The sequence below is a fragment of the Gorilla gorilla genome, chromosome X (assembly GCF_029281585.2).
Source record: "Gorilla gorilla gorilla isolate KB3781 chromosome X, NHGRI_mGorGor1-v2.1_pri, whole genome shotgun sequence".
In the NCBI taxonomy this organism is placed as follows: Eukaryota; Metazoa; Chordata; class Mammalia; order Primates; family Hominidae; genus Gorilla; species Gorilla gorilla.
Window position 1 is genome coordinate 131,295,816 of NC_073247.2, and position 143,858 is coordinate 131,439,673.

The 143,858-nt window shown below is 47.0% G+C and overlaps 1 protein-coding gene and 1 non-coding gene across 8 annotated transcripts; both read right to left on the bottom strand.

Moving 5' to 3' along the window:
• Positions 1-3,156: 3,156 nt before the first annotated feature.
• Positions 3,157-81,024, bottom strand: SEPTIN6 (septin 6). Of its 7 annotated transcripts, none has more exons than XM_055376233.2 (11): positions 80,499-80,867; positions 63,002-63,116; positions 50,945-51,140; positions 40,322-40,508; positions 37,414-37,575; positions 28,155-28,251; positions 24,447-24,615; positions 20,793-20,925; positions 16,761-16,951; positions 12,767-12,828; positions 3,157-4,173 (listed from the first exon to the last, which is right to left on the bottom strand). In XM_055376233.2, the coding sequence occupies exons 1-11, from the start codon at positions 80,526-80,528 to the stop codon at positions 3,935-3,937; spliced, it is 1,581 nt and encodes a 526-aa protein (XP_055232208.1). In that variant the 5' UTR covers positions 80,529-80,867; the 3' UTR covers positions 3,157-3,934. The 7 variants fall into 7 exon arrangements, with proteins under 7 accessions (XP_055232208.1, XP_004064832.1, XP_055232210.1 ...); XM_055376235.2 differs by lacking the exon at positions 3,157-4,173 and adding an exon at positions 4,377-6,212; XM_055376234.2 differs by lacking the exon at positions 3,157-4,173 and adding an exon at positions 4,377-7,495.
• On the bottom strand, positions 34,201-34,312 carry MIR766 (microRNA mir-766). The gene has a single exon (NR_106437.1). It is a non-coding gene; the product is annotated as a microRNA mir-766 (primary transcript).
• Positions 81,025-143,858: the final 62,834 nt, after the last annotated feature.

The window sequence follows — 143,858 nt, forward strand, 5'->3', positions numbered from 1 at the left end:
AAAAAAAAGTTCAACTAGGGAGTTTGAAAATGGAGAAGAGATCAGGAATCAGGATAGGTGGATGAGATCAAGAAAGTCTTTAAAGTAGGACCTGAGCCTTGAAGGTAGGATTTAAATCAGTAGATGATATTTCAGACAGAGTCAACGAACAGTTTGTGTAACTCAGGGAGAGGTTTGTGCAGAGACAGAATAGACTGGACAGAGAACAAATATTGGGAAGTGTTGAAAAACGTGGTTGAGTAGATACAAGGGGCCAGTCTGCAAGTTCCCCAAGGGCAGCATCTAACTAGATCTCATGCAAAAGATTTAATTAAGCCCGGGAGCAGTGGCTCACCCCTGTAATCCCAGCACTTTGGGAGGCCGAGGCGGGAGGATCACTTGAGGTCAGGGGTTAGAGAGTAGCCTGGCCAAGATGGCAAAATCCGTCTCTACTAATAATACAAAAATTAGCCGGGCGTGGTGGCGGGCCAGGGACTACAGGCCCATGACACCAGGCTAGTTTTGGTTACGTTTCTTAATGGCTGGGAAAAAATTGCTGGGCACAGTGGCTCATGACTGTAATCCCAGCACTTTGGGAGGCCAAGGTGGGTGGATCACTCGAGCTCAAAAGTTCGAGACCAGCCTGGGCAACATGAGGAAACCTGTGTCTACAAAAGATACAAGAATCAGCGGGGCGTCAGGGCGCGCTCCTGTAGTCCCAGCTACTTGGGAGGCTGAGGCAAGAGAATTGCTTGGGCCCAGGAGCTCGAGGCTGCAGTGAGCTATGACTACGCCACTGCACTCCAGCCTGGACGAAGAGTGAGACCCTGTTTCAAAAAAAAAAAAAAAAATCAAAAGAATAATTCAGGATATGTGAAATTCAAATCACATGTCCATAAGTGAAGTTTTATTGAGCACAGCCATGCTCAACCTCTTACATATTATCTACGGCTGCTTCTGTGCTATAGTAACAGTTGAATAGTTGCAGAGATCATATGGCCTGCAAAGCCTAAAATATTTATCAGCTGGCGCTTTACAGAAAAAGTTTGCAGCTGGGTGCGGTGGCTCACGCCTATAATCCCAGCTCTTTGGGAGGCCGAAGTGGAAGGATCGCTTGAGCCCAGGAGTTGAAGACCACACTGAGCAACAGCCAGACCCCAGTCTCTACCCTCCTCCAAAAAAAATTAAAAACAATCTGGGCATGGTGGCACGAACCTATAGTCCCAGATACTCAGGAGGCTGAGGTGGGAGGATCACCTGAGCCCAGGATTTTGAGGCTGCAGTGAGCTGTGATCGCACCACTGCACTCAAGCCTGAGCAACACAGTGAGATCCAGTCTCAAGAAAAAAAAAAAAAAAAAGTTTGCTCACTCCTGACCTAAAGCAATGGTTGTCCACATGGGACGATTGTGCACAGGGAACATTTTGGCAATGCCTGGAAACATTTCTGGTGGTCACAACTGTGGAGGGTAGGGAGGGCATCCTACTGATATCTAGTTAGTAGAGGCCAGGGATAGTGCTAAATATTCTTTAACACACATGACAGCCCTCCAGATGTCTGGTCCCAAATGTCCATAGTACTGTGGTTGAGAAACTCTGGATTATAGGACTCTAAGGTGAGTACTTTCTTTTTTTTTCTTTTTGAGACAGAGTTTTGCTCTGTCTCCCAGGTTGGAGTGCAATGGCGCGATCTCAGCTCGCCGCAACCTCTGCCTTCCAGGTTCAAGCAATTCTCCTGCCTCAGCTTCCCCAGTAGCTGGGATTACAGGTACGTGCCACCATGCCTGGCTAATTTTTGTATTTTTAGTAGAGACGGGGTTCCACCATGTTGGCCAGGCTGGTCTTGAATTCCTGGCCTCAAGTGATCCATCCACCTCGGCCTTCCAAAGTGCTGGGATTACAGGCGTGAGCCATTGCACCTGGCCAGGTGAGTACTTTCTAGTACAGGGAAAACTCAGTCCTTAACAAGGGAGCCCACTGACTGAACGCCCAGGTCTTTAACTTACATTAGCTCAGGTAGCCTTCACAATGACCATGGCAAGGCAATCACTGATGTCCTCCTTTTCTGGAGACGTTTTATTAAATTTTTATTTTACTTATTTATTTTTGAGATGGAGTCTCACTCTGTCGCCCAGGCTGGAGTGCAATGGCGCGATCTCGGCTCATGGCAACCTCCGCCTCCCAAGTTCAAGCAATTCTCCTGCCTCAGCCTCCCAAGTAGCTGAGATTACAGGCATACACCACCACGCCCGGCTAATTTTGTATTTTTAGTGGAGACGGGGTTTCTCCATGTTGGTCAGGCTGGTCTCAAACTCCCGACCCCAGGTGATCTGCCCACCTTGCTTACAGCTCACAAGTCTGTAGGGCTCCAGGGCTTGTAATTTTCCATAACACCTCAGTGCCTGCCTCTGCTCAGTGACGTCACAAACGTCACAGACGTATTGTCTCACTCGGCTGTCTCCTAGTGTGTGAGCTGCGCAGAGCCAGGCCTATATACGTGGATATTTTCTGAAGCCTCCAGGCCTCTGTAAGGAAAGGATGCATGCCCTGATGTCTGCACCCTGGCCCTTAGGAAAACAAAGTCGAAGAAAATTCGTTTTCCTAAGGGCCACCAGAGTTCTTTAAAGTGACGACTCTCTCTCTTGCCTACTTTAATGCTTGGGAGGATGGGAGGCTCCGCTCTCTAGTAGACCCAGGACACAAAATACTCCTTAGTATCTATAGAATGCTTTTTGAGTCATAAAGAATAGTCATATCCATGAATTTTGGGGGATGCTCACATCACAGGATTAAATGAGAGAAGACACGTGGCATAGAGTTCTTTTCCTGCCAGAATTAAAACTCACCTGAATCTTGTTCCGTAGGCTCTGGCGCTCCACGTTCTCCATCTAATATACTAAATGATAATCAGCTCAACTTAGTTGAATCCATGCTAATAAAGAAAAAGTGGAGGACTTCCTGCCCACCTCCACCCCAGATGTTGGGAATTTCAGGCCCAGCTGGAATAAAGTTGGAGGGGGCGGGCACGGGGGATGGCAACCCATCTAGGGAGATTTCATAGGCTGGTGGTGCCTCCCTGAGCCTTTCAAATCACCCACTCAGAAGGCAGCCACCCACTCTTCAGGCAAACCGTGGTGGGCCGCATCACCCAGTGACTTAAGATCAGATCACACAGCCATTTAGCATTTCTTTGAATTTTATTGAAAATTGACATGGACATTAGAAAGGTATCAGGCTAAACAGTGCTGGTTCTGGGATGTTTCTCCTGGAGAATGAAAGCCCCAGAGGGGCAATGACTGGTCACACCTTTGAGTAAAAAGAACAAAGGAGAAGAAAGGAAAAACACACAGATTCTGGAAAACATGCAAAGAGGCTCTCTCAAGAGACATTGAACAGCAGAATGGTGGTGATGGTGGTAGGGGATATATGAGAATGAGCACACTCACATGGTATTTTGATGCAAGTTAAACCAATGAATTCAAGGCAGATTTACCAACATCAAAGCTCTCCCTCCAGATCCCAGGTTGAGCAGAAACCTCTCTCAAAACCCTAACTGGTCTCGGAAGGTGGAATGGAGTAATTTTGCCCTCACTAAGCTTAAACCCCCTCCCTTCTCTACCTAAGTGTTAGATAGTGGATACATTTTCCCCCTTTGCTGGAATCTATAGAAGGTCTGCGAATGCTGAAGAAGATACAAATGTCACTTGACTTTCTCTTGCATATTCAGAAATGTTTAACAGTGGCTGTAGACAGTCAACCCATCGAACCAGAGAAATGTTTAAAAGAAAAACATAAAACTCAAACAAAACCTTGTGAACAGAACAGTACTTCCATACCCACAGCTGAGGTGTCCTGCCCCAGTCACTTACACTTGGGTGAGTGGTCCTGTAGTTGTTTCTCTGAGGTTACATTTCGTCCATTTTCCAGCTCTGATGGTTCTTTTCCTGCCTTGTTAGTTAGGACAAGACACTTCCATTTAAAATACCATGTGAGTCAGGAAGAGAGCTTCTTGCCTGGACACAGGGACACATGAACACTTGTTGAGTGGTGTGGTGTATGTGTGTGTGCTTGCAGTTTGAAGGGAGAGGAAATTGGTTGATTTCTGATTTGAGACAATATGGAACCCTAACTCTTCTATAATGGCAGTCTTCTCCTTTAGACTTAGTGCAGCTGCTGAAGACAAGATTAAAAAAAGCTGGAAAGGGAGAGAGAAAGAGAAAGAAAACATGAAATTAGCCAAAGAAAGAGGACATTCAAAGTAAGACAGGGGGAGGGGAATGGGCAATATTGAGGTAGCACAGATTGTAGTTTGAGAAGACAGGTTAGAAATGGGGGTCATTGCTGGGCCATCACCACGGGGAAATCTGCTGAGAAGGTTTTAAGAACACCACACACCAGTTTAAAGCTTCTTGTTTTAATTAAAAACAAGCACATATTAACAGCCACATGTGAATGCCAAATGATTAAAACAAAAAAACAAAAACAAGAGCCATCTACACTGCAGCTAGGGAAAGCAAACTTCTTGGCTTAAGAGAAGTGAGGGATGTGTGTACGTGTGTGTGTGTGTGTGTGTGTGTGTGTGTGTGTGTGTGTGTTTCAGAAAAGCCACTCCAGTCTGGGAAAATAAAAGCACAGACCATTTCTAATGACTGGTTTTGTTTCACCAGAAGTAAACAGAGTACTTCGGGTATTTTTTTTTTAAATAGTAACAGTTGTACTAATTTAAAAGCCTTTTCATTGAAGAAGGAAAAAATCTGTCTACAGTGAGAAAAGCTATCCAATGAAATACACATTTTAATAGGTTGATCAACTTTTTAATTTATGTTCACTCATGGGTTCGATTTTTGTTCACCAAACTTCCCTGATTATAAGGGTCACCTAGGACACCTGTTACACACAGTCTCCTGGACCCCGTTCCAGCCTTGCAGCATCACTGGGTCATTGGGTTAAGGAGCTGGCCCGGCATGCCTTCGTTTTGCCAGCCCTCACCCAATCCATCTTCAGATGTTTTTCTGTGGAAAAAAACCTCGAGGGTCTTCTAATACTAACTAGTCAGTTACTCCGAACATCAAAAGACCTCGTATCCAGGAATGTAACGTATATAAACAGATTGAATCCCTTTGTGAAACTGATTGGGAGTCAGGAGGCATGAAAATTAGTCTGGCTTCTGCCTCGAAACAGAAGTGGGACCTCGGTCAAGTCCCTTCCCTTCTCTGGGCCTTCATTTCCCCTTACGGAGTAAGTAGGTTATATCGTCTTACTGACTAAAATGTCTCCCTTAATATAAAACTCCTCCCTAGTTTCTGAAGGTCTCTCAAAGGCTGTGTGGGTCTAATACTTTTGAATTATTCAGAGCTTCTCAAGCCTTAAGTAGTTAATCTGTACACAAATGCAAATGAGGGCGCCTCCGGTTTGTAATGCAAATAATTACCAGGCGGCGGTGTGGGGAGGTGGTAGTTACCGGTTGGTTGTTTAAGTGTGAATTTCTGGGAAAGCAGCTCTGAAGCTGGACATAGAATCATCAAAGTTGCAAATATGAAGCCTTTCCCAAGGAGACCTGACAGGCCTAACTCAGCATCTCTCTGAGCTACTGGCTAAGTATCTGAGCAGATTTTTTTTTTTTTTTTTTTTGGTCGTTGGTTTGTTTCTACCTCCAAGCATATGGTCTTCAAAAAAAATACTCCACTGTAACTTGAATTTTCCCAAGAAACTGGCTTGTGCTTTGGCAGCATCACCTTCATACTTGCTCTGGTCACTCACCAATCAATAGAGCACCAAACCTACACAGCAAACCTACACTCTTGCTTTGTCAACAAGAAAAGTACGTGCATATGTTTGCTTTTCATTTTTTTCCTTTTGCTTCCTATTATGATCTATAATTGAAGTGAGAAATCCCCTTCCCCTTCTCAATACTTCAAAAAGGCCTGAAAATTTGGCATAACCTTGTTTGACTGTGTGCTTTGAAAGTAAGTGATCAAAAAAAGAAACTCTAAAAAAAAAATAGAAGTAGGTGGTCCTGGTCAGTGCCAGTGGGGCTGGGAGGCAGGAGCAAGTTGCGGAACTCAAAAAGAAGAAGTGAGCTTGAAGTACATGGCAGGATAGGGGTGGGGGGCCTGGCTGCCTGGCACCCCAAAGGAAAGCTGTCAGTTAAAATAGGAACCTCGGCTTAAAAGGCTAAATGGAGTCCAGTCCAGCTGTAGCGGGGAATACTATTCAGTACACAGCCATGGATTACTGCAAAGGAAGGGCAGAGAGACGGCATGTTAGCCACAGATCATTGCCAGGTCAACTCCATCTCTCACACTGTCACTGGCCAAACACCAAAGGCCACTGTGCCTCATAACCCTGACAAGGGAGGGCTCTCTACTTCACAGAGGTTCCCAAAGCCACTATCAGATGGGACCCGTGATAAAAACTTAGGGCTGGAATATTTTTAAACTCTCAACTCCTTAAATTGGAAAGAAAGTTAAGGGCCTTCCAAGGTGTAACACCTCTTTTCCTCTCTCCAGCCGAGTCTCATCTCTTCTTATTGGGGAATGCATGCAAAATGCATGTTAAAAATCATCATGACATTCACCAAATGAACTAGAAGACTCATCAGAGCAAACCCCCAAACACTTGATTCTTTGACAGCTCAGTTTTCCAGCCTACAGAGTGGGATTTATTATTCCTGCTACTGGCCTCACCTTATTGGGACAGTATGGAGCCCTTCCGGAAATTACCCCCCGAGATGCTGAAATACCTCACAAGAAGAATTCGGTAAGGCTATCATTCAAGACTCTAGGCTGGTAATAATATTCAGGTTTATTCTCCCTTTTGCATCTGTGGGATACCCAGAGTTAGAGAGAGGGGAAACGTCTGCTATTTTCTTCAGCAGTTGTGTTTTATGGGAAGGGCTTGGTGTAAATAAATGCGTTGCAGATTTTGAGCACAGCTTGAGTGCAGTTACTTCGAGTGAATGAAAACTGGAAAGGGCTGGACTCAAAGGTTAGAAGGAAAAGGTGCCAAAGGCTGTCCTTTTGAAACCCTCTAAGAAATGGCTATGGCTCCTGAGGATGAGGGTGGGGTGGACCAGGGAAGACTAGTGACTGGGATACAGGAGACCAAGGGGACAGCTGTGCTGATCGGTGGTTACCCAGCCATGGTGGTTGCAAATACCTCAGGGAAACTAACAGCAACCAGAACTGGAACAGGGGAGCTGGTGGGGAAGAGTAGCAGATGGGCCCCCTGACCATGTCACACCTCTGGCAAAGATGTGGGGGAAGACAGGGGGGATGGCTGGGGGTGCTGGGAGGGGGACTGGGATGCAGGATGCATCTGCGAGCCACATGACTGTTGGCTTCTTGACCAGCGGCCAGACATCACCCTCAGACTCTCAGGTTTCTATAAACCTTGGCAGGAAGAGAGGAGAGGGCGCGGGTTGGATTGTATGCCCCCCAGGCATGTTAAGGGGGAAATTAGAGAAAGGGAGGCCCAGCTCTGTTGCGCAGGAAAAGGGTGTCTACAGGAAGCCCAAACTGAAAATGAAAAGAGAAGCTGAGTTAATCAATGGATAGATTAATGTACCAAAAAAAAAAAAAAAGAAGAAAATTAAGTAATGAGGACTAATGGCTAAATTAGAATATAGCTATGTTAGACGGTCTTAAGGTCTTATTGCATTGGCTCCGGGGAACATGCTTTCTTTCTCATACACTCCACACACACTCCCACATGATGGCAGCAGTGGCATTAGCCAGCAAAATAATGATCAACAACCACAAAAATACATCTTATCTTTCTTTCTTTTTTTTTTTTTTTTTTGAGACAGAGTCTTGCTCTGTCACCCAGGCTGGAGTGCAGTGGTGCGATCTCGGCTCGCTGCAAGCTCTGCCTCCCGGGTTCACGCCATTCTCCTGCCTCAGCCTCCCCAGCAGCTGGGACTACAGGAGCCTGCCGCCAAGCCCGGCTATTTTTTTTGTATTTTTAGTAGAGACGGGGTTTCACCGTGTTAGCCAGGATGGTCTCGATCTCCTGACCTCATGATCCGCCCGCCTTGGCCTCCCAAAGAGCTGGGATTACAGGCGTGAGCCACCGCGCCCGGCTCTTTTTTGTTGTTGTTGTTGAGATGGAGTTTTGGTCTTTTGCCCAGGCTGGAGGGCAGTGGCCGTGATCTTGGCTCACTGCAACCTCCACCTTCCAATTTCAAGCGATTCTCCTGCCTCAGCCTCCTGAGTATCTGGGATTACAGGCGCCTGCCACCACACTCGGCTAATTTTTGTATTTTTAGTAGAGACGGGGGTTTCATCATGTTGGCCAGGCTGGTCTCGAACTCCTGACCTCAAGTAATCCACCCGCCTCAGCCTCCCAGAGTGCTGGGATTACTGGCGTGAGGCACTGAGCCTGGCCTATCTCTTCTTAATGACTAGGTCCTGACTAGTGTCCCCCCCGACCCGCCCCCAGCACCACCACCCAATACCTTGTACAGGAATACCTTCCACAAATCTCTAAGTGGCCTCAGGCCACTGGATAGAGCCCCAGGCTCTAGCCACTGCATTTCCTGTCCCATTGGGAAAGTAGAGGAGGCTGAGGTTTCACCCCAGGAGATCCTTAGAGCTGTCCTAGTCAGCTAACTGGTACTCTGGGGCAAAACCTGTTTGCAGAGCATATGGGGATGGTTGCAGAACTCTGTTCTAGGGTCCAGACCACAGTTACCTGAAAACGTGAACTATGGAAACCCATCATTGGTTTGTGCTTAAATAATACTTTGACCTCTCTTCCACGTAAATTTCATTCCTGTGATATAAATACAGCAAGTAGAACTGATCCCCATTTCATATGAGTAGACCAAGAAACACAGAGAAGTCAACAGACTTGCCTGTGGCCGCAAAGAGTCACAGCTGGGCCCAGAGCTGGTGTGTGTGTGTGTGTGTGTGTGTGTGTGTGTGTGTATTTTTATTTCTTTTGAGATGGAGTCTTGCTCTGTCACCCAGGCTGGAGTGCAATGGTGCAATCTCGGCTCACTGCAACCGCCGCTTCTGGGGTTCAAGCAATTCTCCTGCCTCAGCCTCCCAAGTAGCTGGGATTATAGGCACCCGCCACCATGCCCAGCTAATTTTTGTATTTTTAGTAGAGACAGGGTTTCACCATGTTGGCCAGGCTGGTCTTGAACTCCTGACCTCGGGTGATCCGCCTGCCTCGGCCGCCTGCCTCGGCCTTCCAAAGTGCTGGGATTACAGGCGTGAGCCACCATGCCCAGCCAACTCTCTTAAAAAAAAAAAAAAAAAATAGAGAGATAGGGTTTCACCATGCTGCCCAGGCTGGTCTCCAACCCCTGGGCTCAAGTGATCCTCCCACCTCAGCCTCCCAAAGTGCTAGGATTACCTAAGTGAGCCACCTCGCCCAGCTTCCAGTTACTCATCTTGCAAACTGGGGATTATTCCTTCTCTACCTCACAGACCTGTTGTAAGTATAAAATGAGATACTATACAAAAAACAAAAACAAAAACAAAACCAAAAACAACAACAACAAAAAACACTTTGGAAAGTAATAAAAGCTATACAAATGCTCACATCTTATTTTTATTCTTTGTCTACTTCCTAGGGTTAGAGTAATCTAAAAAACACTGCAATGGCCTATGTTCTAGGTTTCATGGGAAGGGTGACGTATTTTTGATGTGTGTATACTATCCATATACTGTGCACTCCTAAAGACCAATAATGATTGAGGTAGAGTGTCTGCAACGATGTAGGGGGTCACAAAGGAATTGCTTTTACAAATGCAGAGAGCTATAAGTAGTGCCTCAAGCAATTTCAAAATGTGGAGGCACAGTAAGCCTCACTCTGCCTGCATTCTAGGTGGCCTTCGTGATCCACCCCTTGAATGAGGGCTTTGAGGAGGGGGCGGGTTGCCTTTGCTGCTTTCAGATCCAGGGGAGCCAAAGCCTCCCCTGACTCGTTGGTCTGAAATTGCTTTCGTGGTCTGCCAGGGAGAAGCCTTCCAGGAAGAGCCAACCTACTTGGGGTTGGGGTTGGCTGTTCCAGCTGTTTACCAATTGCCTCTCAGTTGTAAAGTATAGCTTTAATTATAGTTTTGCCAGCATTCATTTTAGGAATGGCCACTAACAATTATTTACTTGGGGAAATCTGTAAGCAACTGTGTCAAGCCACGTGCAGTGAAACCTGAATTAACTGAAATCTCATTAACTAGAATACATATTTCCTGCTCACCTCATTAAAAATGGGGGAACAAAGAACATAACACATGAACTGAGTTCCTATTATATGTCAGACACTTCGCTAGGCACTGGAACTACACACAGTGCAAAGAACGGACAGGCATTCTAGGAACTGACTGTCTTCCTAAATGGAAATCTGCTGTTTAATTCCAGTCAACTAGCAGGGGCTCCAAGACTTGCTGTTAAGCCAGACAGTAAATCAAGTCATTGTTCTTTTAAGATTTTTTCCTTTGGCCCGGTTTCACGGGCCTTATGTTGCAGAAACCTCTATGGACTTCCTCTTCAGGATTTGCTTCCAAGCAGGATGTTTTGCCAGCTGCCCCGAGTCCCCAGTGCAATAGCTGCGGCAATCAGTTTGGTGACTAACAGCAGGCTCTCCATTTAAATCATAAACTACATGGGTGAGTGGGGAAAAGTCTTCTCTATATTTTATATTCCCCGATCCAAACAAACCAAATGTAAAAGGGCATTTATGAGACAACCGGGATGTTTCAAACACTGACTAGACATTTCATGTTAATGAATTATTGTTCATTTTGTAGGTGTGATAATGGTGGGGTTGTGGTTATGTTTTTTTAAAGAATCGTTATCTCTTGGAAATATATACCAAAGTATTTACAGATAAAATGATATAGTTTTGCTTTATAATAATTCAGCAGGTCTGTAGTAATTGATGAAACAAGATTAGGCATATGTTGTTTATGGTTGCCTGGGGGCTGGGCTGTGGGCTGAACTGTATTATCCTCTTATTTTGCTCATGTTTGAAAGTTTCCACGGTAAAGTTAAAAAAAAAAAAAAATAACCCTTCATCGGGCGCGGTGGCTCACGCCTGTAATCTCAGCACTTTGGGAGTCCAAGGTAGGCAGATCACCTGAGGTCAGGAGTTTGAGACCAGCCTGGCCAACGTGGTGAAACCCGGTCTCTGCTAAAAATACAAAAATTAGCCAGGAATGGTGGCACATGCCTATAATCCCAGCTACTTGGGAGGCTGAGGCATGAGAATTGCTTGAACCCAGGAGGCGGAGGTTGCAGGGAGCTGAGGTTGTGCCACTGCACTCCAGCCTCGGTGACAGAGTGAGACTCCGTCTCAAAAAAAGAAACAAACAAACAAAAAAAAAACCCTAATTATAATACAAACATTTAAATTAAAAATGTTTGTATTTCCTTTCCATCCACTACCTGAGTCTAGTAGAGGAGATAGAAGGTCCTTAATCCCTGCTTTCAGTCTCCCTATAAACTATGTGAAACTTTATAAACTTCTATTAACACAACATCTAGCACTCAGGAATCCTTACCTGCTGATCTCCTTATAAGAGGTTTTCATGAAGCCAGTACTTGTAGGATTAAATGTAAGGAATTCTCTATAATTTCTAAGATCTCTTCATTTTCCTCCACTTTTATTATGGGTTTTTTGTTTGTTTGTTTGTTTTTTTGAGACGGAGTTTCGCTCTTATTGCCCAGGCTGGAGTGCAAAGGTGCGATCTCGGCTCACTGCAACCTCCGCCTCCCAGGTTCAAGCAATTCTCCTGCCTCAGCCTCCCGAGTAGCTGGGATTACAGGCATGCACCACCACGCCTGGCTAATTTTGTATTTTTAGTAGAGACAGGATTTCTCCATGTTGGTCAGGCTGGTCTCGAACTCCCGACCTCAGGTGATCCGCCTGCCTCGGCCTCCCAAAGTGCTAGGATTACAGGCGTGAGCCACTGCTCTCAGCCTTATTATGGTTTTGAGGGGTACAGTCAAAGGAAATTTGAGAACTTGAACCCCTCAGATATGAAACTGCCACCAGCGGGAAAATAGAGAAGTGAGTTTCCATTGACTCTGGACATTCTCAAACCTGATGCAGGGGGATGGGAGAGGGTTGATGCTGACTGTGACATTGCAGGACGGAGCTTGTGAAACCCAGTTTCTCTCATCACCACGGTTTCATTAATTTTGAAAATAATGGTTATAGCTCCTTTTGTTTTTGAGATGGAGTTTCGCTCTTGTTGCCCAGGCTAGAGTACAATGGTGCAATCTCGGCTCACTGCAACCTCCGCCTCCCAGGTTCAAGCGATTCTCCTGTGTCAGCCTCCAGAGTAGCTGGGATTACAGGCTTGTGCCACCATGTCCGGCTAATTTTTTGTATTTTTAGTAGAGATGGAGCTTCACCGTGTTAGCCAGGATGGTCTCAATCTTCTGACCTCAGATGATCTGCCCTCCTCGGCCTACCAAAGTGCTAGGATTACAGGTCTGTGAGCCACTGCGTCCGGCCCGATTATGGCTCTTTAAGAAAAAAACTTCCCACACTGAGACCTCAAATACTGATCACAGGATCCACCTGTGTTACCCAGCTGTTCTAGCAGCAAGTCTGAAAACGACCCCTCACTTTAATCAGGCAGGCAGGCAGGCATTCCACATGTACACTTGAAACCACACCAGACTATTTCTGCATATTATAAGTCACGAGAGAAAACCAGCTAGACCAATGAAGCAGCTTCTTCTACAATTAGATGCTTGTGTTGGGGGTGCGGGATTGGGGGAGATATGTTCTAGAAGCCACTGCCAGTTCTATTTAGAGTTAATCAAGCTTACCAGGACCCTGGGTCTCATGCAGCATGCAGCAAACAGCAGAGTTAACTGTAAAACAGTAAGAGCTGATGAAGATGGAGTGAGCATGAGGGGAAATCAAATATTATGACTTGACACAAACAATGAAGGGTTAGAGGTCAAAGGTGATTAGGAGTAGCAGGAAGGGGAAGTGGGAAGGGTGGACTGGTAGGAACCCCTGAAACACTGATACTCTTTTTTTTTTTTTTTTTTTTTTGAGTCAGGGTCTCTCTCTGTTGCCCAGACTGGAGTGCAGTGGCGCAATCATGGCTCACTGCAGCCTCAACCTCCCGGGTTCAAGCAGTTCTCCCACCTCAGTCTCCTGAGTAGCTGGGATTATAGGCAAGCGCCACCAGGCCCAGCTAATGTTTATTTATTTATTTTTTTTGTAGAGACAAAGGTCTCACTATGTTGCCCAGGCTGATCTCAAACTCCTGGACTCAAGCAATCCTTCGCCTTGGCCTCCCAAAGTATTGGGATTACAAGCGTGAGCCACCACGGCTGGCCAGTACTTTCTTAATCTCTTTAGGGGCAGCTAAAGGAAATTCTGAATATGTGACTCTTAGATCCAACCACCATCTCTCAAGAAGAAATACTACTACCACCATTTCTGCCCTCAAAACTCACTACCGTGACTATGGGAAGAGGGTAGCACAGGTCTAATGGTGGCTCTTCCAGAAGTTAACCAATTGCTCATGAAATTACATAAGAAGCCAAGACTCAGGGCCACTTCTGCATCTGGAAGTACAGAAGAAGACAGGTCATTCTGTTAGGCCCTTATTGCTAATATAAGGTGCCATATGCCAGCAGGGTTTTCACCCGTTTCAGAATTGGAAAGGGGCACTGTCACCAACCCCAAATATTCCTGGAGAGTAGAGAGGGGTATCTCCCTGTTGGGGTCTCCTGCATGGGGTGGGAGAAGTCAGTCAGTATGAGGCAACAAGGGGAAAGCTTGATGTAAGAAGAACTTTTACTGAACATCTGAATAGGGAATATTTATAGTTTCATTGTAGCCCGAACAAACCAATTCCTAACTCCCACAAGCAGGCTATGAAACTGCCCCAGGTACTGAGTTAACAAATACCACAGGACTATGAAGGCAGCAGGTTACAGCTGGATGACAAATTTAGATTTTTCTGATCTTAAAAATAGGAATTCATTCCTGCTGGTGCAACTAATACACCATGACAGATAAATTAATACAGTACAGGGTGTGTCCAAAGAGACTTTTTTCTGGCTAGTTGAACTTTATCATCAGGTAATACCAAAAAATTTCATTCATCAGTGAATTTGACATATAGTATTAAGATTCAGTAAGAAAAATTTCTGGACTAATTGGTGAAGATGTTCTTTTTTTTTTTTTTTTTAGACAAAGTCTCACTCTGTCACCCAGGCTGAAGTGCAGTGGCATGATCTTAGCTCTGCAACCTCCACCTCCCAGGCTCAAGTGATTCTCCTGCCTTAGCCTCCTGAGTAGCTGGGACTACAGGTGTGGGCCACCATGCCCAGCTAATTTTTGTATTTTTAGTAGAGACGGGGTTTCGCCATGTTGCCCAGGCTGGTCTCGAACTCCTGACCTCAGGTGATCTGCCTGCGTCAGCTTCCCAAAGTGCTGGGATTACAGGCGTCAGCCACCGTACCCAGCCAAGATGTTTAAATTACACATTTGCATAAAGAGTAATTGGATTGCAAAGCTGAATGCCTTCAAATATAACATATTTTACTGTTATGCCAAAGTTACCATGTTATTCCTAAGTGATAAGCCAGAGGAAAGGAAGCTGTTTCTTTCTTCTGGCAAAAATATCCCATAGTTAAGTCCAGGAACAAATGGCTGAAAACAGAAGGCAATGACCATGGACACCTTTTGAATCCCCAGTACCCTTTAGTAAAGACACAGCTAAACAGTCCACCTGGGAACTCCTCAAGCCACACTGCACAAACAACTGCAGGGCAGAAGGGCACCACAGGAGTTTTTCTAGATCCCGTTGAAATATTTTTCTCTGGTTCTGGGATGAGGAATGGGTAACTTCAGCAAGCAGAGACTGGGGTTGGGTGAGGATTATTGACCCACATGGTATCCAGGAGCCACTGTTCTAATACCAGGGGAGATCAGAAGGTCTTACAGTCATTCCACAGATTGAGGATGGGGCACATGCAGCATACACTGGCATCTGAGGGCTCCCCCGTAAGTTCTCAGCACCCCAGGCTAGGCAGAACTAAGCCAGCAGGGAGGGATCACAAAGGGGTGGGAAATCAGGGCTGAGCTGCAGCCTTCAGTGGCAGCAGTTAAATTCTGTTGGCTGCAGAGAGTAATAACTGAGGCAGGGTGAGGGTGGGACTACGGCCATGGAGAGGTGAGCAACCTCAGATATAGGGCAAGGGTGGGGAGAGGGTGCACCGAGTTTCTGCTAAAGGCTCTCTCTTTCTTCCACTACCCTGTATCTGCACTTCTTTTTTTTTTTTTTTTTTTTTTTTTTTGAGACAGAGTCTCAATCTGTCGCCCAGGCTGGAGTGCAATGGTGCTATCTTAGCTCACTGCAACCTCTGCCTCCTCAGTTCAGGCAATGCTCCTGCTCAGCCTCCCAAGTAGCTGGGATTACAGGCGCACGCCACCACGCCTGGCTAATTTTTTGTATTGTTAGTGGAGACAAGGTTTCATCATGTAGGCCAGGCTGGTCTCGAACTCCTGAACTCAAGTGATCCACCGCCTTGGCCTCCCAAAGTGCTGGGATTACACCACGCCCGGCCCGTAGCTGCAGTTCTTTTTGTTCCTCTCTTTCTTTTCTATTTTTTTTTTTTTCAGATGGACTCTCACTCCGTTGCCCAGGCTGGAGTGCAGTGGTGTGATCTCGGCTTACTGTAACCTACACCTCCCGGGTTCAAGTGATTCTCCTGCCTCAGCCTCCTGAGTAGTTGGGACTACAGGCAGCTAATTTCTGTATTTTTTTTTTTTTTTTAGATGGAGTCTCGCTCTGTCGCCCAAGCTGGAGGGCAGTGGTGCAATCTCAACTCACTGCAACCTCTGCCTCCCGGGTTCAAGCAATTCTCCTGCCTCAGCCTCCTGAGTAGCTGGGATTATAAGTGCGCGCCACCGTGCCTGGCTAATTTTTGTATTTTTAGTAGAGACAGGGTTTCACCATGTTGTTCAGGCTGGTCTCGAACTCTTTTTTTTTTTTTTTTTTTTTTGAGATGGAGTCTTGCTCTGTCGCCCAGGCTGGAGTGCAGTGGCACGATCTCTGCTCACTGCAAGCTCCGCCTCCCAGGTTCACGCCATTCTCCTGCCTCAGCATCCCGAGTAGCTGGGACTACAGGCACCCACCACCACACCCAGCTAATTTTTTTGTATTTTTAGTAGAGATGGGGTTTCACTGTGTTAACCAGGATGGTCTCGATCTCCTGACCTTGTGATCTGCCTGCCTCGGCCTCCCAAAGTGCTGGGATTACAGGTGTGAGCCACCGCGCCCGGCCTATTTTTTTTTTCTTTTTTTTTAAGTAGAGACGGGGTTTCGCCATATAGGCCAGGCTGGTCTTGGACTCCTGACCTCAAGTGTTCCTCCTGCCTTGGCTTCCCAAAGTGCTGGGATTATAGGTGTGAGCCACCATGCCCGGCCTTGTTCCTCTCTTATATTGCTGCACCTCTAATTTTTTTCTTCCCTTCTGCTCTCTCACTCTCCTTTGCTTTTCCTCTTTTCCCTTCCTTTCCTATGGATCTTGAGTTTGCAGGGCTTTCCTGAGCAAGCTGGACAGATGGGCTGGGCCTCTGGGACCACACCTCTCTGCTACTCTCAACTCCCCAAGCTCAGGGAATCCAAAGGTGCCACAGGGATGGTGGGACCAGTTATAGGTACCTCAACCAGTCTGACAGCCCACAGCTCACCTCTGGTCACCAGTCCTCAGCCCCTTCAGGTGCCACGTCCTGCCCTGGGAGGATGAGCAGGAGGAAAGAGAAGGCACCACCCCAGAGCAGCCTGCTACTTACTTTTTCTTCTCTTTGTCTCTCTTCAGAGTCTGTGAGCCTCCAGCCTGGGAGCCCTGGGACTGGAGCAGCTCAGCCGCCGTCTTTCTTTGCTTGAAAGCATTCACTTCATCATCCAGGGATTTCTTCTTATCCTCCAGTTTCTTCTTCTCGTCCTGGTGCAGTTTCTTCAGACGGTCAAACTTCTCGTGCAGCTGGCAGGGAAGCACAGGGAGATTGGAGAGAATCCCCTGTGAGCAGTCCCCAGCCTGGCCAAGCCCAGGTGGGTGGGGACCAGTAGGGCTGCGACCCTGCAGGACCCTGGAACCTCAGGGGGCATTTCTGTCAGGGATTGCTATGATGGCACCAAATGCACCATGCTCTGGATCGTTCTCTCTTCCTGCCATTTTATCTCCAAGTCTCTGCTCCTGAATATGGTAAAGGAACACTGCATTGTGTTTAGTCAGACATTTTGTTAAAAAGAGTCACCATAGTTACCACACATGGTCAATAATAACATCAATTATAATAATATAACATTTACTGAGTGCTGGCCGGGCTCAGGCCTGTAATCCTAGCACTCTGGGAGGCCGAGGTGGGCAGATTACTTGAGGTCAGGTGTTCGATACCAGCCTGGCCAACATGGTGAAACCCCGTCTCTACTAAAAATACAAAAATTAGCCAGGCATTGTGGCATGTGCCTGTAGTCCCAGCTACTCAGCAGGCTGAGGCAGAAGAATCACCTGAACCCAGGAGGCGGAGGTTGCAGTGAGCCGAGATTGTGCCACTGGACTCCAGCCTGGGCAACAGAGGAAGACTCCGTCTCAAAAAATAAAAAAAAAAATTACCAAGTAATTACAGGCTAAGCACTGACTTTTATAAGTCCTTTATGTATATTAATTTATTTAATTGTTACCACATTCCTATGAGGTAGGTTCCGTTATTATCTCCATTTTATGAGGAAACAGAAGGTCTGAGAAGTAAGGAATTTGACTATGGTCAACCCAGTATTTAGAACATTATCTAATGGGACCTCTTATGTGTAAGGAACCCCTGTCTTTTCTTAACTCCTGCAATCAGGAAGGATCACCATGGATCTCAGAGAAAACTTCAGTATGGGAAAGCCAGTCAATGGAAATACTTGGCTTTGGACATGGAAGGAAATAAAAAGGATTTTATGACATGGAATGAGTACAGACACCTCAGCCTTAACTAAACGGAGGCTTAATTAGTCCTGAATAGAACCAGAAACCCAAAGAAGAAGAAGAAGAAGATTCTGGGCCAGGCACAGTGGCTCACGCCTGTAATACCAGCACTTTGGGAGTGCTGTAATCCCAGTAGTCGGCTCAATCCCAGCACTTTGGGAGGCCAAGGTGGGTGGCATAAGGTCAGGAGTTCTAGACCAGCGTGGCCAACATGGTGAAACCTCGTCTCTACTAAAAATACAAAAATCAGCTGGGCGTGGTGACGCTTGCCTATAATCCCAGCTACTTGGGAGGCTGAGACAGGAGAATCACTTGAACCCGGGAGGCGGAGCTTTCAGTGAGCCGAGATCGCACCACTGCACTCCAGCCTGGGCAAGAGTGAGACTCTGTCTCGGAAAAAAAAAAAAAAAGAATATTCTGGCATGCCATTGTGGTAAGTGGATCAGAGAACAAGAGGCACAGACAGTCACAAACTAGAATGCAATAAACTACCCTGAATAGTAAGAGCAGAGCAAGCCGAATTTCACTTTCTTTCATGGATTCAGGAGAGAGTTTAGGATTCTGTAGCACTTGCAGCATACCATGAAGAAGGTTAGTTCTCCGGGTCCTGGGGGTATTTGGCACTGTCACTTAGGTAGGTGAGTGACAGACTTGCTGTATAAACCAGATCTTTTCTTTTTTCTTTTTTCTTTTTTTTTTTTGAGACAGAGTCTCGCTCTGTCGCCCAAGCTGGAGTGCAGTGGCACAATCTCGGCTCACTGCAACCTCCGCCTCCCAGGTTCAAGTGATTCTCCTGCCTCGGCCTCCCAAGTAGCTGGGACTACAGGCACGTGCTACCACTCCTGGCTAATTTTTTGTATTTTTAGTAGAGACGGGGTTTCACTGAGTTAGCCAGGATGGTCTCGATCTCCTGACCTTGTCATCCGCCCACCTTGGCCTCCCAAAGTGTTGGGATTACAGGTGTGAGCCACCACGCCTGGCCTAAAGCAGCTCTCACTAGTCACTAGGGCTGCCTATCAGTTGCCTTAACCTGGTTTTTGTTTGTTGTACTTTTATTCATTTGTCTTTGAGATCCCCTCACTTCTCCTCCTAAAAGTGCTGGGTGACGTTTTTGTTTTTTTTATTGAGACAGAGTCTCACTCTGTCATGCAGGCTGGAATGCAGTGGCCTCGATCTCTCGGCTCAAGCATTCCTCCCACCTCAGCCTCCTGGGTAGCTGGGACTACAGGCACGTGCCACCATGCCTGGCTAATTTTTTGTATTTGTAATTTTTTTTTTTTTTTGAGATGGAGTCTCGCTCTGTTGCCCAGGCTGGAGTCCAGTGGGACAATCTCGGCTCACTGCAACCTCCGCCTCCTGGGTTCAAGCAATTCTTCTGCCTCAGTCTCCCAAGTAGCTGGGACTACAGGTGCGTACCACCACGCCTGGCTAATTTTTGTATTTTTAGCAGAGACGGGGTTTCACCATATTAGCCAGGCTGGCCTCAAACTCCTGAACTTGTGATCCACCCACCTCGACCTCCCAAAGTGCTGGGATTACAGGTGTGAGCAACTGCGCCCAGCCAATTTTTTGTATTTTTAATAGAAATGGGGTCTCAGTATGTTGCCCAGGCTGGTCTTAAACTCCTGGGCTCAAGCAATCCCCTCGCTTTAAGCCTCCCGAAGTGCTGGGATTACAGACCTGAGCCAAGGCACCTGTCTGACATTTTTTTTTTTTGAGGCGGAGTCTTGCTCTGTCGCCCAGGCTGGAGTACAGTGGCGCGATCTCGGCTCACTGCAAGCTCCGCCTCCCGGGTTCACGCCATTCTCCTGCCTCAGCCTCCCGAGTAGCTGGGACTACAGGCGCCCGCCACCACGCCCGGCTAATTTTTTTGTATTTTTAGTAGAGACGGGGTTTCACCGTGTTAGGCAGGATGCTCTCGAACTCTTGACCTTGTGATCCGCCCGCCTCGGCCTCTCAAAGTGCTGGGATTACAGGCGTGAGCCACCGCGCCCAGCCGACATTTTTTTTTTAAGTGAAACTGAAAAAAAGAATCAATACCCTTGTCATGGGCTTTGGTGAGAACCCTTGAGAGTGCGACAGGTTAAATGTGGAAGAGAATCGTGAAGTAATTGTTTCCTTTCTTTTTTTTCTTTTTGAGATGGAGTCTTGCTCTGTCACCCAGGCTGGAGTGCAGTGGCATGATCTCAGCTCACTGTAACCTCCACTTCCCAGATTCAAGCGATTCCCCTGCCTCAGCCTCCCAAGTAGCTGGGACTATAGGCATGTGCCACCACACTCCACTAATTGTTGTATTTTTAGTAGAGACAGGGTTTCACCATGTTAGCCAGGCTGGTCTCGAACTCCTGACTTCAGGTGATCCAACTACCTCGGCCTCCCAAAGTGTTGGGATTATAGGCATGAGCCACAGTCCCCGGCCCAATGTTTGGATTTCTGTTCCTGTGTTAGTTTGCTGAAGATAATGGCTCCCAGCTCCACTCATGTCCTTCTAAAGAACATCCTCTGATTCCTTTTTATGGCTGCATAGTATTCCATGGTGTATATGTACCACATTTTCTTTATCCAATCTATCATTGATGGACATTTGGGTTGATTCTATGTCTTTCCTATTGTGAATAGTGTTGCAGTGAACATATGTGTGTGTGTATCTTTATAATAAAATGATCTATAGGATTGCTGGGTCGAATGGCATTTCTGATTCTAGGTCTTTGAGGAATCACCACACTGTCTTCCACAGTGGTTGAAGTAATTTACATTCACACCAACAGTGTAAAAGCGTTCCTATTTTTCCACAGTCTCACCAGCAGCTGTTGTTTCTTGACATTTTAATAATCACCAGGCTCACATTTACCTCTTTCTCTGCCTCTTTGAGCTCCGCTTCTTTCTCTTTGACTCGCTGGACGAACATCTGTCTCATCTCCTCTTCTTTTTTCTGGAGTTCCCCTAGGAACTCGTTCCTTTTGGCCTCATATGTCTCCTGTAAACTGCGAACATGGTCAGGTTAATTCTTCTTCCTTTGGAATGACTCCTATTTGATAAAACTGGCCCCAAAGATCCTCACTGGGTTCCTCTGTCCTCCCTTCCCCAGTTGTGAGCCAGGTACAAAAATAGAACCACAAAGCTGTGGGCAGCTGGCTTGGCCCATGACAGCATGCCCACAGGGATTCTGGAGGGGGATGGGGCAGCCCTAGTGAACTGGAGAGACTTAGAATATCTGGTTCTATACTCTTGTTCTACGGATGAGAAAACTGAGGCCCAGAGAGGTGAGGTGTCTTACTCAAGGCCCCACGGCTAGTTAGAGGGAGAACTTTGACCAGAAGCTGAGTCTCCTGTCTCTTCATCTGGGTTTTCCCACTGCACAATGCTGCCAGGCCCTGGCTCTGAAACTGACCACATTAATGAACTATTTCAACAAATGCTTGAGGAGACTCCATATGTGCTAGACTCAGTACTAATTGACATGATGCTAGTCACTCAGCCTCTAGAGCCAACAGCCATCATACCTGCCATCAAGGAACTCATGGTCTAGTGGGAGATGCCCCTGGCCTAAGCTTATTTTTAAAGAAATAGGAGATAGGTTGGGTGCGGTGGCTCACGCCTGTAATTCCAGCACTCTGGGAGGCCAAGATGGGTGGATCACCTGAGGTCAGGAGTTCGAGACCAGCCTGGCCAACATGGTGAAACCCCATCTCTACTAAAAAATACAAAAAATTAGCCAGGCGTCGTGGTGGGCGCCTGTAATCCCAGCTACTCGGGAGGCTGAGGCAGGAGAATCACTTGAACCTGCTAGGCGAAGGTTGAAGTGAGCCGAGATTGCGCCACTGCACTCCAGCCTGTGTGACAGAGTGAGACTCCATCTCAAAAAAAAAAAAAAAAAAAAAAAAAAAAAGCAATAGCCTGGTGAAGAAGAGGTGGAACTGTGATCCAAAGAGGGCAGCATGTAAGAAAGCAGGTGTGCAGAGAGAATGACATTCTTGGGGAGCCAGGTATGGTTCAACATGGCCAGAGAGCACCATGGCAGTGGTGGAGTAGAGGCAGACGAAGTTCCTGAGCCTGGAGGAAGAGAACAGGCTTTGAATGCCATATTTAAAAATTGGACATGTACACACTGCATGGTTTTAAAGCAGGAAGTAGTACTAGATCCAATTTGAAAATGAGAAGGACCATTCTGGCTGTGCTGTGGGAAGGATAGACTGTCCATCAATCCAAGTAAGAAGTGACAGGATCTTGGCCAGGTGTGGTGGCTCATGCCTGTAATCTCAGCACTTTGGGAGGCCAAGGTGGGTAGATCACTTGAGGTCAGGAGTTCAAGACCAGCCTGGCCAATATGGTGAAACCCCGTCTCTAATAAAAATACAAAAATTAGCTGGGTGAGGTGGTGGGCGCCTGTAATCCCAGCTACTGGGGAGGCTGAGGCAGGAGAATCGCTTGGACCCGGGAAGCCAAGATTGTAGTGAGCCGAGATTGTGCCATTGTACTCCAGCCTGGGCGATAGAGCAAGACTCTGTCTCAAAAAAAAAAAAAAAAAGAAAAGAAAAGAAGAAGTGATAGGATCTTAATGTTAAGGGCTGGGAGGGAATGGAGGGAGCATAAGGGAAGCAGAACTCCCAGGACTTGGGAGGAGCCAAAGGTAATTCTGATTATCCTTGGGCAACCAGGTGGATGGTGGTATCATGAATGGCAACAGGGAATGTTGGAGACACATGCTTAAGAGGGAAGAAGATGAATTTGTACAGAGCTTGATTTTCGGGGAGGTCCTCTATGGGATGTCTGAGTGGACATCCAGTATGCAGTTGGATTAATGGGTTTAGACCTCAGAAGTAAGACTAGCTTGGGAACCATCTACTTCTAGGTGGTAATTAGGGCTGTGAGAGTAGAAAGAACCATCTGCAAGGAGAACAGAAAGTGAAAGGAGCAGAGGCTCTAGGAAAGAATCCCAGGGGGTATATCAACATTTAAAGGAGTAAGGTGAAGAAAATGAGCCTGCAAAGGAGGCTGAGAAGAAATAGTAGGAGAGATAGGAATAGAATCAGCCAGGCCAGTGCTAGAAAAGCCAAAGGCAGAGAGCATTTCAAGGAGGCAGTGGGGAATGGCATAAAGTGCTGCGTTGATATCAAATAAGATGGAAACCAAAGGCCACATTGAACTTGGCCACAAGTCTGCAATTCCTGGCCTTGGAGAGAGGCATTTGAGTGGTTATGCTGGGGACAGAAGCCAGACTGCAGTGGATTGAGGAATGAATGAGAGATGGGGAAGAGGAACCAGTAAATACAGAACAACTCTTTCTCCTCATCCTGTCAAGGACTTCTTGACAGGGCAGAGGCTGGTAAGAAAGAGCAGGGTTAAGGGAGAGTTTCTTCAGCACAAGAATGCTTACATGCAGCATGGGAAGGAGCTGGCAGAGAAGGAGTGAAGAAGGCGAAGACACAGGAAACAGAGGTATTCAGGATGGAGTGAAGGAGGAGGGAAGGAGACAAAATGACCAGGTGGAGGCACACCTACTCCTCTACAAATGCAGATGAAAGCTGCAGGTGGGGAAGACAGCCAGGGAGCTCCCACCAGAAAGAGACAAGCATGGCTTCCCCCAGCCCCACCTGTCAGTATATAGGGCATGAGCCTGGCCCTCCTGAAGCAAATATCCCCAAGGGACTGGTTAGGCTCTGACTCCAGGCCAGCTTTAGGCTGTGCACAGGTACAGTAAGATCTCAGAGGCTCTTTGAAAGCCTTTTTAACTGGTAGACATCTCCCTCACTTGCTTATTAATGCCTGACCACCATAAAGGGCACCACGTGGTAATTTCAACTGTGGGGCTTATTTCACACATCACACATATAGATCAGACACTTCTACTTGGCGCATCACTCCTCTCTGCATAATAACCTGCTTTCAAAAACATTCCCCTTCTCTAAAAGCATTCTGATTTAAGAAATATGGCAGTGATGATCAACATCCTGCGGTCAAAACAGAACTTACACTTGAATGCAGACACTAAGGACAGCAATTGAAGAGCCTGCAGTTCATCGATGCATGGCAAGGGCATGCTACCTGGTCCTATCTGGGTTTGAGAATGGGGAAATGGGTAAAGAACAGACTAGAAACCTGTCTGAGCGCCAGGAGCCTGATGAAGAAAGAGGGGCAGAGGACAGTTACCAACTGCCACCTCGTGGAACAGGGCCCCAGCTTGGGGATCCCCTCCAGCGCAGCTGCTTGGATGCGTGCATGTGTGTGTGGTGATCAGCCTTGCTGGTCCTCTGGGCATCCTCCCTTCCCTTGCCCTTAAAAGCAAGGCGGCAGTACTTCCCAAGCCTGCTCCCCACAGCTCTCCTGGCAGGTGTGCAGAGGCAAAGGGTGAACAGGCAAGCAGAACTGGCAAGTGAGTCGCCCCGCTCCTTGAGGTCTTAGCACCCGTGTCTCGCCTCCCCTGTGAATTCTCCAGGGGAAGGCTTCCACACCACCTGAGTGGGCTGAGCTGAGCTGGGCTGGGCTGGGCTGGCAGGAGCGGTACCTGAAGGGTTTGCTGTCAGGGTCGGTGTCCTTGAAGCCCATCTCCTCCAGCTTACAGCGGCGATACAGCTCATAGTGCCGGGTGTGGGTCTGCTCCCGCAGATCCTCCATGTTGACCCGAATCAGCATCTCCCGCAGCTTCACAAAGTCGCAGTGGGCCTCGTTTTCAACTGCATAGCAGGGTTTGGGGTATTGAAAGTATGTTGAAAGGAAGGCCAGCAGAAGCAGAAATGGATGAAACGAGAGGCAAAATGTCTAACAGTGACGTTGCCTTGCAATCTGTGTACTTAGATCCTGCAAATTTACCTCCTCTCTTTTCTACTGAAAATGTAAATGAAAGGTTACAAAAATGCCAGTAATGAAAAACTGTGATATCATAAAAATACTTATTAAGACAGTCAGTAGCACCACAATCTAAATTCAGCAGTCAGAACCCTCAAAAGAATGTTTGGTCTGCACCACTTGTAGGACAACAGCATATATGCATCTGTCCATCCATCCATCCATCCATCCACTCATCCATCCATCCATCTATCCATCCATCCATCTATCCATCCATCCATCCATCCATCCATCCATCCATCCATCCATCTACTCATCCATCCATCCATCCATCCATCTATCCATCCATCCATCCACTCATCCACCCGTCCATCCATCTATCCATCCATCCATCCATCCATCCATCCATCCATCCATCCATCCAATCAATATTTGTGGAATCTCTGTTCCCAGTATTGTGTGAGGCACTGGGAATTCAGAAACGAAGTGATGGAATCTTGCTCTCAGGAGCTTATAGTTTAGAGGAAGAATAGATGCAAATAGACAAATACAATTCAGTGCAAAACTACAAAAATAGAGGGATAGCCAAGTTGCAATAAAGCTCAGAAGAGGGGAACCTAAGAACTCCTGGGAAAGTGAAGACTTCACCGAAGAGAAAATCTCTAAGATGACTCTGGAAGGAAGAATAGCAATTTATCAGCCAGAGAAGGGAATGGTGTTTGCAAAGTGTCAATGAGGCTAGGCAAGGTTATGTAGCTAGTAAGTTGCAGAGTTAGGGTTCAAACCCAGGCAATGTAGGGGAGGTGACAAAGTCTCCAAAGAATAAGGGGAAAGAACTAGGATATTGATAGATGACAGTGACAAGGAGGGGTGTGGACCGCAGGCATGGCCCACCTGGATGGTAGAAGCTTCCAAGGAGGTGGTTTCTTTAGAAGGTAGATAATGGCCTGATAGTAGCAGTGGTGACTAGGAGCAAGGGGACCCCACTTTCTGGCCTGTGTGAACAAGTCCCCTCCTCAAAAGAGTGCAAGCAAAGGTCTGCAATTTGGGGCAGTGGTCAAGAATGACAGATGTGGACCAAGTCATAGCAAAATCGATTTCTGGCTGGACCAGGTCACGAGGAGCACTTTGTCAAGGTGGCTATAGGTATGGCTTCACTGTGTCGGATGGTGGTATTTGCCCTCAACAAGTAGGAAAAATGGTGTCTGAAGTGATGAACAGGCAATCACCCCAGATTCTGTCTTGCAGGGTCTGGAAGAGGGTAGTGAGGGCAGAGAAGGGTCTGGGATAAGTGGGTTAGCCATAGTTGAAGTAGACTGCCTTGTGGTCATTAATTTTTCCAAAGCCCTAATCAGCTCACATAATCCCTCTGCTTAAGACCCACTGAATTAGGAATAAAGCCCCCTGCTGTCATAGAACACAGGCTAATATTAAAGATGACATCAGTAAGACAACTTATCAGGACTATGCTATATGCCATCTCCTCCTCCATCTCTGGACAGTGATCTCTAATGGTGAGTCAGAAGGAGTGCCTCCGAGGGCCCTGCAGGCTGCCTGAGCAATATACAACTTCTTCCTCATTCAAGAAGAACAGTCTACTTAGACTTACAAGAAAAACTTTCAAAACCCCCTTTTTTGTTTAGGTTCAGAGTAGTCCACGTCAGATGAAATAAGTCATTGGAACCATGTCTACTGGCTTCTCCTCATCTCACTTCAGGTTCCTGTTTCTCAGACCACAAGTCCATTCCCAGGGTGGGACTGTGGGTCCAGAAACCATTTGCAAACGTTCCTAGTGGAGCATCCCCAGCTCCGAACAGCAGAGAAGACCAGAACTTAGCACAGCTCTGATAACCAGTCTTGTCCTACCTATGGAAAATCCAGCTATTGCCAGTGGGTGTGTGGGGTGTCCTAAAACATGCCAGCCTTCGTATGTGATGTGGACAACTCGACACCCCCTTTCAGGTGTTTCCCCAGTGGTAGGGATGAGTTTACAGAGAACCAGCCACTCTTTCACACGATGCCCCTATCAGCCACGGCCCAGTTTCTAGCTGTAGACTCTGAGGACCAGAGACCTCTTCTACCCATAGCGCTGTCCTTGGCCTTGTCTTGTGCACTGAACTGACTAGCCCTGAGGGTAAGTTAACATATGTCAGGCAGATCACAGAAGGAACTTTCCTGAGTGTAATACAATATGTCTAATTGCTTTTCAATTGTGAAATAATCATACATACAAAAGAGAGCATGAAATGTGTATGTACAATTTAAAGAACTTTTGAAAAATTAACACCAATGTCTCCACAACTCAGGTTAAACATTACCAGTACCTTGGAAGCCCCTGAGTGCCCTTTCCCAATCTCATCCCCCTCTATCCCCCCACTCCCCTGGCAGAGACTTAATCCTTCTCCTGACTTTGGGGATTATCATTCCTTTGTTTTTCTTTATAGTTTTACCTCTTATGTATGCATTCCTAAGAATATATATCTTGTTTAGTTTTGCCTCCTTTTGGAATTCATACAAAAGGAATCCAATGGTATGTTTCTTTCTTTCTTTCTTTCTTTCTTTTTTTTTTTGAATCTCACTCTGTCGCCCAGGCTGGAATGCAGTGGCGAAATCTCAGCTCACTGCAATCTCTACCTCCCGGGTTCAAGCGATTCTCCTGCCTCAGCCTCCTGAGTAGCTGGGACTACAGGCACATGCCACCATACCTAATTTTTTTTTTTTTTTTGTATTTTTAGTAGAAACGGGGTTTCACCATGTTGGCCAGGCTGGTCTCGAGCTCCTGACCTCAGGTGATCCACCTTCTTCGGCCTCCCAGAGTGCTAGAATTACAGGAGTGAGCCACCGCGCCCAGCCCCAACATGCAGTTTTTTTAAATCCCTTATCCCCCTCCCACCCTCCCACTATCCAGTCTTTTTTTTTTTTTTTTTTCGTATTTTTAGTAGAGATGGGGTTTCACCATGTTGGCCAGGATGGTCTCAATCTCCTGACCTCGTGATCCGCCCACCTCGGCCTCCCAAAGTGCTGGGATTACAGGCGTGAGCCACTGTGCCCGGCCTATCCAGTCTATTTTAAAGAATATCTGGATTGTTTGTAATTATTTGTCATTACAAACAACACTACTGTGAACATTCTTCAGGTGCACTTGGGCAAGAACACATGCTTTCTCGCACACTCCTTCCTACCTTGCAAGTCCTTGTGTTTTAGGAATACTTTTCCCATTAGAAACAGAGGGAGCTTGCTCCCATCAGAGCATCCCAGTATGGAGCCAGAGTTAGCTTGCTAGTGACCCCTATGGCTATTTGGGACCCATGCCGAATGAGCAGAGACTTGGGACAATTTAGAAACTTGTCATATAGTGGCTGGGGACAAACAAAGAGACAGACAAAAGGGGCTTCCTGTGTGTAGCCCCTCCCGGAGACTCACTCACCCTGCACAGTGCCCCAAGGATACTGCCGCGCCCTCATCATCTTGTTGCCTATCTTCAGTTCTTCTGTGCTGCCAATGACAGCAAACGGCAGGTGGGCCTGAAACCGAAGGCAAACGAAAGCTGAGAACTGCAGAAGAAAGGCACTGAGTGTTACACAACCCAACTGCTGTTCGTCTCTGGGGCCCCAGGCCCTCACCCTGCAATGTCCCTCACTGTCATCATCACCAACAAGCATTTATTAAGTTCCCAAACTATGTGAGGATAAGAGGCCTAGTCCAAGCCTCTGCTGTTCAGAAATTCACAATAGAGGGTAACAATGACATGGCTGAATGCATAGGGAACAAAGAGAGAAAATAAGCAGAATAATAAGCAGACACACAGATTACCAAACTATTTGCTATTCTTAGTTACTGCTGAGGGGAAGAGCCTTTGGAAGAAGGGGAAGTGGAATGAGGGGGGTTCTGTGTGGATAGAGAGGATAAAGGAGTACCAAAGGGTCTGGGATCACTGGCCCTTCTCCCTCCCTGGCATGCAAGAGCCCCAAGACTAGGTCCATACTGAGACCACACAGCCAACTGAGCTGTACTCTCCTTGTTCTCATCCTTCCCCGGAGAAAGAGCTCACATTGAAATTGTGAGCCTAGAAGACAAGTCACCAAGGATTTACTCACATGACCGTGCTGGGTTCTTCTGTAGGTGCTATAAGGCAGACAGGAGCAGCAGAAGACATGCTCCCTCACCCTCTAGGAGCTTACAGTCTTGTTGAGGAAGCCCAAATTACATAACTCAAGTCATATAAGATAGTATGTGATCAGGGGCTCAAGTATATGGTCTGGTACCCTGTACATAGTAGGTGCTTAATAAATACTTCCTGAATGGCAGTGATAGGGCTAGGGAAAGAGGAAAGAAAGGCAAAAGACAAATAGGTTTATGAGCTTGGTGCTCACAGGGAAAATGAGGAGCTTGGCCTGGCTTTATGGATGAGAGAAGAGAGAGCTGCCCCGACTTGGCAGTATGGGGCCTAGGAAACACTCATAGAGCCGTAATCCACAAGGAGCTGGCCAGCTTGTAAGTGCTAAGTCACCACAGCCAAATGGAACCACGGAATCAATGTTTACTGACCAGGTGAGCCCAGGTGGGGCTTTGCCCAAAAGGGCTTTACACCAACAGGTAAAGAGCCTATGGGGAAAGTTTCTTAGCCTGCCTGCAGAAATAGGCCATGATCTCAGATATTTTGACCCATTTGCCCACTCATCCATTCTACAAATATTTACTGAGCTCCTATGATATATGCTAGGCATTAAGAATGACGTAATAGCAAAAAAGCACAGACCCTGGCCCCGGAGAGTGCACAGTGTGCCAAGGGAGAAAGCCATCTCAACAACGATCGTACAGCAAGATCAGGGTTGTACCAGAAGTGGAGGTTGCAGTGAGCCGAGATCGCACCACTGCACCCCAGCCTGGGTGACAGAGCAAGACCCGGTCTCAAAAAAAAAAAAAACATCAAGGTTGTAAACAGAGGCTAAAGGGCTGGAGTAACACAGAGGAGGGAGCAATTCTTGGGAAGTCAAATAAGTTGTTTCAGAGTAGGTAGTGGCAATCATACTAACAGCATTAGCATTAGCAATAATTTGTTAAGCCCTATGCACTGGGTACCAGCTGCTTTACATGGCATTGTCTCACTGAATCTCTACAACACTATATGGTAAGTTGCCTTATTAGTCTCCTCTTTAGATGGGGAAACTGAGGTCCGGAAGGGCTAAGAGACTTGTCAGCAGGCACACAATAGTAAGGAACAGAATGACTTCAAACCCCACCCCTTGCTGGTCTGCTACCTCCATTTAGGGGGTTCAAGCAGTAGATGAGGTGCGTACTCTAAACCTTGGGGGGAACTAGTTGTGCAAGACCAGATTATCAGAGGCAATTCAATTCAGGGAAACCCACAGCAAATCTGTCGCTTGTTTGTTTAATCCACAGGCTGATCTCACAACCAATTCTTCTTCTCCATTCTCCTCTAGCTCTGGACCCCAAAAATGTCCTTCAGAGCAGAAGAACACAGGATTTCATCAGGAGCTCAGCTCCAGGACCTCCACCAGTCCCTCAAATTGCTTGGCCGCCAGCTGAAGCTGCTCTTCTTTCACCCTCTCCACTCTCAGCTGCTATCAGACGATCGTCTCAGACACCCTCTGACCCCTCCCCACTCCACTGACTGTCCCTTAAATCTGGACATGGGAAAGAGGAGGTTATGGATTATGGAAGGTGGGTGTGGGGTGGAGGTGGGAAATGTTTCATCAGTCCTGGGAGGGGAATGACCAAAAGAGTAACTGGGCAAGTGACACACAGGGCATTTGGGAAGCACTGAATTCCTGAAAATGCTGCCCAAGGGCCTAAGCATGTCCAATCTTTGCCAGGAGGGTTGATCTGGGCACAATACATTCCTACTCAGGGACCTAAGACATATCGGGAGCCTCGAATCCATCCCTAAACACTTTCTGGGAGAACATTTCCCCTGGAGAGACCCCACAGCTTCAGCCACATGACACAGAAGAGCCAAGGGGTGGCGAATGCAGAGAGCTAGACTGAGGGAGGAGGTGATAAAGAAAAACCACGTTGTAGCACTCCCTCCTCCTGGGCTCTCAGCTGTAAGTGATGGAGGAGGAAGGCATGTGAATTGGGAGGTGCTTCTCTGAGCTCGAGGAAAAAAAAAACCAAGAAGAAAACAAAGGCATACAAAAATGTCAGTATTCCCTCGGGCCTGTTGCATTTTTTACCATCAAGAGACACCGTCAGAATGATAGGGTGACTTGCTTCCCCCTCCTTCTCAAACTGCTGTCATTTTATTCTTCTAGCTCAAAAACATAGCCCCAGCCCTCCCACAGCACGCTCCTTTGCAGCTGGCCTCATTCTGCTTTGATAAGTATATGCAAGGTAGGCATTTCCCAGCGCTCTCCTTTGGTTTGATTTTCACAACATCCTTCTATGGCAATGATTAAAAGATCCATTCGTGAGCTGAGGGAACTGGGATACAGGGAGGTTAAACGAGTTGCCTAGGTCCCTAACCCCCATGCCCAGATCCTCTGAAGCAGCAGCGAGGCCACCGAGCTTTGGCTGCCAACCTCTCCCAGCCACCTAGGGTGGTCCGCACTCTGCCTCCTGGCTACATGGCATCTGCTAGAAGGAAGCAAACCATGACAAGCAGGAAATCATGGGGACCAGGCTCTGGCCCTCTGTTCCACTGCTTTTGAGAGACAGATGGCTTTGACAACCAGAATGGAGTCGAGCAGAGCAGAGAGCAGATACCCACCCTCCCCCCGCACCACCACGGACCATACTTCTAGGTCCTACCAATGGGATCCAAATCTGAGGCCAGGCTTTCTGCTATTTTTCCCAGGTCTCTGCAGGAAACTGACAGACAGTGGTGACATTTTCTATGTGTGGACCCAGGGAAGAGACTCTGATAGATGCAGGGCAGTGTTGCTGCTGAAACACAAACAGGCCTCTCAGGAGAGTCTGTGTGACTCTCTCACTCAGACTTCCAACGAGGCGCCCTCGGATATCAGATTTCCCAGTGTCAGAAAACTCCAACAAGAGATAGTCTCAAGCCTTCCTTGGGAGTCCATTCCTAGATTCACCATCTGTCTTAGTGCATTTTGTCTTGCTATAATAAACTACCTGAGACTGAGTAATTTATCAACAATAGAAATTTATTCAAAAAAAAAAAAAAGAAATTTATTCCTCATAGTTCTGGAGGCTGGGAGGTCCAAGATCAAGGCACCAGCATTCTGGTCTGGTGAGGACCTTCTTGCCGCATCCTCACACAGCAGAAGGACAAGCTAGCCCAACACTGCATGATGTCTCTTTAAAAAGGGTCTTCGGCCAGGTGTGGTGGCTCATGCCTGTAATCCCAGCACTCTGGGAGGCCAAGGCAGGTGGATCACGAGGTCAGGAGTTCAAGACCAGCCTGGCCAAGATGGTGAAACCTCATCTCTACTAAAAATACAAAAATTAGCCGGGCGTGGTGGCGGGCGCCTGTAATCCCAGCTACTCGGGAGGCTGAGGCAGAGAACTGCTTGAACCTGGGAGGCGGAGGTTGTGGTGAGCCAAGCCAAGATCACGCCACTGCACTGCAGCCTGGCCGACAGAGCGAGACTCCATCTCAAAAAAAAAGGGCCTTCATCCCATTAACAAGAGAGAAGCCCTCATGGCCCAATCACTTTTTTTTTTTTTTTAAGATGGAATTTCGCTCTTGTTGCCCAGGCTGGAGTGCAATGGCACGATCTCGGCTCACTGCAACCTCCGCCTCCCGGGTTCAAGCGATTATCTTGCCTCAGCCTCCTGAGTAGCTGGGATTACAGGTGCCTGCCACCACGCCCAGCTAATGTTTGTATTTTTAGTAGAGACAGGATGTCGCCATGTTGGCCAGGCTGGTCTTGAACTCCTGACCTTGGGTGATCCACCCGCCTTGGTCTCTCAAAGTGCTGGGATTACAGGTGTGAGCCACCATGCCTGGCCAGGCCCGATCAATTCCTAAAGGCCCTACCTTTTTTTTTTTTTTTTTTTTGAGACGGAGTCTCACTCTGTCGCCAGGCTGGAGTGCAGTGACGTGATCTCAGCTCACTGCAACCTCTGCGTCCCGGGTTCAAGTGATCCTCCTGCCTCAGCCTCCCAAGTAGCTGAGACTACAGGTGTGTGGCACCATGCCCAGCTATTTTTTTTTTTGAGATGGAGTTTTGCTCTTGGTGCCCAGGCTGGAGTGCAATGGCGTGATCTCAGCTCACCACAACCTCCGTCTCCTGGGTTCAAGCGATTCTCCTGCCTCAGCCTCCTGAGTAGCTGGGATTATAGGCATGTGCCACCATGCCCAGCTAATTTTGCATTTTTAGTAGAGACGGGGTTTCTCCATGTTGGTTAGGCTGGTCCCGAACTCCCGACCTCAGGTGATCCACCCGCCTCGGCCTCCCAAGTAGCTGGGATTACAGGTATGAGCCACTGCGCCTGGTAATTTTTTGTATTTTTAGTAGAGACGGGGTTTCACCATGTTGGCCAGGATGGTCTCGATCTCTTGACCTTGTGATTCGCCCACCTTGGCCTCCCAAAGTGCTGGGATTACACGTGTGAGCCACTGCGCCCAGCCCCGACCTCTTAATACTATCATACTGGCCACACCTGAATTTTGGAGGGGACACAATCAAACCACAGCACCACCTTTACTGACTTGTGTCTAACTTAAATTCTTCTTGTACATTGTAAAGTACTTAATAATCCAATTGGCGTGAGTTACTTTATTCTTATTTCACCGCATCCATTATACTTGGGAGGCTAGGTGACTGCTTAGCCCAGTGAAATAGACACTGTCAGAACTCTTTATTCCTCATCTAATGATAATATTCTGATTGGGCTTGGTTTCCTCCCAGGGTGGACAGTGTTTCCCAGTTATGTTAGTCCCCATTTCAGGCCCCTGCTGGTGACTGAACAAGACCATTGGCTGATTTGCTCTCAAGTCAACCACTGGTGATTCCTGTAAAAGTACATGGCAACAATGGAAATACCATTGCTGTCTCAGAGGAAGGGATGGACTTGTGCCTGTGGGTCTTCCTATGACCCTACTGTTCAGCCATGTGTTCTCACTGGGCCCAAATGTCAATTGCCTTTGTGGGAACCAAACCCCAGACCTCACAAACGGACAACTAATGGAGCTTAGTCAATTAAGTAACTGGGCCTTTTTGCTGGTCCTGGCCATGCTTTCAGCCATTCAAAGAACATCATTAAATTTAAAATAACATAGCAATTCTTAGTATTAAAGTCTACAACCTTGAGAGATATCAGAGCATGGGTTGAAAATAGCATGCAACAAGACCTCGCTCTCCCTTCTCTTCCCCCTCAATCTAAAATAAGGTTTTCTGGAGCCACCCATAATTCAAGGTGGTGGCAGGGACCTCATTACTCTCATTTCCTGCCACAAAAATCCCCCATGGTGAGAGACAGGACATTGTACAGTCTTCTCCACTCAGGCAACAGATTTCTTCCGCTTCTTCCAATCCAGCTCCTATGACAATTGGCTGGGGTGGCTGAGGCTGTGGGGCTGGAGTCAAATCCAAAATGAAAGACCAGCACCAATTCCTCCTACCACCCAAGCCCAGGTCCTGAGGATGCAGCTTCATACACCACGGCTTGTGTGAAGACTCTGGGGACTTTTGACATAGTTGTTCGGTGGCAGGCAGGCTAAGCAATCCTCTGTGTATATTTGATAGCACCCTCTTTCCCATCACAGCGCATGTAACACAAAACACTCACATGCAAGCTCCTCTCACAGGCATGCCAATTCAGGCACACTAGCTGTGAGGCCACTCTTCTCTTTCCCACTCAAAAAAACCCATAGTGGATTAGCCGGGCATGGTGGTGCATGCCTGTGGTCCCAGCTACTCGGGAGGCTGAGGCAGGAGGATTAGTTGAACCCAGGAGGTGGAGGCTACAGTGAGCTGAAATTGATTGCATCACTGTACTCCAGCCTGGGTGACAGAGTGAGAGCCTGTCTCAAAAAAACAAAAAAAACAAAAAAAACAAAGCACAGTGGGATGCAAGGGAGTAAGTGGTGAGTGATTTATGATAGGGATAATCCTGAATCCACTGGAATTCCCTGCTCCTCTCCTCTCCTCCCCTCCCCTCCCTTCCTCCATTCCTTCCTTCCTTCCTTCCACTGGAATTCCCTCCCTCCCTCCTCCCTTCCTTCCTTTTTATTTCTTTCTCTCTTTCTCTCTATTTACTTTCTTTTTCTTTCCTTTCCTTTCTCTCTCTCTCTTTCTTTTTTCTTTTTTTCTTTTGTGAGACAGGGTGTTGCTCTGTCACCCAGCCTGCAGTAGCGCAGTGGCTCGATCAGGGTTCACCGCAGCCTCAACTTCCCAGGCTCAAGTAATCCTCCCACTTTAGGCCACCCACCGACCAAGTAGCTGAGACTACAGGTGTGCGCCACAGCACCAGTTAATTTTTTCTTTTTTGAGATGGAGTTTTGCTCTTGTTGCCCAGGCTGGAGTGCAAAGGCGCGATCTCAGCTCACTGCAACCTCTGCCTCCTGGGTTCAAGCGATTCTCCTGCCTCAGCCTCCTGAGTAGCTGGGATTACAGGCATGCGCCACCATGCCTGGCTAATTTTGTCTTTTTACTAGAGACAGGGTTTCTCCATGTTGGTCAGGCTGGTCTCGAACTCTTGATCTGAGGTGATCCACCCGCCTCGGCCCCCTGAAGTGCTGGAATTACAGGCGTTAGCCACGGCGCCCGGCCACTAGTTAATTTTTTTTTAATTTCAGTAGAGATGAGGTCTTGCTATGTTGTTCAGCCTCGAATTTTGTTTCTCAAAGTGAAACACAATTATGAGTAATAAAGGACCCAGAATCCCTTCATAGCCATAACACCATGCTTGACAACTGCTGCTGCCTAGCTTGGGGGTTTCCAGCCTTGAGGTTGAGCCTACCCCAGGCTCAGCAGGAGGCCAGAGCTGAGCTGAGAACAGAGCCCAGGATGATTATCACTCTTCGTCCATGAGGTACCAAGATGTGGTTCTGTGTGACACCTTGAGATGGCTGAGTACTCTCAGTCCCTATTTATTCTTAGCAAAGCAAACCACAAGCCTGCAAGCTGCTTGATGACTTAGGGCATCAGTGTTCAGAAGGTCTCTATGGGGACTGATGTCCTGAGGTGACTAGACGCTTCCAGACATCAGTGCCCATGGCACCCAGACGACACTTCTCGTGAGGCTCCCGTTTTTCTGCAGACTAGGCTGTCTCTTCATAACAGAGTCTAGTTTCCATCAAAATGCCCTGACTTCTTGAGAGGACAAGCGCTAATCTTTTTTATTTTTTCCATGCCCACGGCCGGTCAGAGAAGACCTATCTCTACCTACCATGCTCCAGATAGCCTTACCCTTGAGCCAGATTTGTCTAAGATGGTGATGGTGATAACAAACACATCTCGGGTGTACTGATGGACAGGAAATCAGGCGAGACAATGACTTGCTGCCCTGCTATGCTAATTTGTTGGCCAATTCATAGGAGGTGGCAGCTGAAGTTGTAATGATAACTTAGAGGGCAGTGGCAGCAGGAAAGTTTTCTAAAAATGGCTTTTATTACAAGGCTTTCCTGAGTTTGGCTATACCCAGGCATTATGTCATTAGGAAAAACTGATGACACTCAATAGAGAAAAAGAAATCTGTTCCTAAAGCGGAGGCTTTCTGAAAGCTATTAGCTGTCTCCTTGAAATCACAACATTGAAGATTTCACAGCAACAGCAACACATTGTAAGGAAGCATTAGGAGATGTTTGCCTCTCTGCCTTCTTTATTACTCATTTCTCTAGTAGGGGAAAGTGGGGGAGGAGAGGAAAGATGGCAAGGTTTTTTATTATTATTATTCATTCACACTTAATAAAGCAAAGCATAACGCTGATTTTTTTTTTTTTTTTTTTTTTTTTTTGAGATGGAGTCTCACTCTGTCGCCCAGGCTGGAGTGCAATGGCATAATCTTGGCTCACCGCAACCTCTGCCTTAGCCTCCAGAGTAGCTGGGATTATAGGTGCACACCACCACGCCTGGCTAATTTTTGTATTTTTTAGTAGAGATGGGGTTTTGCCATGTTGGCCAGGTTGGTCTCAAACTCCTGACCTCAGGTGATCTACTCGCCTCGGCCTCCAAAAGTGCTGGGATTACAGGCGTGAGACAGCATGCCCAGCCAACCCTGATATTTAAAAATAACATATCTCGGTTGCAGTGAGCCAAGATTGTGCCACTGTACTCTAGCCAGGGCAATGGAATGAGATCCTGTCTTAAAAAAAAAAAAAAGTAAAAGAAAAAAAGAGTTGACTACACTAAGATGGATGGTGAAGATATTTTGCTGCTATTTGGTAAAATAATAATAATAATAAAGGGGTCAGCGTGGTGGCTCACACTAGTAATCCCAGTACTTTGGGAGGCTGAGGCAGGAGGATCGCTTGAGCCCAGGGGTTCAAGACCAGCCTGAGCAACATAGCAAGACCCCGTCTCTACAAAACATTAAAACATTAGCCAGGTGTGGTGAGTGCACCTGTAATCCCAGCTACTTGGGAGGCTAAGGCGGGAGGATCCCTTGAGCCCAGGAGTTCAAGGCTGCAGTGAGTTGTGATCACACCACTGCACTCCAGCCTGGGCAACAGAGCAAGACCCTGTCTCTAAAGCACATTAAAATAATGATAATCATCATAAAAAGCAAATGGTCAGGAAATTGCTCCCACTCACATTCATGGTTCCATTGATCTCTGCCACTGACTCATCATCTGTAGGAAACTGATAGATCTGGACTCCGTTGCTGACAAGCTCGCTGGTGATTTTGATTTTGAACTTTGTTAGCTCACTCTTCGAAATGGCATCTGCTTTGGCAATGATGGGGATGATGTTCACCTAGGGAGAGGAGGGGCAAAGTGGGGTCATTGTTGGTAACCTGCAACTGATAGCAGCATGACCTAGGACTTCCACCAGCTGCCAGAGGGAGTCGCTCAGCCCAGTGGTCAAAGACTGGCCGCTTCTGTAGCCAAATGACAATATAATAAACAACAAGTACTAACTATGTGCTGGGCACTGAACTAAGTGCTTTACATGAATTAGCACAATTAATCCTGACAATAACCCTTCCAGGAGGTATTATTACTACTATTTTGCCAATGAGAAATTAAGGCATAGGGAGGTTAAGTAACTTGTCCAAGGACATGGAGCAGGTAAGTAGGAGAACTGGGATTCAAATCCAAACTCAGCCTTATTCCTAAGTCCATAGTCTTAAGCATGAGCTGTCTACCAGTTCAGATCCAGGTTGATGAGTTGTATGATATCTTGGTATCAAGGTTACTGCTTGGGAGATTTGAAGCAGAAAGGTGATAGCTGGGAATCTGTGGCTGACAGGGGAGAGGTGGCCTCTTCTTGCTAAGAGTAAATTGTTCCAACCCATCGGGTCCAGGCTAGCCCAAGCCGGGTGTGATATGGACCCACATGAGAGATGGCAGGGAAAGGAGGCAGAGACAGTGCTCAGTGAGGATGCACACCTGGCTCTCTTTCTGGCAGGAGACACTGAATAATCAACTCAGTTAGGTGAGGAAGAACCTATAGTTACAATTTGATCTGAGACTTATGCAAAAAGAATTATACTGCCTGAGTCTCATGATTAATTTCTGAGTAAGAAAAGCAAGTATAAATGCCCAATTTCAGGCATCAGGAGAAAGGCCTAATCCCAACCAAAAGTTCAATCCACCTGAACCCTAATCCTTGAAATTCCTCCAAGAAGGGACAAGGCTTTTACTGTCAGAAGGTAAAGAAACTTGAAATGCACATGTGTTTGTGAGACAGAGCACACTAAGTTCAGGTTGACATGGAGAGCATAATCATTCCTGCCAGTAGACTCCAACGGGGGGTTGGGGAGGGGCATAGGTGGCACTCAGGCCCCGGACTCTAAAAGGGGAGTCTGGGAGCTCCAGACGTGGAAGAAAAATCCTGCTTCCTCTGCGCTTTGGCTTAGGAGTGCCTCTGAAGGCTGATATCACACAGCCGCTGGGTCAAGGAAAGACTGAACCGTGGAGGCACCTCCCTTGAAGTCTTTCGGGGGCAGAGGGGTCAAAGCCCTTGCCAAGATGAAACAGCAGGCAGAGCCTATTCTCCTTGGCACTTTCGCCAAGTCCCCATTGACACACTATAAACATATATCAGGCCAGGGGCAGTGGCTCATGCTGGTAATCCAAGCACTTTGGGAGGCCAAGGTGGGCAGATCACCTGAGGTTGCGAGTTCGAGACCAGCTTGGCCAACATGGTGAAACCCCATCTCTACTAAAAATAAAAAGTATCCAGGCATGGTAGCGCATGCCTATAATCCCAGCTACTCGGGAGGCTGAGGCAGGAGAACTGCTTGAACCCAGGAGGCGGAGGTTGTGGTGAGCCAAGATCGTGCCATTGCACTCCAGTCTGGGCAACAAGAGCGAAAGTCTGTCTCAAAAACAAACAAACAAACAAAAAAAAATATATATATATATATCTCAAAGGCTTAACTCAGCCCATCCACCAGGCCTGCAGCCATGTGGCTCACCAATGCCCCTATACAGGACATGCAGGGCATGGCCACATTTCAAGAGCAGCCTTTTATTCATGGGCCATGAGCCCATTGCTGCAAAAAATGAAAAACTGCTCCTATTCTGATGAGAGCTGAAATTCAGTCTTAGAGTGGATGTGCTACTAAATGGCTGCATGTGAATTCGATTATGTTTTTGATACGGAGTCTGGCTGTGTCGCCCAGGCTGGAGTGCAGTGGCATGATTCCAGCTCACTGCAACCTCCGCTTCCAGGTTCAAGCGATTCTCTTGCTTGAACCTCCCCAATAGCTGGGATTATAAGTGCGCACCACCATGGCCAGCTAATTTTTGTATTTTTAGTAGAGACGGGATTTCGCCATGTTGGCCAGGCTGGTCTCGAACTCCTGACCTCAGATGACCCGCCTATCTTGGCCTCCCAAAGTGCTGGGATTACAGGTGTGAGCCACCGCACCCAGCCAAGTTTTTCTTAAAGCCTGATTCCCACAGCCATCTTTCTCGGGCATGGAAGCATTATAACATGGGGTCACAGATCTGAGTGTCACAGAATCTGCACTCTACCAGTAGCTAGCAATATGACAATGAGCAAGTCACTTAACCTCTCAGAGCCTCAGTTTTCTCTTCTGTAAAATGAAGATAAAATAATGTGTACTTCACGGGGCTGGCATATAATGAGGGTTTTAATGTTAACTGCAATCATAAAAGTAATTATTGATAGCAAGAATAACTTTCAAAGTCAAGTTTGCATGTTTGATTCTAGCCAGTTAACATTCGGACAAAGAAAAAAACAGCTTTCCATTGCCAAAGCCTTTGCCCCTAGACCCAGGGAGCCATCTTGCTAGTCCCCAAGAGGGATCAGGGCGGAAAGACAGCTCAGGGCAAGCCCATCCCTAGTGCTGGGAAAACAGATCACAAAGCTTACGATGCTGGTGCTGGATCCATAACACCATCTTTATGGAGGGACAGGGAATGAGGGAGAGGATGAGGATGCCACAAATCTCTCCCGGAATCCCACATCTACTTTGCACAAGAGATCAGTAAGAGTGAGCCCCCAGCGCCCCCGCCCCTGCCTCCTATACCTTACTGTCCAGCTTCTTCATAGTCACTAGGTCCAGAGACTTCAGGGAATGACCCGTGGGGGCAATGAAATACAAGCAGACATGGATTCGGGAGTCATGGTAGGTGTGTAGCACTCTTCGGATCTTCAGCTCTTCCTGCAGGTAGGCCTCGAATTGCGCATCGATGAATTCCACGATGGGCTTGTAGCTAAAAGGGAGAGCAGGGACAGAGGTGGACCCCGTCAAAAACTTGGATTTTGACACCGTCCTTTTTGGAAGTTTCAAATGCCCTCCGTAATCCTGACTCTCTCCCATCCAACTGCATTTCTCCATCTCCCTTCAGTGGGCCTCCGATCTTGTCAGCCTGGCCACCTTCTTGGTCCCTACATGAGCCAAACTTATGCCCATCTGTGCACCTTCACTAGAATGCCCCTTTCTCTCTCCTCATCCCAATTCTGCCCTCCCAGACCTCAGGGCTCAGCTTAATGTCCTCCTCCTTCCTACGGCCTTCCCCACTTATGCCAGAAATCCCTTCTGCGAGTCAGGGGCATAACAAGAAATGGCATTCAATTACTTATTGTTGCTTCACAAGGATTCTCTCAAATAGATTGTGTCTTCCTAAAGAGCAGGGCCTGTGAAGGGCACTTGTCTGTCCCTCAGGGGGCCCCAACACAGCATGGAGCCCACTGGCTGTATCTGTAGAGGGACTGATTTTCCTCCAAGCTGGGCTCATGTCTTTGCTTCCTTTATCTCGCCCTACAGCGCCTAGATGAGAGCTGGGTACACAGTGGGTAACAAGACCTCTCTTTGGCCCACTGCTGGGCAATCTTGTGAGAACATTCAGGGCTTTTGCTCATTCTCGCTAGGTTTAGCGGAGCTCCACACTTGGCTCCCCCAAGGTCAAGATATTTTTCTGATTCTCATTTCTGCCAAGGTGGTGACTTTAAGTATTCAGGCCAGGCACAGTGGATCATGGCTTGTAATCCCAGCACTTTGGGAGGCTGAGACGGGCGGATCTTCTGAGCTCAGGATTCGAGACCAGCCTGGGCAACATGGCAAAACTTCGTCTCTACTAAAAATACAAAAATTAGCCAGGTGTGGTAGCTCATGCCTGTAATCCCAGCTACTCAGGAGGCTAAGGCAGGAGAATCGCTTGAACCCGGAAGGCAGGGGTTGCAGTGAGTGGAGATCATGCCACTGCACTCCAGCCTGGGCAACAGAGTGAGACCCCATCTCCAAAAACAAACAAACAAACAAAGTATTCAGGCAAAATCTGGTAAAGCTACTCCCCTCCGCACACCCTGCACACATGGACACAGGCCCGCCAGCTCACTGAATCTCCACACTTGGCTCCTCTAGGTGGCCCCCAAGTCTTGCCAAGGCTTCTTAAACAACAGTCAGCCCTCTATGTCTCTCTTTCCTGGGCCTCCCTGGGAAACTTCCCTCTCCCTCTGTCCCAGTCCCCTCCCACGTCATCCCCGTCACCCCTACAGCCTCTTTCTGCTCTAACTAGGTCAGCTTAGCTCAGCTCTGCCTCTTGTTCTCATCTCCCCTGTCTGTCTGCTGCCTCTCTGGCTGAGGGGGTGCCTCCCTTCAGGCTAGAAGAGGCTTGTCATGTGGGCCCAGGGCAGGGAGTTTTCAGATACCGCTGCCAGAAGGGAACATGATGATCAAAGTAGGAGCTGAGCCCAGCCAATGCCTCCCACCTGCAGCAGCTCCCAGGCTGAGCCTTTCTGAAAGATCCCCCTAGTAGAGAAGGGGAAAATAGCCTTTTAAAAAAGAATCACAGGATCCTAGATTCTGAGAGCTGCAGCCAGAGCTGAGATCCAGGTGCAGGCTATCTCTGGAGCCCCAGAGAAAAATCTTTTTTTTTAAGATGGAGTTTCGCTCTGTTGCCGCAGGCAGGAGTGCAGTGGTGCGATCTCCACTCACTGCAACCTCTACCTCCCAAGCCCCAGAGAAAACTCTAAAAACATAGTCCTTTCTTTATTCCTTTGATCCCTCTGAGCCACTGTTCCGAAGGGTAATCGGCATCAAAGAATCTCTTGGTTGCAAAGATCCTTAGAAGGTTCCTGACGAATTTGGAGTGAGGGTGGGGAATGTATCCCCTAGGCTTATTTAATTAATTTTTGGATGTTTTGCTGATTTGAAATAGTTGATGATGGCACTGCTTCATTTTTTTTCTCAATTACATAATTTTTTTTACTTCATTTTTTGCTTTGCAGAAGGAATCAAAGGAGGAAAGAAAATAAAGCTAAAAAGTACATTTTTTAGCTCCCCCACACACCCCGAAATCTGTAGTGATACCCTGTGCCTGTCTTACTGCAATTGCCTCTGGCTCTCGGAAGCTCTCAAGATGTACATGGATCAGACCAGCCAAACCAGCCAATCAGCCACCAGGATTTGGTGTAGACGAATCCTAAATGGGTGGCTTATCTTCGTCTTATTCATCTCTGTATCCTCCACGTCTAGCCTGCTGTCTGGAACATAGTAAAGTTTCCGCTACTGCTCTGCATTCCCTCCACCCCCGGGCCCCAGTGACTCATCTTCCCACGGTGGCCACCTCTCTCCCACACTCTGTTGTGCTGCTCACTGGACTCCAGTGGGTGGTAAACAAAATCCTTTACTCTTATAGGCTACCTCCTCCCAAACTGCTTCCTTCCTCTAAGTGACACCTGACTATCCTTCAGAGATGCTGCTTTTCTCATATCCTTCTCAACTGGAAATTTCTTCATCTCCACACCCAAGTCCCATGGAAGGGCAGAGAGGGCAGCTTTCTTCTAGCTCTTGATTCCCTCGCTCACTGTGATCTCCTCATCTCCTCCATTTTCGACCAAAACCAGCTCCAACAGACTCCATCCCTCCCCATCACTACTGATAATCTTTGACATTTCAAGACAGCCGTTCTTAACACAGGGTTCATGGACCTCCTAGGTTCTGTGAATAGAATTCAGAGGATCTGTGAACTTAGATAGGAAAAAAATACATCTTTTTCACTAATCTCTAACTGAAGTTTAGCAGTTTCTTCAGCTGCAGACATAGGTAACAATCTACAGTAATGTTAGCAGTACCTGTGATTTTCATAACCAATAGAAATCACTGATATCGTCATTTCCCATTCCAGTTGTTGTAAATAGCTCAAAATAGCATTTATACTCATTACAACATTCAAATTCTGGTAATTATTAAGCCTGCATATAGATATTATTACTTCTGGAATTGATAGAGAAGCACATGGATTGCTAAGTCACGATTTTTAAATATTTTAGTAACTGTATTTTTAGTATACTTGGTATATTTTAGGCATTTAGAAACATTATTTTGAGAATGAGCCCATAGGCCTCACTAGATTGCTAACGGGGCCAATGGCACAAAATAACCCCTGGTCTAGACAATAATACTTATTCATTTCGGATAATGATATGTACTGTGAAGATACTCCAATAGGATAATGGGATATACATGTGATTGAGGGTTCAACTACTTTAAATACAGTGATCAGGGAAGGCTTCTCTAAGGGTGTGACATTTGAGCCGCAAGGATGAGGATGACAGAGGCATGGAGAGATCTGGGTGAAGAGCATTCCAGGCAGTGGGAATAATAAATGTGAGGATGGTCCTGAGGCAGAAACCAGTCTGACAGGTTTGAGCAATGGGAAGACGGCCAGGGAGGTGGGACTTGGTGGACCCAGCTTGAGTAAATTATTCACATTAGCCCAAAGGTGGAAACAACCCAAATGTCCATCAACTGATGACCGGATAAAGAAAATGTGGAGGCCAGGCGCAGTGGCTCACGCCTGTAATCCCAGCACTTTGGGAGACCAAGGTGGGCGGATCACGAGGTCAGGAGTTCGAGACCAGCCTGATCAACAGGGTGAAACCCCGTCTCTACTAAAAATATAATAATTAGCTGGGCATGGTGGCGCGCGCCTGTAGTCCCAGCTACTCAGAAGGCTGAGGCAGGAGAACTGCTTGAACCGAGGAGGCGGAGGTTGCGGTGAGCCAAGATTGAGGCACTGCACTCCAGCCTGGGCGACAGAGTGAGACTCCATCTCAAAAAATAATTAAATAAAGAAAATAAAATAAAATAAAGAAAATGTGAAAATGTGGAGGCCGGGTGCGGTGGCTCACACCCATAATCTCAGCACTTTGGGAGGCCGAGGCAGGCGGATTACCTGAGGTCAGGAGTTCGAGACCAGCCCTGCCAACACAGTGAAACCCCGTCTCTACTAAAAATACAAAAATTAGCCAGGCATGGTGGTAGGCACCTGTAGTCCCAGCTACTCGGGAGGCTGAGGCAGGAGAATTGCTTGAACCTGGGAGGCGGAGGTTGCAGTGAGCTGAGATCGCACCACTGCACTCCAGCCTGGGCAACGGAGTGAGATTCCGTCTCAAAAAAAAAAAGACTGTGCCTTATTTCTTAGTATCTCTGACACTTCACACTGTACTTGTCACATAGTAGACATTTAAGTTTATAAAGTGGACTAGGTTTCCACGGCAACTTGGTTCTCAGTCTTGTCAATTCTCTCAAATCTGCCCCTCCTCTCTATCCTCAAAGCTTCTCTTCCTGTTCAAGCCCTCATCATCTCTCCCATCCTCAAGAGTTGCCCCTGACCTCCTTGTCCCCCTCTAGACATGGCCTTGTGTATTTCTCCCAGCTCAGACAAGCTTTCTTTTTTATCTATTTTTTAGAGACGAGGCCTCGCTCTATTGCCCATGCTGGAGAACAATGGCATGATCATAGCTCACTGTGACCTCGAACTCATGAGCTCAAGCGATTCTCCTGCCTCAGCCTTCTGAGTATCTGGGACTACAGGCACACACCACCACACCTGGCTAATTTTTTATTTTTTTGTAGAGACGGGGTCTCTTTATGTTATCCAGGCTGGTCCTGAACTTTTGGGCTCAAGTGATCCTTCTACCTTGGCCCCACAAAGTGTTGGGATTAGAGGTAAGAGTCACCGCGCTTAACCTAAATTTATTTATGCAAGAACACCTATTCTCGGCCGGGTGCGGTGGCTCACGCCTGTAATCCCAGCACTTTGGGAGGCCGAGGCAGGCGGATCATGAGGTCAGGAGATCGAGACCATCCTGGCTAACACGGTGAAACCCCGTCTCTACTAAAAATACAAAAAAAATTAGCCGGGCGTGGTGGTGGGTGCCTGTAGTCCCAGCTACTCGGGAGGCTGAGGCAGGAGAATGGCGTGAACCCGGGAGGCGGAGCTTGCAGTGAGCCGAGATCGCGCCACTGCACTCCCGTCTGGGCAACAGTGCGAAAGTCCGTCTCAAAAAAATAAAAAAGAATACCGATTCTTCCTTCCTCACAGATAACCTCTATTTTCAGTTTGCTGATTATCTTTCCAGACCTTTTTTTATGCATCTACGCACATAAATAGAGAGAAATATTTGTGGTTTTATTGGAGGGAGGAGGGCAGATTTACACACACCGCATCGTGATCATTCTGCAACTTCTTTTTTTCACTTAACAACATATCCTGAGATCTAGCCATGTGAGTATATATAGATCTACCTCATTCTATTAAACTGCCAAACACAATTCCATGTTATGGTAATTCCACAGTTTATTTAATTGCTCTGTTGGTAGAAACTTAGACTGTTTAAATTGTTTTTCATTCAATAACCAAAGCTACAGTGAACATGCTTTCTCTATGCTTCTCAGGAGCATGTGCAACTGTTTCTCTAGGCTGTATACTTAAAGGTGGAACTGCTGGGTCATAAATTATTCACATTTAAAATTTTAATAGATACTGCCAAATTTGCCCTCCAAGAAGTCTATATCAATTTACAGTCCCATCAACGTGAATGAAATTACCTCGTGTTAGTGGATATTATACCATCTTTTTGTTTTTGCAGATCTGATGGATAAAAAATATTTGTTTCATTTTGCATTTCTTTAATTACTGGGGAAGTTGAATGACCATCATTTCATATGTTGATTGTACATAAGTATTTCCCCTTCTGTAAATTATTTGTTTATTTCTCATTGAATTGTAGAAGCTCTTTTTCCATTTTAGAAGAATCCTTTGTCTGTTATTTAGGCTGCAAATATCTTCTCCCCATCTGTAGCTTGTTTGTACTTTTGTTTATGGTATCTTTCAATACAAAAGCGTTTTTTATTTTAATGAATTTAAATCCATCAGTCTTTTCTTCTATGACTTTTGAATTTTGTGTCATGATTGGAAAAGCCTTCTCTACCCCCAAAGTTATAAAAATATTCTCTGATGTTTTCTCCTTATATTTTTAGAAATCTGTTTTTAGTCCAATGGGAATCTATTTTTGTGAATGGTGTTTGTGTGAGAGGGTCTCGTTTTATTTTTTTCCTAAATAGATGGCCTATTTTCCCAGCATCATCTCCTGAATAGTCCATTCTTCCCCTGCTGACTTACATATGCTAAATTTCCATATGAGCAGGAATCTGGTCTTAGACTGACTTTTCTGTTCCATTGCTCTTTTTGCTCTTCCGATGCCTTTACATCCTTACTTTCCATTCACTCAGCAATCACGGTAATCTGGCTTCTACCCACAGTTCCCCTCGAATTATTATTCTGAAATGTATTACTGACCTTCATATCACCAAACCCAAAGAATATTTTGCAGTTCTCGTCTTCCTGGATACCATGTATCATTCCTTCCCATATACTACATGATTTAGCTGTTCCTTGACTCTTCTATCAATAAAAATCATGATCATAATATCTTCAGTTTATGAGGCAGTTACTCTGCGCCAGGTGTTTAAGCATTTCATATTCCACACATGTCAAATGTGCTTCACCACAACTCTCTAAGATAAGTATTATTATTATTATCCATCATTATCATCCCCATTTTACAGATGAGAAAACTGAGGCATAGAAAATTTAAGTACCTTGTTCAAGATCCCTGGGCTAAAAAGACAGCAAGATGAAATTTGAACCCAGGTCTGAGACCAAAGCCTAGGTTCCTAAGCACTCTCCTCTCCAGCCTGTCCTTCTCAGTCTCTCCCTTAAATCCCCTTTTCTCCAGCATCCTTTTTTATTTTTATTTTTTGAGATGGAGTCTCACTCTGTTGTCTAGGCTGGAGTGCCATGGCGCGATCTCAGCTCACTGCAACCGCCACCTTCCGGGTTCAAGCAATTCTTGTGCCTCAGCCTCCCGAGTAGCTGGGATTACAGGCACACACCACCATGCCCAGCTAATTTTTTGTATTTTTAGTAGAGACGGGGGTTTCACCATGTTGGCCAGGCTGGTCTTGAACTCCTGGCCTCAAGTGATCCACCCACCTTGGCCTTCCAAAGTGCTGGAATTACAGGCTTCAGCCACTGTGCCCTGCCTCCAGCATCCTTTAAATGGTAGCTTTCCGCAGTATCCGGCCTTAGTCATTCCTCTTCCTAGTTTATGCATGAGCCCTTGTAAAGCGGGATATTCTAATGCCTTGTTTCAATGATGCTTCACTGACATATCTATGCTAACATGGCCCTAACAGCATGAAGAAAACACTGCTTTTTATTACAGATCCCTGGAGCTTACTCCACCCCTGCTCCTCAGTGCAATTTCAAGGAGGCTTTTCATTTCTACTTATTTGATTTATTATAAGTATGTATCACATTTATAATCAGGAAGAAACAATAGGGATATCTTAAAACTATAACGGAAGTAGATTTGCCTCTGAGGCGCAGTATCTGTTCAGTCCTCCCAAGCCATTATTATCAAGGCATTGTCCAATGTTAGATATGTTGAATGTATGTAACTGAAAGAACTGTAAGAAATGTAACTGAAGTTTCTGAGCAATCTGCAGCTGAGATTAAGCACTCATATTGTGGCCCAAATATCCTTTCTCCAAAGTTTAATTTATTCTCAACCAAACAAGATTAGCACAATAAGCATGCCTATAAAAAGCAGAGGTGGCCAGGCACAGTGGCTCATGCCTGTAATCCCAGCAATTTAGGAAGCCAAGGCGGGGGTGCGGGGGGGGGATCACTTGAGGTCAGGAGTTCGAGACCAGCCTGGCCAACATGGTGAAACCCCATCTCTACTAAAAATACAGAAAAATTAGCAGGGTGTGGTGGTGCGCGACTAATTCCACCTACTCTCAGGAGGCTGAGGCAGGAGAATCACTTGAACCCAGGAGGCGGAGGTTGTAGTGAGCTGAGATTGTGCCACTGCACTTCAGCCTGGGTGACAGAGTGTGACTCCATCTCAAAAAAAAAAAAAAAAAAAAGCAGAGATGTCTTTTTTCTAGAATTTCAAATGCAAAACAGAACTCAGTTCCATTATTAAGAAGCTATATATATTTGGCTGGGCACGGTGGCTCACACCTGTAATCCTAGCACTTTGGGAGGTCAAGGAGGGTGGATTATGAGGTCAGGAGATTGAGACCAACATGGCTAATACAGTGAAACCCCGTCTCTACTAAAAATACAAAAAAAAAATTAGCTGGGTGTGGTGGCACGAGCCTGTAGTCCCAGCTACTCGGGAGGCTGAGGCAGGAGAATGGCGTGAACCCAGGAGGCGGAGCTTGCAGTGAGCTGAGATCACACCACTGTGCTCCAGCCTGGGCTACAGAGCGAGACTCCGTCTCAAAAAAAAAAATAAAAATAAAAAGAAGCTACATATATTTATTCATTATAAGGAAGTGAGTGTGGCTGTTGTAGCTTTAAGGGGGAAATAAAAGAATTTGACATAAAGTTCACCTAAGAAGCAAGAGAATCCTGAAAGGATGAGAAGACCCTCTGCTTAAAATGATGAATGGCCCTTTCTGAAATGAGCACATGTGATAACCATGTGACTTCTGGTTAAATGCAGATGGTACCTGACCCCACCCCTCATCACGTTCCCATCTCTGAGCCTCACCTAGTCTTCACTCACACACATTCTCAACCCCCTACATCTTTCTGTTTTGTTTTGAGACAGAGTCTTGCTCTGCCGCCCAGGCTGGAGTACAGTGGTGCAATCTCAGCTCACTGCAACCCTGCCTCCCGGGTTCAAGTGATTCTCCCGCCTCAGCCACCTGACTAGCTGGAATTACAGGCACCCGCCATCACACCCGGCTAATTTTTGTATTTTTAGTAGAGACGGGGTTTCATGATGTTGGCCAGGCTGGTCTTGAACTCCTGACTTCAAGGGATCTGCCTGCCTCGGCCTCCCAAAGTGCTGGGATTACAGGCGTGAGCCACCTCGCCTGGCCCCCCAACATCTTTCCTGTCCCCCCTCCTACCTGTCTGCTTATTCCTGTTCAGTCCCTTTTCAGGATGTCTTTTCCTCCATCTATTGACTTAGCATCCTGAGGTTTTTGTCTTTAGCCCAGTGTTCTTCTTACTCTACTCTGATCCCTGGGTGATTTTACATGTGTCCATGGTTGGAACATATCACCTCTACCTTGATAACCCAATCTATTTCTAGCCTCTTCTCATCTCCAATTCTGTATGTTCAACTGCCTACTGCTGAAGGTCATCGCGTATCTCAGTATTCCTCAGACAGATCAAACTTGACATGTCCAAAACAGAGCTGATTATTTTGAACCCTGGTTCTCTTACGGAATGCCATCACCATGTGTCCACTCTCCAAAGCTGGAAATTTGGGCCTCATTCTAGATTTTTCTTTTGCCTTCACAATCCCACACCAAGTGTCTACCAAGTCCTGTTGATATTTACCTACTCAGTATTTAGCAAATCTGTCTCCTCTTCCCTATCTCAGCACCTATTTTACCTCTTGCCTTGATCATAAATCCTTCTGTGATCTGGCACCTGCTTACCTCTTCAGCCTCATCTCCCCTTCAGCCTCATCTCCCCATTTTTTCCCCAAGCTTACTCCAAGTGCTAGCCCAGGGGCAGAACCAGGTTTTTCCAGCCCTTAGGCTTATGCAATCTGAAAGACTCTCTGAGGAAAATAATACGACATTGTGATTGAACATTAGTTACAGAGCTTTGGAAGGGGCCTGTGCAATCTTCATTAGCTTCACAGTGACTCTGCCTCTGTCTAGCCAAAGAGAGCAAGCTACATTTCCCTAGAACATACCAGAATCCTACACATCACTTTGCCTTTATACAGGCAGTTACTTCTGCCTGAGATGCCCCTCTCTCCATTCCCTTGTCTGTCTGGCAAAACAGTTCGTCCTTCAAGAGTCAGCTCAGGAGGCACATCCTTTGTGAAGGCTTCCCTGACCTCCCTACGTGGAATTGATGGTTCTCGCCTTTGTGTTCTCATTGTAACTTGTCCTTTATCTCTTTGTACCCTGTCCTTTACAGAACATCTTATACTCTATGGAAATTATTTGCTTAAAACCGGTTTTGCCTATGAGTCCCTCAAGGGCAGAGACTAAGCCATTCCTTTTTAGATGGTCAGAGCTCGACAGTACTTGGCGCAAGGTAGGAGCTCAATAAATGTTTGCTGCATGGAATTGAGACCTGACCCATGTATACTAGAAAGACACCCTTCTTTTGGCAAAGTGAGTGGAGTGGAACAGTTGCTGTAGACAGGGACACCAGACAGGGCCTATGCTTGGGAGGTACCTGCTGCTGCCCACACCATTCTGGGAGGACAGGCTTGGGCCCGGTATCTGTGCTGTCTTCAAGATCTCTGCGGTGAGCTCCTCTCTGCGGCCCTCTACCAACCTCCCCACCCTACCCCACCCCACCGCCTTCCTTACCTGTCCTCTTTGTTGATCTGGTCCCCAAAGCCAACTGTGCTAACGATCGTGAGCTTTAGCCTCACGTTGCTCTCTTGGAGGTCATAGGTATTAGACTGGAGCTGGACACCCGGCTGTGTGTGGGTGGCTGGCTCCCCTTCGAACTTGGTGTTGAACAGGGTGTCCATGAGGGTGGACTTGCCCAAACCTGTCTCTCCTGAAAAGCAAAAGGATAAATTATGGTCTGTTCACATAGTGACTATTCAGCCCTTACACATCATGTTTCATATACACATTTGTTGACATGGGAAAATGAACATGATAAAACATAAAGCAAAAAGCAGAAGCAGATGAACTGTATGATTTCAGTTAAATGAAAGAGACTGAAAGGAACTATACAGACAGATCAGTAGTAGTCATCTCAGATAGTAGAATTGAGGTAATTTTCATTTTATTCTTCCAACTTTTTTCTGTCATTTGGAAATTTCACCTTGAGTATACATTGTTTTTTTTGGGGGGTTTTTTTTTTTTTTTTGAGACAGAGTCTTGCTCTGTCACCCAGGTTAGAGTGCAGTGGCATGATCTCGGCTCACTGCAACCTCCATCTCCCGGGTTCAAGCGATTCTCCTACCTCAGCCTCCTGAGTAGCTGGGATTACAGGCACCCGCCACCGTGCCCAGCTAATTTTTGTATTTTTAGTAGAGATGGGGTTTCACCATCTTGGCCAGGCTGGTCTCAAACTCCTGACGTCGTGATCCACCTGCCTCGGCCTCCCAAAGTGCTGGGATTATAGGCGTTAGCCACCGCACCTGGCCAAGTATACGTTGCTTTTATAGTCAGAAAAAGAAATTATGTTATAGGCAGCAATGGAGAGATATAGCTATGCCTAGAAAAAAAAGACTGGGAGGAAATACAATATACTCTTACCAATGGCTATCTCTGAGTGGTGATCTTATGTGTGGTTTTCATCCCTTTCTTTATACTTTTCTATATTTCCCAAGTTTTCTAAGTGGAATATGTATAGTTTTGTCATAAAAATTAGAGGACTATTTTAAATTTTTAAAAAAATGACAGTGGTGGCCAGGCGTGGTGGCTCACACCTGTAATCCTAGCACTTTGGGAGGCTGAAGCAGGCAGATCACTTGAGGTCAGGCATTCAAGACCAGCCTGGCCAACATTGTGAAACCCTGTCTCTACCAAAAAATATATATATACATACACAATTTAGCCAGGCATGGTGGCAGGCGCCTGTAATCCCAGCTACGGAAAGGCTGAGGCAGGAGAATTACTTGAACCAGGGGAGGCAGAGGTTGCAGTGAGCTGAGATCGTGCCACTGCACTCCACCCTGGGCAAGAGAGTGAGACTCCATCTCAAAAAAAAAAAAAAAAAAAAAAAAGACAGTGGTCCCTTGTCAAACAAATATCCTTTCATCCCAGTCCCCACCTCTCCTCCCTGCCAGGCCTAAACAGCCCTCTGGGGATGCCCCAGATGTGCCTCCCCACAGTGAAAACCGTGCAGGCTCCTGGCTTATCCTCCCAGCCTGGTTGAACGGTTGAACTTTCAGTGAGACCGTTTTTAACTAAGAGGGGCGGGGTGGGGAGACCCAGCAGGCCACAAAAATTCTTCTTCTTTTTTTTTTTTTTTTTTTGATACAGCGTCTCGCTCTGTCGCCCAGGCTGGAGAGCAGTGGCGCAATCTCGGCTCACTACAGCCTCTGCCTCCCGGGTTCAAGTGATTCTCCTGCCTCAGTCTCCCAAGTAGCTGGGATTACAGGTGCCTGCCACCATGCCCGGCTAATTTTTGTATTTTCAGTAGAGATGGGGTTTCACCATGTTGGCTAGGCTGGCCTCAAACTCCTGACCTCTGGTGATCCACCTGCCTTGGCCTCCCGAAGTACTGGGATTATAGGCATGAGCCACCGTGCCCGGCCCTTATCCTTAAATTTTAAACAAACTAGCCATTTATTTGTTTAACTACTAGGCTGCGAGATACTAAGTCAAACCGTTGGAATTTTAAAAGTCTTGAACTTCACACTAGGGAAACCAGTAGGGGAAAGGCTGTGGCAGACTGGTGAAGGTTTTGGAAGCTTATTCCTGGGAGATCAAGGGATACCAAGCCACTGTCAGGAGCCAACAAGACTTCAGGGAATGGGACATCACAAGAAGTCAGGAGTTGGTGACAAGGGGGCTAAACAGGAATCTGATATGAGGCCACAAACTGGGCTGGGCACTGCTTATAATCTCTACAGATCCAGGCTGTATTTGACCCCTCAGCCCACCCCAAGTGACTCAGGAATACCAGGAATTAAAGAGTCAGTAGAGAGGGCCAGGCGCGGTGGCTCACGCCTGTAATCCCAGCACTTTGGGAGGCCGAGGTGGGTGGATCACGAGGTCAGGAGATCGAGACCATCCTGGCTAACATGGTGAAACCCCGTCTCTACTAAAAAAATACAAAAATTAGTCAGGCGTGGTGGTGGGTGCCTGTAGTCCCAGCTACTTGGGAGGCTGAGGCGGGAGAATGGCGTGAACCCAGGAGGCGGAGCTTGCAGTGAGCTGAGATCGCGCCACTGCACTCCAGCCTGGGCGACAGAGTGAGACTCCATCTCAAAAAAAAAAAAAAAAAAAAAGAGTCAGTAGAGAGGCAGGCACTTCGAAGAGAGGATATCATTAATTACTCTGGCCTGCCCTTTGAAGACAGACTACCCTCCCATTTATTCCGCTATCATCATCCCTGTTTTTCTCTCTCCTCTCCCCAACCCAGGGGGAATGTGAGCCTCGACTTCTCTTCACAGTCGGGACTGGGTTTGCATTGGGCAAATTGTGGCCTGCCAAACCCCGCCTTGCGACCAAAAGCACACATCTGCAGGGTGGTTCAGGGCTACGGTTAGAGCTACATGATGCAGAACTGAAAATGCTCCATCTCCCCTCCCCACTCTGGGTGTGTCTAGCCTGCTTCTTTTATCCCAAATAATGAGCTATGAATGCAGGAGGTGCCTTTTAAAATATCTGTGTATGATGAGAGTTTTCTGTGTGTGGACAGAGAGAAGGGAGAGAGAGAGAAGAGATAAGAGAGAGGAAGGAGACAGGGAGAGGGAGGGAGAACAAGGAGAACATTCAATTCAGTCTGGCTACCCGGCCCCCCAGCCCAATTTCATAGCCAGGTCTGACTAACTTGGTAAATTGCCAGAGTGTGGGGAAATGGTTCCTCACACAGATCATGTTTCAAGCCAGGGTCTGCTATATCCATTAGCAGCAAAGACTCTTGAAGAAGAGGCCCCCTTTTTCCTCCCCTAAAGGAACAGGAAGTATTTGGGTCCCAAGAAGAATTTTATGAGGTGGGGCCTTTGCCATGGGAGGTGGCAGACTTGGCCAAGCAGTGGAATGTATCACACCCCGCCTCACCCAAAGTTGGGGTGCACCTTAACTGCAAACGGGGCCAGCACCTTGGAGGTGGGAACACAGTGTGGCTCCCACATCCTAACTCACCTCCCCTCTCGAGGGCACTGAGGTTTGAGCTACAGTTTAGCTCATCTTCCTATGTGCCTGATGAATTTTCCATGTACATCCTTACCCCCAACTCCCTCCCATGGAACAGAAGGGAGCTCATGGAACAGAACCATCCTTACCCCCAACTCCCAAAACCCTTCTGTTGCATGAGCTCCCTGCCGAATGCCCTGTAGCTCCTAGGGAGTGGGGGTCCTGTTTCCCCAGCACCCAGAGTGGGCACCCTGGCTCCCCGGTTTCTAAGAATTCGCAGAGAGCAGGAGATGGGCCATCTTCCAGTACCCCCGAGAGTGCCTAACCCAAGGTTCACACAGAAGGCCTCAGGGGCAGCACCGCAGCGTGAGGGACCCACCCTGTTTGCACAGCTGGAGGAATGGGGGCAGGGCAGGACAGGGAGCTGGGAGGAACAGCAGGACAAATGACCACCCAAATGCCTGCTGGCACAAAAGCGCTGTGGAAATTAGATGCCAAATAATGAACGTCTGGAAGAAAAGAACACCCGGATGTCTAGGGAATTGAGATAAATGCAATAGTAGAGAGGGCAGAAAATCAAGCGAGCTCATCCTATGGCTATCGAGAGCTCCTGTTCCAGTTTTCCATCAGTGTGGAGCCTGGGGATCCGGGAGGCTTTCTGTCAATGACTGGCACAGACCCAGCCTGATCCTAGGATGCTGCCCCTCCCACGGCTGCCCTGGGCCCAGTACTAAGTGTGAGTGTGTTGTGAGGGGGAGGCACACGTGACCTAACTGGGATCAGGTCAGCAGATTCCACACCCCTGCAGGAAGGTGGAGACTTGGCAATTCGATTCCAGCAGGAAACCTGAGGAGTCCCGAGGGGTCAATTTCTCACTCCTCCTCCCCCAGCCCTCCCAGGGCTCCTCCAAGTGGATAGTAAGGTTTTTAACGCATGCTCCACAAGCCAAGAGGATTTCATCTCACTTTGCTTAATGTAGATAGTATTCTGGAAACAATAGTTTAAAAAAAATTTAAAACATATATGAGTACTATGAAATATGTTTTTTTCAAACTATGCTCTTGCGGGACGGTGGCTCAGGCCTGTAATCCCAGCACTTTGGGAGGTCGAGGCGGGTAGATCACCTGAGGTCAGGAGTTGGAGACCAGCCTGGCTAACATGGTGAAATCCCGTCTCTACTAAAAATACAAAAATTAGCCGTGCATGGTGGCAGGCTCCTGTAATCCCAGCTACTCAGGAGGCTGAGGGTGGAGAATCGTTTGAACCCGGGAGGCGGAGGTTGCAGTGAGCAGAGATCTCACCACCACACTCCAGCCTGGGCGACAGAGCGAGATCCTGTCTAAGAAAGAAAGGAAAGACAGAGAGAGAGAGAGAAAGAGAGACAGAGAAAGAAAAAGAAAAGACTTCTAGCCAGGTTATCACTAAGTTACTTTGTGACATGAACTGAGCTCTTTCCCCTCTCTGGGTCCCAGTCTCTTTTTCTATAAAATGAGAGCGTTGGTAATAACAGCTATTGTTTACAGACACTGCTCTAAGTTTTTTACATATATTTTCTTATTTATTCCTCACAGCAAGCCCATGAGGAAGATGTTACTATTTGTCCTCAATTTATAGATGGGTTAACCAAGCCACTAGCTGTGTAAATTTGCACCAGTTCCTCAGCATCTCTGCACCTTACTTTCCTCATCTATAAAACGTGGAGGGGCCAGGCTCAGTAGCTCATGCCTGTAATCCCAGCACTTTGGGAGGTTGAAGCAGGAGCATCAGTTGAGGCCAGGAATTCGAGACCAGCCTGACCAACATAGACCCTGTCTCTGTTTTATTTTTTATTTCCATAGGTTTTTGGGGACAGGTGGTATTTGGTTACATGAGTAAGTTCTTTAGTGGTGATTTGTGACATTTTGATGCACCCATCTCCTGAGCAGTATACACTGAACCCAATTTGTAGTCTTTTATTCCTCACCCCCTTCCCACGCTTTCCCCCTGAGTCCCCAAAGTCCATTGTGTTATTCTTATGCCTTTGCATCCTTATAGCTTGGCTCCCACTTATGAGTGAGAACATACAATGTTTGGTTTTCCATTCCTGTGTTACTTCACTTAGCATAATAGGTCTATTTTGAAAACTAGTAATAATAAAATAAAATGTGGAAGAAGTAACTAGTCCAAGGTCACAGACTAGTAAGTGGCAGAGCCAGCATTTGAATCCAGGCAGGCCGACGCTGGAGTCCATGCTTTTAACCAATGTGCTCTAGCGAGACGCATAGGTGTGATATGTTTGGTCATTCAGTCATTCAACGACTATTTACAAAGACTCTAATAGGAGCCAGGCACAGTTATAGGAGCTGCAGATACAGCAATGAACAAGATAGCCACAATCCCTGTTCTTGTGGACCTAAAGTCTCTTCCAGTTCTGAATGTGGAACCCAGAGAAACGTCTCTGAGTTCAACAGGGAGGTGCCCAAAAGGAAACACTCCAGGAACTCCGGTTGGCTAAGGAAGCCTATGGAAAGGGACAAGGTTATGCCTGGCTCTGTGACCTTGTCCTTTCTCCTTCCTGATCTTGCAGAGGCCTGGCAGGCAGTGGTGTGCTGGAGCCTGCTCGTCCGCTTCCTGCATCTCTTCCCAAGCCCACGTGCAGTGATGTCATGTTGGTAGCTTAACAGCAGCCATGGCAGGAGTAATGACACCAACAAAATCAACAGATGCTTCAAACCACAACAGTTTTTCTCCTGAGATGGGCTGTGACGTTGACCAGCACACCACTGCTGGCAGCCTGTTTTAGACAAATGAGCAGCTGCCTTTCCCAGATATGAAGGGATGAAACAATTGATCCTTGGCCTTGATAGAATGCTAGCTGCCCTTTCCCTCCTCCTGCAGCAAGCCTCAATCCTGCTTCTCTTGTGTGACTGTTTTTTTCCATGTTCAACAGAGCCCAATTGAGCCCGGAATCCTGAGCAGCTTCAAAGTAAATATTATCATTATGACCCTTTGTGCTCTTCACAGCCATGACTGCTACTGTAGCATTTAGATGGATGAGTCTCTTTGGGGCTTGTTCCCAGGAGTGCAAAGCAACGGGCCCCAGAATATCTGTACTGTTGGCTCTGGTGGTTCCTCTGAGGCATTCTGTACTGTATCTAGGATCAGGGGATCCTTGAAATTTCCAAAGCTAAGGGACTAGTATATGTGTTTTTATGGGGAGAAAGAGGAACCTCACCTCTTCGGTAATTATGGTCAACCCTAGAGAATATATTGGAGAGGAGTCATAATATGTTCACACTCATGTGCCTAGTCCTCTAAAAAGAATAATAGGCCAGGTGTGGTGGCTCATGCCTATAATCCCAGCACTTTGGGAGGTCAAGGTGGGCGGATCACTTGAGGTCAAGAGTTCGAGACCAGCCTGGCCAACATGGTGAGACCCTGTCTCTACTAAAAATACAAAATAAATTAGCTGGGCATGGTGGTGTGCACCTGTGATCCCAAGTACTAGGGAGGCTGAAGCATGAGAATCACTTGAACCTGGGAGATGGAGGTTGCAGTTAGCAGAGATAGTGCCACTCCACTGCAGCCTGGGTGACAGAGTAAGACTCTGTCTCAAAAAAAAAAAAAAAAAAAAAGAAGAAGAAGAAGAAGAATTGCAGGTGCCGTTTATTGGTATCCTTACTATAAATTAGGTTCTGGATAATCAAAAATTCTCGGCCGGACGCAGTGGCTCACACCTATAATCCCAGCATTTTGGGAGGCCGAGGCAGGCAGATCACCTGAGGTTGGGAGTTTGAGACCAGCCTGACCAACATGGAGAAACCCCATCTCTACTAAAAATACAAAATTAGCTGGGTGTGGTGGTGCACGCCCATAATCTCAGCTACTCAGGAGGCTGAGGCAGGAGAATTGCTTGAACCCGGGAGGTGGAGGTTGTGGTACGCCAAGATCGTGCCATTGCACTCCAGCCTGGGTGACAAGAGCGAAACTCCATCTCAAAAAAAAAAAAAAATTCTCTCTCTTAGTTGCAACACACATATGTGCACAGATGTACACACATGCACACATGCATGTAGGATACTTTGCTGGATGTAGGCCTATGATCGGCAGCCCAGCACCAAGATAAACAATAGTGTGAAAAAATATCCTAGGTCTCTGTTAATAATTGAAGCTAGTGCTACCATAATTTTACACCAAAAATGCCCTATCAAGAAAAAGAAACGTTTGGGTATGGTGGCTCATGCCCATAATTCCAGGATTTTGAGAGGCCAAGTAGGGAGGACTGCTTGAGCCCAGGAGTTAGGGACCAGCCTGGGAAACATAGTGAGACCTCATCTCTACACAATAAGTTTTTTTTTTTTTTTTGAGACAGAGTCTCACTCTGTCACCCAGGCTGGAGTGCAATGGCGTGACCTCTGCTCACTGTAAGCTCTGCCTCCTGGGTTCACGCCATTCTCCTGCCTCAGCCTCCTGAGTAGCTGGGACTACAGGCGCCCGCCACCACACCTGGCTAATTTTTTTGTATTTTTAGTAGAGACGAGGTTTCACCGTGTTAGCCAGGATGGTCTCGATCTCCTGACCTCATGATCCGCCCACCTCGGCCTCCCAAAGTGCTGGGATTCCAGGCGTGAGCCACCGCGCCTGACCCTCTACACAATAATTTTAATTAAAAAAAAATTAGCCAGGCATGGTGGCATGTGCCTGTAGTCCCAGCTACTCAGGAGGCTGAGGTGGGAGGATTGCTTGAGCCTGGGAGGTTGAGGCTGCAGTAAGCTGTGATCACGCCACAGCACTCCAGCCTGGGCAATAGAACAAGACTGTGTCTCAAAAGAAAAGAAAAGAAAATACTTTGGGGAAATATATTCTATGCCCAAACAGCATCTTGTTATAACAGTCATTAAGGGAGTAAATGTACACAGGCAGTAGGCATGAACTATCATCACAAAAAGCTCTGCAAGATAAAAGATCACCTTCAGCAGCTAAGCTATGGACCCTTTGCGAAGTCAGTGACTGGATCCATCCTCATGGCTGGGCTGACATTGCAGCTTCAGAGCTACTCTAAGCTACTTATGACCTTGGCCCAAATTGTGGGTTCTCTGAGCAAGGACAGGGTGGTGAGCACAGCAAGAGGGCAGGATGCGTGCATTGCAGGGTTTTTTGGAACAGGGATGAAATTAACCCAGTCGGGGCTGACCTATCCAATGGTTGCACCTGAGTCTAAGACAGGAGCTACAGAGGCAGCCATTTCCTGAAACTTGACAAGTGGGGAGCAAAAGAGAGTCTGTGACTCTTGAGGATGAGAGCATCTCCTTCCTACTCCTCCCCTCTTGGAGGGTCTGTGCTGGGTACTTGAGCAATTCCATCCCAGAAGGTGCAAGTGGAAGCATTTATAGCTGTACAATGTCTAGGTGGAAACTAGAGGATGGGGGATTACTATTTCTCCCACCCACTTTGCCTTGAGCTTGGCTGCCTCTGGGCCCTAGGGGAGCCTGTGCTCCACATATCAAATTACCCTGCACTTCCACCCTCAGAGATCCATTTCAATTCACATGGTCTCCCTCCTAAAGCTTTACTAGCCCACCCAATCGCACTGGTTGAAAGGTTGCTTAAGGTGGATCTGTCATTTCTCTTCTCATCTCAACTTCAGTACAGGTCATATGGAGTTCTGGGAAGAATGCCAAAGGACTCTGATATGTTTGTGCTTAAATATTGTGGTAATCAAATATTATGTGAAATAAGTTGGCCATCAGCCAAAAATTGGAGCTCTTGTTAGTTAAACAGAGATTTGGCAGTGCTAACACTGGATGTGATAGTCTTTGCACTTGATGTCGATTACTGTGACTTCTAGTTATTTTACATTTTTCTCCAAATAGAACCTAATCATAACCATTAGTTAGACTTTCAGCATTTGAAGAATTAACAGCCTAGATCTGGACTCTAAGGCCCTCGATGTGTAATTCTGTGAAGCACATATTTTCTTTTTTTTTTAATGTACTGTTTTATTCACTAATGCCTCCAGGTATATTTCTCTCCCTATGAACAAGGACATGCATAGTAGAAGTCACATCTTAAAAATAAGTTTGAGTATAAATCTGTGGATTGAAACTGAAGCACATATTTTCATCTGATAGGTTCCAAAGTTGATGTGGGCCAGGCATAGTGGCTAACACCTGTAATCTCAGCACTTTGGTAGGCTGAGGCAAGTGGATCGCTTGAGCTTAGGAGTTCAAGAACAGCCTGGACGACACAGTGAGGCCTCACCTCATCTCTATGAAAAAAATGAGCCCGGTCGCATGCCTGTAATCCCAGCTACTTTGGAGGCTGAGATGGGAGGAATGCTTGAGCCTGGGAGGTTGAGGCTGCAGTAAGCCTCTGCACTCCAGCCTGGGTGACACAGGGACACTTTGTCTCAAACAACAACGACAACAAAACCAAAGTTGGTGTGTGGGAGTGAGCCATTTAGCTAGGGAGTGAGCCTAGCTTGTGGGAACAACTGCCCGTCATCTGTTGTTCTCTACTTGTCCTTGAATGTGTAGCAATTCTCTTGCAAAAAGTGACCTGGAAAAGAATGCTGGGGATAGAGGGAAAAAAAATGATAAAGAGCCCAAGAAAATGAATGACCTTCGTGAGAAAACAGAATTTCTAGGCTGGGCGCGGTGGCTCATGCCTGTAATCCCAGAAGTTTGGGAGGCCGAGGTGGGCGGATCACTTGAGGTCAGGAATTGAAACTCCGTCTCTACTAAAAATACAGAAATTAGCTGGGTGTGGTGGCGTGCACCTATAGTCCCAGCTACTCAGGAGGCTGAGGCAGGAGAATCGCTTGAACCTGGAAGGTGGAGGTTGCAGTGAGCTGATATCACGCCACTGCACTCCAGTCTGGGTGACAGCACAAGACTCTGTCTCAAAAAAAAAAAAAAAAAAAAAGAAAGAAAGAAAAGAAAAGAAAGAAAAAACAGAATTTCTGAATACATTAAAGTGTAAAATATCCAATTTAGTAGTAGTTCAGATCTACTACATGAACAAGTTCCCCATACACTCTATACAAAAATAAAAGGCAATTAGCAAAAGTGTTTGAGTGTTTCAGCCAGTACAAAAACAGACTTTATTCTGGTATTTATATAATCATTAAGGTTCAGAAGGTCACTGAAAATATGCAGGTATGCTTTCCCATGCTACAGGGTGAAAATTATATGCTATGATCATGTTTGCAAATTTGAGATATTTAAGATCTAAGAAGATTTTTTTTTTTTTTTGAGACAGAGTCTTACTCTGTCGTCCAGGCTGGAGTGCAGTGGCGCGATCTCAGCTCACTGGAAGCTCCGCCTCCCAGGTTCACGCCATTCTCCTGCCTCAGCCTCCCAAGTAGCTGGGACTACAGGCGCCCGCCACCGTGCCCGGCTAATTTTGTTTTTTGTATTTTTAGTAGAGACGGCGTTTCACCGTGTTAGCCAGGATGGTCTCGATCTTCTGACCTCGTGATCCACCGGCCTCGGCCTCCCAAAGTGCTGGGATTACAGGCGTGAGCCACCGTGCCCGGCCGAAGATATTCTTGAAGAAGGAACCATTATCCCTCATATTTGTTTGATTGGTGCTCAGTGGTTTCCAAAGTGCTTTCATGTGCTCAAGAGATATTGCTGGTAGCAGTTAGAGAAGCAGGGGGAGGAACAAGGGGTCAACCAGGCCTGAGTCCTCATTATGGTGCCACTTCTTCTGTGTTGCCTCAGGTAAGTCCCTTATCCTCCCCAAGACTCTGTGTCTCCACCTGTTCATGAGGATACAAATGCTACTTGCTCTGCTCACTTCGCAGAGTCCTGGTAATGTCCAAAAGAGCTAATGTGAGAAAGTGAAAAGTATAATGAATGGTTCCTGTGGCATTCACCCATTCATTCATTTCACAGATATTACCGCACTCTACTTGTGCTGTGATTAGCAAATAGAGGGGGCTAAGATGCAGCTCCCACTGTTGAGATTAAATGTCTAGGTAGAGGCCGGGCACAGTGGCTCACACCTGTAATCCTAGCACTTTGGGAGGCCAAGACGGGTGGATTGCTTGAGCTCAGGAGTTCAAGACCAGCCTGGGCAACATAGTGAGACCCCATCTCAAAAAAAAAAAAAGAAAAAAGTCTAGGTAGAGAGATAGGTAAAGGGAATAAAAGAATGTTGCATACAGCTGTGTGGTGCCTGCACTTGAGCTCAAACTAAACCAAGCACAGCAAAACTACAGAGGAAACAGACCCAACCCACTGCCCACAGCTGGTGGGCAGGCATTTTTTGTCAGCTATCCCCTCCCTCCCAATTCTGCCCTGGATCCTGTCTTCTGTAGTCAAAATGAACTCTACAGCCATACTGAGTCAGCGAGCTCCCTTACAGAATTTCCACTGGGTCTCACATAGCTCAGTTTCCCCCCAAGATATGGCCCTATACTCTGATCTGGCCAGGGGAAAAAAGTAATTACAGCTAGCTGCTTACAAAAAACAGGCAGAGAGATAAAAGAAGAGGGGAGAGACACTCTCGCAACTAAATCAGAATGACACACTATTTAACCTAATTACCTGCAAAGCCGTATCCAGCCATTAAGGATCCATATTCTGTAATAGAATTTCCTGCTATGGAAATACTCACCCACGCACAGGATGTTGAAGCAGAAGCCCTGGCTGACGGACTTATTCACCAGCTGGTCAGGCAAGCTGTCAAACCCCACATGTCCAGCCAGGGGGACAGTTCGGCAACCTTCACCCTAATTTGGAAGGAGTGAGGGAGAAAATGAAAATGTGCTTAAAAGCAGTCTGGGTCTCACTTCTCCATCCAAATGTTCGCTGTGCAAGGAAGTCACACCCGCCCAGTCCCAGTGTGTCATCTCTTCCCTCAGCTACTCCCTGCTCCAAAGCAAAATGGCCCGTCAGCTTGGAAATCACAGATTCTTGGAGACGGGCATCCTCTAGGCTCAATAGTGAATGTCGCCACAGCTCCAGAGAAAATTACAGAGGAGCTTATTAGGGGCAGGAGAGTGGAGTCAGGGGAGGAGAATGCTGGCACCGAGGTTCACAGACTCGGGTTAAATCTCCACTCAGTCATTTACAAGCTGAGTAACTTGCTGAGACTGTTTCCTTCCACATCTGCCATCTGAGATAATATGGCATATCTTAGAGGTGACTGGGAGCCTCAGAAGCGCTAATACATATAACGAGCTTAGTATATGCAGAAGTATTCAGTAAGTATTACGAAAAGGGTTTAAAAAGCAATTATTGGGCCGGGTTCAGTGGCTCACACCTGTAATCCCAGCACTTTGGGAGGCCAAGGCAGGGGGGATCACTTGAGGTCAGGAGTTCAACACCAGCCTGGCCAACATGGCGAAACCCTGTCTCTACCAAAAAAACAAAAATTAGCCAGGCATGGTGGTGGGTGCCTATAATCCCAGCTACTTGGGAGACTGAGGCAGGAGAATTGCTTGAACCCGGGAGGTGTAGGCTGCAGTGAGCCGAGATCACGCCACTGCACTCCAGCCTGGGCCAGCCTGGGCAATAAGAGCGAAACTCTGTCTCAAAAAAAAAAAAAATCAATTATTGGCTGGCGAAATGTCTCACACCTGTAATCCCAACACTTTGGGAGGCCAAGGTGGGTGGATCACTTGAGGCCAAGAGTTTGAGACCAGTCTGGGCAACACAGTGAGACAACATCTCTACAAAAAATCAAAAATTAGCTGGGCATGGTGGCATGTGCCTGTGTAGTCCCAGCTACTTGGGAGGCTGAGGCGGGAGGATTGCTTGTGTCCAGGAGGTAGAGGCTGCAGTGCGCTATGATGGCACCACTGCACTCCCACCCAGGTGAGAGAGCAAGATCCTGTCTTAAAAAAAAGCAATTGTTCCTCTCTCTCTAGGGCATTTTGAGGATCTACAAAGGCAGTGTAGTGTAGAGGTTAAGAGCAGAGGCTTTGAAATCTGGCAGGTGTTAGTTACAGCCCCATCTCCACCATCTCCTGGCTGTGTCACCCTCAGACAAGTTACATAAACTTCTTAAGTTTTCCCCATCCATAAAATCGGAAACTATTGAGTAGGAGTGTGAGGATTATACAGGATCATGCTCCTCAAGCCCTTAGCGTAGTGCCTAGCATGTGGTGAGCATTCAATCAGCAGTAGCTGCTGTTGTTATTCACTGTGGGGTTATCCTTACACTCCCAGCCTGAAGGGTACTGCATGGAACACTGTGGCTCCCTATGGCTACAAGAAGCTGCCTCCGTGCTTCCTCTGGGTCCCTTGACTCCCTAAGGGTCAGCCAAGCCACTCCCAGCCCTGGAAAGCAGAGGGCCTTTGCTTCGCCTGCAAGGCCCAAAGCTGCTTATAGTTAATGATTTTACAAAACAGGAGGAGACTCAAACTGGAACAGGATTCCAAGGAGCCAGGGGGAAGCATAAAAGGGGACTGCGTGGAGCGTGGACTCAAGAAATGTGCCAACTACCAACCAACGGCCACATGGGAGGGGAGGGGACAGGGGAGAAGGGAGCTTGAGACAGCTGAGCTAGACAAGAAGGGAGTACTATGCAAGGAGTCAGTTTCTGTTGGGTGGGGCTGCACCAAGCTTTCCATAACTAGAAAGATGCCAAGAGCAGTCCAAGAAGGGCACGGTTAGTGCCAGGAGGCCCAGCCCAGCATCACAGGCTGCACTAAGCAGGCAGCTCCTCTGTTGGGCTGGACCAGCTTTTAGACTAGGTCCATAATAAGGGCACATTTTCACACTGAAAGGGGTGGGCTGTGAGGGTGGTGGAGCCTCTCAGCAGCCAACTTTGTCAGAACCGGCTCCCAGATAGCCCCTTCACACAGCTTTGGATCTCACTCCCATCGGTGTCACTAGATCCTGTGAGGGCAAGCGACAGGGCTAGTGCCGGTGAATGCCATGTGGCAAGTTCATTACCCTCACACATCTCACCCCACACACTCCCAGTGGAGAACTCTTAACAGACAACCATATGCCATCATTCAGTGAGAGTTGGCGTATTCTCTGCCCCAGGGGGTCCCCTGAAACACCTGAGGCTGGGTGCAGTGGCTCGCACCTGCAATCGCAGCACTTGGAGAGGCCGAAGTGGGCGGATCTCTTGAGCCCAGGAGTCTGAGACCACACTGAGCAACATGGCAAAACCCCATCTCAACAACAAGAAAAATACAAAAATGAGCCGGGCATGGTGTCGTGAGCCTGTGGTCTCAGCTACTCAGCAGGCTGAGGTGGGAGGATCACCTGAGCCCAGGAGGTCGAGGCTGCAGTGAGCCATGATCTCGCCATTGCACTCCAGCCTGGGTAACAGAGCAAGACACTGTCTCGGCCGGGCGCGGTGGCTCATGCCTGTAATCTCAGCACTTTGGGAGGCCGAGGCGGGCGGATCACGAGGTCAGGAGATGGAGACCATCCTGGCTAACACGGTGAAACCCCGTCTCTACTAAAAATACAAAAAATTAGCCGGGCCTAGTGGCGGGCGCCTGTAGTCCCAGCTACTCCGGAGGCTGAGGCAGGAGAATGGCGTGAACCTGGGAAGCTGAGCTTGCAGTGAGCCGAGATCGCGCCACTGCACCCAGCCTGGGCGACAGAGCGAGACTCCGTCTCAAAAAAAATAAATAAATAAAGACAGCTGAGCCTCATGAGTGGTTCACATCACTCAAGGCTTTGTTCTACGTTCACCCCTTTCTGCTTCTCCTTCTCATTTCCCCTTCTCTTTATTAAAGCAAACAAAGTAAGATGCAAGATTCCCACTGCTAGTTCTTGGTCCGCAACGCTGCAGGGAAGTCAGGGACATGAGAACTGATATGCTTTCTTTACGGAGCCTCCGATGTAGCAGGCATCGGAAATTGAGGTGGACTCAGAGTTGAGGTTTCCTGAGCCATTTGTTATCACCCCTGGCTGCCTCTTCCGGCCTCCAACAAATTCAGCACCATGAAGCTTCAAGTGCTCCAAAGTCAAAAGGAGAGGAAATGAATTTTCAAACTGAAGACGGTGCTGTAAAGAGCCCTAAACGGCAGAAGAAAAAATTTTCTTTTCTTTCCTTTTTTTTTTTTTTTTTTTTGATAAGGAGTCTCTCCCTGTCTCCCAGGCTAGAGTGCAGTGGCGCGATCTCAGCTTACTGCAACTTCCGCCTCCCAGGTTCAAGCGATTCTCCTACCTCAGCCTCCCGAGTAGCTGGGTGCCCACCACCGCACCCGGCTAATTTTTTGTATATTTTAGTAGAGATGGGGTTTTGCCATGTTGGCCAGGCTGGTCTTGAACTACTGACCTCAGGTGATCCACCCGCCTTGGCCTCCCAAAGTGCTGGGATTACAGGCATGAGCCACCATGCCTGGCCCAAAAGAAATAATTTTCTAAGCCCTAAGAAGCAGAAGCATGGACTTCATTTCCTAAGCAATGGGATTTGGGGGATTTTGAGTGATTTGAGCAGGGAGGGCCATGATACAGGCAGTGTTTTTAAAAGATCACTCCAGCTGCAGGGTGTTTGCTTGATTGGATGGACAGAGAGACTAGGAGCAGGAAGACATAGGAGGAGATGACTCCAATAATGTTGAGCCAGCAGAGTGACATCCAGGCACTGTGACAATAAATGCTGGTTGGTGTGAACTGACCTGACTTGGGACTCAAAGAGAAGGAACAAATTTGAGAGATGTCTTAAGAAGGGATGAGCCTCTGCCGGGAGCAGTGGCTCACGCCTGTAATCCCAGCACTTTGGGAGGCTGAGGCAGGCGGATCACGAGCTCAGGAGTTCAAAACCAGCCTGGCCAACATGGTGAAACCCCATCTCTACTAAAAATACAAAAATTAGCCGGGCGTGGTGGCGGGAGCCTGTAATCCCAGCCCCTCAGGAGGCTGAGAGGCAAGAGAATCACTTGAACCCAGGAGGTGGAGTTTGCAGTGAGCCGAGATTGCGCCACTGCACTCCAGCCAGCCTGGGGGACAGAGAGAGACTCCGTCTCAAAAATAAATACATTAATTAATTAAAAAAGAAGGGATGAGCCTCAAGGAGTTATTGGGCAGAGGGAACAATCGCAAGGGTCTAAGCCCAGGAGCTTGGATTGACAGCACCATGGAGACACATAGGAAAGCCAGGAAAAGATGCCTGTTTAATGGGGACGATGAGGAGACTGATTTTAAATTAGCTGTTACTAAAAAAATTACATTTATCAGATTTTTTATTTTGTGGAAGTAATCAATGTTCACTGTAGAAATTTTAGAACATACAGATAATAATAAAGAAGAAAATCAAAATCAACCATAATATCACTCTCCAGAGATAAACACTGTTAATTTTATTTATTTATTTATTTATTTATTTATTTATTTATTTATTTATTAGAGATGGAGTTTCTCTCTTGTTGTCCAGGCTGGAGTGCAGTGGCACAATCTCGGCCCATGGGTTCAAGCGATTCTCCTGCCTCAGCCTCCGGAGTAGCTGGGACTACAGGTGTGCACCACCACGCCCAGGTAATTTTTGTATTTTTAGTAGAGACGGGGTTTCACCTTGTTGGCCAGGCTGGTCTTGAACTCCTGACCTCAAATGATCCGGCCACCTCGGCCTCCCAAAGTGCTGGGATTACAGGAGTGAGCCACCATGCCCAGCCACTGGTGACTTTTAGAATCCTTATTTCTTTTGTATCTGTTACCCAGTGTCCAATACACCTAAATTAACTGAGGAGTTTGGGAAAGAAGGGACATAGAACCTGGTCAATGTGTTTTTCTTGCTAACTGGGATTTAAGCAGCAAATTTTTTGTCTCAATCCCTGTAGCTAAGAAAGCTTCAAAAATGTATTTGTGGCCAGGCACGATGGCTCACGCCTGTAATCCCAGCACTTTGGGAGGCCGAGGCGGGTGGATCATGAGGTCAGGAGTTTAAGACCAGCCTTGCCAACATGGTGAAACCCCGTCTCTACTAAAAATACAAAAATTGGCTGGGCGCGGTGGCAGATGCCTGTAGTCCCAGCCACTCGGGAGGCTGAGTTAGGAGAATCACCTGAACCCGGGAGGCAGAGGTTGCATTGAGCCGAGATCACGCCACTGCACTCCAGGCTGGGCGACAGAGTAAGACTCTGTCTCAAAAAAAAAAAAAAAATGTATTTGTATAGTTCCTACTTTAGGAAATCCTGTCTGGCAAACACTATGCACCCTTGCTTTGATGAATCTTATAAGATGTCAAGGTCATCATTATGAGTATCAGTCCGCATTGTTCAGAGTTAAATACGCAAAGGTAGGAAGGACAGAAGGACACGACATTGAACTGAATGTACACTGACCCCAGCACAGCCCCTGGAAGTTTCTCCCCTCCTCTCTCACAAAATCTCTGATATCTTATCTCTTTCCTCTTTCTCCTTAAGGTGGCCTGATTAATTGAGGGCCTGATTACTTTGATTGCAGTTAATTGAATGTTCCTTGACTACAATGTGCACGAGAGGAGATGGAACCGGCAACTTGGCCCAGCATGTCTGACACTAAATCTCAAGTTTTCATCTTTAGTAGCAGGTGGTGCCATATTACCATACTGAAGGCCTGACCTGAGATGCTCGAATGGCCAAAGTCACCATTTTAAATTGCACTTCTCTCATAACCCTGCAACCTCCTCTCAGAATCTGTACAAAGATCTATTACAAGGAAATTTATTACAGCACAGTTTATAATGCTGAAAAAAAAAACCCAACCTAAATGTCCAACAATAGGAAAATATTTAACCAAATTATGGTACACGCATATTCTGGAATATTCTACATCCATTAAGAAGCATGTGGGTAGTTCTGTATGTACTGATGTGAGTATCTCCAAGACATATTATAAAACAGAAAACAGAAGTTATAGGGCGACTGTAATAAAATAGAAGAAAATGGAAGTTATTACATGACTGTAATCCCAGCATTTTGGGAGGTCGAGGCAGGTGGCTCGCTTGAGCCCAGGAGTTTGAGACCAGCCTGGGCAACACAGCAGAATCCCGTCTCTACAAAAAATACAAAAATTAGCCAAGTGTGTTAGCATACACCTGTAGTCCCAGCTACCCAGGAGGCTGATGTGGGAGGATTGCTTGAGCCCGGTAGGTTGAGGATGTAGTGGGCCAAGATTGTGCCACTGCACTCCAGCCTGGGCAACAGTGAGACCCTGTCTCAAAAAAAAGAAAGAAAAAAAAAAAGAAAATAGAAGTTGTAAACTATAAGCACAATATGAGCCCATATATGCCCCAGAAGCCCTGTAGATGTGTATTTGCACGTAAATATATGTGGATGCATAGAAAGAAGACTGAAAATACAGCCACCAAACCCACAATCGTGGCTACCTCAGGGGAGGGGGATGGAAATAGGGGCTCAGTCAAGGGAGTAGTCGGTATGCTTCCCTATTGTTTGACTCTTTTATAGCACGAATGTATTCGCATGTTACCCATGTAATTTTAAAACATTTTTAATATAAGAAAGAAGAGTTCTCACTCAGCTTTGCAGCAGGGGTAATTAGGATGCAGAGAGTCTGAGAGGAGCTAAAAGGAAGGCAAAATGAAAGAGTGCTCCTGAGAACTGGGAGAGCGCCCCACTCCCCTCCCCAATTACATTTCCTGTTTTCTCCTCATCTGCAGTCACCTGTGGTTTTTAAATACGTTATACCACATTTCATATCACAGGCAGAAACACCGCTCTCTTTCTCTTCCGCCTCCTCTCCTGAGGACACACCAATTTCGTTTTTTAATTGAATATTCGTAAGGTTCATATTATCAAGAACAAGTTATGGTGGTTCCAGCTGCGCATCTTTCTCTCATTGCTGTTACTGAAAATAAAGAGTCCCTTAAGCACCCGAGTAGGCCACCTCTGTCCCCCACTCCCCTTGGCCCCTCTTCCAACCTCTGTGATAGTAAGCAAGCCGTATTTGAGGCCTCTGGGAACTGAGGGTGCATCTGTGTCAATGGAGAATTTCCCGCCTCTGTTTCAAACCAGGGTGGCTAAATTAGTAGCTGTCATTCTAAAGAATAAAAGCAAAAAGTTTGAAACTCATTGCTGATGACTAGGCTGTCCCTAAACTTTCTCCTCTGGCCATTCCCATCCAAATACTAGGAAAGTGGCCAGGTGCGGTGGCTCATGCCTGTAATCCCAGCACTTTGGGAGGCCAAGGCGGGCAGATTACTTGGGGCCAGGAGTTCGAAACCAGCCTGGCCAACACTGGGAAAACCCGTCTCTACTGAAAATACAAAAATTAGCCAGGCTTGGTGGCTCATGCCTGTAGTCCCAGCCAGTTGGGAGGCTGAGGCAGAAGAATCGCTTGAACGCGGGAGGCGGAGGTTGCAATGAGCTGAGATCGCACAACTGCACTCCAGTCTGGGCAACAGAGGGAGACTCTGTCTCAAAACAAACAAACAAACAACAACAACAAAAATGCTAGGAAAGAAAAGAAACACTGAAACCGGACTCTCTTCAGTCACCTACTGGTGGGCCCAAGCTCTCACACCTCCCTTTTCTCCATTTCCACTCTCAGCCCTGAACACTGATCTCTGAAAGACCGTGCAAATCTCCAAGACTATGAATCATCGGTTCAGTGATACATGATGGAATATTAAGCAGCTGAGAAAAATGTTTTCTAAGAATATTTAATGACAAAAGGAAATGCTCACCAAAGGCAAACAACAACAGGAAAACCAACCTGTATACACAGGGTCATCCCAATGATGGGGGAAAATACACATTTTTTAAAAGATTAGAAGAACACATGCCAAAATAATGTCAGTGATTTCTTTTGGGTAGAGAGGTTGTAGGTGATGTTGCTTTTCTGGGTTTTCCAAATGTTCTACAATAGGCATATTTTACTTTTATAAACAGGGAAAATGTTACTTTTTTAAAAAAGATTCTATGATGATACTTTCCTGGGTAGGAAAGTGGCCTCAGGTATTTTAGAAAAATATTGAACTACAACCAAAAAGGTGCTTGACAATTTGGGTCATCAGAGCATTTAGCTTTCAGGCAGTTTTATTGTATATAAAACATTTATTTTACCAGCAATACAATAAAACCCTATTAGTCTCCTTATTATAACTTCTTCTTTTTTTTTTTTTTTTTTTTGAGACAGTGTCTCACTGTCAACCAGGCTGGTGTGCAGTGGCGCGATCTCGGCTCACTGCAACCTCTCCCTCCTGGTTTCAAGCGATTATCCTGCCTCAGCTTCCTGAGTAGCTGGGATTACAGGTGTGCACCACCACACCCAGCTAATTTTTGTATTTTTAGTTTAGTAGAGATGGGGTTTCACCATGTTGGCCAGGCTGGTCTAGAACTCCTGACTTCAGGTGATCCACCTGCCTCGGCCTCCCAAAGTTCTGGGATTATAGGCGTGAGCCACTGTGCCCAGCCCCCTTATTATAACTTATTATTACATATTATATATATAACTTATTGTCATACAGTATAATTTCTTATTATAATGATTCATGTGAACCAGAAGTCAAATCATATATCCTGAAACATGTAGCAAAAAGTCTTGATGAAACAATCAGGTAGCTGATAGCTTCCTCTGCTGCCTCCAATGCTGCCAAGGATGCCGCTGTATTATGTCATAAGAACCACAAAAGCACTGATAAGTTCCCAGAGGTTTTTTTTTTTTTTTTCCTGAGATGGAGTCTCACTCTGTCTCTCTCAGGCTGGAGTGCAGTGGCACGATCTCAGCTCATTGCAACCTCCGTCTCCAGGGTTCAAGTGATTCTCCTACCTCAGCCTCCTGAGTAGCTGGGATTACAGGCGTCCACCACCACATCCAGCTAATGTTTGTATTTTTAGAAGAGACTGGGTTTTGCCATATTGGCCAGGCTGGTCTCGAACTCCTAACCTCAGGTGATCCGCCCGCCTCAGCCTCCTAAAGTGCTGGAATTACAGGTGTGAGCCCCCGCACACAGCCAAGTTCCCACAGGTTTTAAAAACAATTCTCAAATGCATCCAACACATCAAATATCAGAATGTCCCTCATGCTAATTAAGCCAGGCTAAGAGGAAACTGAGTAGTAGCAATGCCCTATCCTGGGAAAGAGAAATGTGGGGGCTGTTCTAAGGAGAAATAAGGCCTGCAAAAGCTGGCAGCACCCCCAAGGGGCCTCAGAAATGCCCTTCAGTTGGGGAGCAGTTGTGCTGAAGAAGCACAAGACAGACTATCCTTACCAGACAGAGGAGGAGGCCCATTTTTGGCAAATCCAATAGATGAAACTGATTTTAATACACAAGATAAATTCCAGAGTGGCTTTTCATTCTATAAAAGGATTCACAGCAGGATTCCATTAAGTAGCCAGCTCTTCTACTGCATTGAAAGCAGGATTCAATAGACAAACATTCAGCTGTCATGTACCTTTATAAGGAAGACAATAGCTATCTACACCTACATGGACAGGCAATATCTGAAGGGTTGTTTCTGTTCCACTTACTGAGAGCCTGCTGAGCTAAAAGCATAGATCGACCTTCCCTACAACTCTCTCCCCACCCAGCTCAAGGGGTCAAAGCAGGGAAGGGGTGGGGTTCAATTCTGCCACCTCATTCGGAAGCAGACGCAGGCAAGGACCTAAAAGAAATGAGGCTGAAGAAAAAGGAAACATAAGCACCATACAATGTTAGAGCTGGAAACGCCCTTAAAGATCACCTAATCCAGCCCTTTCGTTTCACAAAAGGGGAAACAGAGACTCACAGAGAGGAAGTGACTTGGCTCACGTCACAGACTGATTTAGTGACAGAGAATAGTGCTAGGATCCAGGCCCCTGTCGAGCCAACGGCCACTCTCAAATGGAAAAGCTGACTCAAGTGGCACATGTGTTTCTTTATACTGGTAAAATTCCGGGACACTGAGCTTCTGGCTTGATGCTGGTCAGGGGCAGAAGGGTCAAGGAACCAAATCTGGAAACCCGTGAGCTCCCCAAGGTGGTTCTGGCCCACAGAAGGCAACTGAAGCAGTCAATGCGGTGGAAAGCACTCATTGTGTGTTCCTGCTCTCTACTCACTTCCCCACTTTTTCCTCCTGTTTCCCTCTCTTTTGACTGCGGCCTAAGTCTCAGCCTGGCCAGCTGCCCAGTTCTGCTGAAGAACCCCAAGACTAACACAAGCCTAAGTCTAGGTCAAATATCCCCACCTCAGGCCAGGGGTGACCCCTGCTCAGGGTGAGTGAAACTTTCCCACAAAAGCCAGCCAGATTCCCTGGAAGCCAGACAATTGAAAGAGAGTTTTCTAGGTGTTCTGGCTATTGTTACCTCCAATCTGCTAAAAAAGAAAAGGTTTACCCACAGGCCTCTGGGTGAATGCCCAACTGCCCTCTGGGGAGCCTGAATTTGCCTCTGCCTCCATCTGGTCTTGTTTAATGGGGATCTGAAAAAACCCAGTTCCTGCCTCAGCGCCAGTGTTCAGAGCTGGGGGCCTCCAATGTGAAAGGAAACCGAACACAACCTCACACCTCATCAGGGCCAGGAAAACAGAGTTCTGCCCCTGTTACCCCAGGGCCTTCATTCCGGGTCAGAGAGGGCCATGGCAGGGGAAACCTGAGCCCTGAGGCCTCTCGCTGAGAAGGCCTGCAGATCTTTTTCCTGGTCACCTTTAAGTGAGTGGAAGGGCCGGCTGAGAGCGCGCTGCATAATTCAGCAGATGGCTGCCTCTAATGAGAAGACACCGAAGAAGAGGATAACATTATTTCTCACCCTCCTGAGCATGTGGCCTCCTTCCTCTGTGCAGGCAGCAGAGAAACCCACGGTTTCAAATCCCAGCAGCAGAAGCCTCCTCCTGCCAAACTGAGGAGGAAGGGTCTGTGTTTCTAATTTATTCTGCGCCCCCCCCCCAGTTGTTACTTAAAATAATCCATCATTACATGGCTGGTGGCTCCAAGATTTTTATTTAAAGCAATATGGAGAAGAAAAAATAAAAAAGAAAACCCACACAACCCGTGACTGTGCTATATTGGATTTAAGCTGAGAATCTTTTTAATATCAGAGAGTCTCCGAATCACCCTAGTATACTCTTCCCTGGGCCCTATGGGGGTGCTGAGGGAGTGTAGTGAAAAGAGGGGGAAGAGAGGTCATGGCAGGATTTTGATGTCTTAGAAACATCATGAAAAGACAAGTGTTTTTAAACAAGGAATCTGTGTCATCTGGTGGGTGTTTAATCGTATCACCCACTGACTAGCAATAGCACTTCGGACTAAGTAACTTGGTCTCCCTACACCCATTAAATAAAGAGAACAGTAATACTTGTCCAGGAAGCCATTGGGGAAAATGAAATCATAAAGATGGAAGCATTTCGAGATCGTTGAAAGAAACATGTTACATATATCCATGGCTTTCCTTCTTTCCTTCTTTTTCCTTCTTTCCTTCTTTCCTTCTTTCATCTGTCTTTTTTTTCTTTTCTTTTTTGAGACGGAGTCTTCCTCTGTCGCCCAGGCTGGAGTGCAGTGGCACAATCTCGGCTCACTGCAAGCTCCGCCTCCCGGGTTCACGCCATTCTCCTGCCTCAGCCTCCAGAGTAGCTGGGACTACAGGCACCCGCCACCACGCCCGGCTAATTTTTTGATTTTTAGTAGAGATGGGGTTTCACCGTGTTAGCCAGAATGGTCTGGATCTCCTAACCTCATGATCTGCCCGCCTCGGCCTCCCAAAGTGCTGGGATTACAGACGTGAGCCACCGCACCTGGCCTCATCTGTCTTGAATGTAGTTTTAATGTACATGCAACTAAAAGCCCTTCTCAATTGTTCATGCTAATATTAAACCATGGCTCTGATCATCCAAAAACCCAGGCAAGTCCAGAAATCAGCCCTACTTAGTTTGGGAATACCTTTTTCCAGAGGACTTATCTTCCTAATTGGCTTTGCTCAGGCTAATGCAATAGGTTTGCTCCCTTATAGCACACAAAGGCAGTGGCCATGCTTGGTAACAAAGCCAGCAATTAATAGAAAATTTACAGCAGAGACTCCACAAAGTAAATGCTATGCACATGACTGCAGATCAAAATCTCATTAGATGATACAGACAAATCACTCTGCTGTAATGTAGTTTTGTATTAAGAACACCGCTAACACTCACATTTCCAGGATTTCGGATGTAAAAAGGAAACAGGGCTTATTCCTGCCTTTCATCTGGAAGCTCTGAGAGGGCAGAGTTCCTGCGTGCCTTGGCCACCACTATATCCTCAGCACCTGGCACGGGGCCTGGCCGACCAGTGCCCAGTGAATATGTGCTGAAGGAATGAATGAAAATAAAAGTGGGTGAATTGGCAAATGAAATGTTCCCAACCCAGTAGCAGATGTGAGATCTCACCCACCTTCACACCTACCCATTTCCTATTTGAAGCCCTCAGGAAGCCCTTCCTGTCATCCTCTGCCTCCATTCATTGCTGAGTTAGGTTCCCCTAGTAATGAAATCTCATGGCAGGCAGTCACTCTCCTGTGTAGCACTTATCACAAAGATAATTAGATAGTGATTTGTGTCTGCCTCCACCAGTTCCTTGAAAGAAGGGACCATGTGCATTTGGGGGACACTGTCATTCTGCCCGCTTTTTATTTTGAAAAATCCTAGGCCGGGCGCTGTGGCTCACATCTGTAATCCCAGGACTTTGAGAGGCCAAGGCGGGCAGATCACGAGGTCAGGAGTTCGAGACCAGCCTGGCCAACATGGTGAAACCCTGTTTCTACTAAAAATACAAAAATTAGCCGGGCACGGTGGTGCACACCTGTAATCCCAGCTACTCGGGAGGCTGAGGCAGGATAATTGCTTGAACCCAGGAGGCGGAGGTTGCAGTGAGCTGAGATCACGCCACTGCATTCCAGCCTGGGCGACAGAACAAGACTCCATCTCGGGGAAAAAAAAAAAAAGGAAAAGAAGAAAAGAAACATCCCAAACACACAGAGAAGTTAGAAAATAATGTAATGACTGTCCAAAAACCCCTCAAATTTAGAATCAACATTTTTAAATATTTAGGGCCATGTAAATTTTCTTCCGTGTTGTATCACCAATAGAGCTAGGTAATAGGGTTTTGTTTTCTATGTTTGAGGTACGATACTACCTTTAGTGGGTGGTGGTAGGAACGCCTGAAGCAGAGACCTCAAAGGGAATCAAAGGGTAACTGCCACGTGATGATAGCAAAACCAGAGTGCAGCAGCAATCTTTTCCCCACCTGAAGACAGTTGCTCTGAGACAGTTGACCCAGACCAACCCCAGCTAACTTTGTAGGGCAAAGTTAGCCCCTGAAAGTTCACTTGGGAGAATGACCACTACCTAGATTGCCACTAGAGAAAGCTTCATTGTTCACATTGTGGGACTAGTTCAAGCCAGAATCATCCAGATGCTCTTGGTATGGGCCGGCATTTACGGTCTGGATCCCAGAATGCAACATTGAAAGGAACAGCTCATTAAAAGAGCCAGCACATGCAGCTTTTGGGGCTTGCCCTGTGCCTTGGTTACCTTGGACAAGTCATGGAACCTCTTGAAATATATATTAATAGCAGCCCAAGCCACCTCATAGTCAGGGGGTGAGGTGGGGCATCACAAGGATCTTCTATAGTTCTTTAATTATTTCACAGTGTCCACAATTTGTCATTCCAACTAGACTATAAGTTTAAAAGCCACGAACTTTTTTTGTTTTGTTTTTTGAGACGGATTCCCGCTCTGTCGCCCAGGCTGGAGTGTAGTGGCACGATCTCGGCTCACTGCAAGTGCCGCCTCCCAGGTTCACACCCTCAGCCTCCACAGTAGCTGGGACTACAGGTGCCCGCCACCACGCCCGGCTAATTTTTTGTATTTTTAGTAGAGATGAGATTTAACCATGTTAGCCAGGCTGGTCTCGATCTCCTGACTTTGTGATCCACCCACCTCGGCCTCTTTTTTTTCTTTTTTGAGATGGAGTCTCGCTCTGTTGCCCAGGCTGGAGTGCAGTGGTGCGATCTTGGCTCACTGCAACCTCTGCCTCCAGGGTTCAAGCGATTCTTCTGCCTCAGCCTCCTGAGTAGCTGTGATTACAGGCACGCACCACCACGCCTGGCTAATTTTTGTATTTTTAGTAGATACGGGGTTTCACCACGTTGGCCAGGCTGGTCTCGAACTCCTGACCTCATGATCTGCCCACCTCAGCCTCCCAAAGTGCTGGGATTACAGGCATGAACCACCAAGCCCAGTCCGATCACGAACGTTTTTTAAAGCCTGCTACCTTTTTTTGTCCAGTTGACAAGGGCTAACCATAGTGCTGGCCACATATCAGTCAATCAAATAAATATGGACACAGTGGAGAAATGGTGTTGTCACACCAAACCGTTTGTGGTGTTCATTCAAATGGGACGGACTTGTATTATGTGCACCAGAATTGAACTTCCAAGTTGGCTGCGTGCAATATAAGCCCTACCCAACAACTTGAAGGCTTGTTTTAGTCACTAAGGATGTTTACCCACAGTGACTCTCAACTGATTCTAGAAAGAACACCCCCCCCCCCACACACACACACACACACACTAGGGCACTTACTCGCATGGTACCACGTCTCAGAGCTCATTAAAAAGAATTCCTGGCCGGGAGCAGTGGCTCATGCCTGTAATCCCAACACTTTGGGAGGCTGAGGCGGGTGGATCACAAGGTCAGGAGTTCGAGACCAGCCTGGCCAACATGGTGAAAACCCCCCTCTACTAAAAATATCAAAACTAGCCAGGTGTGGTGGCGGGTGCCTGTAATCCCAGCTACTCGGGAGGCTGAGGCAGGAGAATCGCTTGAACCTGGGAGGCTGAGGTTGCAGTGAGCCGAGATCATGCCACTCGCACTCCAGCCTGGGCAACAGAGCAAGACTCCGTCTCAAAAAAAAAAAAAAAAAGAATTCCTAAGCTAGCCACACTTAGGTTTATTCTCTAGTCTTCTGTTCCCAAACCCTGAATACATGTTCCTTGGAGGAAACAAGCAGCAACCAGATGTCCAAGGTCTCCTGAGTTAACTCCGTCTTCCCTGGTGAATTACAACTTATTGCAGACACAAAGGAGAACAGAGAGACAAATGACACATAAACAGGAGCTTCACTAGCTGGGGGAGGGGGGCATGGAGAGTGACGTCAGTTTTCCCAGAAACCCATTTATCACGATAACAAGGTCTCGAGTGCTTAGGCTGCTCTTTCAGCTTCAGAATCTGGCGTACAATTATGTTCTTCATCATACAGTATGGCAAGGCCAGCCAGAGCAAACTGGAGCCATGCAAAGCAAACCAAGTGGCCCTAAAGCACCCCCTCACCCCCATCTGCAGAACAAAGGGCATCTCTAGGTTGCCTGAGTTGTGCCTGAGGTGAAACACACACAACCTTCTGGAATGTTCCCCATTGCAACATCTGCCCTGCAATCCTAATCCAGGCAAGAGAAACTGGTGAGAGTATGGAGGACAGGTCGATGCAAATTCATTAGCTGACATGAAAAATCATTAGCGTCATTTTTGGATGGAGCTAGTGTAATCCCAGAGATTAATTCCTCTACTTCAGCTATACCATCTCTGAAATGCAGGTAACCAGGAGCAGAAAAGCCACAGCAGAAAAGAGGGAACCCTCAAAACACTAAAGCAATAAACAACGAGAGTGCCAATCTTGGGGGAAGAAAATTCTCTCAAATTGCATCATCACAGAGAATGTCTCCTGTCTACTCCTGGTCCTTCCACAACATGACTGCATAAAGTGCTCTGTGCTAGGGTGTGCAGGGGGTGGAGGAGGTTCCGAAGAAATGATCCAGCCCTTCCAAACAGGGACAAAAGAGACATTAATACATATTCTGTAGAGAAAATACTATCAGATTCTGGCTTCAGATTTTGTAAAATCAATTTCAATTACACCAAATACCTAGAGGCTTTTTTTTTGTACTGTAGTTGCATTGCATGAACTATTTTCCTAAATAAGTAAGCTACAAGGTTGAAAAACATTTTTATGTGGTTCAGAGATTTTCGTCAAGTAGTATGTGGTGTCATGGGATTTGACCTACCTCTGTCTCCCACTCCTTCCTCACCTCGGGGTGCTGGTGGGCTTATTAAAGTCCCAGATACCCATGGATGAATAGAATGGCTAGGGTGTCCCTCCCAAATGGAATTCATCGCCCTTTGCAACCAAACTTCTGGTTTAAAAAACAAACATGGAGCCTCAGGTCACTTCAACATGGTTTCTCTGCACATCCCAGGCTGGAAAACTTCAGTTCTTTAAATGAAGATTTTTTTTTTTTCCCAGAGTCGGTCGCCAACAAAAAAAGAGACGGCACCGCTTTTGCGAGTCTCACACTTATTTTCCTGAGTCTCCATAGAAAGAAGCCAGCTCCACAGGTTTTGGCACACAAGCCCAGTTACACTGAACATGCACCCGAGACAGATCCTCAGAGGCCCGCTCCAAAACATGCCAAAATACGCAGCCAGCCACCTACAGGCCAGCCAACTGCACCCCACACTGACGCACAAATGAAACCCAGAGGCACACAGCACAAGCAGACAGAGAGGCGTTCGGACACACACCACAGAGGTGAGCACACTCAGAGAAACAGGCGGACTTCTTTGGGTCACAGACAGAACCCCGGCGCCGCCGCCGCCCGCCCGGGAAGACACGAGCGCGCGCGCGTGCACACATACGCGCACACCGATACACACACAGACGCAGTCACATATGTAATGCATATAGAGAAACCCTATCCCAGCCAGTCACCTCCCCGCCCCCCTCGCCACTCACCGCCTTCTGCCCCAGGCTAACCCCAGCCCCGCGCCTCTTTGCCTGTGCGGTCCCGGGTCACAACGGGCAGCCGTGCGCAGGGGCGCGGCAAGGCCAGGGTGCCAGGGACCCGGAGGGCTCGGCGGCTCCTACGGCCATTCATTCGGCAACGCCCCAGCCGTGGGGCCGCAGCTGCAGCGAGGGAGGCGGCGGCGCTCACTGCGGCTCTTGGGCAATGCAAGTTCAGCCGCCGGCCCGCAGGTTTTGCCTGCCCCCCTGCCGCCCCCCGCCCCCCGCGCGCCACCACCGTTTTCCGGGACAGGCTGAGGGACTGAGCTGCTGACCCCGGGAGCAGAAGTCCCACCGTGCCCTTGGCTCCTGGATGCTGCCCACTGCCCTCCTCGCGATGTGGCGGCGGCGGCCAGGTCTCCTTGACCCTCCCCAGGCCCTCGGCCCTGGCCCTGGCACCCAAGCTCTGCACTTACCACCTGGCGAGCTATATCGGTCGCTGCCATCGCTCCTGCGTCCGCCAGGGCTGCCACGGGTGCCGCCGCAACGGGAGCTACTGCACAGGAAACAGAGGAGCTCCTCCGACAAAGAGAAAGTGTTACACTTCGGGCGCGACCAAGTCCGGTGGGGGGAGGTGCAAGGGAGGGGCCCCCTCGCCGCTGCTCCAACCCCAACCTCCCCTCTACCGCCCACCCCTTGAAAGTAGGGTATGGAGAGGGGGCGGATTTAACGCGCCGCTTCCCCCTATGGCCAGCCCAGTTCCAGTTCTTCCTGCAACCCCAGCCATAGGCTTCTGCGAAGGGGGGCGGGGGCTCCCCTCGGTGACCACGTCCTCTGCCCCCCCCCCGCCACTTGGCTCCGTGGTACGTCCCGACCTCTGCTGAATTGTCACACCCCCCTGCTCTCCTTTACATCCCTAAGTCCCCAGACCCCGAAGGCTGGAAGGGAGCCCCCGCCCCTCCCCCCTCCCATACTCTGCTCAGCGGCCGAGTTCTGCAGTTCTCCTCCCGGCCCCCGTTACCCCCCTTCCTTTCCACCGAGATCCCAAGGTGCTTAGATGGGTGCGCCTTGGCCGCTGGAGTCTCGATGCCCCACTGTCGTGTCTCCCTCCCCCCATGGCCCGGGAGCGCAGCTGCGGCCGAGGTACTGGGGAGGCCTGCGGCACCTGCCGCTCCACAGTAGAGCTTAGAAAGGGGGCCCGTGGGGGGAGCCGCACTGCAGCCCGGCAACTGAGCTGAGCTGTGGCATGTGGGGTCCGAGGCTAGAGGTCTTGAGACGCTGCTTCTACCCTGGGGTTTCCAAGCCTTGGGTGCTGTGGGCTGTAATTTCGTGGAGCCAAGCTCACCACCTTTGGGTACCTAGTACAGACGGAACCCACGCCTCCTCTCTCCGACCCAGCCCTAGACGCTCAGCAAGACCAGAGACTCAGACCACCCACCCCTTCTAGTACCAGAGGAGGGGCTGGAGATGAAGGTTCTCAGCTCTGTGGAGCGAAATGGAGGGGCGGGTGACGGGGAGCGGCCTCCAGTCCCTCTGTCCCGCCCCCTGATTTCTCCTTGACCCTCATTCAGCCCGGGACAAGGCGGCCAATAGGGCGCAGAGGAGAGAACTTCCGAAGGCAGGGGTGCGCCCGCCCGCCCTCCTTATCCCCGTGGCCCACCTCCGCGGGTCCTCTCTCGTGGGCACCTCTCCACTTCTCCGGCCTTGGCGCCCTCCCCTCTCTCCTGGGACTGGCCTCTTGCTAGCTCCCTGTCACTGGAGCACGCTGGCAGATTTGGCATGCCCGAGGCCCCAGCGGGAGGGACAGTACATTCCACTCCTCAAAAGGGCAGGTTCCCTGGTGTGGGAGAGAGACCTGGGCCCGCCAGAGGGACCCCAGATGGGGGAGGGGATGACAAGCCTATGGAGGAAACCCGGGCACAAGAGGGGGCCCCAATGGAGCATGGAAGATGACCCCGTAGAGGCCCAAGGCTGGAGCAGCTGAGGAGGAGGCAGGAGAGAGGGAAAAAGAAAAGAAGGAACCAGGGAGAGAGAGGAAGAAGGGACTCGATCCAGAGGCCCTGGTCTCCGAGAAGTCAGGGAAGACAAGAAAATGGAGTAGCCAAAGAAGAGCATGCCTGGCACTTGGTTCCACCTGCTGGATGGAGCTTCTCACACTCTCTCGGGAAGCCCTTTATGTATGTACCCTGTGCGCCTGGAGAACAAGGACTCAGCAAACGCATCCCAGGGCCGAGTGCAGGGCCTCGCAGCCAGGAGGCACTCTATTAAGCTGAGGGCAGAGAACTTGGATGCGTGCGAGGGGGGCGGGGAGAAGAAAGAAGAGACACAGTGAGGGAATAGCAGTAAGGACAGTCATGAAGAGCCAAGTATTCAGGGAGCGCCACTGTGCGCCTTCATTGTGCTGGAGACCCAGGAGCGGCCTAAAGAGAAGAGCCTGGCACAATCAGGGATCAGCGCAGAGGAGCTCCGCGAGACAGAAGGCGCAGGCCATAGGGCGGGTGGCGGTGGCAAGGAAGAGGGGCAGCTGGAGTCTTTCAGACTCTCTGGAGCTTTGGGGCAGGGCCTGAGCCCTGGACTGGGTTGGCAGTGACACGGGGGACCAGTGCTATATCTGAGGAACCACGGTGAGGCTTGGGCCCCAACCGCATGGGGGCGGGGAGTCAGAGGTGACTGGCGGCTTCCAGGCTGGGTGTCTGGGACAGGGCTCTTCCCTGGCAAAGGCTAGGGCGAGGTGGACTGAAAGGCCCCGAGGTCACTAGCCCCGATCTGGACTTGGGGTTTGGGTGGTGGTGGGACAAAAGGGGAGAATTTGGAAGCCAGAACAGAAAGCTGCTGCCAGAACGGGAGGGGACTGGAGGGCTGCGGGTCTCCGGGGAGAATCCCCCACGCACTGCCCCGCCCGCCTTAGCACTCCTCGCGGACTGAAGCTCCGTACTTACCGGCCCAGCGCTGGGGGCACCTGAGCACGGAATCCTTGGTGTCTCATCCATATGCCCCATTCGGCCCTCCTGTCCCTAGAGACTATCAGAACCTCACTGCGGCCTCCTCTTCCAAAACGCTGAACCTCGAAGACCTGAACTAAGTGCTTAATTCAAGTCTCCTGGGACCCTTTGGTTCCTCCAATACCTGCCCCCCTGCGGCTACAAGTCCCTCCTGGGGCCTGGGCCTCCAGCCTCCTTTGGTGGGGTGTGGGTCAGTGTGTGTGTTGGTCTTGATGTGTGAGTAGATGTGTCGGTGTGTTCGTGTGTATTGTCAGTGTGTGCTAGCTGTGTGTCTGTACATCTGTGTGTCAATGTGTGTGTTGGCATGGGTTTACTTGTGTTTGTATTTGTGATTGTGTCTGCCGGTGTGTGTCAGTATGTGTCCATGTGTGCAAGTTGGTGTGTTCTGCATTGTGTGTTTCAGTGTGTCAGTGTGTGTTTTGGCATGTGTTGGTGTGTCAGTGTATTTCAATGCACGGTGAGTGTATGTGTGTCAATATGGAAAGAGGTGTTAGCTCACTAGCTTTACATACCTTATCTCACTCAGTGCAGTGGGCCAACGACTGAGACGTGTGAATCAGAGCATTCATTTCAATAAAGAGGTTTGGAAACTCTCTGGGATCATGCCTTTCTTTTTTTTTTCCTTTTTTATTTTTTTTTGAGACGGAGTCTTGCTCTGTCATCCAGGCTGCAGTGCAGTGGCGTGATCTCTACTCACTGCAACCTCTGCCTCTTGGGTTCAAGCAATTCTCTGCTGCAGCTGGGACTATAGGTGCCCACCACCACGCCCAGCTATTTTTTTTTTTTTTTTTGTATTTGCAGTAGAGACAGGGTTTCACCATCTTGGCTAGGCTGGTCTTGAACTCCTGACCTCGTGATCCACCTGCCTCGGCCTTGCAAAGTGCTGGGATTATAGGTGTGAGCCACCGCACCCGGCCTGAAATCATGCCTTTCAGTCTTTGTCCCGGGTCACCTTCCCAGGAACAGGGGAGATGGAAGGGCTGAGGAGGCAAGAGGGCTCATGAGTGGTCAGTTTGTGAGTTTTGTTCCTTGAATGTCTGTCCTCGTTGATGAGTGAGGCCAAAAGATTCCCCTTTATGAAGAGTCATTTGGGACTCCCGGGCGCTCCCATGAACATGTATGTGCTCATGTTTGATGTTTCCTTGTGGGGTCCCTTGGGCCCAGCATGGTGTCTGGCAGGTGTTCAATCAATGTTTGTTGAGTAAAGGAATGAACAGAAGCATGTAAATGAGGTGGCTTCAGTATTTCCATGTCCTTAAAGAAGCTGCAACAAACAGAGACTTCCCAGGGGCAAGCAGGTGGCTGTCATTAGCATGCCAATGTTTGTGGAGCCAGACTCTACTGCCTGGGAGCAGAAATGGCTACCCCTCTGCTAGATAAGAGTGGGCCCTAATTGGAGCCCAGCTTTCCACAGGTCACTGCTGGAGTTGGGGGTGCTAATACTGGATAGAGGAGCAGCAAGCAACTCAGGGGCAGGGAGGGAGAAGAGGGCACTGAAATGGAGCTAAGAGGTCAGGAAAGGGCTTTGTCCTGAAACTGTGGCTTTGTGATAGGAGAACGAGAAAGATGGTAGAGTCAGTCTCAAGTGGAGAAGCCCTGAGAACCATCTGAAAAATAAGATCAGAAAGTTGGAGGAGGGGCCGGGCGCGGCGGCTCATGCCTGTAATCCCAACATTTTGGGAGGCTGAGGCAGGTGGATCACTTGAGGTCAGGAGTTCGAGACCAGCCTAGCCAACATGGTGAAACCCCCGTCTCTACTAAAAATACAAAAATTAGCCAGGTGTGGTGGCGCATGCCTGTAGTCCCACCTACTTGAGGCAGGAGAATTGCTTGAACCTGGGAGGTGAAGGTTGCAGTGAGCCGAGATTGTGCCACTGTACTCCAGCCTGGGTGACAGTGTAAGACTCCATCAAAAAAAAGAAAGGAGGGGGGGGAGAGAGAGAGAGAGAAAAGAAAAGAAAAGAAAAGAAAAGAAAAGAAAGAGAAGAAAGTTGGAGGAGGAAGACAAGGTGAAGCAGGGAAGATGATCCGGGATTCACCAAATCCAGACAGTGCCAATTAAATCAGAAACTCTGTGAAGGGGCTGAGTCAAAATGAACTAAGGATCCCTTTCCTCAATTCAGCATTATCACCTGCTGCCCCTGGTTTTGCTTTAGTTTCTTTCCAGTGTTTCTTAAAATGTGGCCTTTGAAGCATCAGCAGCATATGGGAAGTTATAAAAAATGCAAATTATTGGGCCCCACCCTAGACCTACTGAATCAGAACTTCTAGGATGGGACCCAGGAATCTGTGTTTTAACAAGTGCTCCAGTGGATTCTGATTTATGCTGAAGTTTGAAGACCACTGGTTTATCTTGAAAATCTAGGCCTGATGGGTTGGGATACAGGACTGGTAAGGTTTGGTAGGATATTGAAGGAGAAGTTTGAAGGCTGGGCCATTGCCAATAATTGTAGATCTGTTGGATTTCTATGGTGGGAGGAGTGAGGGTATGGGAAAGGGGGTGCCAAAAAAGTAATAGAAGGGAACCCAGCAGGAGCTAGCTCACTAGAAGAGTTAGAAAGATAAACTTTGCCTCCTGATATGGTTAGGCTTTGTGTCCCCACCCAAATCTCATCTTGAATTGTAATCCGCATAATCCCTTTGTGTCAATGGAGAGACCAGGTGGAGGTAGGGAAAGACCAGGTGGAGATAATTGAATCACGAGGTGGTTTCCCCCATGCTGTTATCATGATAGTGAGTGAGTTCTCACAAGATCTGATGGGTTTTTTTTTTTTTTTTTTGAGATGGAGTCTCAACCTGTCACCCAGGGTGGAGTGCAGTGGCACAATCTTGGCTCACTGCAACCTCTGTCTCCCGGGTTCAAGCGATTCTCATGCTTCAGCCTCCCGAGTAGCTGGGATTACAGACGAGCGTCACCACGCCGAGCTAATTTTTGTATTTTTAGTAGAAAGAGTGTTTCACCATGTTGACCAGCCTGGTCTCGAACTCCTGACCTCAAGTGATCCGCCTAGCTCAGCTTCCCAAAGTGCTGGGATTATAGGTGTAAGCCACTGTGCTTAGCCAGACCTCATGGTTTTATAAGGGACTCTTCCCCCTTCGCCTGGCCCTTCTCCTTCCTGATGCCTTGTAAAGAATGTGCCTTGCTTCCCATTCACTTTTGGCCATGACTGTAAGTTTCCTGAGGCTTCCCCGGCCATGCTGAACTGCATTAAACCTCTTTAAATTACCCAGTCTCAGGCAGTTCTTTATAGCAGTATGAAAATGACTAATACACCTTCTTTGCAATTTTCATTCATTCCACAAATACTCACTGAATCTCAACTGCCAATTGCTAAGTGCCAGAGGACTCAAGAAAGAATAGGTGACAAGAACTCCTACCTTCACCTTAAGGCACTCCCAGGACAGTTGCCAGATAGCTCTACAAACAACCAGTAATGTGATAAGTGATATAATTGGTCAGGAGCAACACCCTGGGGAGGAAGACACCCAGAGAGGTGAGGGAAGGTATCTCAAAGAAGAGCCATTTGGATTGAATCTTTAAGAATGAGTGGTGGTTTATCTGGCAGTCAAGAGGGGGCAGCAGAGAGAATAGCATGAGTAAAACCAGAAAGAAAGGGCAGAGAGCATTTCAGGAATTTTAACTCTTGGCCAGAGGGAGTGGTAGGAGGAGGGGACAGTGGCTATAAATGAGACTGGAAGATAAGATGGGGCTGGATCTGGAAGGATCAGGTTGGTCATACCAAGTTGCTTACACTTTTTGCTCCAGAATAGGGGTTCTCAAGCTCTGCTCTCCAGACAACGCCTGGAACTACGCCCAATGTAAATAGGATGCTCACAGTGCAAAAAAAAAAAAAAAAAAATCAGTTAATGGGTAGAAATTTCTCTATTTGAACTTTTTTTAACCATAAATTTTCCTAAATCTTTGACAGATGCTCCTGCTTATCTGCTAGCAAGTAACAAAAATGAATGAACAACTTGCCAACGAATATAAAACAAACGCAGTACTAATCATGCTTAATTCAACAGTTTATTTTTTCACGGACATCTGTACTTGTGGCTATGATTTTATATTGCACACACATAATGTGGACATATTTTTAGCTAGCAGAAGTGTTCTTTTGAAAAGTGTTTTATTTCATATGGCATGATTTAATATATCAATTATTTCATTACATCCTGGAAAGAGCACCACCACATCCAGATGCTGTGCCACCTGAACCAGTTGGAGAAACTATCCCTTAAATAGTGAGGAGTCGCTGAAGAGTTTTGAGCAGGAGAGTGACTTGAACATATTTGCAATTTTTTTTTTTCTTGAGATGGAGTCTCGCTCTCTCACCCAGGCTGCAGTGCAGTTGCACGATCTCTACTCATTGCAACTTCTGCCTCCTGGGTTCAAGCAATTCTCCTGCCTCAGCCTCCCGAGTAGCTGGGACTACAGGCTTGTGCCATCAGGTCCAGCTAATTTTTGTATTTTTAGTACAGATGGGGTTTCACCAAGTTGGTCAGGCTGGTCTCGAACTTCTGACCTCAGGTGATCCACCCACCTTGGCCTCCCAAAGTGCTGGGATTACAGGTGTGAGCCACCATGCCTAGCCCATATTTGCAATTTTGAAAGGTCACTCTGGCTCCAGCTTGGGAAAAAGATTGGAACAGAAGGCGATTAAAGCAGTTAGGGGCCAGGTGCAGTGGCTCATGCCTATAATCCCAGCACTTTGGGAGGCTGAGGCAGGCGGATCACTTGAGCTCAGATGTTCAAGGCTGCAGTGAGCTATGATTGCACCACTGCACTGCCTAGGTAACAGAGTGAGACCTCAACTCCAAAAAAGAAAAATATGCAAGACTTGGGAGTAAGGACACTGCTGTAGCAGTTCAAACAAGAAATGCTGGTGACAGCGACATGAGAGTGGAGTGTCATGGAAGGAATAGACTCAGCATTACAAGGGGCCACCCATTAAAGGTCTTGTGTGCCATTCTATGGATGCTGAAGTTTCAATGTGTAGGGAATAAAAGAGCCTTTGAATCCCTGTTTCTTAATGGGTGGTACCCAACCAGCTGCATCAGAATCACCTATAGTGTTCCTAACAGATGCAGGGCCCTAGAGCCCGCCTCAGATCTGCTGAATCAGAATCTCTGTATGAGAGAAAGAATGTGGATTTGTACCAAGCACTCCAGGCGGCTCTGAGGCACATAAAAGTTGGAGAACTACTGCGTGAATGGTTATTGAGCAGTGGCATGACAGAGTGAGATCTATGTTTATGCAGATCACTTGAGTCACCACATGAAGAACTGAATGAATGAAGGTAAGACTAGAGGCAGGAAGCCGGGCGCAGTGGCTCACACCTGTAATCCCAGCACTTTGGGAGGCCGAGGCAGGTGGATCACGAGGTCAGGAGATCGAGACCATCCTGGCCAACACAGTGAAACCCCGTCTCTATTAAAAATACAAAAAAATTAGCCAGGCATGGTGGCACGCCCTGGTAATCCCAGCTACTTGGGAGGCTGAGGCAGGAGAATCGCTTGAACCTGGGAGTCGGAGGTTGCAGTGAGCCAAAAAAAAAAAAAAGACTAGAGGGAGACTAGTTAGCAGGGTACTGCAATAGTCCTCAGCTAGGCAAGACCTGGAACTCAAGAGAAGGCTGGGCTTCCCACCCACATCATGACATACTAGTTATCCTTATACCCTGCTTTATACACACTGATTTAGACAAACGATATAATTTTGTATTCCCCCAAACAACTGTTGTTTGCTCAGCAGTATTCCCAGAGCCATAGAGTACGATCTTGTAGAAAGTATTGAGCGCCTGCCATATCTAGGACCCTCCACTAGGCACTGTAGTATGTATAAAGAAATATAAAGTCTAGGCCAGTGCGGTGGTTCACGCCTGTAATCCCAGCACTTTGGGAGGCTGAGGCGGGCGGATCACATGAGGTCAGGAGTTTGAGACCAGCCTGGCCAACATGGTGAAACCCCGTCTCTACTAAAAATACAAAAATTTCCTGGGCGTGGTGGTGCATGCCTATAATCTCAGCTACTCGGGAGGCTGAGGCAGGAGAATCACTTGAACCCGGCAGGGACAGAGGTTGCAGTGAGCCGAGATGGTGCCACTGCACTCCAGCCTGGGAGACAGAGGAGACTCCATCTCAAGAAAAAAAAAAAAAAAAGAAAAGAAATATAAAGTCTAGTTTCTCATGCAACACTCCCATGTAACAAACCTACACATGTACCCCCGAACCTAAAAAAGGAATGGTGGGGTATATCCAGAAAAAATATAGTTTTGTTCTGAAAGAGCTTGGTGTCTAACTGGGGAGACTACACACACACACACACACACACACACACACACACACAAAGTCAAATAGCAAATACGAAATACGTCATAAGGCAGTATCCAAGGTGTAGTACAGACAATAAATACCAATGTTCTACTTCCCGGTGGTCTTTACATGGGTGTTTGCTTTATCAATATTGATTCTGCTGTATCTTTATGCTTTAGGAACTCTTCTGGATGTATGTTATATTTCACAAGAAAAAAAAGTTTACAAAGACACCGAGTTCTGCAAGTTGAGTGATACTGATCAACAACCCATAGATATGGTAGAGAATTGAGAGAAACAAGGTCTCTACCCAGTGGCCTCACAGTTCTCCACAGACAAGTCACAAAGACTGTGAGAGGATTGAAATAAGACACAGAAAAATAAGAGACAGATAGAAAAAGATGGTAATGAGCCAGGCGTGATGGCTCATGCCTGTAATCCCAGCACTTTGGGAGGCCAAAGCGGGTGGATCATGAGGTCAGGAGATTGAGATCATCCTGGCTAACATGGTGAAACCCCGTCTCTACTAAAAATACAAAAAATTAGCCGGGCATGGTGGCACACGCCTGTAGTCCCAGCTACTCGGGAAGCTGAGGCAGGAGCATCGCTTGAACCCAGGAGGCGGAGGTTGCAGTGAGCCGAGATCGCACCATTGCACTCCAGCCTGGGCAACAGAGCAAGAGTCTGTCAGAAAAAAAAAAAAAAAGGCCAGGCACAGTGGCTCACGCCTGTAATTCCAGCACTTTGTGAGGCCAAGGCGGGCGGATCACTAGGTCAAGAGATCAAGACCATTCTGGCCAACATGGTGAAACCCTGTCTCTACTAAAAGTACAAAAATTAGCTGGGCGTGGTGGTGCTCGCCTGTAGTCCCAGCTACTCGGGAGGCTGAGGCAGGAGAATTGCTTGAACCTGGGAGGTGGAGGTTGCAGTGAGTCGAGATCACGTAACTGCACTCCAGCCTGGTGACAGAGCAAGACTCCGTCTCAAAAAAAAAAAAAAAAAAAAAAAGAAAGAAAGAAAGAAAAAGATGATAATGACACCTTGGTGAGATATTGGCTTCACCATCACCACCATTACTCATTGATCAAGATGAGATATCCGTTTTATATCAAGCTCTCAATACTTTGCGTTTATGTACTGATTTCTCTTTGTACCCATACACTGTGTACACATAGATACATGTGCACACCCATGCACACACACACGCACATCTCATTCCAAAACAGATTTTATGGGTACGTCAGGATCAAAACAGAGAATTCAAATATGCTATTTCTAGTGGGTTGATATAATTGCTATGATTCAGCTTTGTATTACACTGGAGTCTCCAGAGAAACAGAATATATGTATATTAATTGTATATACTTATTATATTAACATATATGATATTTATTATAAAGAATTGGCCCACATGATTATGGAGTCTGAGAAGCCCGACAATTTACCATCTGCAATCTGGAGACCAGGAAAGTCAGGGGCACAAAATTCCAGTTCGAATCCAAAGGCCTGAGAACCAGAAGATCTGATGGTGTAAGTGCCAGCCCAAGAGTCCAAGGAGGCCGGGCATGGTGGCTCACGCCTGTAATCCCAGCACTTTGGGAGTCCGAGGCGGGTGGATCACATGAGGCCAGGAGTTCGAGACCAGCCTGGCCAACATGGTGAAACCCCATCTCTACTAAAAATACAAAAATTAGCCGGGAGTGATGGCAGGTGCCTGTAATCCCAGCTACCCGGGAGGCTGAGGCAGGAGAATCACTTGAACCCAGGAGGCGGAGGTTGTAGTGGGCTGAGATCATGCCACTGCACTCCAGCCTGGGCCACAGAGTGAGATTCTGTCTTTAAAAAAACAAAAAAGATCCAAGGACAGGAGAAGAGAAATGCCTCAGATCAACAGTTAGGGAAAGAAAGGCAACTCAATCTTCCACTGCATTTTTTTAAGAGATGGGATCTTACTCTGTCCCCAAGGCTGGAGTGCAGTGGCACAATTATAGCTCACTGACTGCAGCCTCAAAATCCTGGGCTCATAAGCTCAAGAACTCCTTCTGCCTCGGGCTCCCAAGTAGCTGGAACTGCAGGCACTTGCCACAATGCCCAGCTAATTTTTTTTATTTTTAGTAGCGACAGGGTCTCACTTTGTTGTGCAGGCTGATCTTGAACCCCTGGTCTGAAACAATCCTCCTGCCTCAGCCTCCCAAAGCACTGGGATTGCAGGCATAAGTCACTGGGCCCAGCTTCATCTGTTTTTTCCTTCTATTCAGGCCCTCAACAGATTAGATGATGCCCACATTGGGGAAGGCCATCTGCTTTACTCAATCTACCAGTTTAAATGCTAATCTCTTCCAGAAACATGTTCACAGACACATCCTATTTCTGGGAATCCCTTGGCCCAGTCAAGTTGACATATAAAATTAACCATCACAAGCTTTAAATATGATTTTTAGCTTTCTGGAAGGCATAGCAAAAGGAAAAATACTAGCTTGCATAGTTTTATGTGTTTCCTATACACAAAGGTCACTATGTGATTCATTAATCCCACGAATATTTATTGAGTACCTACCGTGTGTCAAGTCCTAGACTAAGTGCTGGAGATTAACAGTGAGCAAAAGCAGACTTGGTCCCTGACTTCATGGAGCTTACAGTCTGATAGGGAAGACAGATAGCAAACAATATCACACACATGAATGAAAAAATAAAACTGCAATAAGAGCACCTAGGAGATACTCATGGTGCCCTGAGAGCCTATAATGGTGGTGGGGTGGGATGGGGACAGATTTGACTTAGTCTAGCAGTCTAGTATGTCCATCTATGAGGCTTCATGGAGGAAGTGATGTTTGAATTCAGATCAGAAGATTAAATGGGTGTGAGCAAGGTAAAGGGAGGATGGGAGTAGGAAGAGCATTCCAAGCAAAGGAAAGAGCATGTATGAAAACTCTATGCAAGAAACAGAGGGTGGGAGTGGTGACACACACCTGTAATCCTAGCACTTTGGGAGGCCAAGGCAGGAGGATTGCTTGGGGCCAGGAGTTTGAGACCAGCCTGAGCAACATAATGAGACCTCATCTCTAAAAAAAAAAAAAAAAAAAAAAGGTTAAAAAATTAGCCAGGCATAGTAGCACATACCTGTAGTCCCAGCTACTTGGGAGGCTGAAGTGGAAGGATTGCCTGAGTCTGGAGGTGGAGGCTGCAGTGAGCTGTGATTGCACCATTGCACTCTGGCCTGGGCGACAGAGCGAAACCCTATCTCAAAAAAAAAAAAAGAAAGAAAGAAAGAGAGAAAGAAACAAAAAGAAAAGAAAGCTGATGTGGCTGAAGTGCACAGGGACCAGAGCAGGATGAAATGAGACTGAAGAGGTGAGCATAGAGCAAGATCACACAGGGCCCTAGACCAACATTAAGGGGGATATTTTTATCCAACAATATAAAAAGCAAACAGGAAGCAACAGGAAGCCACTGAGAGTCTTAAGACAGGAGAGTGACATAATCAGATCCATGTTCTGAAAAGTTCCCTTGTCTTCAGTGTGGACAGTGTATTGAAAGGCAAAAAGAGTGGAGGCAGGAAGGTCAGTTAGGAGGCTATTGCAGTGGTCCAGCTGAGAGATCATGCGGGCTTGTACTAGGGTGTTGGAAGTGGAAATGGAGAGAAGAGAACTTCTTTGAGAGATATTTAGGAGGGAAAGACAACCCAGACTTGGTGATGGGAGGTGGAGGATGAGGAAGACAGAGATGCCAAGGACAACTTTGAGGTTTCTGGCTTATGTGGTGGTACATTTTGTTGAGATGGGGAGCACTGGAGAACCTCTGATTTGAGGAGGAAGGAGAAAGTCTTTGGCACCAGTTTGGGACATGTTGAGTTTGAGAAGCTTTTGAGGCATTGAAGGGGAAGATGTCGAGTAGGCAATTGCAGCTCAGAGGAGAGATAAAAGTGTAGGAGTCATTGGTTTGCAGGTGGCATTTAAACCCATGGGAATAGATGAAATGACCTAGAGGACTCAAGACTAATCCCTGGAAAACCTCAACATTAAGAGATGGAAAATAGGAGGAAGAACCTGAAAAGGAGAAGCCAGAGAGGTTGGAGGAAAATGCAGACCACCACGTACCACTGAAACCCAAGGACAAGAGGATTTCAAGAAGGTAATGGTCAACAGAACTGAATCCTGGCTGGGCGCATTGGCTCATGCCTGTGATCCCAGCACTTTGGGAGGCCAAGGCAGGAGGATCACTTGAGCCCAGGAGTTTGAAACCAGCCTGGGCAACATAGAAAGACCCCATCTCTTTAAAAAAAAAAAAAAAGAGCTGAATATTGCCAACTGCCAAGAGGTCAAGGGAGATAAGGGAACACTGTCCATAGAATTTAGGGTTCATGGAGCTCATTGAGCTAATCAAGAGCTGTTTTGGGAGTGTGATGGTGGCAAAAAAAAAAAAGGCTCAAGTATGCTGAAGAATGAATGGGAAATGAGCAAATGGATTCAGCAAGTACTATATAGCCAATTTGAAAAAACAACATGGCTGCAAAGGAAAACAGAGATGGTATGGTAGCTGGAGAAGGATGTAGAGGTCAGAGTTTCTTTAAAGATGGCAGGCTGGGCGTGGTGGCTTACGCCTGTAATCCCGGCACATTGAGAGGCCAAGGCAGGCAGATCACTTGAGGTCAGAAGTTCGAGACCAGCCTAGCCAACCTGGTGAAACCCCATCTCTACTAAAACCACAAAAAGTAGCCAGGCATGGTTGTGGGCACCTGTAATTCCAGCTACTTGGGAGGCTGAGGCAGGAGAATTGCTTGAAACCAGGAGGCAGAGTTTGCAGTGATCCAAGATCATGCCATAGCACTCCAGCCTGAGTGACAGAGTGAGACTCTGTTTCAAAAAATAGACAATAATAATAATAAAAGAAAGATGGCAGAAAAGACATGAGAATGTTAAATGTTGTTGGAAAGGATTCCGGTGAAAGGTAGTGATTGAATACACAGAGTACTGGGCTGGTAGATGTTTAGTAACTGGCTTTCCAAGAAAAAAACAAACAACAACCCTGCTGTGCATAATTTGCCAATTTCCATGGTGTAAATACTCTCACTATGACTGATTTCAGGCTATCTATGTGATGTTTCAAGCCCCGCAAGCAGGCTGTAGCACACTGCTGACAGGAGAAAGAAGAATTGAAATTCGTAGTTATCAGCCAATTGTATCTTCTCTTTTATAAATTTCCTGTACATGTCCTTAGCCCACTTTTATATTGAAACACTTATCTTTCTCTTGGGAATTCACAGAGGTCTTTGTGTACATATGAATATTAATCCTTTCTCATTTATTTATGGTGGATTTTTGTATAAGAGTTTTAAAATATTTATGCAGTCAAATCTATCAATACTTCCCTTTATGATATTTGCCCTTAGTGTTCTTCATTTTATTGTAAATTACTAAATTGTCACTCTGCTTTGATGAATGTGAATTTGGCTAGCATGAATTATCTTTCGGGAGCTGAGGTGTTTTAAATTGCAAAGATGAGGAACAAACTGTAGATCTTAGTATATTAACCAAGGTATTAGCATCCTGTGTGGTCTTTTGGTGGCCAGGTAACACTCCTAATTTCATCTTTTTTTTGAGATGGAATCTAGCTCTGTCTCCCAGGCTGGAGTGCAGTAGCACGATCTTGGCTCAGTGCAACCTCTGCCTCACAGGTTCAAGTGATTCTCCTGCCTCAGCCTCCTGATCAGCTGGAATTACAGGCGAGTGCCACCATGCCCGGCTAATTTTTGTATTTTTAGTAGAGACAGGGTTTCATCATGTTGAACAGGCTGGTCTCGAACTCCTGACCTCGTGATCTGACTGCCTTGGCCTCCCAAAGTGCTGGGATTACAGGCGTGAGCCACCGCGCCCAGCCAATTTCATCTTTACAACTAAGTATTTAAAACATCATAATAGGACAGAAAACACTTGCAAAGGGCCTGCTCCCTTCGTTTTACATTTCTTTTCTTTTCTTTTCTTTTGGAGACGGGCTGAAGTGCAGTGGCTCAATCATGGCTGACTGCAGCCTCAACCTCCTGGGCTCAGCTGGTCCTCCCACCTCAGCCTCCCAAGTAGCGGGGACCACAGGCATACGCCACCGGGCCTGGCTACGTTTTTTTGTTTATTTTTTGTAAAGACAGTCTCTCTATGTTGCCCAGGCTGGTCTCGAACTCCTGGCCTCAAGTGATCCACCCACCTCCACCTCCCAAAGTGCTGGGATTACAGGTGTGAGACACTGCACCCAGCCCCTCCCTTTTTTTTTTTTTTTTTTTTTGAGACAGGGTCTCACTCTGTCACCCAGGCTGTATGCAGTGGAGCAATGATCACAGCTCACTGTAGCCTTGACCTCCTGGGTTCAAATGATCCTCCCACTTCAGCCTCTCCAGTATCTGAGACTACAGGCTCACGCCACTATGCCCAGCTAGTTTTTTGTATAGACAGGGGTCTCTCTATGTTGCTCAGGCTGGTGTCTAACTCCTGGCCTCAAGCAATCCTCTCACCTTGGCCTCCCAAAGTGCTGGGATTTCAGGTATGAGCCACCACTCCCCGCCCTTCTTTTTAAATTTCTACTCCAGTGATTTGAATGTGTGTTTCAATCACCTGGACAGATATTTTCCCTGCCATGGCAAATACACATTCAGGGACTTTTAGGAAGCTGGTGACAAGGTTTTATCATTACCTGCCAAGAGAGACCTCAAAAGATAATCAGTCATGGTATTTTACTCCTGTTAGAAGTAATCAAGATAAAATTGTAACCCCTGACTTTGGCATATATTTTCTGTAACTCAATTGGTCAATATTAAATAACTTTATAAAATAGATTCAGTCACCTGAGGGCATATTGACTGGCAGCTAATTCAACGAAGCAGACTCATGGAGAAGTCATGTTACTTAAAATCAGACATTCCACAGTGTCAGCCTTCAGCTGAGAGACCAAGTCAAGGATACAGTCAGGGTTTAAAGGGGTGAATAAACTGGTGGAATACATTCATTCATTCATTTATTCAATAGAGATTTATAGAACATTTTGTGTGTGCTGAGACCTGTACATGACATTGGGAAACAGTGGTGAACAAGTGCATTATGGAATTTACAGTCTGGGTGGGAGTTGGGGGATGAAAAGGCACATAGGTTATTATAATACACAGTGGTGAAGAAAAGAATGGGGTCCTCAGGATGGGTACCTAATTGAGACTCAGGTAATTAAGGAAGGCTTTACCAATGCGTTGATACCTAAGTTGATGCCTGAATGGCAGTAGGAAGTGGCTGGGTAAAATAGGCAAAGGAAATTATCAAATTATCAGAATGAGGTCTAAGAATAAAACACTGGTAACCAGAAATGGGTTGGGAAATGCCAGATGTCAACAAAAGCACAGGGGTGGATTCCAATAGTGTGAATCTATTATCTTGAACTGGAGTCAAAACTGAGGGTGAGTAGGGATGTGTATGTGGGGGAGGAAGGGGTAGTTCTTTCTGCGGAGACATGGGGCATGGGGGTTTTGAAGACATCTCTAAAGCAAGGCAGAAATTTCTTGGCTTAAGTGTGGATAAGATCTTGTCAGAAAGGATAAAACATCCCTCATCTAAGCTCGCTTTTTTTTTTTTTTTTTTTTTGAAACAAAATCTTGCTTTGTCGCCCAGGCTGGAGTGCAATGGTGTGAACTCAGCTCACTGCAACCTCTGTCTCCCGCGTTCAAGTGATTCTCCTGTCTCAGCCTCCTGAGTAGCTGGGATTACAGGTGCACACCACCATGCCTGGCTAACTTTTCTATTTTTAGTAGAGACGGGGGTTTCACCATGTTGGTCAGGCTGGTTTTGAACTCCTGACCTCGTGATCCACCAGCCTCAGTCTCCCAAAGTGCTGGGATTACAGGCGTGAGCCACCATGCCTGGCCTAAGCTTGCTTTTGAATGATAAGCACCACCCCAACTTCTCAAAGGGGTCCTTCATGTGGCCTTTTCAGTGCTGCAATAGTATTGAGGTTTTTCTATGACCATGGAAAGTGACTGATTAATGCTCTGCTCTGTATTATGGAACATGGGGACTCAATGAAGCATTTTTTGACATGTTGGCAAAGGGCCAAAACTATTTCCTGAGAAAGATCTGGGCTTCACTGCAAGTAGCTTCATGGCCCACCTCCATGAGAGCTCCTACGACCTCCCATTCAGGCAAGACCAGAGGTCAAGCTTCTCAATTTTTGTAATAGAATATCTACAAAGCACCTCTGCTATTGGTTTCCAAAATATATGCATTAGCCTTCATTAAACATTTTTAATTTAGAGATAAAATACTAGCTCTCTAAGTCCTTGTCAGAGATTACAGTTTTAAATAACCTACCATGGAGTTCTGATCACAAATCTAGCCATGAGACCTGAAATTTTAGAGAAGTTTGTTTAAGGCAATGTTTCTCCATTGTAGGTTACATAATAAAAGGTGTAGATATGTACGGGCCACATAAATCAATAATAATGGTGAAATATGGCTTGTTGTTTATTTAACAATATGTATTGTGGAGACAGTAATACAAAAGCACCCCCAAAAGTTGTATCAATTGTATTCACTCAAAAGTGCATATTTATAGGCCTACTGTTGGTCATTGGTCAAGTCTGACTGATCCGATAATAAGAATAGAACATTGGTATTTAACAAAATAAACTGGAACAGCGGGAGCTATTCAGCCTGGGCCTGTCTCATGCTGGCTCTGGAGACAGACTCCTGATGGAAGCTTCATTCTGGAAGTTGTCAGAAAGAGAATGTGCTTTCAGCTGCATCACGAAGACCCTAATCTCGTCTAGAGTTTGGCCATCTAGCCTGAGCAATTGGGATAAACGTCACCTGCAAAATCTGGGGGATGGTGGCTGGGCGCGGTGGCTCACGCCTGTAATCCCAGCACTTTGGGAGGCTGAGGCGGGCAGATCACGAGGTCAGGAGATAGAGACTATTCTGGCTGACATGGTGAAACCCCGTCCCTACTAAAAATGCAAAAAATTAGCTGGGCGTGGCGGCACATGCCTGTAGTCCCAGCTACTCGGGAGGCTGAGGCAGGAGAATCACTTGAACCCGGGAGGCAGAGCTTGCAGTGAGCGGAGATCGAGCCACTGCACTCCAGCCTGGGCGACACAGCGAGAGTCCATCTCAAAAAAGAAAAAAAAACCCTGGGGAATGGTGTACTTCTTGGTTGCTCCAGTTCACTGAGCTGAATGTTGACACACTCTAGTAGTAGGTTTCATAATTTAGTTGCAGGCAGGGTATAAATAAGTAAAAGGGCCAGGCACAGTGGCTCACACCTGTAATCCCAGCACTTTGGGAGGCCGAGGCGGGCAGATCACAAGACCAAGTACAAAAATTAGCTGGGCATGGTGGCACACACCTGTGATCCCAGCTACTCAGGAGGCTGAGGCAGGAGAATCGCTTGAACCTGGGAGGCGGAGGTTGCAGTGAGCAGAGATTGTACCACTGCACTCCAGCCTTGGCAACAGAGCAAGACTCCCTCTGAAAACAAACAAACAAACATACAAACAAAGGTCTGTACTTCCAAGTCAATCATAAAAATGTCTTTAAAATTACATTCTTTTGTTTATGAAAATAAAACATTGTTTATACTCATCAAAACCTATGAATGAGGTGAATTTAGTGTTATGTGGATTATAACTCAATAAGGTGTTATATAAAAAGAAAAAACCCGTCTGGGTGCGGTGGCTCACACCTGTAATCCTAGCATTTTGGGAGGCTGAGGAGGGCATATCACAAGGTCAGGAGTTCAACACCAGCCTGGCCAACATAATGAAACCCTGTCTCTACTAAAAATACAAAAATTATCTGGGCGTGGTGGTACACGCCTGTAATCCCAGCTACTCGGGAGGCTGAGGCAGGAGAATTGCTTGAACCTGGCAGGCAGAGGTTGCAATGAGCTGAGACCGCGCTATTGCACTCTAGCCAGGGCAACAGAGCAAGACTCCATCTCAAAAAGAAAGAGAGAGAGAGAGAAAGAAAAAGAAAGAAAGAAAGAAAGAGAAAAAAAAGAAAGAAAGAAAGAAAGAAAGAAAGAAAGAAAGAAAGAAAAGAAAGAAAGAAAAGAAAGATAAGAAAGAAAGGAAGGAAGAAAGGAAAAGGAAAAAAACCTATGAGTCTCTTCTGACCATCCCATCACTGTGCCTTAAACTCACCTGGGCCTTCTGCACCATACCAAGGCTGCTACAGGAAACGCAAGGCAATCAACCATGCTTGGCATCTACCGAGCCTGGCCCAAGCCTGAGGACTGGCTCTGACCTCCTGTTACTGCTTTGGTCTTTTTGGCTTGCAAGTTCTTGGCTCTGCATATTTCGCCTAAGTGAGAGAGGCTCCTTCCTCACTTCCTGGGCTCTCAGGGCCCTGTGGTTGAAACTCTCTTCTGCACCCCTCCTCCTGTATCCAGGGAAAAGAATCCTCATGCAATTGTGACTTATTTCCTACCAAATATAGTGCAGCATTCTTCAAAATCTATGAGTGCATTGAACTCAAGACAGTTTGGCAATGGAAAATGAGAGGTTTCCAGTCATCATCTGCCCAATCCGCATGTCCAGCTGGGGGTCTGCATTTCCATGAACAAATCAACAGAGCTTTTATTTGTCTCTTGCAGTTTCAAGTTCAATGTGTTCAGATGTCTTGTCACATCCATAAGAAAATACAATCTTGTGAATCACGGAAGGCCTAACAAATTAGATTTGGTGGCTCCTTTATTGCAAAAAGTCCTTGATTGGAGGTGACAGCTCGATAAATCTACATACTTGTGATCAGTCTCTTCTAAATAGCTCATAAACTGGTCATGGTTAAAGGCATGAACACAGAGAAAATAAATAATTTTCATTGCTTTCTCCATCAACAGTATGTGGTAAACTGGACTTGCAAAGTCCATGAGATGAAGCATGAGGCAATGACAACTGGGTCCACCAAATTTCTCTTGACTTGAATACATGTTTTTTGTTTTTGTTTTTGTTTTTTGAGACGGAGTCTAGCTCTCTTGCCCAGCTGGAGTGCAGTGGTGCGATCTTGGCTCACTGCAAGCTCCGCCTCCTGGGTTCATGCCATTCTCCTGCCTCAGCCTCCCGAGTAGCTGGGACTACAGGCGCCCACCACCACACCCGGCTAATTTTTTTGTGTGTATTTTTAGTAGAGACGGGGTTTCACCATGTTAGCCAGGATGGTCTCGATCTCCTGACCTCATGATCTGCCCGCCTCGGCCTCCCAAAGTGCTGGGATTACAGGTGTGAGCCACTGTGCTAGGTCTTTTTTTTTTTTTTCTTTTTGAGACAAAGTCTTGCTCTGTTGCCAGGCTGGAGTGCAGCGGCCTGATCTCGGCTCACTGCAACCTCTGCCTCCTGGGTTCAAGCAATTCCCCTGTCTCAACCTCCCGAGTATCTGGGACTATAGGCGTGCACCACCACGCCCAGCTAATTTTTTGTATTTTAGTAGAGACGAGGTTTCACCATGTTGGCCAGAATGGTCTTGATCTCCTGACCTCGTGATCCGCCTGCCTCGGCCTCCCAAAGTGCTGGGATTACAAGCATGAGCCACCACGCCCGGCTGACAGATATCTTTTTTTTTCTTTTTTCTTTTTCTTTTTTTTTTTTTTTTTGAGACAGAGTCTCCCGCTGTCGCCTGGGCTAGAGTGCAATGGCGCAATCTCGGCTCACTGCAACCTCCGCCTCCCAGGTTCAAGCAATTCCCCTGCCTCAGCCTCCCAAGTAGCTGGGATTACAGGTGCCCGCCACCGCCACCACGCCCGGCTAATTTTTTTGTATTTTTAGTAGAGATGGGGTTTCACCAGATTGGCCAGGCTGGTCTCGAACTTCTGATCTTGTGATCCGCCTGCCTCAACAGATACATTTTCTTTTCTTTTTTTTTTTTGAGACAGAGTCTCACTCTGTCACCCAGGCCAGACAGATCTGCACTGGTGCTATCTTGGCTTACTGCAACCTCTGCCTCCCTGGTACAAGCAATTCTCTGCCTCAGCCTCCTGAGTAGCTGGGATTACAGGCGCCCACCACCACGCCCAGCTAATTTTTGTATTTTTAGTAAAGGTGGGGTTTCACCATTTTGTCCAGGCTGGTCTTGAACTCCTGACCTCGTGATCCGCCCGCCTCAGCCTCCCAAAGTGCTGTGATTACAGGCTTGAGCCACCGTGCCCGGCCGACAGATACATTTTCAATTCCTTTTTTTTAAGGCAGGGTTTCATTCTTTCACCCAGACTGGAGTGTAGCTGCACAATCACAGCTCACTGCAGCCTGGACCTCCCAGGCTTAAGTGATCCTCCTGCCTCAGGCTCCAGAGTAGCTGGGACCACAGGGGCATGCTGCCATTCCCGGCTTTTTTTTTTTTTTTTTGTAGAGATAGGCGTCTCACTATGTTGCCCAGGCTGGTCTTGAACTCCTGGCCTCAAGTGATCCTTCCACCTCAACCTCCCAAAGTGCTGGGATTACAGGTGTGAGCCACCATGCCCTACTCCAGTTCCTTTTAAGGGGAGAAGTGCTATGCAGTAAGCACAGGGTACTGAGAGACCACAGAACAGCAAGTTAACCAGATGTGGGTTTGGAAAGACTTCCTAGGCCTTGAAGGATGAGTAAGAGTTAGCTGGGGAAGGGGGAGTCGAGATTAGATACAGTCTAGGCAAAAGGAATAGTATGTACAAAGACAAGAAGGAAGAAAGAATATGGTATGTTCAAGGAACTCTAAGATATTATGTGACTGGAAGTCAGAGTTTGAAGATACTGGAAATTACCAGTAGCCATACCATTGCCTTGGGTGCCATATTGAGGAGCTTTCTCCATATTGTGGTGAATGAGAATTCAAAATATTCAAACAGAGGATAAACACAGTCAGATGTGAATGTTAAAAGGATATCTGTGTATACCTAACAGAAAACCCCCAAGGGTTAGAATGAAAAGGAAAAAGACATTTAAAAGGAAATATAAAATTTGAACAGCATTATAAACTAACTAGGCCTAAAGACATCTATAAAACACTCTACCCAACAGTAACAGAATGCATATTCTTCTCAAGTGCCCATGGATCATTCTGCAGGATAGGCCACATGCCAGACCGTAAAAGAAGCCTTAATAAATTTAAAAGTATTGAAATCATACGTAGTATGTTCTCCAACCACAATGGAGTGAAATTAGAGATAAGTTAGGCAAAATTTTGGGAATTTTGCAAATATATAGAAATTAGACATGGAGTTGGCTATCCTGTAGGGGAAAAAAAAGAAGTTAAACATACTCATATATAACCAATGAGTCAAAGAAGAAATCATAAGTTAGAAAACGCTTTGAGATGAATGCAAATTATGACACAATATACCAAAATATGCCAATATACTAATATACCCTAGTTTATGGGATGAAACTAGGCTGGGTGCGGTGCCTCACACCTGTAATCTCAGCAATTTGGGAGGCTGAGGCAGGAGGATTGATTGAGCCCAGGAGTCTGAGACCAGCCTGGGCAGCATAGTGAGACCCTGTCTTTAAAAAAAATTTTTAAGTAAATAAAAATATAATAGAAACTAAAGCAGTGCTTTGAAGGAAACATATAGCTGTAGACCCCTAAAAAAAAAAGAAAAGAAAATTAAACCCAAAGCCATCAAAGGAAGGATTAACAAAGATTAGAGCAAAAATTAATGAAGTGGGGAACAGAAAAACATGGAGAAAATCAACGAAACCAAAAGTTGGTTCTCTGAAAAAAAAAATCAACAAAATTGATGAACATTTACCTAAATGGACTAAGAAAAAAGAGAACACACTCAAATTACTAAAATCAAAAATGAAAGAAGGGAAATAAGGACCGACTTTACAGAAATAAAAAGGATTATAAGAGAATACAATGAAAAACTGCATATCAACAAATTAGATAATTTGAATGAAATGGAAAAAAAATTTTTTTTTTTTTTTGAGACAGAATCGCATTCTGTCACCCAGGCTGGACTGCAGTGGTGTGATCTCAGCTCACTGCAACCTCTGCCTCCTGGATTCAAGCAATTCTTCTGCCTCAGCCTCCCAAGTAGCTGGGATTACAGGCATGTGCCACCATGCCCGGCTAATTTTTTTGTACTTTTAGTAGAGACGAGGTTTCACCATATTGGCCAGGCTGGTCTCAAACTCCTGACCTTGTGATCCACCCACCTCGACCTCCCAAAGTGCTGGGATTACAGACGTGAGCCACTGCGCCCGGCCAGAAAAATTCTTAGAAAGGCACAAGCTACAGGAATTGACTCAAGAAGAAATAGGAACTCTGAAGAGACATGTACCAAATAGTTTGTGCCAGTAGTCAATAACTTCCAACTAAGAAAAGCCCAGGACTAGATGGTATCACTGGTGAATTATACCAACATTTAAAGAGGAATTAACACCAATCCTTCTCAAATTCTTCCATAAAATAGAAGAGGATATAACACTTCCAAACTCATTCTGTGAGGCGAGGATTACCCTAATACTAAAGCCAGACAAAGATACTACAAGGAAAGAAAAGTACAGCCCAATATTCCTTATGCATATTGATGCAAAAATCTTCAACAAAATACCAGCAGCTGAATTCAACGGCATATTAAAAGGATTATACACCATGACCAAGTGATTTATTCCTGGAATGCAAGGATGATTCAACACATGAAAATCAATCAATTTAATGCATCACGTTAACAAAGTATTTGATAATAAAACCAGATGAAGATATAAAAAAGAAAACCGGCCGGGCGCAGTGGCTCATGCCTGTAATCCTAGCACTTTGGGAGGCAGAGGCGGGAGAACTGTTTCAACCTGAAAGTTCGTGACCAGCCTGGGCAACATAGCAAGACCTCGCCTCTACAAAAAGAAAAAGAAAAAGAAAATCATATCTCTTATGAACATAAGCATAAAAATCCTCAACAAAATACTAGCAAACTGAATCTGGCAGTATATAAAAAGATTATTCTCCATTACAAAGTGGAATTTACCAAGGGATGCAAGGTTGGCTTAACGTCTGAAAAATCAATAATGCGATACACTATATCAATAGAGTAAAAAATAAAAACAAAACAATCATTTCAACAGATGCAGAAAAAAGCATTTGACAAAATTCAACACCTCTTCATGATAAAATAAATAAATAAACTTAGAAATAGAAGGAAACATTCTCATCCTGACAAGGAGTGTCTATGAAAAAATCCACAGCTAACATCATACTTAATAGTGAAAAACTGAATGCTTTTCTCTTAAGTTCAGGAAAAAGGCAAAAATGTCCACTCTCAACACTTCTCTTCAACATTGTACTGGAAGTTCTAGCCAGGGCAAGTAAGCAAGGAAATGAAATAAAACACATACAGATTGGAAAAGAAAAAGAAAAACTATATTTGCAGGTGACATAATTTCATACACAGAAAATCCTAAGGAATTTACTAAAAACTATTAGAACTAATAAATGAGGCTGGGCACAGTGGCCCACGCCTGTAATCTCAGCACTTTGGGAGGCCAAGGTGTGTGGATCACTTGAGGTCAGCAGTTCGAGACCAGCCTGGCCAACGTGGTGAAATCCCATCTCTACTGAAAATGCAAAAATTAGCTGGGTGTGGTGGCACAAACCTGTAATATCAGCTACTCAGGAGGCTGAGGCAGGAGAATTGTTTGAAACCGGGAGGCGACGGTTGCAGTGAGCCAAGATCGCGCCACTGCAATCTGGCCTGAGCAACAGAGCAAGACACTGTCTCAAAAAAAAAAAAAAAAAAAAGAACAACATATTTAGAAATAAACTTAACAAAAGGAGTGCAAGATTTATACACTAAAAACAAAACATTATTGAAAGAACCACGGGAAAGACATTCTGTGTTCATGAATTGGAAGACTAATACTGTTAAAATGACAATAATCTCCAAACTAGCTAAGATAGATGCAATCTCTATCAAAATCCAAGGTACCTTTTCTTTCCGGAAATTTACAGGCTGATCCTAAAATTAATATGGAAATTCAAATGACCCAGAATAGTCTTGAAAAACAAAGTTGGAGGACTCACAGTTCCCCATTTCAAAACTTACTACAAAGCTACAGTAATCAAGACAGTGTGGTCCTAGCATAAGGATAGACATAGATCAATGGAATCGATTTAACAGTCCAGAAATAAACCTTGTAGTTTACAGTCAATCGATTTTCAACAAGAGTGTTGTCTTACTCCATTCAGGCTGCTATAACAAAATGCCATAAACTGGGTAGCTTATAAACAACAGAAGTTTATTTCTCACAATTCTAAAGGCTAGGAAGTCCACAGTGAAGGTGCTGGTAGATTTGTCAGAACCCACTTTCTGGTTCACAAATGGTGCTTTCTCACTATGTTCTCATGTGGAAGGGTCTAGCTACCTCTCTGGGGTCTCTTTTATAAGAGCACTAAACTCCCAAAGGTTCTACCTCCTAATACTATCACTTCATTAGGATTTCAACATATGGCTTGGGGACGAAGGAGACACGAATATTCAGACCATAGCAGGTATCAAGACAATTCAATGGGGAAAGAATAGTCTTTTCAACAAATGATGCTGGGACAACTGGATATTCACATGCAAAAGAATGAAACTGGACCCCTACTACATACCATATATAAAAATGAAAATGGGCCAGGCACGGTGGGTGACTCATGCCTGTAATCCCAGTGCTTTGAGAGGCCAAGGTAGAAGGATCGCTTGGGCCCAGGAGTTCAAGACCAGCCTGCACAACATAGCTAGACCCCATCTCTACAAAAAATGATAATAAAAATTAGCCAGGTATGGTGGCACACACTTGTAGTCCTAGTCTCAGCTACTCAGGAGGGTGAGGTGGGAGGATTGCTTGAGCCCAGGAGTTAGAGGCTGCAGTGAGCTTTCATCATGCCACTATGCTCTAGCCTGGGCAGCAGAGTGAGAGAACTCATCCCCCCAACCCCCAAAATAAAAATTAATAAAAATTTCAATGGACGGGCTTGATGGTTCATGCCTGTACTCCCAGAACTTTGGGAGGCCAAGGCAGGAGGATCGCTTGAGCTCAGGAGTTCAAGACCAGCCTAGGCAACATATTGAAACCTTGTCTCTACAAAAAATTGTACAAATTAGCCAGGTATGGTGGTGCACACCTGTAGTCCCAGTTACTTGGGAGGGTGAGGTGAGAGGATCACTTGAGCCCAGGAGGTTGAGGCTGCTGTAAGCCGTGAACACACCACTGCACTCCAGCCTAGGTGACAGAGTGAGACCCTGTCTCTCAAAGAAAAAAAAATTTAAAATGAATCAAAGACCTTAATGTAAGAACTAAAATTTGAAAACAGAAGAAAACAAGAGTAAACCTTCATGACCATGTATTAAGCAATGAATTATTAGATGTGACACCAAAGGCACAAGCAAGAAAAGAAAAAACAGATAAATTGGACTTCGTTAGAATTTTTGTTCCTTATAGGATACCAGCAATAAAGTGAGAAGACATCCCACAGAGTCGGGGAGAAATATTTACAAATCATATATCTAATAAGAGATTTATAAATGAAAATATATGAAAAACTCTTACAACTCAAAAATAAAAAGCAAAATAACTCAATTTTTAAAAAGGGGAAAAGATCTGAATAGACATTTCTCCAAGGAAGATAGACAAGTGGCCAATGAGCTTATGAAAAGATGCTCAATACCATTGGGCCATCAGGGAAATGCAAATCAAAACTACAGTGAGATACCACTTTATACCCACTAGAATGGCTATAATAAAAAAAAGAAATATAATAACAAGAGTTGGCAAGAATGTAGAGGCATTAGAACACTCATTCACAACTGCTGGTAATGTAAAATGGTGCAACCATTTAGGAAAATAGTTTGGCAGTTCCCCAAATGTTCAAAATAGTTACCATATGACCCAGCAATTCCACACCTCTCAAACTAGGTATCTACCCAAGAGAAATGAAAGTATATATCCACAGAAAACCTTGTACATGAATGCTCACAGCAGCACTAATCATAATAGTCAAAGAGTGGAAATACCCAAATATCCATCAATGGATAAATGAATAAATAAAATGTAGTATATCCATACAAGGGAATATTATTCTGCAATATAAAGGATTTAAGGGCTGGGCGCAGTGGCTCACACCTGTAATCTTAGCACTTTGGGAGGCTGAGGTAGGTGGATCACCTGAGGTCAGGAGTTCGAGACCAGCCTGGACAACATGTTGAATCCCTGTCTCTACTAAAAATACAAAAATTAGCTGGGCGTGGTGGCATGTGTCTGTAATCCCAGCTACTCAGAAGGCTGAGACAAGAGAATCTCTTGAACCCAGGAAGCAGAGGTTGCAGTGAGCTGAGATTGCACCACTGCACTCCAGCCTGGGTGACAGAGCAAGACTCCGTCTTAAAAAAATAAAAAATAAAAATAAAGGAATGAAGTTCTGATACATGCTACAACACGGATTAACCTTGAAAACATGATACTAAGTGAAGGAAGCCAGTCACAAAAAAAAACATATATCTTATGATTCTAATTTTATGAAATGTTCAGAATAGAGAAATCTATAGAGACAGAAAGTAGATTTAGTACTGTCCTGGGGCTGGAAGAATTAGGAAGGAAATGAAAAGTAATCACTAATGGGTATGGAGTTTCTTTCTGAGGCAGTGAAAATGTTCTAAAATTAGATAGTTGTGATAGTTGCACGTATGTGAAATACTGAAAGCCATTGAAATGTACATTTTAAAAATGTCAATTGTGGCCTGGCGCAGTGGCTCACACCTGTAATCCCAGCATTTTGGGAGGCCGAGGTGGGAGGATCACCTGAGGTTAGGAGTTTGAGACCAGCCTGACCAACATGGAGAAATCCCATCTCTACTAAAAATACAAAATTAGCCGGGCGTGGTGGTGTACTCCTGTAATCCCAGCTACTTGGGAGCCTGAGGCAGGAGAATCGCTTGAACCCGGGAGGCGGAGGTTGCAGTGAGCAAGATCGCACCATTGCACGCGAGCCTGGGCAACAAGAGTGAAACTCCGTCTCAAAAAAAAAAAAAAAAAGTCAATTGAAAGATATGTGAATTGTATGTCAGTAAAGCTGTTTTTTAAATAAATCTTTGTGGTGGCTGGTATGGAAAAGAAACTGGAGGAGGTGAAACTGGAGGTCACAGAAGTGACTGGTGCATGGTCCAAGCAGGAGAAGATGAGGCCTGAGCTGGAATAGGGTTTGTGGACTGGATTCAAGAGAGATTCAGGATAGAGGTAGGCCAAGACTTGGTGTCAATTCATTTTTGGCATGATTCCTGGTTCCATAGTGTCTTGATCCATTTTGTGTTGCTATCAAGAAATACCTGGCTGGGCGCAGTGGCTCATACCTGTAATCCCAGCACTTCGGGAGGCCAGGCATTCGAGACCAACCTGACTAACATGGCAAAACTCCACCTCTACTAAAAAAAAAAATACAAAAAATTAGCTGGGCGTGGTGGCATGCACTTGTAATCCCAGCTAAACGGGAGGCTGAGGCAGGAGAATCGCTTGAACCCCAGAGGTGGAGGTTGCAGTGGGCCGAGATCGCGCCACTGCACTCCAGCCTGGGCGACAGAGCAAGACTCTGTCTCAAAAAAAAAAAAAATACCTGAGCCTGGGTAATTTATAAAGAAATGATGTTTATTTAGCTCATGGCTCTGCAGGCTGGGAAGTATGAGAAGCGTGGTGTCAGCATCTGCTTGGTTTCTGGTGAGGGCCTTGTGCTAGGTCAAAACGTGGCAGAGAAGGTCAAAGGGGAAGCAGACGTGGGGAAAAAGAGAAACCTGAGGGGCATCCTGGCTTTATAACAAGCCACTTGTGTGGAAACTAATCCTGTCCTGCCAGAGTGAGAACTCACTATCCCGAAAACGGCACCAAGCCATTCATGAGCAATCTGCCCCCGTGACTCAAACTCCTCCCACGAGGCCCCACCTCCCAACACCACCACTTTGGGAATCAAATTTCAATGTGAGTTTTGGTGGGGACAAACAAACCATAAAAACCATAGCACATAGTGGCTGTCCTGACACTACCAGAGTCTGTATCCATGCACTGCTCTCCATCTCCACAACTATTGCACTAATCCAAGCCATTGTCATCACTCATGTCAACTACTGCCCTTTTGGATGATCTACCTGCATCGACTCATGTTCCCTGCCAATCTATTCTCTACACTGGAGCCACAGTGGTCTTCCCACACTGTAAGTCTGATCATGTCCTTCCTGTGCTTTAAACTCTTCAATGATTTCCCTTTGCACCTAGAATAAAGACCAAAATTCTTGACCCACTTAACTGTCCCTGTATGTCCTGGCCCCTGCCTACCTCTCTTACCTCTCCCTTACTCTCTGTACTCTAAGTACACTGCACTGCTTTCAAATGCCTCACCTACCACAGGATCTTTGCACATGCTGTCCTCGCTATGGAATGCTTCCATCTCTGCTTCACCTGTTGACTCCAACTCTTCTTTCAGTCATCACCTCAATCATCATTTCTTCCTGGAAGCCTTCCCGGATGGCTCCAGTTCCCCTACTTTTTTTTTTTTTTTTGGTACAGACTCTCGCTGTGTTGTCCAGGCCGGAGTGCAGTGACGCAATCTCAGCTCACTGCAATCTCTGCTTCCTGAGTTCAAGCGATTCTCCTGCCTTAGCCTCCCAAGTAGCTGGGATTACAAGCGCCCACCATCACACCCTGCTAATTTTTGTATTTTTAGTAGAGATGGGGTTTCATCATGTTGGCCAGGTTGGTCTTGAACTCCTGACCTCAGGTGATCCACCTGCCTCAGCCTCCCAAAGTGCTGGGATTACAGGCGTGAGCCACCACACCCGACGGCCCCTATTTTATGCTCTCAGAGCTCTTTCTACTTTTCCTTCACGGCCCTTATCACAGTTGCAGTTTCACCTTTATTTATCGTATCGTTTGATTATTGTCTGTCTCTCTCCTTAGGTCATAAGCCCCATAAGAACAATATCTGTGGCCATTTTGTTGAATGTTGTCTATCTCTGATGCCTAAGACACCATTTGGCACATAGCAGATCCTGAATTATATTTGTTAAAGAAATGAATTAACCTCAGGGACGATTTTAAATGCTAATTAAAGCAACAATGATCTATCCTATTGTGCTCATAGATTGGCAAAGATTAAAAAGATTGAAAATACCTAGCGTGGGCAAGCGTTGAAGAAAATGAGCATTCCCATACGCCGGGTGGTGGGTGTGTAGGCCAATTGGACTTTCATATGTTCACATTGTTTGACCCTGCAATTCCACCTATGAGACTTTGTTCCAAGAAAATGATCACTCGTGCATAATGATATACACAGGAAGATGTTTAGTGAAGCACCATTTGTAATAAGAGAAAGTTGGAAACAACCTAAATCTTCAACAACAGGATATGGCATGGCATAGTGGCTCACACTTGTAATCCCAGCAGTTTGGGAGGCTGAGGTAGGAGGATCCCATGAGGCCAGGAGTTTGAGACCAGCCTGGCCAACACAGTGAGACTCCATCTCTACAAAATAATTTTTTTTTGAGATAGAGTCTCCTCTGTCTCCTCCCAGGCTGGAGTGCAGTGGTGCAATCTTGGCTCACTGCAACCTCTGCCTCCCAAGTTCAAGCGATTCTGTTGCCTCAGCCTCCAGAGTAGCTGGGACTACAGGCATGTGCCACTATGCCCGGGTAAGTTTTATATTTTTAGTAGAGAAGAGGTTTCACCACTGTGGTCAGGCTGCTCTCGAACTCCTGACCTTGTGATCTGCCTGCCTCGGCCTTCCAAAGTGCTGAGATTACAGGCGTGAGCCACTGTGCCTGGCCAAAAGAATTTATTTTTATTTACTTATTTATTTATTTATTTATTTTTGTGGAGATGAGGCCTACTATGTTGCCCAGGCTGGTCTCAAACTCTCTTAAGCTCAAGTGATCCTCATGCCTCAGCCTTCCAAAGTGCTGGGATTACAGGTGTGAGCCACTGTGCCTGGCCTACACATTTTTTTTTTTTAATTAGCTGGGGCTGAGCTCGGTGGCTCAGGACTGTAATCCCAGCACTTTGGGAGGCCAAGGAGAGTGGATCATCTAAAGTCAGAAGTTCGAGACCAGCCTGGCCAACATGGTGAAACCCTGTCTCTACTAAAACTACAAAAATTAGCCGGACATGCTGGTGGGTGCCTGTAATCCCAGCTACTCAGGATGCTGAGGCAGGAGAATCACTTGAATTCGGGAGGCAGAGGTTGCAGTGAGCTGAGATGAGGCCACTGCACTTCAGCCTAGGAGACAGATCAAAACACTGTGTCAAAAAAAAAAAAAATTAGCTGGGCATGGTGGCATGTGCCTGTAGTTGTAGCTCCTCAGGAGGCTGAAGCAGGAGGATCTCTTGAGCCCAGGAGTTCAAGGCTGCAGTGAGTGCCACTGCACTCCAGCCTGAGTGGCAGAAAAAGACCTTGTCTCAAAAAATAAAAATAAAAAAAAAATAGGATATTAGTTGTATTAGGCCATTCTTGTGTTGCTATAAAGAAATACCTGAAACTGGGTAATTTATATTAAAAAAAGAGGTCTTATTGGCTCACAGTTCTGCAGGCTGTACAGGAAGTGTGGCACTGGCATCTGCTAGGCTTTGGGAAAGCTTTAGGGAGCATTTTAACTCATGGAAAAAGGCAAAGTGGGAGCAGGTGTCTCACATGGCGGGAGCAGGAGTGAGGAAATAGAAAGGGTAGGGGGAGGTGCCACACTTTACAACAACCAGATCTTGTGAGAACTCGCTATCGCGAGGACAGCACCAAGCCATGAAGGGATCCACCCCATAACCCAAACACCCCACCAGGCCCCACCTCCAACACTGGGGATTAAAATTCAACATAAGATATGGGTGGGGACAAATTTCCAAACTATTTCATTAATTAAATAAATCAGGGTAGGGCGTGGTGGCTCACGCCTGTAATCCCAGCACTTTGGGAGGCCGAGGCAGGCGGATCATGAGGTCTGGAGTTCAAGACCATCCTGGCCAACATGGTGAAACCCTGTCTCTACTAAAAATACAAAAAATGAGCTGGACGTGGTGGCATGCACCTGTAGTCCCAGCTGCTCGGGAGGCTAAGGCAGGAGAATCGCTTGAACCTTGGAGGCGGAGGTTGTTGCAGTGAGCCGAGATCACACCACTGCACTCCAGCCTGGTGACAGCGTGAGACTGCATCTCAATAAATAAATAAATAAATAAATAAATTGTGGTGCATTCATACAATAGAATACTGTGTGGCCTTTAAAAATGATAATGTAAATTGTATTTATTGATGTGATTAGATGTTCATGATAGAATCTTTAGTAAAAATAGGCAGTTACTAAAAAGTATGATGGGGCCAGGCGCAGTGTCTCACGCCACTAATCCCAGCATTTTCGGAGGCCAAGGCGGGCAGATCACCTGAGGTCAAGAGTTCGAAACCAGAGCTGGCCAACATGGTGAAACCCTGTCTCTAATAAAAATACAAAAATTAGCCAGGTGTGATGGTGGGTGCCTGTAATCCCAGTTACTCAGGAGGCTGAGGCAGGAGAATCGCTTGAACCCAGGAAGGGGAGGTTGCAGTGAGCCAAGATCGCACCACTACACTCCAGCCTGGCAACAGAGCGAGACTCCATCTCAAAAAAAAAAAAAAATTTTTTTTTAAAGTATGATAGTAAGATACTAGGTCTTCTATTTTAATAGTATGTAATATTGATATATAAATGCATAAAAAAACTGCAAGGATAAATACAAAGCTATTTACTATGAGTTGTTTTGGAGGTCCTTAATATTTTACTCTACATGATTCTATATCATCTTAAAATTTTGCCAGGCCATGGTGATACACACCTGTAATCCCAGCTGCTTGGGAAGCTATGGTGGGAGGATTGCTTGAGCCCAGGAGTTCGAAACCAGTCTGGGCAACAATAGCAAGACCCACCCCCCTCTTAATTAAAATATTTTTAAAAGTATTTTATGAAAATGTACTCATAAGCTGGGCACAGTGGCTCACTCCTGGAATCCCAGTAGTTTGGGAGGCTGAGGCAGGCAGATCACCTGAGGTCAGAAGTTCGAGACGAGCCTGACCAACATGGAGAAACCCTACCTCTACTAAAAATACAAAAAATTAGCCTGGTGTGGTGGAGCATGCCTGTAATCCTAGCTACTCAGGAGGCTGAGGCAGGAGAATCCCTTGAACCCAGGAGGCAGGGGTTGTGGTGAGCCGAGATCGCGCCATTGCACTCCAGCCTGGGCAACAAGAGCAAAACTCCATCTCAAAAAAAAAAAGAAAGAAAGAAAATGTACTCAGGTATCATTGCATAACTGAAGAAGTTTTAAATCAAAAAAAGGAAAAGATAGAATACCAATAGTAAATATATATGTGTATATGATCATACGTATATGTGCTGTAGGTAAATATACATATAAGAAGGATCAGCCAGGCACGGTGGCTCACACCTGTAATCCCAGCACTTTGGGAGGCCGAGGCAGGTGGATCATCTGAGGTCAGGAGTTCGAGACCAGCCTGGCCAACATGGTGAAACCCCATCTCTACTAAAAATACAAAAAATAGCCAGGTGTGGTGACACATGCCTGTAATCCCAGCTACTAGGGGGTGCTGAGGCAGGAGAATTGCTTGAACCCAGGAGGCGGAGGTTGCAGTGAGCTGAGATCGCGCCACTGCACTCCAGCCTGGGCAACAGAGGGAGACTTGTATCAAAAAAAAAAAAAAAAAAAAAAAAGCATCTGGCCAGGAGCAGTGGCTCACGCCTGTAATCCCAGCACTTTGAGAGGCCGAGGCAGGCGGATCACTTGAGGCCAGGAGTTGAAGACCAGCCTGGCCAACATGGTGAGACTTCGTGTCTACTAAAAATACAAAAGAAATTAGCCAAGCATGGTGGTACGTGCCTGTAGTCCCAGCTACTCTGGAGGCTGAGGCAGGAGAATCACTTGAACCTGGGAAGCAGAGGTTGCAGTTACCTGAGATCACGCCACTGCATGCCAGCCTGGGTGACAGCAAGATCCTGTGTCAAAACAAAACAAAACAAAAACAAAAACAAAAAACAACCAATATGAAGCTCTTAACAGTAGTTGCTCTGGATTGGAGGATTATGGATGATCTTTATGCTCCCTTTTTGCCTGTCTATATTTTCTATAATTAGCATATATTACTTTTGTAATAAGAGAATGTAATCAAGTATATTTCATTTTGAGAAAACATTACAGTGAGAAATAAAGGCCAGGAGAGAAGGACTACTCATGCTGGCTAGCCAGTCCATTATCTCTTGGTAAAGCACATCTACGTGGGAGGCCACATTTTAATCAAGAAGTTGCTTAGTGACCATAGAACCAGAGCAAAGTGTCTAGCTGGATGGCTCTAATGTCGAAAGACAGCAAGCAATGATAGCCTGATGTATCATCTCCACTGCAGTGCTAAACTGCCTGCCCTGAATGCAGACTTTAAAACACCCCAACACACCTAAAGCCCCAAGAACCTGCCCTAAGATTGTTTGATCACATTGCCCTGGATCGTCCTTGCTTGTGTATGACTTACATTCGCCTGACTGTGTCTCTGGCTGACAATAAACTCTCAGCTTCATAGCCTAGCTTTGCATCCGTTTGTGGTCTGGTGTCTGACTCTTTGTTTTAGCATTTGCCCTTGGTCTCCTTGAGGCTTAATTTGCAGCTTCTCTCTAATGAATTTCAGTTTGGACTTGCTCCTTGACTCATCCTGCTAAGCTCCTCTAATTGCAGGAGCCCAGGTAGGGGCCCTGCCTCTCCTTGTTCCACTGCTGGGCAGGGGTAGGACGTGGGGATTCAGACTTACACCTGACAAGGCTAACTTCAGACACATTTTTTCTTTAGCTTATAACTTTCAGATAACTTACGATCAATTCTTTTTTTTTTTTTTTTTTAAGACGGAGTCTCGCTCTGTCACCCAGGCTGCAGTGCAGTGGCGCAATCTCGGCTCACTGCAAGCTCCGCCTCCTGGGTTCACGCCATTCCCAGTAGCTGGGACTACAGGCGCCCGCCACCGCGCCCAGCTAATTTTTTTTTTTTTTTTTTTTTTTGTATTTTTAGTAGAGACGGGGTTTCACCGTGGTCTCGATCTCCTGACCTCGTGATCTGCCCGCCTCAGCCTCCCAAAGTGCTGGGATTACAAGCATGAGCCACCGCGCCTGGCCTTTTTTTTTTTTTTTTTTTGAGACAGAGTCTTGCTCTGTTGCCCAGGCTGGAGTGCAGTGGCGCGATCTTGGCTCACTGCAACCTCCGCCTCCCGGGTTCAAGCAATTCTCCTGCCTCAGTCTCCCAACTAAGCTGGGACTACAGGTGCACGCCACAACACCCAGCTAATTTTTGTATTTTTAGTAGAGACGAGGTTTCACCATATTGGCCAGGCTGGTCGCGAACTCCTGACCTCGTGATCCGCCCACCTCGGCCTCCCAAAGTGCTGGGATTACAGGCGTGAGCCACCGTGCCTGGCCTTACAATCAATTTCTTATTCTTGGCCCGGCACAGTGGCCCACATCTGTAATCCCAGCACTTTGGGAAGCCGAGGAGAGCAGATCACCTGAGGTCAGGAGTTCGAGACCAGCCTGGCCAACATGGCAAAAATCCGTCTCTACTAAAAATACAAAAATTAGCTGGGCGTGGTGGCACTCGCCTGTAATCCCAGCTACTTGGGAGGCTGAGACACGAGAATCGCTTGAACCCAGGAGGCGGAGATTGCAGTGAGCCACGAAGAAAGTGCAGTTATGATGGGGAAGAGGGAGAAACCAGTGGCTGAAGAGGGGCGTAATGGGGTTGAGGTGGGGGAGTGTTGGTTTTGTTTTTCAATAGTCTGGAGCAGGCTTTGAGGCAAGCTAGTTTCAAAGCAGCCTAGGGTGGTGGAAAGGGCTTGAGTTTTTCCTCATCTTGACCGCGACAAGCTTTTCCTCAGCTTGATCTCACCTCCGCCAGGTGGCAGGGCAGCGAGAGCCCTGGCTCAGGAGCCAGACTGCCTCCGCTCTTAGCCCAGCTCCACACTCCACAGTGTGACTTTAGCCCAGTTACTTGTGCCTCAGTCTTCTTTCAAATGGGCATAATAAGGGTACCTACTCCATAGGATTGTCGACCTAAAAAGAAGCAGCTTGGGCAAAATTAATGTAAGTAGAGAGTTTATGTGGGCCAAGCTTGAAGATTGCAACCTGAGAGCAGAAAGTCAAGTTTCCCTGAATGTACACTTCAATTACTAGCAGTTACAGGTGGAGTTTTGTAGGCAAAAGTAGGGGACAAGGAGTGGACTGATGCAAAGTTGTTTGTCAGGAATTCTCATTGATTTACAGAAATAACATTGTTAAGCTACAGACTGTGGGTTGTAGTGTCTGGTGTGGCATTATTGGGTTAATTTATAGCTATTTATGGCAATAGCAAGCAATTTCAAGAGATGAATACACAGTTCAAAGTGGGGAGTAGGGCCTGATTTCAGTCTCATTTTAATGTCTCTCCCGGCCTGACTTGCATTCCTCAGATAAAAATTCTTTTCTCGGGATCATTGTAAGAAGGGAGATAGCTCCCAGCCTGGGCAACATGGCGAAATGCCGTCTCTACAAAAAATACTAAAAAATGAGCCAGGCATAGTGGCAAGTGTCTGTGGTCCCAGCTACTCGGGAGGCTGAGGTGGGAGGATTACTTGAGTCCAGGAGGCAGAGGTTGCAGTGATCTGAGATCGCACCCCTGCACACCAGCGTGGGAGACAGGGTGAGACTCTGTCTCAAAAAAAAAAAAAAAAATTGCTCATGCAAAGATGCAAAGTACTTAGAACTGTGATTGCCTGGCATGGCACTTAGTAAGTACCTGCTAGGTGTGAACCGCTATTGTTGTTGCTAGCTATGTGGCCTTGGGCATGTCACTTAACCTCTCACTTTGTCATTCAACCTCTCATTTAACTTCTCATCATTCATCACTTGGTTAAGGATTCAAAGTGCCTTTGCCCGTACTAGGTATTCAGCAACACTCAGTTCCCTTGGTTCTTTATATGGTAATAATAGTATTTTACATATGAACACTTACTACACTCCAGGCAGCTCATCTATTACCTTCATCATCCTAGTTAATTATCAAGACAACCATATGAGGAAGTGACATTCGGAAGCAGGTATCCCTAGTTTACAGATGAGGAAACCAGGGTCAAATAGATTGCGATTGGCCCAAGGGCATATACGAAATGGCTGAGCTGAGATTTTATAATCCTATTTCTTTTTCAAATACTGACACTGGAGTGGGTGATGACCAGTTGTTACTAAATCCAGTGGCTAATCCTTTATTGCTATGTGGTTTAAACCAATTGTTGCTGCTAGCTGATGATGAAAGGCTTTGTAGCCTTCCTCCGAGTGGGAACACTTTGCTGCCCCCTTGTGACTCACCAAGTTTCTGCCTCCAGGTTCCACGTTATTTGAAAAAATAAACAAATAAATAAAAGGCCCGGTGCTGCGACACACACCTGTAATCTCAGCACTTTGGGAGGCCGAGGCGGGCGGATCATGAGATCAGGAGTTCGAGACCAGCCTGGCCAACACAGTGAAACCCTGCCTCTAATAAAAATACAAAAATTAGCTGGGCATGGTGGCACGCACCTGTAGTCCCAGCTACTTGAGAGGCTGAGGCAGGAGAATCGCTTGAACCCGGGAGGTGGAGGGTGCAGTGAGCTGAGATTGCACCACTGCACTCCAGCCTAGCGACACAGCGAGACTCTGTCTCAAAAAAAAACTTTTTTTTTTAATTAACTATCTTTTCTGGTACAGTAATTTCCCTCCAGAAAAGGTGTTGAGGTGTTGCCTGGGAGAGGCAAGGGAAACATGATTGGAGTTGAATTTTGTTTTGTTTTGTTTTGTTTTGTTTTAATATAGAGGAGAAAATATAGGTGTCTCTCTTTTTTATTCTTTCTTTCTTTTTTTTTTTTTGAGATGGAGTTTTGCTCTTGTTGCCCAGGCTGGAGTGCAATGGTGCGATCTTGGCTCACTGCAACCTCCACCTCCTGGGTTCAAGCGATTCTCCTGCCTCAGCCTCCTGAGTAGCTGGGATTACAGGCATGCGCCACCATGCCCAGGTAATTTTGTACTTTTAGTAGAGATGGGGTTTTTCCATGTTCGTCAGGCTGGTCTCAAACTCCCGACCTCAGGTGATCCACCCACCTCAGCCTCCCAAAGTGCTGCGATTACAGACATGAGCCACCGTGCCCGGCCTAAATATAGGTGTCTCTTACAGCAACTAGGGGCTTCACAAAGGTGGCGACAGTGGGCTCTGGTCTTGAGGGATGACTAAAAGTTTTCCAGGCAGGCTAGGAAGGGGAAGGACATTCTGAGCAGAGGGAACAGCATGGGCAAAAGCACGGAGATGTGATGGAGCATCTCAGGATTTTAAGCGAGGAGAGCAACATGCTTAGATTCATTCATTCTCTGATTCAACACATATGTGTCACATACTGTGCTGGGTGGTGACAATGACGGTAGTGAAAAACACCAAGTCCCTAAAATTATGGAGCTTACTTTCTAGGGAGGTAGATTTGAAGCAAATGCAACTACGAGATGCCTCTGGATAAAAACAAAGCAGGGGATGGGAACAGAGAGGGACCAGAGGGTGTTATTTTCAACAGGGTGGTCAGGGAGGCCTTCCCTGAGCAGGTGACATTGGAGCAGGACTGAATGAAGTGGGGGAGCCTGCTTCATGAGTGAATTGGGAAAGATCACACGAGGCAGAGGGAACTACAGGTGCAAAGGCCCTGAGGTGGGAGAGTGTTTGGTGTGATCAAGGAGCCAGAGGCGGGGTGGTGGAGGACTGGAGCATACTCAGTGCAGGTCGGGGTGGGGATGAAGTTGGTAGGAGATGGAGGAGGTGAGGTTGCAGAAGACTCAGTCATATTTTCATGGAGGACCTTGTGAGCCATGGCAAGGAGTGGGGATCTCATTCTAAGAAGGGCAGGAAGTGTTTGCTGAGACTGTGTTGAGATGTGAGAGGAAAGAGAGGCATTTAGATGGCTGGCAGATTTTCACCCAAGCAACTAGGAAGACTTCACTATGGATGGGCTAAGTTTGAGAAGCTTATTAGAGCTCCAAGGGGAGCTGTCAGCAGGCTGCTGGACAGCAGCTGGATCTGTGTGTCTGGAATTCGGAGGAGGGATTGGAGCAGCAGGCGTCTGTGCAGAGGGGTCATTGAAAGACCTGGATGAGATGAGATTCTCAAGGGAGCGAGTACATAGAGACAAGTGGACGAGGTCCGAGCCCCATGGCTCCCCAGTCTCCAGACTCTAGAGGATGGAGCCAGCAGGACCAGCAGAAGGAAGGCACTGAGGAATGACTGACTGGCTAGGGAGCTCAAAGGAAAACCAGGAGAGCTGGGTGTCCCAGAAGCCAAGGGAAGCAGGAGTTGCAAGGAGGATGGGGTGATCGACGATGTCCAATGCTGCTGAGAGGGTCCAGTAAGGTGAGGACTCAGACCCAACTGCTGGATTTGACAGCATAAAGGGAGAGCATGGATGACCTTGGTACACTCTAGCTTCATGGGCATGTGACCTGTGTAGTGGGACAGGGCCCCACTCTTAGCAGGGTCCTGCAATTGGTCTAATGCACTTCTGAGACCCTGTTGAATTTTTTTTTTTTTTTTAAGACAGAGTCTCACTCTGTCACCCAGGCCAGAGTGCAGTGGAGCAATCTCAGCTCACTGCAACCTCCGCCTCCCAGGTTCAAGCGATTCTCCCGCCTCAGCCTCCTGAGTAGCTGGGATTACAGGCATGTGCCACCAGACCCAGCTAATTTTTGTATTTTTCGTAGAGACAGGGTTTCACCATCTTGGCCAGACTGATCTTGAACTCTTGACCTCGTGATCCACCTGCCTCAGCCTCCCAAAGTGCTGGGATTACAGGAGTGAGCCACCGCACCCAGCCCTGTTGAAATTCTTAATACCTTTCTGCAGTGAGTTGAATATGGAACCTCTCTCAAAACATATATCCATCCAGAATGTGACCTTATTTGGAAAAGGGGTCTTTGCAGATGTAATTAAGGTAAAAATGTTATGACGAGATTGTATTGCATTAGGGCAAGCCCTAAATCCAATGACAGGTGTCCTAATAAGGGAAAAGAAAGGGAAAAGACAGAGAGGTGACATAAAGACATAGGCAGAGGCCAGGCACCGTGGCTCACACCTGTATTCCCACCACTTTGGGAGACTGAGGTGGGCGGATCATCTGAGGTCAGGAGTTCGAAAACAGCTGGGCCAACATGGTGAAACCCCGTCTCTACTAAAAATACAAAAACTTAGCCAGGCATGGTGGTGGGTGCCTGTAGTCCCCGCTACTCAGGAGGCTGAGGCAGGAGAATGCAGTGAACCCGGGAGGCGGAGCTTGCAGTGAGCCGAGATCGTGCCACTACACTACAGCCTGGGTGACTCCATCTCAAAAACAAAAACAAAAACAAAAAACAAAAAACAAAAACAAAACAAACAAAAAAAAATTAGCTGGACGTGGTGGCACATGCCTGTAATCACAGCTACTCAGGGGGCTGAGACAGGAGAATCACTTGAACCCTGGAGGCGAAGGTTGCAGTGAACTGAGATCGCGCCACTGCACTCCAGTCTGGGCGACAGAGTGAGACTTTGTCTTGAAAAAAAAAAAAAAAAAAAAAGCAAAGGCAGAGATTGGAGTGATGCATCTACAAGCCAAGGAGCATGAAGGATTGCTTGCAGCCATCAGAAGCTTGAAAGGAGGCCGGGCGTGGTGGCTCACGCCTGTAATCCCAGCACTTTGAGAGGCCAAGGCGGGTGGATCACTTGAGGTCAAGAGTTCGAGGCCAGTCTGGCCAATATGGTGAAACCCTGTCTTTACTAAAAATACAAAAATTAGCTGGGCGTGACAGTGCATGCCTGTAATCCCAGCTATTCAGGACGCTGAGGCAGGAGAATCGCTTGAAGCTGGGAGGCGGAGGTTGCAGTGAGCCGAGATCCTGCCATTGCACCCCAGCCTGCGTGAGAGAGGGAGACTCTGTCGCAAAAAAGGAAAAAAAAAAAAAAGAGGCCGGACGCAGTGGCTCACGCCTGTAATCCCAGCCCTTTGGGAGGCCAAGGTGGGCAGATCACGAAATCGGGAGATCAAGAGCATCCTGGCTAACATGGTGAAACCCCGTCTCTACTAAAAATACAAAAAAAATTAGCCGGGCGTAGTGGCGGGCGCCTGTAGTCCCAGCTACTCGGGAGGCTGAGGCAGGAGAATGGCATGAACTGGGGAGGTGGATCTTGCAGTGAGCCGAGATCGCACCCGTGCCACTGCACTCCAGCCTGGGTGACAGAGCGAGACTACGTCTTAAAAAAAAAAAAAAGGCCGGGCGCAGTGGTAATCCCAGCACTTTGGGAGGCCTAGACAGGCAGATCACGAGGTCAGGAGATCCAGACCATCCTGGCTAACACAGTGAAACCCCGTCTCTACTGAAAGTACAAAACAATTAGCCGGGCATGGTAGCGGGCGCCTGTAGTCCCAGCTACTCGTTAAGGCTGAAGCAGGAGAATGGCGTGAACCCGGGAGGCACAGCTTGCAGTGAGCCAAGATCGCGCCACTGCACTCTAGCCTGGGTGACAGAGCGAGACTCCGTTTCAAAAAAAAAAGTGTTCACATCCAAGATCTCATTTGATCCTTCCAAAAGGCCTATGAGGTAATAAAGTAATTCCTTTCATGTCCATTTTTCAGATGACAAAATGGAGGTTCAGAGAGGTTAAGTAATCACTCAAGGTCACACAGCCAGTGACCAGCAGACCTAGAACTCTGATCACAATAAGATCTTTACCCCTCTTCGTGGCTGCCCATTTTAGCCAGCTTTCTTTTTTTTTTTTTTAAGACAGAGTCTCACTCTAGCCCAGGCAGGAGTGCAGTGCACTCAGCTCACTGCAACCTCCACCTCCCGGGTTCAAGCAATTCTCGTTCCTCATCCTCCCTAGTAGCTGGGATTACAGGCACACACCATCACGCCCAGCTAATTGTTGTAGTTTTAGTAGAGATGGGGTTTCGTTATGTTGGCCAGGCTGGAACTTTTGGCCTCAAGTGATCTGCTTGCCTTCGCCTCCAAAAGTGCTGGGATCACAGGTGTGAACCACCTCACCCAGCCTTTAGCCAGCTTTTGATGCACAACGAGTGGGGGTAGCAAATTCTTGGGCATGTCCGCTTACGAATGTGGAACCCAATGTTTCTATGTGGGGTGGTGGTGGGGAGGTGGCTGCTCCTCTAGCAACAGTGATCCAGGCCAGCCCTTGGCAGGACTCCCTCACCAGAGTCGGCTGCAAAGCCAGCCAGCTGGCAGCCGGCCAGGCTCGTAGAGTGAACCCACTTGGAGCCGAGAGCCCCACAGAGGGCACAGCAGGGGCATGAGGTCCAACAAACTCAGGCTATGTGTGCTTCTGCCCCAGAGAAGACAACGGTGCTGGGAGAGACAGCAGCCACAGCTTCCCAAGAAGCACTGGAATCCTAGGAGCGGCTGCCGGGCAGGGGCAGGCAAGGCAGACAGATAGAAGATGCCCAGGCTGCATCAGGGTAGCAGTTTGAGGTTCTGTTGAAGGAGGGAAGTGACAAGCTGGGCTGAGTGACAGGCATGGATGAGAGGGCAGACCAGGCTCTGGAGAAAACAGCACATGAACCCATTTTTAGTGACAGTGAACTGAGCAGAGAAATGTCACTTGCAGACCTGGAAATGGCCAGGGAGGCATAATAGTGACTCCTGCAGGGGGCTTCTCCTCAACCGGGAGCTGGGCGTCCAGGGCAAGGTGGCTAGGCTTGTGCCATCTCAACTACTTGGGAACAAATAGATTTGGCACTCGATGTTTAGCCACCAAAGTCAAGACCAGGAGCCCCGAAGTCCCATCCCCCAAGGAGCTGAGGAGCCCAGATGCTAGAAAGGGGGCCACAGGATGAGCAGGGCCAGCAGCTGCCTGGCAGGACATCTGTCACAGCCCATTGGGCAGCAACCAAGAGGAGTGCGGAGGCTATGCGGCCCCATTTGCCGAAGGGGAGGGCTGCAGACTGCTCATCTGGGAGAGGGACAGATGAACCCAGAGCCAGCCAAGGAGGTCACAGCCCAGTCAGATCACAAAACAAAACAAACCAAACCCAGCTCTCATTAACTGAAGCTTGGCACATGCTGGGCATTGTGTGATGTGCTGTCTTTGGAAGAGCTGCCTTAATTCGTAGGATAGCTAAAGTGTAATTATTATGTGATTACACCTTATTATGTAATTATTAGACAGAACCCACTTGGAGCTGAGAGCCCCACAGAGGGCACAGCAGGGGCGTGAGGTCCAACAAGCTCAGGCTGTGTGTGCTTCTGGCCCAGAGAAGACAACAGCGCTGGGAGAGACAGCAGCCACAGCTTCTCTAGAAACACTAGAATCCCAGGAGCAGCTGCTGGGCAGGGGCAGATGAGGGGGCAGGTGTCATTATCATGACCTCCACTTTATAGATGGGGAAGCTCAGGTACAAAGAAGTAAAGTGCCTTATATAAGTCACGTAGTTAAGTCTTCAGGCGAGATTCAAACCAGGTCTGTCTAACTTTAAAGCCTGTTTTGTTCACTCTCCCTGGCAGGGCTATTATAACCATTACATGAAATAAAATATGATATTAGTAATAGTGAAGGCAGCCGGGCATGGTGGCTCACACCTGTAATCCCAGCACTTTGGGAGGCCGAGATGGGCGGATCACGAGGTCAGGAGATCCAGACCATCCTGGCCAACATGGTGAAACCCCATCCCTACTAACTTACAAGAAAAAAAAAAAATTAGCCAGGCATGGTGGCGCAATCCTGTAGTCCCAGCCACTCAGGAGGCTGAGTGAGGCAGGGGAATCGCTTGAACCTGGGAGGCAAAGGTTGCAGTGAGCCAATATTGCACCATTGCATTCCAGCCTGGCGACAGAGCAAGACTCTGTGTCAAATAAATAAATAATAGTGAAGGCCAGGTGCGGTGCCTCACGAGTATAATCCCAGCACTTTTGGAGGCTGAGGCAGGCGGATCATTTGAGGTCAGGAGTTCAAGAGCAGCCTGGCCAACATGGCGAAACCCCATCTCTACTAAAAATACATAACTTAGCCGGACCCCAGGAGGTGGAGGTTGCAGTGGGCTGAGATCGCACCACCGCACTCCAGCCTGAGTGACAGAGCAAGACTCCGTCTCAAAAAAATAAAAAAAAAAAAGAAAGAAATGGGCCAGGTGCAGTGGCTCACGTCTGTAATCCCAGCACTTTGGGAGGCTGAGGCGGGCAGATCACTTGAGGCCAGGAGTTCAAGATCAGCCTGGGCAACATGGTGAAACCCCATCTCTACTAAAAATATAAAAATTCGCTGGGTGTGGTCGCGGGTGCCTGTAATCTCAGCTACTCGGGGGGCTGAGGCAGGAGAATCCCTTGAACCTGGTTGGTGGAGGCTGTAGTGAGCCGAGATTGTGCCACTCCACTGCACTCCAGCCTGGGTGACAGAGTGATACTCCACCTTAAAAAAAAAATGGCAGGGCGCGGTGGCTCATGCTTGTAATCCCAGCACTCTGGGAGGCCGAGGCGGGCAAATTACCTGAGGTCGGGAGTTCAAGACAAGCCTGACCAACATGGAGAAACCCTGTCTCTACTAAAATACAAAAATTAGCCAGGCGTGGTGGCACGCGCCTGTAATCCCAGCTACTAGGCTACTTGGGAGGCTGAGGGAGGAGAATCGCTTGAATCCGGGAGGTGGAGGTTGCGGTGAGCCGAGATCGCACCATTACACTCCAGCCTGAGCAACAAGATCGACACTCCGTCTCAAAAAAAAAAAAAGAATCTTCTAACCTAAAAGTTGGAAAAGCCCCTAGAAGTGATGTACTCCAACCCTCTTTTGTATGCAGGAATTCCTCCATGCAGCCTCCAAGAAAATACTGATCCAGTCTCTGCTTAAGTATCTCCAGTGATGAGGAACTTACTATTTCCCAAAGCAGTCATTTACATTTTAAGACTCCTATCATGGTTAGATAGCTCTTAATGGAACTGCGCCAAAATCTGCTTCTTTGTCAATTTCACCCAGGGGACCAGGCTCTGTGTTGTGGGACCACAGAGACTCACAGTAATATCAACTGTCAGGTGCTTTGAAGATTTCAAGCACTCTCCTTTTTTTTTTTTTTTTTTTTTTTTTTTGAGACGGAGTCTCTCTCTGTCGCCCCGGCTGGAGTGCAGTGGCGTGATCTCAGCTCACTGCAAGCTCCGCCTCCCGGGTTCACGCCATTCTCCGGCCTCAGCCTCCCAAGTAGCTAGGACTACAGGCGCCCGCCATCGTGCCCGGCTAATTTTTTTTGTATTTTTAGTAGAGATGGGGTTTCACCGTGGTCTCGATCTCCCGACCTTGTGATCTGCCCGCCTCAGCCTCCCAAAGTGCTGGGATTACAGGCGTGAGCCACCAGGCCCGGCCTCAAGCACTCTTTTACAGACCACCCCCCACCACCACTGACTTCACAACACACAGTGAGGAAGGTATTGTCCTCCCCATTGCACCAATGAAGAAATTGAGGCTCAGGGAGATGAGATGACTTACCAAAGGGAGCAGGCCTAGTAAGGTGCAGAACTGTGAATTCAGCTGAGGGTTCCTGAGTCCAAAGCCCACACTCTTTCTACACCTCCTCTCTTCCTTGAGTCCCCTCCCTCTCTCCCATGGGCCAGCTTTTCCGTTTTTTAAAGGCAGCTCTCATGTTCCTCATGAGTCTTCTCCTCCTCAGCTAAACATTCCCAGGGCTTTCAACCATTTCTTATCAGGAGTCCCATCACTCCAAAAGCTGGATGGGCTCCAGAAACTGAGCACAATATTCCAGGTGGAGTCTGGCCGGTCCCGTGCAGAGCAGACCTCTTGTGCCCTCTCCCCTTTGCTCTGGACACTGTACTGCCATTCCTGCAGCCTGTGTTGGTAGGAATCAAATTCCTGTATTGGTAACAAAGTCTCATCAATCTGTCGACTTACTTATTTTTCACTCATAAATATGAATAATTTGCATGTAAGTTTGGTCTCTTGTTCCTTTGCAAAATCTTCAGTCCCCAGGAACCCTGAGAAACAAGTGTTATATGAGCACAGAAGGAGATGCATGAGGCAGCCCGGACACTTAATTATACTTTGAAATGTGTGGAGAAGTGTGAAACCTACCCAGCTTGCTAGATCAGGCATGTGGGCCCTATCTGTCTTTGGAAGGAGTGCATCTTCCCTCTGGATCTCGATGAATGAAACCAAGTTGAGTTATCGCATCCGCATGGATTTCCAGCAGCTCTGAGCGTCTGGCAGACAGGAAACAAATCAAGTGACTATTCTTCCCAGACCGCTCTTGCCAAACTGGCTGTCAGGGGCCATAGGAACAGAACTCCTCATGATGCCAGCTGGCCAAGTGAAACAGTGGCCAGGGGTAGATTCTTCCCTGCACCTTAAGGGAGACGCCAAACTTCCAAAAAAATGGGAACTACCTTGTGATAGGCACTGCTGAACGGCAGGTTTCAGGGTCTTAGTATACCCAGTAGGCAGCTCAACTGTCCTGGCGAGGCCAGGCAGGGCTCTCATGCAGAGATGGTGTGTAAATCCGTTAACAATGGCACCAGGACCAGCTGCAATGCTCTCTCTCCTTGCTGTTTGTGGGCACCATTGGCCACCCACTGAATGAGCTGACCCATGGATAGTGTCTTCTTTTTTTTTTTTTTTTTTTTTTGAGATGGAGTTTCAATCTTGTTTCCCAGGTTGGAGTGCAATGGCGCGATCTTGGCTCACTGCAACCTCTGCCTCCCAGGTTCAAGCGATTCTCCTGTCTCAGCCTCCCGAGTAGCCGGGATTACAGGCGCATGCCACCATGCCCGGCTAATTTTTGTATTTTTGGTAGAGATGGAGTTTCATCATATTGGTCAGGCTGGTCTCGAAATCCTGACCTCAGGTGATCCACCTGCCTCGGCCTCCCAAAGTGCTGGGATTACAGGCATGAGCCACTGCACCTGGCCTGGATAGTGTCTTCTCTTGAGAGCCCGTGCTCAGCTTGAGATCCCCCTTGTGCCCTCTACCAACCTGCACAAAACCCCCAGCACATCAAAGGGACCACACTGTTAGCAAACTAATTGTGAGAGACTGCCCACACCTGCCTTGATAAGTGGAAACAGAAACAGGGTTTGGCCACAGAATGCACAGGTGACAATGAAAGACTCAGTGCCAGAAAAGGCACAGGTCCTTTTTCTTGATTTCCAGATGACAACAAAGTACAATACAAAAATACAACCGACGGCCAGGCACAGTGGCTCACGCCTGTAATCCCAGCACTTTGGGAGGCCGAGGCAGGCAGATCACGAGGTCAGGAGATCGAGACCATCCTGGCTAACATGGTGAAACCCTGTCTCTACCAAAAATACAAAAAATTAGCCTGGCGTGGTGGCGGGCGCCTGTAGTCCCAGCTACTCGGGAGGCTGTGGCAGGAGAATGGTGTGAACCCGGGAGGCAGAGCTTGCAGTGAGCTGAGATAGCACCACTCCACTCCAGCCTGGGCGACAGAGCAAGACTCTGCCTCAAAAAAAAAAAAAAAAAAAAAAAGCAACTGACAATGTTTCATATTGAAATCTCTCCAGACTCTGCCCATTTTAAGTGTGAACAATGTTCACATGAACCCAGCCCATATAAGAGTCGCTCAAATATGGAGGCTGACAATTTGACAATTGACAAATAGCACCAACCTGGAGGTTTCAGGTAATTTAGAGAGATGCCACAAGCCCAGTTAGAAGGCTATTTTCCTGGCCGGGTGCAGTGGCTCACACCTGTAATCCCAGCACTTTGGGAGGCCGAGGCAGGTGGATCACCTGAGGTCATGAGTTTGAGACCAGCCTGGTCAACATGGTGAAATCCCATCTCTATTAGAAAAACAATTAAAAAAAACAAAAAATTAGCCCGGCGTGGTGGCAGGTGCCTGTAGTCACAGCTACTTGGGAGGCTGAGGCAGGAGAATCACTTGAACCCAGGAGGTGGAGGTTGCAGCGAGCCGAGATCGCACCACTGCACTCCAGCCTGGGCAGCAGAGTGAACCACCATCTCAAAACAAACAAACAAACAAACAAAAAAGGCCTGGTGTAGTGGCTCACACCTGTAATCTCAGCACTTTGAGAGGTCAAGGTGGGCAGATCATGAGGTGAGGAGTTCGAGACCAGCCTGGCCGACATAGTGTAACCCCGTCTCTACTAAAAAGTATAAAAATTAGCCTGGCACGGTGGTGCATACCTGTAGTCCCAGCTACTAGGGAGGCTGAGGCAGGAGAATCGCTTGAACCTGGGAGGCGGAGGTTGTGGTGAGCTGAGATCACGTCACTGCACTCCAGCCTGGGCAACAGAGCGAGACTCCATCTCAAAAAAAAAAAAAAAAAGACTATTTTCCCTTGTTTATTTCACACAAGAGGGGCCACCATGAAACATAAGGCTCAGATGGCAGAGTTGAGTGTGCCACCAGGAAAAGTCTCCAAGATAAGAATCCTCACTACTATCAGGCTCCCTCATGTCTGAGATCCCTACCATTAGAACCACTCCTTTGGGTTAAGGCATTGAAGGCCCCAATCACAAGACAAATATTTCAGTGTATGAGCTATTGACTCAACATGTGACTCTTGAGCCACACTGCCTGGGGTTGAATCCCAACTCTACCAGATACTAGTTGTGCAATCTTGAGCAAGTCACTTAACCTCTCAAATTCTTTGAGCCTTAATTTTCTCATCTGTAAAATAGAGGTAATAAGGGAACCTACCCATAAGGCTATTTTGAGGAGTGATATGATTTGGCTGTGTCCCCGCCCAAATCTCATCTTGAATTGTACCTCCCACAATTCCCACGTGTCGTGGGGAGAACCTGGTGGGAGGTAATTGAATCATAGGGGCAGGTGTTTCCCGTGCTGTTCTCATGATAGTGAATAAGTCTCGTGAGCTCTGATGGTTTTAAAAATGGGAGTTTCCCTGCACAAGCTCTCGTCTCCTGTCTGCTGCCATGTGAGACATGCCTTTCACCTTCCACCATGATTGTGAGGCCTCCCCAGCCATGTGGAACTGTAGGTCCATTAAACCTCTTTTTTCTTTTTCTTTCTTTTTTTTTTTTTAGATGGAGTCTCATTCTGTCACCCAGGCTGGAGTGCAGTGGCGTGATCCTGGCTCACTACAACCTCCACCTCCCAGGTTCAAGCAATTCTCCTGCCTCAGCCTCCCAAGGAGCTGAGATCACAGGCATGTACCACCATGCCCTACTAATTTTTGTATTTTTAGTAGAGATGGGGTTTTGCCATGTTGGCCAGGGTGGTCTCAAACTCCTGATCTCAGGTAATCCTTCCACCTCGGCCTCCCAAAGTGCTGGGATTACAGGTGTGAGCTACCACACCTGGCCTAAACATCTTTTTCTTCTCAGTCTCAAGTATGTCTTTATTAGCAGGGTGAAAATGGACTAATAAAAGGAATTAATAATACATATAAATACAAATGAGTTAATGAATTAATACATATAATACATATAAACTTGGAGCAGTAGCTGGCACATAGAAAGCTGTTATCAGGCCGGGCACAGTGGCTCACGCCTGTAATCTCAGCACTTTGGGAGGCCGAGGCGGGCAGATCACGAGGTCAAGAGATGGAGACCATCTTGGCCAACATGGGGAAACCTCCTCTTTACTAAAAATACAAAAATTAGCTGGGCGTAGTGGCACACGCCTGTAATCCCAGTTACTCAGGAGACTGAGGCATGATAATTGCTTGAACCTGGGAAGTGGAGGTTGCAGTGAGCCAAGACAGTGCCAGTGCACTACAGCCTGGGTGACAGAGGGAAACCCCGTCTCAAAAAAAATAAAAAAGAAAAAGGCCAGGCGCGGTGGCTCATGCTTGTAATCCCAGCACTTTGGGAGGCCGAGGCAGGCGGATCACAAGGTCAGGAGATCGAGACCATCCTGGCTAACACGGTGAAACCCCGTCTCTACTAAAAATACAAAAATTTAGCTGGGTGTGGTGGCGGGCACCTGTAGTCCCAGCTACTCCGGAGGCTGAGGCAGGAGAATGGCGTGAACCCGGGAGGTGGACCTTGCAGTGAGCCAAGATTGTGCCACTGCACTCCAGCCTGGGCGACAGAGCGAGACTCCGTCTCAAAAAAAAAAAAAAAAGAAAGAAAGAAAAAAGAAAAAGAAATCAGGAATCAGGCCGGGTGCAGTGGCTCATGCCTGTAATTCTAGCACTTTGGGAGGCCAAGGCAGGAGGATCCCTTGAACCCAGGAGTTTAAGACAACCCTGGGTGACATAGTGAGACCCTCGTCGCTACAAAACAATTTAAAAATTAGCTGGGCCTGGTAGCTCAAGCCTGTAGACCCAGCTACTCGGGAGGCTGAGATTTGAGGATTGCTTGAGCCCAGGAGGTTGAGGCTGCAGTGAGCCATGATGTGTCACTGCACTCCAGCCCGGGTGACAGAGAAAGACCCTGTCTCAAAAAAAGAAAAAAGAAATCAGCACCCCCCAACCAAAAATAAATAAATAAATAAATAAAGCAAATACCACAAAGGCCTACTTAAAGTATGATTCCCATTCACTATTTTATTTATTTGTTTGTTTGTTGTTTTTTGGTTTTTTTTGGTTTTTTTTTTTGAGACAGAGTCTCGCTCTGTCGCCCAGGCTGGAGTGCAGTGGCCCGATCTTGGCTCACTGCAGGCTCTGCCTCCCGGGTTCACGCCATTCTCCTGCCTCAGACTCCTGAGTAGCTGGGACTACAGGCGCCCGCCACCACGCCTGGCTTTTTTGTTTGTTTGTTTGTTTTGTATTTTTAGTAGAGACAGGGTTTCACTGTGTTAGCCAGGATGGTCTCATTCTCCTGACCTCATGATCCACCCACCTCGGCCTCCCAAAGTGCTGGGATTATAGGTGTGAGCCACCGCGCCTGGCCCCATTCACTATTGTTAATAATAAATGCACTTTAAGTGGATAATTTGCCTTGAGAGATTAGCTAATAATAGTACGAAGCCATTAGGATTAATGAGAGCTTTAAAATCTAAGCCTCCACAAGGTGGATGCATCACTAATCTACAGTGGGAGACGTCCAGATGATGGCTGCTTTTCGTGGCAGTTTGGAAGCATATCCACAAATTATTTGACACTCCTTTTGAGAGGAGGAATCTATGTGCCATTCCCTCAAATCTGAGCAGCCAACAGAGTATGGTAGAGGAGATGCTGCCTAACTTCCAAAGCTATGTCATAAACCGCGGGCAGTGGCTGCCTCAAGTGTCCTGGCCAGCAGCCCTCAGCTGAGGTCCCAGCCAGCAGCCAGCAGCAAATGACAGACATGTGAGGAAATACATCTCCAGAGGATCCCACCCCAACCAGTGTCAAGTCACCCCCAGCTCTCACATCTTCCCAGTCAATGTGTCAGACATCATGGAGCGGATGCTAGTCATCCCCTTGTGCCCTGTCTAAATTCTTGACCTCCAGAATTCATGAGCATAAGAAAATAGTTATTTTTCACCACTAAGTTTTGGGATGAGGCTGGGCACAGTGGCTCATGGCTATAATCCTATAATCCCAGCACTTTGGGAGGCCGAGGCATGTGCATCACCTGAAGTCAAGAGTTCAACACCAGCTTTTGCAACATGGTGAAATCTCGTCTCGACTAAAAATACAAAAATTAGCTGAGTGTGGTGGCATGCACCTGTAGTCCCAGTTACTTGCAGGGCTGAGGTGGGGAGGATCACTTGAGCCCGGGAAGTGGAGGTTGCAGTGAGCCGAGATTTTGCCACTGCACTCCATCCTGGGCAACAGAGCAAGATTCTGTCTCAAAAAAAAAAAAAAAAAAAAAAAGTTTTAGGATGATTTGTTACACAGCAGTAGGAACTAGAAGGGTAGTGGCAGAGAGGGGCCACAGAAGAGGCTTCTGGGTGCTGTGATATTCTATGTCTTGATCTGGGTGCTAGTTACACAAGTGTGTTCAATTTGTAACGACCAGCCTGGCCAACATGGTAAAACCTCGTCTCTACTAAAAATACAAAAATTAGCTGGGCATGGTAGCGGGTGCCTGTGATCCCAGCTACTCGGAAGGCTGAGGCAGGAGAATCGCTTGAACCCAGGAGGCAAAGGTTGCAGTAAGCCGAGACTGCACCATTGCACTCCAGCCTGGATGACAAGAGCAAAAACTCTGTCTCAAAACAAAGCAAAACAAAAAATCGTGTCAAGCTATACACTTGTTTGTGCATTTTTTTTATGCACGTCACCATATTTTAAAACTTTACATTAACAAACCCTGGATATACAGAACATAAAGACACGTCTCTGCTATTTTTTCAGCAATGCCAAAAGTCATGTGATTTTCAAAACAGTACTTTATTAGGTCTCACTGAACGGAAAGACACATGTTTAGAAGCTTCATTCGAAGTTTGTTACTTAATAACAAAAAACAAAAGTTCATAGATCCCCTTGAGGAAGCAGTTGTTTTTACTATCTTAGTAAACATGGTCAAAATAGTTCATTTGAAACAAAGTGGTAACAAACTATAACATATTTGTTTGTCAGTAAATACCATTGGAAGGCATCTAGGTAACATTGCCGAAGATATGAACGAACAGTATGAGTAAATGATACAGTGTAGGAAGTTTTCTGTACAGTTGGACAAAACTTTTTCAGCATTTTCAGCTTTGTATTTGCTAGATACTGTTTCAATAATAAAATCCACAAAGAATTTATTTATTTATTTTGAGATAAGAGTCTCCCTCTGTCACCCAGGCTGGAGTATAGTGGCAGCATTGTAGCTCACTGCAGCCTTTAACTCCTGGGCTCAGGCGATCCTCCCACTTGAGCCTTCTGAGTAGCTGGGACCACAGGCGCATGCCACCACTCCAGGCTATTTTTATTTTTTAATTTTTTGTAGTGACAGGGTCTCATTTTGTTGCCCAGGCTTATCTCAAACTCCTGGCCACAAGTGATACTCCCACCCCAGCCTCCCAAAGTATTCGGATTACAGGTGTGAGTCACCATGCCCAGCCAAAAAACTACTTTTTTGTGTGTGGTCTACCAAAGGAAAAATGTAAAGGAGAAGATATATTACGAACACAAGTGACTTGTTTACTTTTGTAACATCTTATAGGAAAACTGGAAATAAAGATTTTTACACTGATGAAGTGCTACTCTGACAGGAAACTTTCCAAAAGTGGGGGTGGATTTCAAGGTAACTTTACTGAGAAAGTTGGCGAGCTATCACAGCAAAGATATTGAAGCCTGAAATGCACAAAGTGCTACAGGATTCATTAATCTGGTTAACGGTATAAAAATAAGACTTTTTTTTTTTGGAAACAGGGTCTCACTCTGTTGCCAAGTCTGGAGTACAGTAGCACAATGTCGGGTCACTGCAACCTCTGCCTCTGGGTTCAAGTGATTCTCCTGCCTCAGCCTACCAAATAGCTGAAATTACAGGCACGTGCCACCACGCCCAGCTAATTTTTGTATTTTTAGTTGAGACAGGGTTTCTCCTTGTTGGCCAGGCTGGTCTCAAACTCCCGACCTCAAATGATCTACCCTCATCGGCCTCCCAAAGTGCTGGGGTTACAGGCATGAGCCACCGTGCCTGGCAAAATAAGACTTGATATACAGTAATTTTTTTTTTTTTTTTTAGACAGTCTCACTCTTTCGCCCAGGCTAGAGTTCAGTGGTGTGATCTCAGCTCACTGCAACCTCCACCTCCCAGGCTCATGTGATTCTCCTGCCTCAGTCTCCCAAGTAGCTGGGACCACAGGTGCGTGTCACCAGGCCCGGCTTTTTTTTTTTTTTTTTTTTTTTTTGTATTTTTAGTAGAGATGGGGTTTCACCATGTTGGCCAGGCTGGTCTCGAACTCCTGACCTCAGGTGATCCTCCCTCCTTGGCCTCCCAAAGTGCTGGGATTACAGATGTGAGCCACTGTGCCCAGCCAATATACCAGTAAAATCTTTAAAGAATTCTATTATGTAAGTCCTTAAAAGAGTTTTCAAACTAAAAGATGCACTTTTTTTCCACATACAGATACGCATTTCAAATTTACTGACATTTTCAGGGGTGTCTTAGAGTAGTCAGAAGACTTTTTTTTTTTTTTTTTTTTGCGGTGAGGTTTTGCTCTTGTTGTCCAGGCTGGAGTGCAATGGTGCAATCTCGGCTCATTGAAACTTCCGCCTCCCAGGTTCAAGCGATTCTCCTGCCTCAGCCTCCTGAGTAGCTGGGATTACAGGCGCCTGCCACCATGCCCGGCTAATTTTTTTGTATTTTTAGTAGAGACAGAGTTTTGCCATGTTGGCCAGCCTGGTCTCAAACTCCTGGTCTCAGGTGATCCGCCAGTCTCGGCATCCCAAAGTGCTGGGATTACAGGTGTGAGCCACTGCGCCCAGCCAGGAGACTTTTAAAAAAAAAAATCATAATAAACACAGCCCATCCAGTTCTTCAAGATAAAGTTGATATTTTAACAATGAGTGAGAAAGTAACTGCTTTGGAAGGAAATGCAGAACAGGCAGAGAACATTTGGAAAATGGATGTTTGTGTTTTCATTGTTATGTAATTTTGTGGCCAAAAATGATGTAAGTAGCATACCTAGAAAACCTATCATATCTGCACATTTTAAAACTTCAGAATAAAAATTCCTAACCTGCTTTTTAAACATATTTCAAATGTAGAGTTTTTTGTGGGTTTTCGGCACATTTGTTAAAAACACAAAGGTGCAACAAGTACTTACCGTTTTGCAAGAACAAATGATTGCCATCAGCAAAAATGACCGTTTACCAACTGAATTTCATCAGAAACCTTTGCATAATTGGTGGGTGGAATTGAAAAACAAGAATTATGATGTACTAAGCCCAGCCAATTAAATTTTTCTTCCATTTGGAGCTGTGTATCTTTGTGAGACATCTTGCTTATGTGTGACATCCACTAAAACTGAGTGCTGCAATAAAGTAAGATCTGCACCTTCAAAGAGCTGCATTATAGTGTTAACCTAAGAATGGTCATAGTAGCCTAGCACTTTTTTTTTTTTTTTTTTGAGACGGAGTCTTGCTCTGTTGCCCAGGCTAGAGTGCAGTGGCGAAGTCTCGGCTCACTACACCTCCACCTCCTGAGTTCAAGTGATTCTCCTGCCTCAGCCTCCCGAGTAGCTGGGACAACAGGCGTGTGCCACCACACCCAGCTAATTTTTTATTTTTAGTAGAGACGGTTTTTCAACATGTTGGCCAGGCTGGTCTCGAACTTCTGACATCAGGTGATTCACCTGCCTTGGCCTCCCAAAGTGCTGGGATTACAGGTGTGAGCCACCGCACCCAGCCAGCACTTTCTAATAACAATGATGTTAGATTTTTAAAAAATGGCTAAGTAAAGTGGCTCACCCCTGTAATTCCAGTACTTTGGGAGGCCAAGGCGAGTAGATTGCTTGAGCCCAGGAGTTCGAGACCAGCCTGGGCAACATGGTGAAACTCATCTCTACAAAAAATACAAAAATTAGCCTGGCATGGTGGCACACGCCTGTAGTCCCAGATACCTGGGGGGCTGGGGGCGAGGATCACTTGAGCCCAGGAGGTTGAGGTTGCAGTGAGCTGTATTCTTAACACTGCACTCCAGCCTGGGCAACAGAGTGAGACCCTGTCTCAAAAAAAGAAAAAAAAAAAGATGTTTTAAAAACGAAGCATATGCAATCACATTCTTTTGTGAAAAAATTAGTAATAAAATTTTAATGAATATCCAAATAGTTTTGTACTACAAGCATTATAAAATTGTAAATTATTTTAAACTATATTTTATTTTATCTTTGTTTCATCCTTTTAAAATTTCCTTTTTGTGTATGCTTTATAATATACATATTTAGTAGAGTAATACACACACATCATTTTGAAATTACAAAATATTCACGAATGTTGAGAATATCTGCTCAAAATATTTTTATTATAGGGGCATGCAATTTAAAACGTTGGGACACCAGCCTTGGCAACATGGTGAGATCCCATCTCTAAAACAATTTTTTAAAAATTAGCTGGGACTGGGTGCAGTGGCTCACGCCTGTAATCCCAGCACTTTGGGAGGCCAAGGCAGGCGAATCTCCTGAGGTCAGGAGTTTGAGACAACATGGCGAAACCCTGTCTCTAATAAAAATCAAAAAAATTAGCTGGGTGTGGTCGTGGGCACCTGTAATCCCAGCTACTCGGGAGGCTGAGGCAGGAGAATCGCTTGAACCCGGAAGGTGGAGGTTGCAGTGAGCCAAGATGGCATCATGGCACTCCAGCCTGGGCGACAAGAGCGAAACTCTGTCTCAAAAAACAAACAAACAATTAGCTGGGCATGGTGGCACATACCTGTACTCCCAGCTACTCAGGAGGCTGAGGTGGGAGGATGGTTTGAGCCCAGGAGTTAGAAGCTGCAGTGAGCTATGATGGTGCCACTGCACTCCAGCCTGGGTGACACAGCCAGATTCCCATCTCAAAAAAAAAAAAAAAAAAAAAAAATGGAGATTATTGCTTTAATAATATCTACCCCATAATGTTAAGCATCATGAATGTGATGTGATTAGCATAGTGTTTGGCACATATTAAGCCCTCAATGAGTGTTGGCTTTTACAACATCCTCTATGTAAATGAGGGATGCATTAGACCCAGTGTAACATGATGGTTAAAAGTATGAGCCTTGGAATCAGTTGAAGCTGGATGGGTTTCCTGCCAATTACTAGCTGTGTGAACATGGTCAATTAACTTCATTGGGCCTCAGTTTCTCATTAGTCTGTTAGAGTTGTTGTAAAGATTAAGGGAGATAATGCACTTTACGGCAACAGCTTTACTGAGCTATAATTCACATACCATATAATTCACTTTTTTTTTTACACGAAGTTTCGCTTTCCTTGGGCAGGCTGGAGAGCAATGGTGTGATCTCAGCTCACTGCAACTTCCACCTCCCAGATTCAAGCGATTCTCCGGCCTCAGCCTCCCGCGTAGCTGGGATTACAGGCATGCACCACCAAGCCGGGCTAATTTTGTATTTTTAGTAGAGATGGGGTTTTATCACGTTGGCCAGGCTGGTCTTGAACTCCTGACCTCAGGTGATCTGCCCCCCTCGGCCTCCCCACGTGCTTGGATTACAGTGATGAGCCACCACGCCTGGCAAGTCACCACTTTAAAGTGTACGTTTCAGTGGTTTTTAATATATTCACAAGGCTGTGCAACCATCACCGTGTCCGGAATTGGTGGGTTTTTGGTCTCACTGACTTCGAGAACGAAGCCACGGACCCTCGGGGTGTTACAGCTCTTAAGGTGGCGCAGCTGGAGTCTGTCCCTTCTGATGTTCAGATGTGTTTGGAGTATCTTTCTTCTGGTGGGTTCGTGGTCTCGCTAACTCAGGAGTGAAGCTGCAGACCTTCGCGGTGAATGTTACAGCTCTTAAGGCAGTGCGTGGGGAGTTGTTCGTTCCTCCTGGTGGGCTCGTATTCTCGCTGGGCTTAGGCGTGAAGCTGCGGATTTTCACGGTGAGTGTTACAGCTCATAAAAGCAGCGTAGACCTAAAGAGTGAGCATTAGCAAAATTTATTGCAAAGAGTAAAAGAACAAAGCTTCCACAGTGTGAAAGGGGACCAGAGCGGGTTGCCAATGCTGGTTCGGGCAGCCTGCTTTTATTCTCTTATCTGGCCCCACCCACATCCTGCTGATCGGTAGAGCCCAGTGGCCTGTTTTGTCAGGGCGCTGATTGGTGCATTTACAATCCCTGAGCTAGATACAAAGGTTCTCCACGTCCCCATCAGATTAGTTAGATACAGAGTTTCCACACACAGGTTCTCCAAGGCCCCACCAGAGCAGCTAGATACAGAGTGTCGATTGGTGCAATCACAAACCTTGAGCTAAACACAGGGTGCTGATTGGTGTGTTTACAAACCTTGAGCTAGATACAGAGTGCCCATTGGTGTACTTACAATCCCTGAGCTAGACATAAAGGTTCTCCAAGGCCCCACCAGAGCAGCTAGATACAGAGTGTGGATTGGTGCACTCACAAACCTTGAGCTAAACACAGGGTGCTGATTGGTGTGTTTACAAACCTTGAGCTAGACATAAAGACTCTCCACGTCCCCACCAGACTCAGGAGCCCAGCTGGCTTCACCTAGTGGATCCCTCACTGGGGCTGCAGGTGGAGCTGCCTGCCAGTCCCGCGCCCTGCGCTTGCACTCCTCAGCCCTTGGGTGGTCGATGGGACTGGGCGCCGTGGAGCAGGTGGTGGTGCTCGTCGGGGAGGCTGGGGCTGCACAGGAGCCCATGGAGTGGGTGGGAGGCTCAGGCATGGCGTGCTGCAGGTCCCGAGCCCTGCCCCGTGGGAAGGCAGCTAAGGCCCAGCGAGAAATCGAGCACAGCGCCGGTGGGCCGGTACTGCTGGGGGACCCAGTACGCCCCCCGCAGCCACTGGCCCAGGTGCTAAGTCCCTCATTGCCCGGGGCCGGCAGGGCCGGCCGGCTGCTCCGAGTGCGGGGCCCGCCAAGCCCACGCCCACCCAGAACTCCAGCTGGCCCGCAAGCGCTGCGCGCAGCCCCGGTTCCTGCTCACGCCTCTCCCTGCACACCTCCCTGCAAGCTGAGGGAGCTGGTTCTGGTCCTGGCCAGTCCAGAAAGGGGCTCCCTCAGTGCAGCGGCGGGCCGAAGGGCTCTTCAAGTGCCGCCAAAGTGGGAACCCAAGCAGAGGAGGCGCCGAGAGCAAGCGAGGGCTCTGAGGACTGCCAGCACGCTGTCACCTCTTATCACCACTATCTAATACCAGAATATTTTCAACACCCCCAAAGAAACCCATACCCATTAGCAATCATTCTCTATTCTCCCTCTCCCCTCATGCCTGCCTTGACAACCACTGACCTACTTTCTGTTTGTATGGATTTGCCTCGTCTGGACATCTCCTGTAGGAATCAGAAGAGTCTTTTGTGTCTGGTTCTTTCACTTAGCATAGTATTTTTCACATTCCTCCATGTTGTAGCATATGTCAGTTATTTCATTCCTTATTTTTTATTTATTTATTTATTTTTGAGACGGAGTCTTGCTCTGTCGCCCAGGCTGGCATGCAGTGGCGCGATCTCGGCTCACTGCAAGCTCCGCCTCCCCAGTTCACGCCATTCTCCTGCCTCAGCCTCCGGAGTAGCTGGGACTACAGGTGCCCGCCACTACGCCCAGCTAATTTTTTGTATTTTTAGTAGAGACGGGGTTTCACCATGTTAGCCAGGATGGTCTTGATCTCCTGACCTCGTGATCCGCCCGCCTTGGCCTCCCAAAGTGCTGGGATTACAGGCGTGAGCCACCGCGCCCGGCATTTTTTTTTTTTTTTCCCGAGACTGAGTCTCGCTTTATCGCCCAGGCTGGAGGGCAGTGGCGCAATCTTGGCTTACTGCAACCTCCGCCTCCAGGGTTCAAGCGATTCTGATGACTCAGCCTCCCAAGTAAGTGGGATTACAGGCACCCACCACCACGCCCAGCTAATTTTTGGGGTTTGTTGTTGTTGTTGTTTTTGAGATGGAGTCTCGTTCTGTCGCCCAGGCTGGAGTGCAGTGGCACAATCTCGGCTCACTGCAACCTTCACCTCCCAGGTTCAAGCAATTCTCCTGTCTCAGCCTTCGGAGTAGCTGGGACTGCAGGCGCACACCACCATGCCCGGATAATTTTTGTAGTTTTAGTAGAGACGGTGTTTTACCATATTGGTCAGGCTGGTCTTGAACTCCTGACCTCAGGTGATCCACCCACCTCGGCATCCCAAAGTGCTGGGATTACCGGTGTGAGCCACCGCATCTGGCAATTTTTGTATTTTTTTTTTTTTTTTTTTTAGTAAAGACAGGGTTTTACCATGTTGGCCAGGCTGGTCTCGAACTCCTGATTTTAGGTGATCTGCCCGACTCAGCCTCCCAAAGTGCTGGGATTACAGGCGTGAGCCACTGTGCCTGGCCTATTTCATTCCTTTGTATGGCCAAATAACATTCCGTGGTATGGATATACTATGGATGTCGGGATTGTTTCCACCTTTTGGCTATTGTAAATAGTTCTGCTGTGACCATTCATGTATGAAAATGCATATTTAATGCTTGGCACAGGACCTAAGTCACCAGCCACCTAAGTGCTTAATGAACAGTAGGCAGCTGTAATCACTGTTATTACAGAGTGCTACGTTAGGTGATCTGGGGTACAGGATGCCTGGATGTCAGAAATGGATGGCTGAAGGCACCAAGGACAACATTTACCCACTGCACAATTTTATTAAGAGCTGTTCCTGTCCGCCGTACGCAAATGTACAGTATGGCAGCATCAAACAGAGGCATGAGCACGGACCCTGCTCTACCACTTTCGAGACGCGTGACCCTGGGCAGGCCACTTAACCTCCCTCAGCCTTGTGTGTGAATTGCATATAAATACTGTCTTCTCTACATATCTCACAAGCTTGCTGTCTGGGTCAAATAGATAATTAAAAATATGAAAGCACTCTGAAAACTAAGAGTTTATTATTCCAAGCCTTGCATATGACAGAAGCCAACTGATAAAGTAAGGAAGGAACCACTTTGTACTGCTCACTGGCCTCCCCCTCTCTCCTGATGGTTCACATTCCTTTCAAGATGAGGCCAGCCCCCTCACCCCTAGGGCTAGTACCTTCTTGCCAGCAACTACTTAAGGGCCAAGGGCCTGCTCCAGGGTAGAAGCCTGAATTCATATAAACAAAGGGCTTATTGCTGGGCGCAGTAGCTCATGCCTGTAACCCTAGCACTTTGGGAGGCAGAGGTGGGTGGATCACTTGAGGCCAGGAGTTCAAGACCAGCCTGGCCAACACAGAGGAATGCCATCTCTACTAAAAATACAAAAATTAGCTGGGTGTGGTGGTACACACCTGTAATCCCAGCTACTCGGGAGTCTGAGGCAAGAGAATCGCTTGAACCTGGGAGGCAGAGGTTGCAGTGAGCCGAGATCGTGCCACTGCATTCCAGCCTGGGTGACAGAGTGAGATTGTCTCAAAACAAAACAAAACAAAACAAAACAAAAGGGCCTGTTGCTGGGCGCGGTAGCTCATGCCTGTAATCCCAGCACTTTGGGAGGCTGAGGTGGGAGGATCGCTTGACCCTAGGAGTTCAAGACCAGCCTGGGCAACATAGCGAGACCCTGTCCTAAAAAAAAAAAAAAATTAAACAAAGGGCCTGCCATGCCTCTTTCGTTGCCTACAGGTTGAAACAGACACAGCCTTTCTACTTTTCTCAGTTGCTAGTTGGTCAGAGCGCCCTCATGTGTCTCCATATGGTAATACCTTAAGTCTTTTACAGGATGTGGCATTCTTTTAATGTCAGTATCAATAAAATGTGTAATGGAAATTTTTTTCTCGTCACACTTCAAAGCCCATGCTCGACTCTCAGGCTCCAATTAAGCCATTCCAGCTTGAGTTTAGGCAGGTTTCCTGCTTCCACTCAGGCCTACAGATTTCTTCCTGCTCCCTGCCCACACCCTTTCTCCTTAGTCATTTTTAGAAGCCCTGGTGTCAACTTGGTTCTACCACTTTCTACTCTTCCAAGCTCAGTAAGCTCTCAAAATAAGATTGTAAGTTCTTTTTTTAACTGGATACATCAGGTCTTACTGCAGGATTGGCGGGGGAGGGGGGTGGGAAGGTGGGGGTAATTCCAAAGTACTAGGAAGTAATTTTTAAAGTGTTTACCAAATATGACTTGTTCCATAGTCTAAGGAAAAGGGATCCAAAATGAGATCTCGTGTAAAGGTCTGACATTTGGGAAGGGGAAAGTGATGTTTGGCAGAGTACATACACACAGACACATACATGTTATACACACAACCAGACAGTGATGTCTGGTACACATACATACCACTCAAACATCCATTCTTGCACACACATTCACATGCAAACAGAGAGAAAGGAGCTCTCTCTCTTTCATGGGTTTCTCATTGAGAATCATGATGATATCAGCACAGGTCTTTGGAGGAAAGGAAATTTACATTCTATATCTGGAACCTCAAGAATGTTCCAGCCGTGTGTGGTGGCTCACACCACCGGGTGTGGTGGGAGGCCAAGGTGGGTGGATCACTTGGGGCCAGGAGTTCGAGACCAGCCTGGCCAACATGGTAAAACCCCGTCTCTACTAAAAATACAAAATTTAGCTGAGAATGGTGGTGCACGTCTGTAATCCCAGCTACTCAGGAGGCTGAGGCATGAGAATCACTTGAACCAGAGAGGCGGAGGTTGCAGTGAGCCGAGATCATACCACACTGCACTCCAGCCTAGGCAACAGATAGGACTCCGTCTCAAAAAAAAAGAAAGAAAGAAAGAAAAAAAGAATGTTCCCCATTCCCTCCATGACCAAGGGTTATGGACGCCTGAGGGACTTTACTTCCCATATTCCACACATCTGCTTCTCAACTGTTTTGCACTCATGGATTTTTCTGAATCCATAAGCCCCCGGGGCAAACTCCATTGAGAGCCCAAGGATACACCAGCCTTTGGCTTCGCCCAAGGGGCATGTTTCTGAGAAGTTTCATGTAAATTAAATTTTTGCAGATCAACTATGATTTCCTACTGACATCCACTAAGATTTCTGAGCTGCTCTCTTCATCAGATTTTCAATGTACGCCTAACACATCAGCTTCTCTGTTCCTCTGCCTTCTGCCATGCTCCCTGAGTTAGTTAAACCTCATCTGGAAAATAAAGGCCAATGAAACATTAAGATCTCTTCTAGTTCTTTTTTTTTTTTTTTTGAGACGGAGTCTCGCTCTGTCACCCACACTGGAGTGCAGTGGCGCGATCTCAGCTCACTGCAAGCTCCACCTACCGGGTTCACGCCATTCTCCTGTCTCAGCCTCCCGAGTAGCTGGGACTACCCACCACCACGGCTGGCTAAGTTTTCGTATTTTTTAGTAGAGACGGGGTTTCACCGTGTTAGCCAGGATGGTCTCGATCTCCTGAACTCATGATCCGCCTGCCTCGGCCTCCCAAAGTATTGGGATTACAGGCATGAGCCACCGCACCCAGCCGATCTCTTCTGGTTCTAATAGTCCAAGATCTAGTAAATAAACCCACAAATATATTAGAGAGGCTGCTATTTGGAAAAGACATCAGTATTACAATTTGCGATGCAAATATCTACTCTACCTCCAGCTTTTTGGGAAGTCATTTCCCAGGGCTTGAGGGGTTTTTGCCCTACTCCCTTGGAGGGGTAGCAGATGTTTCAGATAACTGGCATGTTAATTTTAGGTGGGTGGGTACTATCCCTTCTGTTTTCCACTCCCTCTGCCCTACTCCCTGCTATCAAATTCCTGAGACCCTCTCTACTAAAATAGAGATGGGTGTTGCGGTTCTGGGGAGTGGTGTGTGCAGCTGGTGACCTAGGGTAGAAAGCACTTGCTAATTAAAGATGAAACAAGTTGCTAGGGAGGCACCGTGGCTTTGGTCTCTAGCAGCAGAGTTAAGCAAGGGCACATGTATCATGGGTCTGTGGCACTGGTCAGGCGGCTGCCTTTGCAATCTTTGAACTGGAAACAGATATTATTCATGCTGATAGGGAAGAGAGTCGCCTGCTTAGTGGTGACGAAAATTAA

What these genes read in the sequence shown, in the direction of transcription:
- SEPTIN6 (XM_055376233.2), bottom strand. Translation starts at nt 80,528, where the DNA reads ATGGCAGCGACCGATATAGCTCGCCAGGTG. An exon ending in AGATCAATGGAACCATGAAT is followed by an intron (nt 28,252 to 37,413) that starts GTGAGTGGGAGC and finishes CTTCGGTTTCAG; the next exon opens with GCCCACCTGCCGTTTGCTGT. An exon ending in TCCTTGGGGCACTGTGCAGG is followed by an intron (nt 24,616 to 28,154) that starts GTGAGTGAGTCT and finishes CCTGCTATGCAG; the next exon opens with TTGAAAACGAGGCCCACTGC.